At 41.0% G+C, this 144,179-nt stretch overlaps 3 protein-coding genes and 1 long non-coding RNA gene across 4 annotated transcripts; 3 read left to right on the top strand and 1 right to left on the bottom strand.

Annotated features, from left to right (window-relative positions):
- Window positions 1-41,165: 41,165 nt before the first annotated feature.
- LOC308384516 (uncharacterized protein) lies at window positions 41,166-43,749 on the top strand (the record flags this gene model as incomplete). Its single annotated transcript, XM_080863039.1, has 3 exons — window positions 41,166-41,371; window positions 41,459-43,101; window positions 43,709-43,749. Exons 2-3 carry the CDS (start codon window positions 41,679-41,681, stop codon window positions 43,747-43,749), a joined length of 1,464 nt encoding a protein of 487 aa, XP_080719165.1. The 5' UTR covers window positions 41,166-41,371; window positions 41,459-41,678.
- Window positions 43,750-46,374: 2,625 nt separating this feature from the next.
- On the top strand, window positions 46,375-48,153 carry LOC308392530 (T-cell surface antigen CD2-like). The gene has a single exon (XM_080875604.1). The coding sequence runs from the start codon at window positions 46,421-46,423 to the stop codon at window positions 47,420-47,422; it is 1,002 nt and encodes a 333-aa protein (XP_080731730.1). The 5' UTR covers window positions 46,375-46,420; the 3' UTR covers window positions 47,423-48,153.
- Window positions 48,154-64,943: 16,790 nt separating this feature from the next.
- LOC308384327 (A disintegrin and metalloproteinase with thrombospondin motifs 20) lies at window positions 64,944-143,836 on the bottom strand. The gene is made up of 39 exons (XM_080862827.1): window positions 143,420-143,836; window positions 142,851-143,212; window positions 137,504-137,672; window positions 127,422-127,675; window positions 122,397-122,480; window positions 121,725-121,849; window positions 121,574-121,614; window positions 121,133-121,238; window positions 117,901-118,047; window positions 113,852-113,993; window positions 112,586-112,690; window positions 102,917-103,062; window positions 102,495-102,676; window positions 101,501-101,637; window positions 101,227-101,344; window positions 98,645-98,740; window positions 96,808-96,974; window positions 96,391-96,520; window positions 95,550-95,676; window positions 95,257-95,467; window positions 94,998-95,162; window positions 94,449-94,619; window positions 93,498-93,617; window positions 92,071-92,178; window positions 90,495-90,659; window positions 88,714-88,983; window positions 87,437-87,598; window positions 87,053-87,229; window positions 76,566-76,733; window positions 72,092-72,265; window positions 71,089-71,259; window positions 70,341-70,541; window positions 70,040-70,169; window positions 69,314-69,408; window positions 69,114-69,208; window positions 68,878-69,011; window positions 67,541-67,632; window positions 67,320-67,424; window positions 64,944-67,052 (listed from the first exon to the last, which is right to left on the bottom strand). Exons 1-39 carry the CDS (start codon window positions 143,508-143,510, stop codon window positions 66,963-66,965), a joined length of 5,733 nt encoding a protein of 1,910 aa, XP_080718953.1. The 5' UTR covers window positions 143,511-143,836; the 3' UTR covers window positions 64,944-66,962.
- Window positions 78,124-84,650, top strand: LOC308384337. The gene is made up of 4 exons (XR_013969310.1): window positions 78,124-78,409; window positions 79,271-79,324; window positions 80,290-80,345; window positions 80,661-84,650. It is a non-coding gene; the product is annotated as an uncharacterized lncRNA (long non-coding RNA).
- Window positions 143,837-144,179: the final 343 nt, after the last annotated feature.

Below are 144,179 nucleotides of genomic sequence, written 5' to 3'. Positions count from 1 at the left end.
ACTAACTGCCTCTTGCTCCATAATGGCGCAGGTCTACAGTTGGTAGTTACTGATTGCTCCACTTTGTCCTCTGTGACCTCTGCACTTCCTGTTTGTATCACTAGCATCCCCCATTAACCAAATAATTCTTGTGACAATAAATAAACTAGTTAATTAGATTTGTGGTCAAACTGTCGTTTATAGCTGCATGCATCTAAAACTTCCACAGTTTTGAAGATTTTTAAATCCACTCTACCTTTCTTGGTTCACTTCAAATTTCCAAATACACCCCAAACTATATTTCTAACTTTCAGGATTTTAAGAATAGAAAATGTTTATGTAATAAAGCCCATCTTCTTGCCCGAAGTTGCTTTAAGCAGTGATCTCCACTAAGAATAGTAACATATAGTTACAAAGTACAAGTAGTTTTGATCGATAAGAAAGCTTTTAAACACCATTCAGCCGAAGCGGTGAGCAAACAGAGATGCAATTTTCTTGTTATAATAATAAATCACGTTTTCCTCTGTGTTCTGGAAGATTGCTGACTGAAGCAACTTCATAGGCTAAACTGACAGTGGGCCCTTATTTATTTATGCTTGCTGATTAAAGTTGTATTATAATAAAAATACTCAGTTAATTGAAATACATTAATGGTGGTAGTGATTTTAATGATTTGGGGAAATCTAGTTTAACTTTAAGTATTATGCAAAAATTTTGAGTCACCTACATTTCTTTGTATTTGGATGGAAAATCGGATTTAAAAAAAAACATGTGAAAACATATATGTTAATACAGTATCTTGTATTGTTCTTTAAATAGTCTCCAGGAATAGTTCTCCAGGCTTCTTGAATGACATTCAAAGCTCTTCTTTGGAGGTTGACTGCCTTCTGTTCTGTTCTCTGTCAAAATGGTCCCACACTGCTTCAATGTTGAGGTCCAGGCTCTGGGAATCCAATTCACAACTGATTGTGTTACATTAGGAGTTTTTCTATCCTGCTTTGTTTTCATTGCATTGTGTTTAGAGTCACTGTCATGCTGAGAAATGAAGCTATCCTTACCAATCAGATGCTTTCCAGATGTTTTTGTACGGTGAATCAAAGTACTTTTTGTACTTTTCTGTGTTCATAACTTAGTCAGTTTTGCCAAGATCCCCGACGCCACAATGCAGCTAAAACCCAAAACCATGACACAGCCCCCACCGTGTTTTACAGATTTCTGTTGACACTTATTGTTGTATCTCTCTTCTGACTTTTTCTATACATATTGATGATGATTTGAATCAGAAAGACCTGTTATCACTAATTTTCAGTCCATTTCTTGTATTATTTGTCATAACTCAACTTTTTATCATTCATTTCTGACGAGGCTTCAGTGAACAATAGATGGAACAACTGAAGGACCAGATGTATCTCTCAGGCCTATCTGGATTTTTCCAGTTTCTGAAGGAAACTTTCAGATACTGCAGATAGATTTTTAGGCCCGTTACTTCTAACTTTGTCTTCTTCTTCTTCCTCAAACCTTTTAAGGATACATTGCACAGCAGGTTTTTAGCTAACAGCTCTTTTGGAATCACTTTGTTGATGCAAAAATAATATTTTATATCTGTCAACTGTTCATGCTGGCATTTTCATAGACTCTAAACTGAAGACATGGGAACAAATTATGCATATCTTTAATGCCTACAGATACAGTTTGAAATTGATTTCCTGTTATCTGTAGACACAACATTGGTTGTAAAATGACCAAAAAAAAAAAAAAAAAAGCATTCCTCTGAAAATGGCCAGGTAAAAGAAATGGACTGACAGTGAGTCAAAAAGCAGCCAATGTCTAAAGAAAAACTTTCAGAAAGCCTGGAGAACTATTGCTCAAGAGAGGTACTACATGCTTTCTTTGTTTGAGCCAACCTTGGACAAAAGCTAAAAGTTAATGTAATAGAGGAAACATTTCAAAGAACTTTTTCAAAGTACAGTTTTTTCTCTTTCAGATAGCTAGATAAGGAAAACTACAGCTCAAAATATACATAAAAATCCACTGCCAGCAACTTATCTCGGCATAAAATGGGACAATAGATGGTAAAAATAGGTTTACCTTTCTTTGTATATTCACCTAGAGTTTTGTACAGATTAAGTACAATTAACTGGTCTCCACTTTTGGTTCTAATTTAAGCTAACCAGCCTTCAGCGGTAGCTTATAGAGAGAAACCATAGAGAAATGGAATAATTATATTACACTCCCTGCCAAAAAAATAAAATAAAATAAAACTATTCCTTTAATCCAGCTGTTGCGGTTACACAAGACTCAAACAACACATTCTACTTGTCATGTTCACTTACAGGGAAAGCTCCATAAAGAAGTCATTCAAGCCTGCTCTTCCATTTCTAATGAACAGCATTTACCTCATTTTTACACCTTCTCATAAACATATATTCAGTTTTGGTTTTGAACATAAAACAAACCATCAGAGAGATGGTGTTTTTGCATCTGTATACCAGGGCTTATGTTCTTTGATCAGTTTGTGGGTCTCTAACTGAATCCCTTTGGAGAGGCAATATGCATGCACAAGGTAAAGTAGTTGATACCTCCCAGTCAAAAAGGGCCGCTGAGTTGGTAAGAGTTTTAGAATTTCAGCTGGGAGCGCTGGAGGAAAGACAAACACGGTGCCACACCAGCAGAGAGATTTAAGGTTAAAGCATTAGCTCTCTTTTCCCACATTTTGGCTGGCGACCTGCACATGTAGGTTTGTGTGGCTAAGTTTCCCTGTTAAATGTTATGGTCAAGGCATACGTTGTCAGATGATCAGACCATGATGTTAGCTAGTTTCCGTTGCTTTTTTCCTCCCCATCTCTGTATCCTTCCTCAGCCTTTCATTCTTATCCCAGACATTACAATCCCTCTGCTATTAATTCCCAGGGGTGGACTGAGGCTCCACTGGGCATGCTGCATTCCCTCGTCCAGTCTTCTGTCGCCTGTGAGATAGCACAGAGCACACAACCTGCACTACTATTAAGATTCCTTATGCTACCCAGATAAGGGACATAAGAGGAGCTCTGCTTTCACTCTGCCCTGCTTTAATTTAGTCTCCATAATGTCTCCCTTCCTTCCTTTCCCCCTCTGTCTTCACTGAGGATTCCTGATGTGCTGGATTTGCTCCATCACACTTTCTGTCTGAATTTTCAGACCTTGTCCAATGCGAACTAGTACACCAGCTCTGGTGTCTGGTTTCATTGTTGGTGGCTTTTTGACACTCTGCTCTTTCAGCCTTCCAGACTGCACCCGTCCTGAGGGATATCTCACCCTGCATAAGCCTGCAGTTATCCTCTTGTTGAAAGAACTTGAGAAGACTGACACTATGCTGGTGGCAGTTGTCATGTATAGATATACTGTACACAGTGGTATCGCATAATTTCAATTTCCAGAGAGAAAGTGATGAACATTCCCCCATCTTTACACTACCCGAACAAGCTTGAGAATTTCCATGGTTGAAAGATTTTGGATGGAAGCTATATGCATAAATTCTTTGCTTGCTGTATATAATCTCTTTCCAGCTTTATCCTGTCATTTCTTGGCAATGGGAACCATTCGCAAAGTGCCGACCCAGTGGATAGTCTGTTTCCCTCATAACAGAGGCTGTACATCTTCAACTGCAATCCTCCGCAGCTTTCAGGGGCACTAGGCTGTAATTTAATGTGCACCAGTGGAATTCAGTGCAGGGTCATATTGCTTCACTAAAATACCATCAACAGCTTTGTTCCACCACAAAAAGAATACATTACCGAAATGAGGTCAGCTGCACTTCTGGGTGACACTTTACATATAATACATTACTTTTTTTAAAGACTTGTTAAAGACTGCAAAAAGCCAGATAACCAGATTTACAGCCAAGCTCGCGCTATCAGCATTTGCAGGCAAAGATTGTTTTGTATTTTACTTAAACTTGTGGTACCTTGTTGGCAGTGGAATTTACTCTAAAAAAACTCTTTCCATTCCAGACTTTTTCATGTTCTTGTAGATCAGTATCCTCAGGATCATCAACTTGGGGCTGTGCCAGTGCAACTCTGTCTGCACCTCTGCAAGATGGGCTGATGAGGGAATGGGGAGGTAGTCTGAAGCCTCTTACTGGAATTTGCCCCATTCCCTAAATTCCATGCTAAGAAACCTGCTGCAGATGAGCATGTTTCAATTGGAGGTGCTGCACAGTTTTGGGAAACTTGGGCTGTCTCTGAAATAAATTAAACTCTCTTTTTCCTCCGTTCCTCCAACCAGTCTGTCCTGTGGAAATGTGGCATTAACAGATCTTTATCAGCAGACCCATCCCAGCATGGGCTTGCAATTTGCCTTTGTTTTATTTAACCGACCAAGCGCCGAGCCAGGATGAGGGATTTGTGTGTACACTTCCTTCTGCAGCTCTGCAGTCCTAATGCGAAACTGGTGTTGCTGCGGTCCTGACGGTCCTTTTTCTTCTTCTTTTTTTCTCCACTCTACGAATGTTCCTGTGGATGATAATAACATGGGTCTGCGCCTGAGGGACAACACTGTGTGGTCAGGGTCAGCTGCAGATGGTTGTGCCTGTGGACGATATAAACAGCGGGAATGTCAAAACAACCCTCAGACAAGTAAGGAGAGCAGGAGCAAAGGAGAAAAAGTGGGTAAAAAATATGCCAGTGAAACAAGTGCAAAAGGCAGACAAAAGTTAAAAACTGACATTGCAGAGAACACATAGCTAAATATGGACGACACGATGACAGAACTTCCAACTTGTCCACGCTGGTCTGATTAAATGATGATGGAGAATGGAAAGAATGTTGAGCAGTGTATAAATGGTAAATGGCCTGTATTTATATAGCGCTTTACTAGTCCCTAAGGACCCCAAAACGCTTTACACATCCAGTCATCCACCCATTCACACACTGGTGATGGCAAGCTACATTGTAGCCACAGCCACCCTGGAGCGCACTGACAGAGGCGAGGCTGCCGGACACTGGCGCCACCGGGCCCTCTGACCACCACCAGTAGGCAACAGGTGAAGTGTCTTGCCCAAGGACACAACGACCCAGAGTGTCCAAGCCGGGGCTCGAACCGGCAACCTTCCGATTACAAGGCGAACGCCCAACTCTCGAGCCACAATCGCCCCAGTAGTGAGTATAAAACTCAAGACTGTGGACAGGAGGTATGGGTACCTGACATAAACGGTAGTAACCAGACCGAAAAGCAGCACACATTTCGGTGCTTTATTTTGGTGCTGTTTTTTACTGAGATGTCATACACTTTGGATTCTAGCCAATCATTTTACCTTTGCAAGCGTAGTAGGCGGGCGGGTACGTACGTTCTTTTAGAGCAGAGCTACAGATTAAAAATGCCCAAGGTGAAGCGGTCAAAAGTCTGGCTGTACTTCACAGCAAAAGATGCAAACTCAGCAGCCTGCAACAAGTGCTTTAAGCTGATACTGTGCAAAGGAGGTAACATCTCGAATCTGATGAAACACCTGGCGACGCATAGCGTTTTTTAAAAGCCGAGAAATGCACCGTATTTGATAGCTTGCTGCGAGACCTCACACCAAGCAAATCTACTGCGGGTGTGGTGCCTGTTATCGGACCCCGAGTTTGCAACATCCCCCAAGAACCCAAAGAGTAGAGTCCTGGCCCCTAGCCCTGCCAGTGTAGCAGAAATGATGACGGATGATGATGGCAGCAGCAGCCGTTCTTCTCTGGGTCAGTAGCTTAATGTTGTTCGTGTGTAATTTATGTTGAGTAGGCTTAAATTAATGCATGTAAGGTGAACTAGCTAACACCGTCGTAGTTACATGCGGCTGTCTTCTTGTTTGATGGCAGATACTCGCTTCACCCTGGCCAAAAAGGCTAAAATGACCAAAGAAAAAGTGGAAAACAGTTAAACATGAGAGGTTTTTAGACAAAGTTGGTGGTTTTTTCCCATTGTTTAAGCACTGCTTCCAGCCAAGAGTGATGCCATAAATCCCCTATAGCTGCAGAAAAGGCTAACATTGTTATCTTTTTTTTTTTTTTTTCTTTTTTTTTTTACAAAAAAACAGCTAAACATGAGAGGTTTTTGGACAAAGTGTGTGTTCTTCATTCTTTAAGCACCGGCACCGTTTCAAAAGTACCGGTTTGGTACTGGTATCGGATAAAACCTAAACGATACCCATCCCTACTCAGGAGTGGACTAGTTCTACCCATCTAAACAGCTCTCACCAGGCCACTACACTACATTACCCAGGAAGCAGGGGGTGCTCAGCCTTCTAAAGGGTGGAAAGGACACTGAGAACAAAGTGTTAATCTATCTGAGCTCTCTACTGGCAGCAGTTACATGACACCATATGTGAAACCAACTGTGCATGATTTCATTTGTCTTTTTGCCAAGAATCATTAAACTGTTTCTTTGTTTTCAAATAATTTCCCACAAATACTCCTCACCAAACCACAGCAGAACACCAAAATGAGCCATACGAGCTCCTTGAAAGATAACGTTTTTACACACTATTCTAGCCAAAGAAAGGAAAGAAAAGAAAAGACAAAAATCTTGAAACACAGTGACTTTGCTACAACAGGGCAGGAAGAAGAATTATAGTACACACACTGTTACATGAAGGCAGAATGACAGAAGTAAATCTGAAGTTGTGGGAAATTACCCCTTCCATTTAAAACCAATTTCCCAAGATTTTAGCACATCTCACTGCTTATTGTTATAATGCTGTCAAAAGCTCAGTTTTTTGGCTGTTTCTTCCTGAGAGAAAGTCATCATTTGGTGGACAGGAAATAGCTTTGCAAGAAAATGTATACACAAGTAAGTTATTTGAACAAAAATTATTATGAGTTGTTGATGATGGTCTCAACTGCTCAAATTCAACTCTTTCTAAAAATGTTTGATTCTGTTAATAACACTTGAATGCCCTCCTCTTCTTGACTGTGTTAAACACCGTGTCCTAGTGCTGGTTTTGCTGACCAAAGACTGACGACTGTATGTGATTTTGGGGGGGAAAAAATCCCTGAATATAGAGGGTGACACATTGCATATCTCAGTCCTTCAGTCTCTGTCTCTTCGGCTTGCTCTTGCTCTCTGTTTTATATGGTTTTACACCAGGGGTAGGTAACTCCAGGCCTCAAGTGCCGGTGTCCTGCAGGTTTTAGACATCACCCTGTGTCAACACAACGGAATCAAATCATTAGTTCATTCCCAGGCCACTGGAGAACTTCAAGACATGTTGAGGAGGTAATTTAGCCATTTGAATCAGCTGTGTTGGATCAAGGACACATCTAAAACCTGCAGGACACCGGCACTCGAGGCCTGGAGTTGCCTACCCCTGTTTTACACACACACACACACACACACACACACACACACACACACACACACACACACACACACACACACACACACACACACACACACACACACACCAAGGTGGTAACAAAGGCTTGACCTAGAGCGTCTCTTCACAAAGACTGTTTGCCTGTCAGTCAGCGCTCTAATAATTAGGCACACTGTATCTGTGAATGTCGGCTGGTGTCATTTGGGCGCCGCTGCCTTCAGGATGATCTTAGTTCAAATTTAATGAGGTGGGAACAATAAAAGAAAGCCGGGCCATGTGCAGTACTCCTGATGATCGAGATATTTCTACTGTCACATCACACCATTACCATTTCTACCGTGCCTTCTATTGTACACTGTGCTCATTAACAGTGTCACCAGAGAGAATTCACTTCTGTAGCCTGGAATAATCCAACTTTTGAGCTTTTAATTAGCCCAAAATAGGACTTTCCCTTGAGATGAGCTTGTAAAAAAAAACCCACACACACTTGAATCTTTTGTAATTTGGGATATCGTCCAACACCTGGGCCAGGAAAGGATTTACTTGAATCTGAAGTCCAAGCAATCATTACCTTTGATCGTGTGTGTGTGTGTGTTGTTGTGTGTCAAGGTCCCTGTACACTTGCCACATTTTGATTTGCATGTGGAAGGCTTTACTGGATTGCAGGTGGCCACACACACACACACACACACACACACACACACACACACACACACACACACACACACACATGCAGGCAGGCACACTCAGAGAGTCAAGGGTCATGCCGGCCCATTAAGAGCCAGTCTACTGTGACGTTAAAGACAAACACCATTAGAATATTTATGACTCATTTTCAAAAACTGCCTCATGTGTGAAAATGTTTTTTGGTTAAATGACACATCGGTGATTACAACTGAGAGCGGAATCATGTGGGCATGATGAAAAGCATCAGTCAGCTCCTGGTTTTAACTTTCCTCAGCTAATATTTCAGGTTTTATCAAAATGACTTCTGTGCCTGAGACGTGCACTTGGTTTACTTTAAATTCTTTATTTATTCCTTTTTAATTTGTTTAAACTGGGAAGCTGATTTTGATGGCTAAGCATGCGATGAAGTGGTAATATTCAAAGTTTTACACAGTAATATTCAATCAAGGTATGTGAGCATACTGTCAATAAGCTAAATATGAGACTGTGTATTAAATTAAAAATGATTTTTTAAAAGAAATATAATATAGGTCACATTCAAATCACACAAAATCAACATTTGGGGCCTAAATATCTTTTAAGTAATTTGACGACTTGTTAAATTTTGATATAATTTTGTTACTTAGGCACAATGTAAAACTTACATTTAACAGAAGTTGGTCAAATTTACTTGACTGGTATACATTCAGTTCATCACAAGCATATTTTTCCTAATGATTAATTAGATTTCAGATACATTTTACTCCAAATTATTGGTTCAATAAGTAACAAATAATCTTTTTTTTAGTGTAACAACATTTTTTAAAAATAAACTCAAGTAACTCAAATGTGTATCTCTCAGTCTGCACTCTAAAGTAAATTGATTTATAACAGTATTTTTTTTGTTTCAAAGTTCACCCATTCACTTCACATAGAAAGTCCCAGGAAGATCAGAGCCTTGATAATGAGCCAGACCCAGAGATAAATCCTACAATAGTTTTCCAGCATTGTATTATGAATGTACGGATACACTACGTATACACTCAGTTATTTTGATCTATCGGTGATGGTGGTGTTGTCCTCCACCACTCAAGAATCTTTAAGCTTATTGGATAACTGGCTACAGCAAAGTCTGAGGATCCATCAGGGGAATAGAAGGTGTTGCTACTCTGCTGGTGTAGCATAACGTCTGTGTATACATCTCTGTCATCTGCTCCTTTCTCTTGGTCAAGTGCTTATCCATCAATTTAACTCGACACTCCTTCACTGTCTTACACACAATGTGTGAGATGAACATCAGCCTGGAGAAAAAGAGGTTGTCATTGCTCTCTTTAATCCTACTTAAGACATTTGGGGCACTCAGCTGTGGATTATGTGTGTGCGCGCGCGCACACACACACACACACACACACACACACACACACACACACACACACACACACACACACACACACACACACACACACACACACTCAAGTTGGTGAGGCGATGGTTAGTGTAAAAGCTGTGTCCATCACTGAACACATGTCTGCCAAAATTTAAATAGGGTGTGATTTAAAATAATGTCTCCAAGAAGGAAGAATAAAAGCTCCCTGCAGATGGAGGAAGCTTGTTTAAGTATTTTCTGAAGGCCTTTCTTGATGAAGACATATTATCCTCTTTTAGCCAGCAGTAAAACTGCATTTGAGTCAGACAATGGGGCTGATCATAAATACAGAATAAACTAGGAGCATAATTCATTGTCAGCACATATGTATTGTCCTGGGCTACATTATTCAGTGGTTTATTCTAGAGAGTGAAAGCAAGCTAAGAGATGTTGGGACTGCAAAAAATATCCATCCTAAACAGGAACTTTCATTGCAATTGCACAAAGCAAAATAAAGCTGCCCTTCAAATGTCATTCAAAGGTTCAAAGCTTTAAAGCTGCAATGCTAAATTTCTATGAGAACAATGAGCTAAATGACTGTCGAATATGAAAGAAATCCCTTATGATGATGAAACCACACAGGTTTCTCCCTCCATATTGTTTCAGCTTCTATTTATGCTCAACCATTGTCTTTTTTTCGTTCATGAAACTTGCTATCTATGCAACTGAAAACTGTAATGACTGCTAGAGACCAAGTGTCAGCTACAAAGTGGTGCAATGTGTGGAAGTGGCAACTGATACACTTAGCCTTTGTAAATTGTGTAATTTGTGTAGAGGTGTAGCTCTGGGTTGTTGAGGAAGCTTGTATGGGGCATGCTTGAAGATTACAGGGTTCTGTTCACAGCTTCAGCGCAGCCAATCCAGTTATTATCTCATATGCATAAGTTTTATATGAAAAACAGAAAAAAGCACACAAAAAAATCAAACTTGCAAAGTTCTGTTACACCAAGATGACAAGAATCATTTGTTTTGGTCTTTGGTTTTGGTTATAGGTTTTGTAGGATTTCACATCAAATGCAAATCGTGATTTGTTTATGGTAAAGATGATATGTCAATACATCGAAATCATTTTTTTATGGAATGTAATTTTATTCTAATTAGTATTGTCACTATGTTAAAAATTTCAGTCTGATACTGATAAGTTGATACCCAGGAAAATACTCAATACTATTGTCAGTGCATTTTTTTAAAACGAAAAATGACAACAACACTGGGTGTTGCAAGTATATTCAGCTGCAGCCCTGTTTATTCCCCGTGTTTCTGGTGACTTGGCACCATGATTTTGTTGCTGATCAAATAGAATTGTTAAGGTAAACGGCCACTCATTCTGTGTAGCTACTGGCAGACGTTCGCCAGCTTCAGTCTGAGACTTTAAGAAAAACATAACTATGTTATCCTGTGAATTTAACACTGTCTATTAACAGTTTATTAACAGTATCACAGTTTGCTGTGTAGCTCCAACATGCTAGTTGCTAGCTTAACTAAACAGATGGCTAATGTGGCTAACTGCTAATATTTAAACACCTAATGTTAACGTGTGCACACATTTGAACATTTATGATAACTGTTTCAGTGCTTCAGTGTTGCTGAAACAGTGGTCTTACAAACATCACTAAACTGCTCAAAAAGACAATGTCTGTTTAAGGTGATCAGTTAAGAGTGTTCACTACTGTTCAGCTGCTAGTGGTGGGAGGGGCTGTGTGCCTGTTTCAAGTTATGTTGGTATCAGTGTTGTTTCAATAGCAAAGGTTGGTGACAATTTGTTTCAAAGTTTGACATTTTGACAGCTCTACATGGTACATATTCTAACAACAGTAAGCACCATACAACAAAAAACAAAAAGAAAAAAACCCCCAAACACTTGTTTTTTTTTTAAAGAATTTTGGTTTCTAAAGGCATCATAAGTGTCATTTCTGGTGGTATCCCCAAATATTATTGCGTGAGTCAGCTGGCCATACAGCTACAACTAGATAACATTAATGAACTACTCTTCTACCTGTGGTCATGCTGCAAGATTAAGTCATCTTCATGGTTAGCTTGGTAGATGGTTGGGTTAAAGTGGATATGATGCCAGAGACAAGACCATTAAAATGTGTCATGTATTGAGAAAAACTTTCTCAAGGTTTTAACGTTACTAGAGACATTTGGGATGATGTAAGCGTACAAAACATTACAGACTGAAATATTTGTTTGCAAATGTTACATATTATAACTTTAAACTAAAGGTTTTACAAGATGGGCTTCTCCGAAGGTTGATTCTGTTCATCTGGACGTAGCATTTTCAGTGGGAGAAACATTTCGTCATTCATCCAAGTGACTTCTTCCGTCTCAGCTGACTGCAGGTTTCCCCAATCTTATAAACAGTACAACAGTCTGACTGAAACCAGCCCAATGAAGGAACAATGGGCTGGGAAGTCAGTTCCTTCATCATGATTATGCAAATTCTCATGGCCATTGATCAACAACCACTGATCAATGGCCACGAGTACCATTCACAGAAAGTTGGGGAATGGCTGCAATCAGAGCATTGTAAGATGGCGAAAGATGTACCCTTAGGCCGAAAGATGTACCCTTAGGCCCCCTCCTCAATTCAGAGATGGTCTTTACCTTTTCACGTAAACGTTTATCCCACTGAAAACGTTACGTCCAGATGAACAGAATCAGCCTTTGGAGATTTACTTACCTGGATGATTGAGAATGCATCAAGAAGATGGGCTTTGTTCATCCACTTTATGCCAACATATGAAATGGACAAAAAACTGTCTGAAGAGAAAAAATCTAACAAACCTTAGCAGCGATACTTTTGACTTTACACTTAAACTCTGCATAAAAGCTTCACTTCATGAATCTGCCCTCGGGGCAGTTTAACCCTGGTGAACCTTACAGTAAGGCATCAGAGGAAAACGCGACGTGCTCCTTCAGTCTGTTATTATATTGACACCAAAGTTCAACGGTAGACAGATGTCACTGTTAATGAGTTAAGCACTGATGAAGCAGAGTCATGAATGACATAATGAGACATGAGTCACCCTGTAGACTGTTTCTTCAATGTTCTTTCTTATAGGCAGCCATCTGGGCTCTTATGCCCAAACAGAACGTGTCAGCAACATTGTAGCAGAACAGAAGAGTGTCTGTTTAAATGAGTCTGAACAAAAGAAAATAAGGTAGACGCCAGAGTACATGTACAATAGAAGTGATTGTGTGTGAACTGAATACATCAGTTCATGAGGGCTATCTAATGGGATTCCCCCAAACCATAGTGTGAATAAAACACCAAAAGCCAAACCAAAAAAAAGACCAGTTGTAGCTTGCAGAGTGGAGTAGAGTATCATACTAAACAACAAAAAAATGTTGTTTTTTTGTCACTTTAAGATTAATATAGTCTTTGCTGGTCTGATTATTTCACGATAAAAGCACCAACTGTACAGTGTCATAAGGCTAAAATGGAGTTATAACAAACTTTGAGAATGTGCACAGATTTATGTAGGGTTCCTGCACTGAGGATTTACACCCTTTTGCTCTACACAAACCACAGCTGAAACAACTCAGACTGGTCCAAGCCCTCAAGCGGTCAGTACCACTTCAAGAGAGCAGCATGAATCACTTGAAACATTTTAGCAGTATGAAGAAGACCAAAACATCACAATGGAGTCATCCTTGTAGGAAATCATAATAAGCAGAATAATACGTTATCCTGCTGTCTTTGTTTTGTGAAGGGAGGGATCCAGTTGCTTGACCAATGAAGCTTGATTCAGTCTGATCTCTGTCAGAACCCTGTCCACCAGCTGTGTCCAAACAGCCCACGCCCTCAGCTTGTGTCTGCTCAAAGACACAAGCGGAGGGCGGTATTGGGAGGAGGGTGAGAGTGTGGGCCATCTGAGGGTGTACCAAAAGCGCTTGCTCTCCACGCTACAGTAACTTCTGCTTTTGACATGTGGGGCCCTGAGCCCATCTATCCTCTCCCTGACAGCTCAGCTGCTGCAGACAGGGAAAGGTAGAAAAACATGATAATACTTGCTGCTTTAAAACCTAGTCTGAAATGTCTTTATCTACAGAAATACACTTTTTTCACTGCCAATACTGTGATTCTGCTGATTTATCAGGCCAATGGCATCACTGAGTTTTGCATTTTTCATAGCAGTAAAATTATATTAGAAAACAACATATAAATAGACAGCCATCAGTATAAAATGCTGGAGAATCAGGCTGATCAGCACAGAACAACTAAACTTAGTTTGGAGAGGAGAGCAGTAATAAAAACCTTCCTCAGTGGTGATCTAGCTTGTCTAAGTCTTTTTCTCTTTCCCATAAATCCGGCCTCAAACAGAGCCAGACGATAGACGGCAAGAAATGCCTTGTTGAAATAAAAGAGATGTCGTACTGCAGATGGTGCATCTTAATGGAGGTGAGATCAGCAAGCTGTGATAAGGGATTCTGTCTACTTTGAGGAGACAGAGCAGGCAATCCCTGCTCAGGGAGATGTGCAACATCTGCAGCCAGACATTAATAGATGACTCTGAGTACCACGCTGACAAATTGAATGCCACAGATGAGTAATGGCAAGATACTCGTAAAAGCAATTGTTGCTCAATTGTTCAAAATGCACTGGTGCATGTGAACAATAATAGAGAACTCTGCTTAAAATACTGAATGCAACGTTCCTTAGAAATCATTTTCAGCATATTTTTTTAACTTTTAAAACAGTTTATAAGCTAGTTACCCATTTCCAGTCTTAATGCTAACCTAGCATCACTGTAGCTTTTTCCTTTATTGCTCCTACAGCTAAAGCTACCAGCATAACAGAACATAACAAAACAGCTGAATGAAGACATGCTTCAGACTTTGGCCAGATATTTTGATTTGCTAAAGGACCGTGTAGCACATACTCCCTGTCCTTGTGCAATAGCTGAACCTACATGGTGGCTTTGCCTCTCAACTGCATTTGACAGGAATCTCTCAATGGCTTTGTGAACTATGTAAACACAGAAACCAGTGGCTAGTCAGAATTTAGTCTGAACCCAATCTGTCCACATAGTGAGATCTGGGGACCTGGTATTAATAATGACAAAGACTGAATTGACTGAATTGCCTAAATGTATGAAGGCCATAACACATTTTCAGTTCTGAGTTCTATAACACCTTTTCCCTCTGACCGGCTATGTTGCAGTTAAATTGCAAGGGACTGAGTCATATGGTTTCACTTTGAGGAATATACTTTCCTACATGTACTCTGTGAAGCTCATGTTTCCATTTTTGTAGGTGTGGTCTTCTATTTAGGTCAAAACAGAACTCAGAGCAGAGGAATTCCCTGTGCATCCATGTGAGGGAGGGTTTTTAATGAACTGCTCAGTGATTGAAATGGGCCAAGTCTGCTTACTTTTACATTTGCGCCACTGTTACCGCTACACTTTGGGAATAAGAAGCACATATCTGAGTACATTATGCTAAAACGTAACAGAGGGAACTGCTCTAATGGGGCTCATCAAGAACTGGACAATATTTATACTGAGAATTAGAAGGAAAATACAGAGTGTTTTAGATCCACAATAACCCACGTGTTGGAAAAATTTGACCCATACATCTCCGGCCTAACCCAGCACTTCATCGGGTTATCATAAACTGCATACCAAGTGATTTTTCATCAGTACAAAAATGCACATGTGGAAGTCGATGGAGGAGGACACATGAGTTAAGGCCAGCTAGTATTCTTGTAGTCTGGCCAGAGCTCCCACTCATACCCAGGACAGCCTTCTTCGATGAATCAAGGGGATAGTTTATGGCCTCTGGTCTTGCCAGGTCTTCAGGCCAGTTATTCACCATTGCACCTTAGCCTTTCCCAGACAGCCAGAATGCTATTATCAAAGAGAAAGAACCTGAAAGGTCCAAAAAAGAGTAAGTGGCCTCGTTAAATGGAAAAACCTGAGTTTTTTCAAATAGCAGTTGTTCCCAGTACCCTTCCCCAGTTGCTCTCGTCTGAACCTTATAGTGTGTAAATATATAGAGAGAAAGCAAGGGAGTGATTTAATGACTTCATCTTACAGAAACAGAGGATATTCTAGTTCCTTGTGTGTCATCATCCAAGCATCACCTTGCTGGAATGCTTTCCAAACCACTAAACTATCAGCAGATGTTCCCTGCCTGTGCTGGAACAATGTTTAAACTCATTGTTCAGTTTCTCATGATGGATCTCAAGGTGCACAGCACTGTGCAAAAGTCTTGAATCACCCCTCATTTCTTATTTTTTTGCAAGGAAAATGGGACACAAACGCAGCAATTTATTGAAATGTGCAAAGATGCATGGAAATACAGTATTTAAGGCAAAAGTAAAGTGAAATTCAAACAAGCTTGAAAGTCAATATTTGGCCCGACTACCTTTATTATTCAACAAAACCCTCTTGGGCAAGATTTCAGGAATAGTTTCTTGAAGGATATTCAAAGTTCATCTTTGAATAAACTGTGCTTTAATAACGTTGAAGTTCGGGCTCTGGGAGCCCAATCGGTGACTGTTTTATTGTGCATTTTTCTTTCCAACGCTTTTATTGCATTGGGATTGTCTTTTGGGTAATTGTCGTGATGAAAAGTAAAGCTGTGCTAATCAAATGTTTTTTAGTTGGTATTACATGGTGGATCACAATCTGACAGTACTTTTCTGCATTAATTCGTCCATCAGCCTGAACAAGATTCCCAACATCACTGACTGAAAAGCAGCCTCAAACTATGACAGAGCCTCCATCGCGTTTTGCAGACGGGTGTAGACACTCATTGCTGTACCTCTCCTGAGATACTTTTTTCCATCACTGGATAAATAGAATCCACTTTTTGAATATTTTGTAGCAACATTAACAATTTTCTGGGGTGATTGTGCACGTGCAGGGATTTTTTTTGCATGTATGCAGGAGCCTGTATTCGTTGAAGTTGGGAGTGCGGATTAGGTCTGGTCTCTGGCTCTCGTCAGCACATGCCGGACATGGAGCTCTGAGGCCCTGCATTCATTCCATGTTGTTTTCATTCCCCCACCTTTGCTAGGTGCACAAAAAAAATATTTTCTCAAGTCTCCACATTCCAGCAAAAAAAAAGTGCATGTAGTTTTACGCACACCTGGATTGTGGCTGTTCATTTGATACCTAACATTTTTCAATTTTCAGTAGAACCTCAAAAAATAAGAAACATTTCTTCCCCTGCACTAAGCGATTCTGGCAACAAACACGCTTTTCTAAACACATTTCATGATCCTTCATTTATCAAAGAAATTCACATTTATCACACCCCCTAGCTTTTACACATTTTTTTTTCTTACAGAGAGGCCCGCCACTCTAGTACTGTAGCAGGAAATATCAAAGCCTATAATTACAGTCAGGTACAGAAGTTAAGGAAGTGAACTAACGTTCTTGATCAGAGTGCCGCATTACTGGAAGCTACAGACTTCCATGAGAGCACTTTCATTTATTAGCTTTTCATTAGGAAACTCGACCTCAGTATAATCCTTCCCTAAATAAAGCTGCACAGAAACTTCTTCTAGAAAAGTGTTTCCACTCTTTCCACTCCGTAGTAGACATGCTGGCTTCAAGAGATTCAGCTGTTTTTTACATGAACAAGAGTTATAAACACATTACAACCACAGCTCTGTAAAGATGCACATCGTGCCTGGTATGATATTGTCACTGCCTGTTAATGCTAACGGCTCTTTGATACCATTTGAAGAGGAGTTGAACATTTGGCCTTTTGCTTTGATCCAGATGGCATTCTCTGACATTCTTGAACTGGGCAGCCAGCAAAAAAGAGTTGGCATGCTGTGGCATAGTCTGAGTCTTTCTAGCAGTTCTGCAGATGAGCTGAACAAGTTGTGTCATCCCGGAGCCCTCTTACCGGAATCAGACTTGACTGAACACCTCCTGCCCTCAGGAGACTGCACCATCATATACTAACAATGGATGCTACATCTTTTGGAATTCGGCTTGTCCAAAAAATGTGTTCATTCACGGAAATACTTCTAGTCGCACATTTACATTTCTTTCCACAGTTTATATGCGTAATATTGCTGGAGCGAGTGCAAACAGAATTCACATTGTAGGACATACAATTTCTACTTGTCTTTTAAAACTCAGCTATGGTAGCAAAACATGAACTGTTCAAGTATGACAATGCCAGTCTGTGCTTAAGTCACACTCACTGTCATTTGGACATTTAATTGTTAAACCAATTCCAAGTGGCACTAATTTACAGTATATAGTAATTTCTAATTACCTTTCCACTATGGATGGTTTAGTTCCAGCAGAAATCATAGAGAACTTTAAAACTTTAAATCACATAGTAACCAGTTATTAACCACCAATCTTCTTGAAACAACATCATTGGAGTGAAACTTTTAAAAAGTTTGGCTCAAATCCCCTATAAAGTCTTCATAATCTCTAATGATCATCACAAACATGAGACAAGTCAAACATCTTAGTGAAGGGCTGAGATGTGAGTGTGTTTATTAGAAGATTTGCGTGACTGCTGTGGCGATTAAGAGATAAATCGTTCTGGATACCTCATTGCCAGGAGCATGCAAGTCTGTTTGCCTGTCGTAGGGCAGTTTCCCCCATGCGGACTGGTTCACACAGGTGACCTCATACCAGAGAGATGCGCTGTACTGACGGCGAGCTGACATTCTAGCACCACACAGTCATCCCTGAGCAGGGCATTGCTTTCAAAACAGAGCTGCCTTTCCTCTCAGTGATAGTGTGATTTGAAAATGAGATGAACAAGTCTCCACTGTACCAGCAGCAGATTGCCCAAGGTTATGACTCTGCCAGTCCACTGCGCATCTGGTAAATGGCCTGTATTTATATTGCGCCTTACTAGTCCCTAAGGACTCGATCATTCTACTATAGAAAATTGTGAGACATCACCTGAAGGCCAGAAATAGCCTCCCATCATCCAGGGTCTTTGAAAGGCTCCTTGCTCAGTTACCCTACCCTAGCCTTTATTGAAATACTTGGTTTTAAATAGGAGGCTCCAACCTGCCTTGTTGTATTGGGAAACAATGCCGCTATCCCGACTGGGATCTCTGTCATGTTGATTTATGATGGCAGGAAATCCAACAAGAAGGGCTTTCAGATGAAATTCGCTAAACTGGTTGCTACTGTGCCATCATGCTTTCCTTATACCGTACCTTTACAGTGGAAGCTGATCCTATCATTCTCTATGATGAGGGTAACCTAACCTCTATTTAATTTCATCAGTTGACTGTTTGCACAGGAAACAGTGACTCACATAATTACATCATATGCTTATAGACAGCAGATGGAATGATATACTATGCAAAATGTAAGTGATGAAGGTAGAAACATTCCCACGCTGCACAATAACACCGGATACCATGACACATCTAAAATCCATCTTCAACTTTAACTTTCGTTGGATACAAGAAAAACAAGCTTGAAGGGGAAGGCAAAACTACTTTTTTTCCTGCTACAAAATTAATTTCCACACACTCAGTTGGCTCTGTGATATGAACAAAATGTCGAAAACAAGCTAAAGGCAAATGTGCCAGCTCAGAACGCAGGGGAAAATGATTATAACCGCACAGACTTTGGCTTAGACGTGATGGTTTGTTTACTGCCAAGAACAGCAACTCTGCTGAGGAAACAAGATCCTTCTGACACTCTGAACAAGTCCCAGGCTCTTGTGGAACAAGCTACTAAATGACCAAGTTTAATTAAGAATAAATTAATTTCACATTTTATATGATTGTAAATTGAAATAAGGACTGTAAATCAGTGGCTGGAAGGGAGGGTTTCTTGGATCATACATAACTGACTGACTTTAGTTTAGGAGGTTGTGTACAAGCTCAGCTAAAACTTATGGTACTAAACTTGGCTGGCCTTTCAGTAACAAACATAATTTGCACGGAAACAAATGGAACCTTTGATCCATCGTGTTGTATCAAAATAATCAGCACATAAGATGAAAAGAGCCTCGCTGTTGTAATTGCCTTGATGTGTGTGTAGTTCTGACTCATGAGGGCAGAGAAGCTAATGTCTCCCCTCGGCCCTCGAGGCGTCTGCCTGAACCCAACCTCCCCTCAGAGCCACAAGGTTCGCAACTCAGTGAACTCGTACAGGTTAAAGGTCAAGAGCCCCGGGCCAGGTCACAACCTCTGCAGCTGACAGTTATGCTTAAAGATCATACTCAGCCTGATTTGTGAGGTTTACATAGAGCATTGTAAAATAAAGCTGTTTATGGCCCATGTGTTTACCTGTGTCCTGCTCCCAGAATGTATTTCAAAGCCAGTTATGCTACAGCTGCTATACAGAGAATATTTAACAGCAATGAAATTAAGTTTTCTTTGCAGTTAAATAACAGGGGAAAATGAAAAGGACCCTTATTGCATGTCAAAAACAGCTGCCTTATTACACAATAGCATTAATTGGCAACCAATAAAAAGTTGCTCATAGAGTATAAGACAGTTTTTAAACAGAGTCACGGTGACAGGCAAATGATCTTTTAAAGAGGGACAGCAGCAACAAAGTAGCCGATTGCAAATCTTGTCAGAGCTTTTATGAAGCACGCTCTCCTGATGCCTGCTGACCCTGGTGGAGAGTAAACATTCCATTTGGCCTTCATGACTTGCCAGTAATTACCCAGACTGCCTCAGGGCCTTGCTCACTGCCTGGCTGGCTTGCTGACTGGCTGAATTTCCTTGCTAACAGACAGATTTGTGACATCCATGCGTTCCCCTAGCCAGTTTACATCACTTTAACCAAGGGCTTGTCAACTCACCTTCACATGCTTTCACACTCAAAGCAAAGAGATTCTAACAAAAAAGAAAAGTGCAGGTATTTTACAGGATGTTCTGAACTTTTTTTTCAATTCATTGTTGACATATCACCTGAGTGCATTGCAACATCGGTTGTTACAGCTTCTTGCAGGCATTCATTAAGGTGTGTTGACTGCTGAAGGCTGCTGTCGGTTCCAGTAGACGTTGCTGCCTGCCAGGTGTGACGGGGGACTGACGCACCGTCAGGGGCTTCTGCCAGTCCGCGCACACACAGATCTGATTGTCCGCTGTCCGGCTCCACTCCCTCATTATCTGCGTAACTGCTTGTCTGAGACCTTTCGCTCAGCAGTCGAGCAAAGTCTCCACAATGCAGACAAACATCCCAGCTATGATAATTTACATTTGGGACATCAGTATGTTTTCCTGGATTCACTGATTTGCTTAAGATATTGATCCTCTTCCGACATTCATTAAATTCCGTGAACAACTTACCACATGGTCTCATATGAAACGCCGGGAAATCATCTGTGTCAACTAATAGAAACGTGCCTTATTGCATTGGCCAGAATCATGTTTCCAAGGCACATTTTCATATATCCTTCCAGCCTACACTCCTCTTTCCCCCACCTACACAAATGACTTCTGCAGATCTCCAGCCTTATCATGCAATTAGGCAGGCTCATTTAAAACGCCTGTGGCTTAATGTGATAGCAAAAATGTTGCAGTTAAATAAAACCATTTTAGCCATGATTTATGGTAGCGGAGAAGAAAAGGAGCTCTGAGGTACTGTTAATTAGTCACATGGCTCTGTTATTATGCTTAAGATTTAAATTGTTTCAGCATAGCATCCAATCAGGTCACTCCAACCCTTGGCACGAATGGCAAATTAACATGTTGTAAGCTTGATGGGTGTTCATTTCATACGTGTGAACACTTGTCTTTACAAACAAACCCATGCATCATTTTTAATTGGCTGCGTTTGGACTGCAACTTGTGCTAATTAAAATGGAAAGTCCTGGCAAACGAGCTGCTGCAAAACCCATGCTGTGATTTGGTTATCTTACTTTATCTATTAGTGGATTTACTTACAGCGTATGCATGAGACTTTGGGGATGTTAACAACCTGAAGAGGATGTGAAAAAATTCCTAGCCATTGGAAAACATTGGAAAACAAAGCAGTTGTTGTTTTTGCTCAAAACTTTAAAATCTGCTCAAACACCCTCAAAATATTACACGTTAATAGGCCATGTTGCCATGTGCTGGAGAAAAGGGTTTAAAGAGCCTAAGGGAGGAGACTGCAGGGCTGAATGTAGGCACTGTTCACACAAGGCTCTCTCTGACTCCGTGTTTACTCAACCAGACATATGTCCAAATCTACGCAGAAGAAAAAGTCATATTACCGTCTTCCGCACAGATTAACCCTACGATTCAGGTTAACAGCCCTCCAGTGCAGGAAATTCCTCTTTCACTCACTATAAGGGAAACCATAATTTTTGTATTAGTCACATAATGAATTTTGATCTGTGCTGAAGCACCCTCGGAATTTTGTCCATGAATTTTGGCATATGCAGTAAAATAAAAATAAATCTTTAAGTCTTTACTTTTTATGGTCTTTGTAAATGTTGCATACATTTATCTTTTTTTATAGATTGAGTCACTGAGCCACACAGGTATATTTACTACCATTTATAATGGAAAAGCAATAAAGACATCTCAACTGCATATGGCTTGTTTAATGGTTAAACATAAGACGGCAATAATATCCATCTTCTGGTTCACGTAGAAGAATCAAACAGAATTACAGTGACTAGTTGTGCCACGTTAGGAGTGTTTGACAATCAAGATATTCCTGGGTCTTTTAAATAAAGCCTGATAGCGTGGATTTTCCATGCTTGCATGCACTAAGAGTCTGTGTAAATAAAGGGAAAGAGCTGGTATAGCTCTCTCAAGGCTTTGCTCTCTGCTCAGGCCTTATAAGGTGGCTCGCAGATCAACAGAGCAGTTACTGGGGACATTTGATCCGCGGACACAAATGGAGAGCACTTGCACTGGAAACAGTGGGCAAAGAGGTTGGGGGAGGGGAGTTAACCACCCAGAATGTATCAGTGACATTGCTTCAGGCCCTTTCTAGTAATATTTCCACAATAAATCCATAGAGACATTGCATCTGGAAGAAAACTTACATCTCTTCACTGAACTTGAACTCCTTGACTTTTGCTCTGATTAAAATTAAAAGTTAAATGAAAATTTCTGCTGGTGCTCAGATGCTTTTATTACATGCAGGATCAGCTTGCTTTGGCCCACAGGCAACAGTTACTGATTCACAAAACTGCTGTGATTAGAGGGTGATGCCAGGCTTTGTGACACTTCAAGATGACGGTGAATCAACATCTGGACATCTGGACACCTGGAAGTCAGTTGTGACAGCAGGTTGGGTAAGGATCATCCACGGGGTTCTCCGACCTTTGCGGTAAAACCAGCAAGAAAACAGCTGTTCTTGCACGCATCCACCACCCATCCTCCCTTTCTCCATCAGTCATTCCACTTAGCAAGAGCTGAGTCAACTTTGTAAAATGCACCCCCCCTCCCCACATGAGCAACCACCTCCCAGACACTTCGCTGTTGTCTCTAGCTCATGCTTTCTATGGCTGCTTTTATGTCTCAGAAGATTGTAGGGTGACTGTGAGAGTCTTGAAGAATTGCTCACGACATTTGTTTGTCAGAAATGCTCAGGCTTCTCCGTTGGTGGTATTTCCTTGGCCGTACCTTGAACTCTAAGTCACAATGAGAGATGTGAACAGGCAGGCTCATGCAGGGGGGGCTCAGGTGGCACAGTGGATGTGGAACGGTGAGAAAACAAGCAAGATGAGGAGGAGATACAGGGAAGGGGAGACCACCAATTGCAAAGCAGTGAAGTGAAACATTACACATTTGCTCCATTGGTTCACTGATTGGTCTGAAGTTGAGGCAGCTGACTGGGAGGATTCAGTTTCGTGACCCAGCACCCTTATCAGTGAGTATGTTTTCATTGCTGATCACTCAGTGAAACTCCTGCAGGGTCCACATCATGTAAACCAAGAGGTGAATATCTGTGACGCAGAAATGCCGTTAAGACAGGGCGTTAAGTGAGTGACTTTGCAGATGTGCAGCTAACAGGCTCGGGATGCGGCAGCAGGTGTGAGGGCCAGACCACCTACAGTCCAACCTGAAAGTGCGCACTCCCTAAGAACTCTTCCCCAGCCCCTCATAAACAATGCAGGTGAATCCATGTGAATTCATCCCGGGCACCTCTACCTTTCTGTGATCACTTGATGTCCATAAAGCTCAGTGTTAAAGTTAATAATTGTAAAGTGCTTTTTTAAAATACTGCAAATCCATTTCAAGCCCATCTTGTCCTTTTTTGCATTATTTTGCAAACACTTTTGTAATTAGTTTTTTTTTCTGGAAACTTGAGCTTGTGTCCCTGGACTAGCTTGTCAATGTCCACTTTCTTATCAACCTCTCAAAAATCTGTACACTATAAGCTACATTTGCCTTTGTCACCATATAAGAACACTCACATAGATGCAGGGCGTGGACACGTTAATGTACCGAGAACAGCAGCAAGGTATCAAAACACAGAGTCACAGACAGTTATAAGGTTTGTAATTAAGACTTGAAATGACAATAAAAATGTACAAAATGTACCAAGTACCAAGAAAGACTGCCTGCACTGTCTGTGTTTGCGAAACTGTCCTTGTCTGCACCTGAGTCTAACCTAGACTTTATACTTACTTAGTAGATTTTATACATACTTACTGTATGAAGTTCACCACCTGGGTGCATGTGTTGCTGGTGCATTGTAATGTAAACCTTCCGTGGACAAGCCCACGAGCCACCAAAAGCAGACAGGCATGTGCAGGTCTGTTCAGACTCTTGGAAGTTTACATTACTGGGATCCAAGTGGACCATAGCAGACTCATCAGTGGAAAGTGTAACCCCCACTTAAGTTTTTCGATTATGCTATTTTATTGCAAGAGCAGACATCGTAAAGAATATGTTATCACTAAGTAGTTTCCTAATATTTTATGCATAAATATTGCATCTTGTACTTTTTCATCCTTTTTAAAAATTATTTTAACAAAAATGCGATTAAATTGATTTCTCTCAAAATGCATTTGTTATTGCCAATTAATACAATTTTAGAATCATTTCTAATAGCCTTGGAGGATGGGACAGCAGGCCAGTAATCTAATAAATTATTCAACCTTGTAGTTTTAAACTCATTCATCGATGCTAAAATCGATAAAGGCGTAAAGCCGGGCTATGCTCTGAAGTTGTGATTTACACAGCAAGAGGCCCCTCAGTAAACAGAGGGAGCAGACGCACTGCTCAAGGGCCCCTCATTCATCTCATCATCTCAAGGACACTGACAGCTGGCCTTCGTGATGGGACAACGAGTCAGAGAGGTGCTCCAGCAGAGAGAGACGTTGGCCAAGGGCTCTTTCTGCTCTCGCTCTCTGAAGGGGTTAAAGTCTTAATCCTCCGCTATTCTCTGTGGCATAAGGATTAGCCAAACAAAGTTTAATATGCAAACCTTCAGGTTAGGGACAAGAGCAAGATCCCAGCTATGTTGCTCCAAAGCTGGTCAGTTGATCGCAAACATGCATCCTTTGCTTCTCTCACTGGCTGTAGCTCGTACAAAAGGCCATGTTGGCCAGAGGGTGACCACCCCCATCAAAGCCTTTTATGCGAAAAGAACAGGCTGACTTGTCTCTCTGCACTTTACACATATGCATTTTGTCACCACCAGCTAAGTCATGATTGAGATAGCATTTGCATTAATTCTCCGTGAAAATATTGTCAGAGTTATGTAAACAACCGCATAAATAGAGCGATTTCATAGCTCAAGCTGCTGACTCTCAAAGGGAGTTTTGTTTGCCACTGCTCAGCAGTATATAAATATTCAATTGCCTGTTAGCCACAGCTGCTGCTAATCCTCGGCAGAAGCCGCTGCCAAGTTGGAACATATTTGAGGGCAACTGGATAATAAATCATAAGAGCTCAAACACAGAAATATACCAAGGAGCTTGCTGTTTACACCTTTTGTTCTGCAGTGATGATGGTTGTGACAGCAGGCTCATGTGACCAGGACTAAACTCACTGAGAACTGTAGGCCATAAATGGACCGTCAGTGCTGGAAGGCAAACACAATGAAAGAAGAGCTCCTCTCTTGGCACAGGAAAGTATGACTGGGTAGTGTTTATGTCCCTTTTGTGTTTTTATGTCAGTAATTTATACTTTTTTCACGTGTGTGTGGTTTTTTTGTAGAATTAAATAATTTTCTACATTATTGATTATTACTCTTAACTATCTTTACTTTAACTTTAAGAAGTTAGTTGTTCATTAAAAATCAGATAAGGGTAGCGTGACAGATGTTTACTTTGATTACACAAACATTATGTAGGACCAGGCATTAATTTTTAAATAACTGGGCATGACTTGAACATATATAATATTATACTACAGTATATTTATAACTAACTAAGCAGCTCAGTGTCTTTCTCTTGACAAACTTTTCTTTAAAGATATAACACGTCTTGGTGTCAACTTGAAAAAAACGTGGATTTGAAATATAAAAGTGAGTTAAATGGTCAAATGTGATTTGGATGCAAACTATATTGTGAGTAATATATAATTTAGAATATACGACTTTCATTCCTAAATGTTGCCAAAACAATCAAAGATGGTAAAATCTGAAACATACTTCTACAAGTAAAATATATTTTCATGAAAGTTTGACCTTATTTGATCTTGAAGACGAGGTCAGAGCTCTAAAGTATTGTGATATTTAGTATCATCATATGTCATTCCCTATATGCCCCTATATGTAAGAAACATAGTTTTAAATAGCTCTATATACCGTTATTATCACTTTGGCCTTAACTCACATTTTAGTGGTTTGTTAACATGACCCCACTTCATCCCTACAAGGTTTTATTAGAATTCATGCAAAACTTTCCAAGTTATCGTGCTTGAAAAGCAGAACGAATTACACACTGCATGCAAACACTACCTCCTTGGTGGAAGTAACAATATCCACTTCTGTTTCATGATGCAAAGAAACCCCATATTTTCAATTACATTTGACAGATTGGTATTTTTTCGAGGTTTTGGGCTACGTGTGTATTTCATGAGTCTTGTTCTATTGAAAAAAAATAACAAAAATATGAAAGAGGACCAAAACATGCCAGTCCGCTTCTGTTGTCCAGTAATTAGCTCTATCAGAAACATTTTACTTCAGTGTTGCTTTGACAAGGACATGACAAAACATTGCAATAAACATGAGAGAGAACAAGTCTGGATTGCATTAAACCAAAGTCAAGTAGGAACAATAGTGTGAAATTTGGTATTCCGCACTTTACAGTGTTAACGTGAAATGAAGATAAAAATGAAAAACCACAGAAGACCCTGAAAAATCATCTGTTTTTATTTTATACATTCTGCTTAATGTCAAATGGAGATGAAGAAACTGCTCCAGGTGTGGTAATTACACCTTTTTGGCCTGCAAACTATTATCGAAAGCAATCTTTCTTCCTGCAGATATTAGTCATCTATTTCAAGAGTGCGAATATAGGTATGATTAATTGCTTGAACCAGGACTACAAAGACAGTTTTGTATAGTTTTGCAGGTGTTTGCCTGACTTGTCAGGTGAGGAACAGATTTTGTCAAACAGTTTTGCAACTCGGCAGGATATTCACAAAGCCTAACAGCTGTGATTTCTTAAAGGTACGGACCACGGAGCATTATGGTCAGGGTTCTTTAAAAACATCCCAAACATAACTTTTTTCAGAAAGAAAACTTGTTACCATACCTCCAACGATCAGTGGAATGCAGGAACGGAAGAAGGACCAATAAAGTTGAGGGATTCCACTGATCTGTAATGCGGCTTATAGGATGGGTCCAGCTATTTCTCTGGTGACATGAAGAATAAATTCATTCATCTTATCAATGAAATTCTGTGTGAAGCTGGTAAGTCCTTTGGCTGACCAGAGTATCAAAAACTGGTCATTAGGACATGAGTGACAAGTGGCTAGAGCCAGCAGGGCTCAGACCCAGGTAGCGTTCCACTGCTGATCTGTCCAGACCAGTTAATCCTCAATTCCTTTTTTTTCTTTTTTTGCCTGTCCCGTTTGGTTCTTTTGCCATCAGAATTGTTGTCTAAAGGTAAAGAAAGATGCCCAACGGATTTACTTTACCAAATGGACCATCCCAGCCTTGCCGTATTGGTCTATTTGATTCACCTTTGCTTTTATTGTTGATTTTATTTTCATTTGCTGAACACGGGACAGACTTGACTGGGGAAAAGAAAAGGGAGAAAGAAAGAGGGGGAAAAAAGAGCGGGGAAGAGGGATGTGATAAGGGGCAAAAACCAACAAAACAAACAGACAGAAAATACATATATCAATCACCTGGATCACCTGTTGAGAAAGAAAAAAGAGAAAACAATCAATTCCAACTTTATGTCCAACACAAGGCACTAAACAGAGTATCACTAAAGAAAGTAAAGAAGGCCCAGCTCTGAAAGCTTCACTTCAATCCAAAGTGAAACCCAGCAACCATTTTTCATCAGGCCGTCTTTACTACGGAGAGGATTAAGTTATTTCTAGGTTTAGAACAACTTTGATCATGACTGCTGGATCCTGGAATGCACAAGTCTTGATCAGAAGCCAAAGCAGCAATTACCTGATGACAGAAGGTCATTAACCTTCCTGCCTTCTTGGGACCTTTTTGTGCCACTGCTATGTGTTAAATGGCTGCCATTTCCACTGTGTTCAGTGGAATATAACCAAACTTGCCACAGGATAGTTTTTACCTGTCAATGTTAATATTCCAGTGTGAATTCCTTAAATCAGCCTAAAATGGCTGAGCAGCAGAAATCCCCACACCCATCACCCTGGGGACCATTTTCTGCCCATTGACTTCCATTATAAACGCTATTTTTCAACCCCAAATTATCATCATATGATTTTATTTTTTCTTCTTTTCTTGGATGTCAATGAAGACTCAGGGCCTTGAAGTTTTAATTTTTAAATTGCAAAAAAAATGCAAAAAAAATAATGGCAGGTCAAAATGTATGTTGGTGCCAATCTTTGGTCCATCTAAAGGCCTACTTATAATGACAATCACATATTACTTCAACTGTTTTTTTGTGGAAATATTTAGTTTCGTTTTTTGGTTTTTGGGGCTTATAACACAGGGCGCTCATGTAATAACACTGGGATTTGAAGGGTTAAAACAACGAAAATATAATTAAAACTTTACATGAATATTTCAGGGAGAAGTAGTTTTACAAGGTTGGCTAATTTAAAGTGGAATAAAATATGGATATATGGTCTTTTTATGGCGTGGCTGAGAATGGTCCCTAGGGTGATGGGTGTGAGTTTTTTAAAGGATGGCAGGAGGGTTAAGATGGCCGGCTGCCGCCTGGTTCCAGACACCCACCTTAACCACAACCAACCAGTTCCTTTGATAACATCAAACTCACTTCTTCTTGTCTAAGCTCTACCACAGTCACACTAAGCAAAGCCACCTAGTGCTAAGTACAGATCTGCTAGACTCCACTGACACCCAGCATCCCCCACAACTAAAGGAGAGGAGTGGCCCAACAGGAAGTGTCCAGGGCAAGGCAACGCCAGAGGCTGTGAGGTGGTTATGTCCATATGTCCATGCTATCTGTGTGCTGTTCTTGATTTCCCCCCTCCTACTGTAATTCCTTGGAGGCAGTAAACTGAACTAAAAAGGTTTAGGTTGACAAGTGTTTATCCTAGTTTTATTGTATATTATTAAAAAAATAAAAATAAAGAGTTATACAAGGACTTTGCATCCATCCAAGCACCTATCTGTGTGGTTTAGTCCATCCAACAATAAGCAGGATGTGATATAAAATCAAAGAGGAAGTCCTGATATACTTTATACCTTAGTATTCAAAAGGGACATGCCAAAGCGAACAGACTGTTTAAATCTATTGGTTGGCAGTAGCTCCACAGTGTAGTTTTACATAGTTACTTGGTCAGTGAAAGGCCACTGGTTCAATTCCATCTGGAGACAGAAATCCCATTTGAAGTTGTGTCAGAAGGCCTCCTGGATTAAAAAAACAAACAAAAAAAAAACAACTTCCAAAAAACAACTGCTAATAAGGGAGCAGCCAAGAGCAGCTTATACTGTTTGAAGAAGCTAAGCGCACTGACACTGATTGTTTTGTATGAAGAATAAATGAACAAAATAAAACGTGCCTGTAAAATTGCCATGAACATGAAAATAAGTATTAGAGATCCAAACCACTTTTTTTCAAGGTTCAAGTTTCTTTATTTTTCACATGCATAGTTATACAAGTATAACACACAGTGAAATGTAACCTGACACGCTCCTTGACAAATGGGGGGGGGGGACATTATATATATAGTATATACATTAGGTGAATGTGCAGTAGTAGCAGCAAGCAGGTGAATTCTGTACATTAATAAGAATAGACAATCTGACTATTTTACAGAATAGACAATATAAACATATTTAAAATTAAAGGAATTTTTGCTCTTGCTCTGGTGTTTCTCTGTTGTAGTGTTGGACAGCTTAAGGTGGAAGGACTGTCTTTAAGGGCCAGCCTCGTGTGGCCAATACAGAAACTGCAGTTTGTGTCACTTCCTCACTGGCTTCATTTTTCAGGCCTGGAGGCTTCTGCTGTAAAGGCGAAATTAGAGCATGAAATGTACAGGTTGACCTTTGACCCATCTGTTCCTTTTGCCCTATTGAGTCGACAAGTAAACTAAGGTTACTCAAATGTCTACGAGGTCAGGGCAGGGTCAACGTACCTGCAAACAGGGAAGTGGAAAAGATCACAGGGCCGAGCTTCTGTTGAGACCTTGATAACATTTGAGAGTGGTGAGGCTCAGGTCGCTGTTATGCTGGCTGTCAGTCTTAATTTACAAGGTTATGACAACGGGGAACTCTGCTATCTGCTCTAATGTTTTGAGTCTTTCTTTTTTGTACAAATGTTGCAGGACTGGCACCAAAGTCCCAGACAGAGTCTTTTTCTTTTCTAAGCTATCAGTTTCTGTTCTGTTTTTCTGCTATGTAAGAGCTCTAGTTCCCAAATCTTTGAGTTGTGCTACAAAACTCCAGCTCAACATGTGTCTGTCAGTGAATATACAGAGTTTACATAATTAACAATCCTCCGTTGGGTCTGATTTTGCCACAAAATTATTCAGTCCCTACGTTTTCCACTTGCTCTAGAGTTATTGCCCTCAGGTGGCCAAGTACCATTGATCCCCATCCTGAGAATTTACATTGTGCATATCAAGAGGAAACAAATCAGCAGTGAGGGAGGAAACAGCGTTTTGGTTACACTCATAAAGACCCTGGCAGGAAATACATAAATAAAAGCTCTATTTTTACCCAGGTCTCCCACAGAAGCCAACAAGTATGGCAAAAGTAGAAGTAAATACTGACTAATGACATTGATTCATCAGGAATATCATAAGACAGCATCTTGCAATAGTTGTCATGTCTTGTGAAGATAAACTATTTTAGGCTTCTAATTTAGCTTCTAAACATTACGCTCTTAAAGACACCTAACTTCTCACACCTTTCCAACTTTGAAATTTTTTGAACATTTTTTACTTTTCGCTGCTAAAAAGCCAACAAGCAGTGTAAGTTGGAAAATATGCAGGAATTTAACTACTAACCCAGATATGATTGCATTTTGAGTATCTGTACAGCTGTGGTCTTTTACATTGTCCAAAGAAAAACAGCAAGTTATTTTCGATAGCTCCAGGCTGGTTTTGGAACTACAGGTGGTATTTTGACAGGGTTTCAGGAAAGGTTCTCATAAACACAGCGAGCTGAGAGTTTGTAAGACCTTTTCTATCCCCAGATTTTCCTTGAACTCTGTGTTACCACTGGTTAGTAAGCTATATTTGGCATGGCTGATAGTACATTATGACACACATTGCTGGCTTTTCTTTTATTATTATTCCAGATTAGAGATGGATTTGAATTATTTCTGTAATTTATTAGCTTTGACCATGAATGGCAGTTCCCATTTTAGCTTTGTTGGAGTGCTCATGTGACCTGAATCCAAAAGAAACTGCAAAATAAACTAAAGATCTTTTGGCAGCTTTCAGTAAAATAATAATAAGACATTTTAGTCTTCTCTGAACACCTTGGAAGTGTTTCTGCAATAAAAATCCTAAATAACACCTTCTTACGGGGGATTTTTGCACTTTCCCTCCCTTTCTAGCTCTTTTGGCACACATGCAAAGTCAAAGTGTAGCATGATTAGATCAGCAATGATTCCAAGGCCTCTGCCTCCACGGCATGTTCAGGCTTTACAACGAGACGTCGCTCTTATCAGAGACAATGCTACATTCCACAGCGGGGCAGACGGAGTCACATTTTTTTCTCTATCCATCGACAAGATTTACTATTGCGCCCACTATCTCTGCGATTTGTAGTTACAGCCCACTTTGAAATGATCCCATTTGCGTCTCCGCCCTCTGGCACACTGCTAATCTGCAACATGGAGGAATATGGGTGGTGTTCGCACTCACCTGTCAGTGAAAATACCCCCTCTGCCCACACACCCAAAGAATAATCCATTTTAAACTGTATGTTTTCTCCCTCGTTAAACTCAATGGCAGGAAGAATAGTTTAAAGCATATGTGTAGAGAAGTTATTAATTCTTAATTCATAATTCTTCAATGATTTAATATTTAAAATTTATTTATTTGTTTGTTTTTAAATTATTATATTAACATTACATTTCAGTACTCATTGTTTCAAAGATTTATTGAGATTAAATTACTTATTTTTACTTAATAGCCCGGCAGTTCATTCCCACGTCCCAGTTACCAACTTTAGTGGATTTTTCTGCATCAGAGCTGTTTTGATGTGTAAGTAAGCTGAATGCCTGCTTTGGGCTCATGTGGAAAACTGGGGCTTTCAAATGTCTCATCGAAGTGCTTGTCTGGTCACATAATGAGGAAGGAAAAAGTAAACATCTGAAGCAGGAGTCAGGTATCTTGTGTTTGATGTCAGAAAAAAATTCCACTAATATTAAGTTTTCATCATTGTATGTGTTCAGTCCACCTGCTTATGGTTTATTGAGAGAGAGCGAGAGAGCATTTTTATAGGTAGGATAGCAGTGCACTAGGGTCTTATGTGGCAATGACAAATTGATTACATGGTTCACGGGTCAGGTAGGATTTTGTTTAGGACCCCGCTCTGGTCTGCATAAAATACTCATGGTTTTTAGAGAACTTAGAAAACAAATTGCATTGACAGTGCTGGGAAAAGGCCCAAAATCAGAATCAGAATCAGAATCAGAATACTTTATTGATCCCTGGGGGAAATTATTTTGAAAGTGAAAGTAAAGACAAAGAAATCAATGATTTCTGATCTGTAAGTAGAGGTAATGAAACTTTCTTCTTTTAAATCTGCAGGATGGAGCAAGAACACGGACCAAATATGACAAAAATCTGAAGACTTCTTGCAGTTCTGGGAACTAAAATAAGTACCACAAGTACCTACTTTTTTACAGTCAAACTGCTTAATTCTTTTCTGGCATTTGTGTAGTTCATTATTAAAAATACAAAAAATCCTTGGTTGAATTCTTGAATAAACAAAATAAATCATTATTTTATTTGATTCTATCTTTGCATCTCCACTGTGATTGAACCCGCTTTGACAAGCCTCTTTTTTCTTTCATCATGACTTCTGTGTGAGGATGCCAGCACTGATTTCATCAGGTATTCATAACCCCACAAATACACACAATTGTGAAGAACATGTGTGTAATGGAAGGCTTTCTTAAGTGTTCACAAAGCTCCATCATTTTCACATGAGTATGATTTTTGGTGTTTATTAGCCAGTGGTCAAAGAAGTTAACTCTGTCACTGAATAACCAGGTAATAGCTACTCTCAACTGAGTGTCTTCCATTGACATTAAACAGATCTGGTGACATACTGTCATCACATCAGAAACATCTGAAGGTATCAAACTTTAAAAAATAAATGATCAAACCCCAACTCACTGAAAAAGATAGAGCTAGCAGTAGGAGTTAAGCAGCAATACTGATGCTGTGGACAAGCCTGAGGAGTTAGTTAATATCTAGTTGTCCAAAATATAAATCGAGTTTTCCCGATGCGTGGCTGGATTTCATAATGACACTCCTCAGTGTCAGACTCAGGTTCTGACTTCTTACAGGTGCCATAAGATTTTTAATTTGTCTGACCCTAACTCAACTGTCGTATTAGTCAGATGACTATAGTCTAATTTCACTGCAGGTGCAAACTTTGCATGTGACTTTGCATCTTCTGATTGATATATATATGTAGTTTGGTTTTTTTGAGAGATTTTATTGTTCATTAAAAAGCCAAGCTAAAAGAAAGCCAATTTGACTCTTTGTATTCGCAGCCATCCTTTGTATTTCTTTATGCTTTTGTTTCAAGCCATGGAAGCCATTGTGCATGGAGACAAATGGGAAAACCTTTGTTATTTTATCTTTTTTCCGGTGACTGGCTATAATCTCTCAAGCAATCTACAGCAGATTGACCGAAACACAGAAGCTTCAGTACACATAGGATTCTTGGAAGAGCTGATGCTGCCGAACAGTCTTAGCTCATGAGTTAGTAAGCATGAGGATTATAGAGGAATTGAGAGAACAGTACTCACAGTGCTTTGAATTCAATCCCCCTTTCTGTGTCTCTTCTGTGTCCCCAGACAAGTCCAAGCTATGAGAGGCAGGGCCCCATACCGGGCTGCTTATAAGCTATTTGACCTACATGAAAGTGTCATGGCAGAAAGAAAAAGGCTGACCTCTTCTTCTTGGTCACCATATCCTTCTCAAAAATCATTTGAAGTTAAGCTCAGCGTTAAATGAATCTCTGGACTGTGAAGATAAGCCGTACTCGACAGGAAGTCTTGAAATATTTTCTCTTTTTTGAGTGGATGATAAAGACTTAATGGAAAACAATTATTTAAAGGTAGATTAGCTTTTAAGAGTATTTATACACACACACACACACACACACACACACACACACACACACACACACACACACACACACACACACACACACACACACACACACACAAATGGAGTTCAAGCACATTTTTGTACAAATTCATGTTAAAAGAAGACATTTTACATTTAACGTAAACCTCCATATTTAAATATCCAGAAATGTGTCTAATTCCAGTTTCTGGGAATGCTTTGACAATAACTGAAATACTTGAATAATTAGAAAAAGCAATTTAAGTTGTTTCTTCCAGACTCCTTTATATTAAATCATAAACATGGGAAATTCATAATAATTGGGGCTAGCAATTGAGAAGATATGAAACTGCTGAATCACATGCAGTCTACTGCTGAAAGACCCTATGACTGTGATCCTGTCAATGAAGACATGAGCCGATGTTGGCCAAACACTTCAAAGATCTCAGAAGAGAACAGTGACTTTCAGAATTACTGTCTTCCTTTTGGCTTATCCACTTTTCTAAGGAATTTCTTGTACCTAAATAACTGTTTGTGGATTTGATCAGTTGGGACCACACTCAAGCGTCACTTTAGCCAAACTGTCTACCCTCACTCACCGAAACCCCTGCAATCTTATCACTAAAGCAAGAACATAGCCTTTTTATTGATTTAATGACAGACATGACCGACAGCGTTATCTCTCGGATCCAAGTTGGTTTTTGATCTCTTGATCTTTTCTCACATTTGAAGCCACATCAAAAGTTTTTGAGCTATTCAAAGAGGACTGCAGAATATGGCATCCTGTCTTCATGTGAACTAATCCAAGCCAGGTGGAAAGAGTGGAAGGAATGAAGACTGATTGATGGCCTGAAATACAGATGTAACCAGCAAAACTGCCAGATGTGCAGCACTGAAATACCTCCATGGTCTAATATTCCACTCTGGTTGTTCTGATATCTGTCTGAGACAATGTAATATTTGTCCTTAGCTTAGTTTATCTCATACCCTCCTACCAGGTACACAGGCTAAAACCTGTGGCTTTTTTCAAGCTAGCTGATGCTTTGATCATTTTAATTACAGCACATTAAGTAAGCTGTAATATTGTTTTATACTCTGCCATCAGCCTGATGTAGGGTTCAGGTCTTGGCTGCTATCTTCAGCAGTGTACTCGGCTCTGAGTAATCCCAACAAAACACCATTCAAAATACAGGCATTTGCATCAAAACTGTTATTAACTTAAGACTCCAAATCTACTTTAAGAAAGGATGCCAGCATTTCCCCTCAGCTCCAAAGAACAGATGCCACATAACTGCCCTCTTTATAAACTCCACTACTAATTATTGAGTACAGGCATTTGAAAGCGAGCTACCAGGTGTGACTCTGTACGCTAGTTTTTCATGAATGAAACAGCAGATGATTTTGAATTGACTGACCAGCTAGCCTTATGAAAAACTAAAGGGAACGTATACATACTTGATCATTTAAAGAAAAACAAAACAAGTTTTTTTTTAACTTTTCTGTTTTAAACAACAGCAAGAACTTCTGTTTCACTCAACCAGCGTTCTTACCTCATGGTGTGCAGTGATTTACAGTCCAGGTCTGCATCTATGTCGACCAGTTTTGCACGCTATTTTCACTTGTTCGACAGAATCACTTAAGCAGGCAAACAAGCAATTAATCACAGGTTTTAACACTGACCCCGAGCCTTAACCCGCACCACTGAGAGTTCTGCTCTTTGTCAAGATTCACAGCTTGACAGATTTAATCAGCTTGTAGATAATTATTGAATTTAAAGATTTTAACTACTGTGCTTAAAAAAACAACAACATAAAAATCTTATATTGCAAGTAAAAGCAGGAAAAAAACCAATATAACTTTAAATGGAAAACAAGGGGCTTGAAATGATACACTGTGACTCAATAGGCAGACAAAGGCCAGAACACACACACTCACAGAAAAAAAGGGATGAAAGGATCAAAAGTCAAAATCACCATGTAGCACACTGGTCTTTCTTATTGCTTTCTGAATTGGCAGCATGTTAGCATACAGAAAACAACAAAGAAAGCTCCTAGATCAAGTAAATTCTTCATCTGCAGAGGATTAGGCGTTTCATTAGTCACAAAAGCAAAGTGTGGACAGGATAACCTTCAGGCAAGTACAAATGACATAATCTGTGGCGAAATCTCAGAAAACAAGTGTTGGTTCATTCTTCCCAGCTGTCCAACAAACTTTGTTTTAACAGCATTTTTGAGGTGGCTTTCCTGGACCTAAAATCCTGTTTGGATTAAAACAAATAAAGAACTAAAAAGAAAGAATTGTTAAGGGACAGATTTGGTACTTCTAGGAAATATAGCCTTTCTTTTTCTAAGTCATACACTGCAACATTTATGCAACGGAGAGTTGCATATGTCTGCAGCACATAGTCAACGACAAAGCATCTCACTTAAGTGTCCTCCTCAGTTTTCACTGGATTGCAGGGGAGGACAACAGAGAACAGATGCCCTGCAGTCATAAAGTGAAAAGGGGAACAAAAACAGCCCTTCTAATTTGTTTAAACTTGAACTCCAGCAGGCTGATGGGAGGTAGGTTTTGGGGTGAATGGTGCCAGAGTGCTTCCCCTGTATACAGAGCCTCCCTGTGCACATCAAAGATCCCCAGCATTAGCAGATAGCTGGTCACCCCCGTGAGCAAAAACAGCTGGGCCCAAGCAAAACAAAGATGATATAAGCAGCTTCCTCCTTAGGGGCGGCACTACTGCAGTCGACAATGATAAGCACCAGCCTATATATTTGAAGTGCATAAGTCCCCCACCCGAAACCCTCTTACTCTACCATCTCCCCGTTTTACCCCACCTGTCCTCTCACCGCACTACTAGCACCACCAAAAACAGACAAGTTACCGCCTCATGTGCTGCAAGAGGAAATATAAACTGCGATCTCTTGAACCCTGCCAAAAAAAAGAGTTCTGGCTTTTGTCACGACAACCATTTTGGAGAAGTAGCGAGTGTGATTTTAACTGGCAACGAATGACCTGTAAAATCATAAGAACATGATCTAAATGTCTAAAGATGTCTTCCCCCTTTAAAACACTAGGACCTGTAAACCAGACATATTTAAAACAAGTTTTTAAGTCTAATTTTATGGGTGCAGAATTTGACAGCAATGTGACAAGAAAGTGTACTAAGAAGGACTCTCCAGGCTTTACAATTTGCAGACGTTGCATAAAAGTGGAGGTAAACACTTTCAATTGCACAATTTCCTGTTGGATTTAGCTGACAGCGCTTGAGGCATGCACAACAGAGCAAGCTTGGATCCCTCTTCAGAGTCTGCCAGAAGCAAAAGTTCATATTTGTACACATAAGATCCTTCGAAACATAAAGATTTTAAGCTAATTTGTTTCCCAAAGTCTGTGCCTGAAGTCAAGCGTATCAGAGACGAGGAGAAGGAATACATTTTTGTAATGCCATCCTTCTAATATAGTCCAAACAAATTTACAAGGTCACAAGGATAGAGCTCTGCAAATGATTACACGGCATTATGTCATTAAAGGGGCTGATATGATTTTTGCTTGCACATGCTGTGGGCTACACTCTTTTGGCACTGGTTACTGTGTTCACTAAGTTCACTAATACGCTTATATTATGGAAATGCAGGTCACACGTCACCTGTGAGCTTTTAGTAACAAATTTTAAAGCCTATTCTCTAATTAATCCAGCACACAGTCAAATAAGGATTAACTGAGATGAATATTCAGAAAGAGCTGAAGTTGTGAATCAGCACACTGAGAAAGGAACTTCTTAACAGTTACACTGCAGTATAGTTTGCAATTTCACTCTCACTCAAGGTACTGTTTTTAACAGTTTATTGTCTTACTTAAAGTTATAGTGTGTAAAATCTTACCGCTAGAACTCAGTAGACTGCGGATTGCAGTCAACTGAGTTCTCAAACTATGAAATACTCTTTAACCCTGTGTTTTGAGAAGTTCTGTACAAATAAAGGTATTAAGGTAATAATAGCTTATAACCATGTGTTGTTGTTGTTTCGCTAGCTTTCAATTTTTAGCTCATTTTCTGAAGACGGGAGGGTCACATGGCTAATCTGTTGAGAAGTTAGTAATTACGACATTATCAGAAATAAATAAGCATGTATATGCACATTTTTTTGTATTAGAGCCCTGACTTCAGTCCAAGAGATGAGGTGAGATGAGGTGAGAGGTGAGATGGAGAATGACATTTTATTGAGATGCCAATCACGTTGTCTCCTTCCTTTGGATTTTCACTTCTTTGGTAAAAGAGGGATGATAAAATATAATCAGATGATAAAACACAGGCCTTCATGACTTCTTGACTCTGACGGTGCAGATGCAAATTAAAACGTGTCTTTGCAATTGCCTCGCTACATGACGTACTCTAAGCACATACATGGCAGACCACAAACCGGCGTCCATTTCTATATATTTTTAATTGATCTAAGTATATGAGAATGCATTGATTTATGCAAGCCAGTAGACATTGTTTTTTTTGTTTTGATCTTACAACTGACACAGAACTGTTGTTGGTGGATAGTTATGTAAAACTGAATGTATGACTTCTCTTTTGCACTCCTTGGTTCTGAGTTCTTCCAAATGCCAACACTAACAATTAATATCCACGAGCTTACACTACAAATTTTTATTCATTAAGTTTCATTTTATGCTCAAATCTCTTAATAAATTAATTTATTTTCCAGTGATCTGGTATTATCCAGTTCAAAGCACCAACACTTGGCTCAGAGTGATATCACTGTCCCTGGGACTACATTGACTTTGACGAGCAGGAGGGGCCATCCCCAGAGGCCGTCCACGGCCACAGCCATGTCTGGATAAAGTGTGAGTCAAAGATCTCACAGCCAGGCTGTTACACCTCCATCTGGACCCCTGAATTAAACATCATCTAGGCAGACGGGCTCCCTGCCCCAGAGCTTGAGGGACCAGAAACTGAGGCCAATTAACCCATGCCTGGTCTATTCAGCTCTTACTGTGTAGCCAATTAGGAGGGCATGTCAAAAGATGATAAAATGTTTGGGTTCTGACTTGACATCAGGAACACTGGACACCATTTGCATAAAATCACAGAGACCGGAGGAGAACATTTTGTCTCTGGCTGTGATTACAGTTCGCATAATCCAACTAAATAAAAATGCCAAGGATAATCATGATTAATAAGTGGGTATTTTAGGGCCCCAATAATATTTCCCTTGAATAATTTATAGAATAACAAAACCTTTTAAGTATAACCACTAAATACTACACTTGCAAAATCTTTTTTTGACTTGCCACATTATGTCACAACGTCATCAAATACTACTTTGTCTTCTTTTCTACATACTATGAAGAAATACTTCTGCAGATGACACAAGGACATGAAACACAACAAAGAGAAGGGCAGAAGTGAAAAGAAATCAGGAAGTCTTTTTTGCCTTTGCAACAGATGGAAATGATCACAGTTGTGGCCCAGTGTAACCTAGCTTATTAGACTGTGACATGGAAAATCATTTGCAATGTAACAGGATGCAGGCAAAGTTTGATTTAGCTTTCACTTCACTGAGTGGTGCCGTTAAACATTTCGAATAATATGTCCAGGATTTATCATTACACAGAGCAGTGTCTAAGTATAAGAACTAATATGTTTTTCATTGTTTGGCTCTACTCCAGCACACTGAAATAGAAATGAAACACATGCTATGTGGTCAAGGTGCTGACATTCAGCTTTGAGTGTGTTTGGGAGTGTTCATAATGATATGGACCATATGACCAGTGTAGTAGGGGCAGGCAAATCCCCCCTATAAAACTTAAATTTCCACCCCAGACACTGAAAAGGGACAGCTTGTGTGGGGGTCCTGATGACCTTTTCTTAGAAAAGCAATTGCTGTCTTCCTCTTTGAATCCATCCATCCATCCATCCATCCATCCATCCATCCATCCATCCATCTTCTTAAATGATTAACGTCTCCTTAACAAATTTCAAAGCCTAAAAACACAAGTGTATACATAATACTAAAATTACAATCAGATAAAGTTCTAATTGAATCATATCTGTTATTAACCTCTGTCTCTCTTCCACAGCATGTCTTTTATCCTGTCTTCCTTCTCTCACCCTCTCGCAGCAGATGGCCCCGCCCCTCCCTGAGCCTGGTTCTGCCGGAGGTTTCTTCCTGTTAAAAGGGAGTTTTTCCTTCCCACTGTCGCCAAAGTGCTTGCTCATAGGGGGTCATATGATTGTTGGGTTTTTCTCTGTATCTATGAAGCGCCTTGAGGCGACTTTTGTTGTGATTTGGCGCTATATAAATAAAATTGAATTGAATTGAATTAATATATCACTAAATCTCCTCCCTCTCAAATACTTCACTAAGGTTTGGTGACTCCTTTACTTTAAACAAGGAAAGGATATGTTCATTGTTCATTTCTTTTACCACTCAATAGAAAAAAAATGTTCTTAAAGATTTTGTTAGCACCATTACCTCTGGGTTGAATGCTGTGCTTCAGAGCAACTGCCGAAATGTTACAGAGCAACCTCATCTTGAATTTGGTGACGTTTCAGCCAGTTCTCAGTTGATTTGGTATTTATTGCTGAGCATCCTGTTTTAAAAGAAAATCCTGAAAACACCCTTGCAGTGGGGCTTACCTTCTGGGAAAGGGAAGAAAAAGGAGTTATAGTTTTTATTTGGGAAAGCCTAAAAAACCTTTATGGTCAGAAACACAAGAAGTCTCAGCTGAAACATTTTCACAACTGGATTTTGATGATCTTACTGACACAATTGCTGCCACGCCTGTCAATGCAGCGAAGCTGGGCTATGAAACTCCTCCAGCCGACAGCTTTATTAAATACATCTCTGCGTAAGTGTTTGTTGCCAGGTACTGTTGTCAGGGTCCTGGGACAGGGCGACCCAGGATCCCTGAGCAGTCATGTATTATATTATTATTATTATTATTATTGCTGTGTATTTTAGTGTTGCTCCCCCTTCCCTGTGCTTGTGTATATGTGTGTGTGGGTGGCTGAGCACTTGTTTATAGGCGGCGTCAGGCCTGGAGGGTGTGGCCCTGCAAGGGGACTGGCCACACCCGAAGCCACACACCTGCTGCTGATCAGGCCTCGTCGGGGGAGCTACTTAAGAGAGTCTTGGAGCTCCCACCGACGCGGGATCATTGCTTGGGACTCCACGTTAGTTACCCAGTTTAGGTTTTGGTCGTGTAGTGTATGCCTGCCATTGTTCAGTGTCCTGACTACTGCCGCTAATGTTTCCCGCAGGAGGAGCGTGGAAGGCTTAAGGAGCAGCGAGCACCGGGAGTGCAGACACGGGAGCAGAGAGCACTTGGAGGACACGACACGGGAGTCTGGGGAAAAACACGGGGATTTATTGTTGTTTGATATCACCCTCTGTAAATAAACGCACTGCTTGAACTTTGAGCTCCGCGCCTGGGTCCTCCTTCCCCACATCCCCACGGTCTGCCAGCCAGACCGTGACAGAATGATCCCGCCTCTAATGGACCCAGCGGTCTCCAAGGAGAGGCTCAGGAGGGAAGTTATGGACGAAGTGTACCACCTATGTGAGGTGTGGTGGGAGAAGCCAGCGGAAGGTTTGCGTCACGCAGTGGAGAGGCGGCTGCAGGAGATGCTTTTTAAATTCCCCTGGCTGGTGGACTCCCTTAATGCGGTGGTCCTGGACTTCCTACTTTCCACCCTCCACCTCCACTCTCCTCCTCAGGCTGCCCACCAGCTCGGACAGCTGGTGGATTCACTGCCTGAGACGCCGGCCCCGACGCCGACACGGAAACGACGTTCGCGCCGCCAGCGTTCCTCACCGCAGCTAAATCCACAGACATCTCAACAGCCGGCTGTGGTGAGGCATATGGACAATTCATCGTCACTCACCTCAACTGTTTACTCTGGGGCTATGTTTATACGGTCAGCTGCCCAGCCGGTAGCCAAAGCGCAGCCCGCGGCCCAGCTGGTCGCTGTACCTCAGCCTATCGCCCGGCTAGTGATCCAGCCGTCACCTGCTGAATCATCCCCCGCGACATCTACCTCACCGCTTACCGTTTCATCCTGTTCACCATCCACATCACACGCTCAGCCATCTTCTCCACCAGCAGCAGCCTCCATTCCACTGCCCACTCCAGCGGCCTTGTCCGGAGAGAGCGACCTCACCCGCGTCCAACGCCTGATGGACTGGGTAACTCACACCACCAACACAAGGGCAAGAGTGGTGGGGTTAAACGCCATCGAGGCAATCCTGGAGGGAAACCCCTACCTCGGCCAGCTCAAGGGAGTTTCCGCCTGCCTTTGCACCCTGCATAAAGCCCGGGGGGTAGTGCAAGCTCGGGAAACCTCAGACTTCGTCCAGCTGCAGCAGGAGCTCAGCATGCCCGAGCAGGAGCTCAGCGAGCCGGAGGAGCCCGCACCACCAGCTGAGGAGCTCAGCGAGCCGGAGGAGCTCAGCATGCCCGAGCAGGAGCTCAGTGAGCCGGAGGAGCCCGCACCGCCAGCTGAGGAGCTCAGCGAGCAGGAGGAGCTCGGCATGCCCGAGCAGGAGCTCAGTGAGCCGGAGGAGCCCGCATCGCCAGCTGTGGAGCTCAGCATGCCCGAGCAGGAGCTCAGCGAGCCGGAGGAGCCCGCACCGCCAGCTGAGGAGCTCAGCGAGCCGGAGGAGCCCGCACCGCCAGCTGAGGAGCTCAGCGAGCCGGAGGAGCCCGCACCGCCAGCTGAGGAGCTCAGCGAGCCGGAGGAGCCCGCACCGCCAGCTGAGGAGCTCAGCGAGCCGGAGGAGCTCGGCATGCCCGAGCAGGAGCTCAGTGAGCCGGAGGAGCCCGCATCGCCAGCTGTGGAGCTCGGCATGCCCGAGCAGGAGCTCAGTGAGCCGGAGGAGCCCGCATCGCCAGCTGTGGAGCTCGGCATGCCCGAGCAGGAGCTCGGCGAGCCGGAGGAGCCCGCTCTGCCAGCTGAGGAGCTCAGCGAGCCGGAGGAGGAGCTCTCGCTGCCGGCCGAGGAGGAGCTCTCGCTGCCGGCCGAGGAGGAGCTCTCGCTGCCGGCCGAGGAGGAGCTCTCGCTGCCGGCCGAGGAGGTCAGCGGACCGGAGGGACCTCCACGTCTAGCGCGGCCTCCTCGCCGTCCACGTCCGGTGCGTCCACGTCAGCGATCGGCGCGTCATGGACCTGGTGCCACGCCTCGCTGTTGCTCACCGGAGCAGCGACGCCGCCACCGGACCCGTGGCAGGCCACCAGAACCGTTCCGCCGCCACCGGACCCGTGGCAGGCCACCAGAACCGTTCCGCCGCCACCGGACCCGTGGCAGGCCACCAGAACCGTTCCGCCGCCACCGGACCCGTGGCAGGCCGCCGGAGGAGCAGCGCCGCCGCCACCGGACCCGTGGCAGGCCCCCTGAACTGTTTTGCTGCTGCTGCCGGACCCGGGGCCGTCCCCCTGAACTGTTTTGCTGCTGCTGCCGGACCCGGGGCCGTCCACCGGAGCTGCTACGTCACCGCCGTTGGGCTCGAGGTAGGCCCCCTGAACTCTCTTGTTGTGTTGATGGGCCGCCTGTGACTGTTTGTGGCGTCTTTTCGTTTTCTTTTTGCACCGCTGCGGGATGCGCGGCCTGACTCTGAGACTGTGGACTGGGTCGGTTTGTGGTTTTGTTGTTTTTGCTTGTTTTGGTTCTGGCCCTCCGTCCTGGTTCCGCCCGCCCTGGGTTGGTTGTGCTGTTTTTTGTTTTGGTTTTGGGGTCGTCGGGAGCCGACCCTTAGAGGGGGGGGTACTGTCAGGGTCCTGGGACAGGGCGACCCAGGATCCCTGAGCAGTCATGTATTATATTATTATTATTATTATTATTATTATTGCTGTGTATTTTAGTGTTGCTCCCCCTTCCCTGTGCTTGTGTATATGTGTGTGTGGGTGGCTGAGCACTTGTTTATAGGCGGCGTCAGGCCTGGAGGGTGTGGCCCTGCAAGGGGACTGGCCACACCCGAAGCCACACACCTGCTGCTGATCAGGCCTCGTCGGGGGAGCTACTTAAGAGAGTCTTGGAGCTCCCACCGACGCGGGATCATTGCTTGGGACTCCACGTTAGTTACCCAGTTTAGGTTTTGGTCGTGTAGTGTATGCCTGCCATTGTTCAGTGTCCTGACTACTGCCGCTATTGTTTCCCGCAGGAGGAGCGTGGAAGGCTTAAGGAGCAGCGAGCACCGGGAGTGCAGACACGGGAGCAGAGAGCACTTGGAGGACACGACACGGGAGTCTGGGGAAAAACACGGGGATTTATTGTTGTTTGATATCACCCTCTGTAAATAAACGCACTGCTTGAACTTTGAGCTCCGCGCCTGGGTCCTCCTTCCCCACATCCCCACGGTCTGCCAGCCAGACCGTGACAACTGTATTAAAGACACTAATCAAAAAAGTGGAGAATTTGAAATAAGCACGTTCTTTGCTTCATGTCAGCTATGATATAAAACACAAGGACACCATATGTTTCTTTGACTGTTTTCCCCCGTGTCTGTGAACCTGCTGCTTTCAATTCATTGCACAAACAAGCACGTGTAATCTTTACAACATTTGTAACTAGGAATTTATTGCACTCAGCCCCCTGCACACACTCAGTTGAATAGCTAATATTTTACATCAATCTGTTCCCTCAGGGTAGGAAAAAGTGTAATGACGGTGAAACTAGAAGAAACAGGTGTTCTTCTCGCCAAGCGTTTCTTTGAAGGTGCTGAGAGTTACAGAAAGATTGTGAATCACCGCTAATGGCATGAAATTATAGTTGTGGGGTGCAAAATGAACTCATGCCAGTGCAGCATAAGCCACGGCAGTAATTGCAGTACCTTGAAGGGTTATAGATGGCACGAATTGTGGAATGACAGAGGTGTGTTGTGCGTTAAATGAACAATGAACAGTGTTTACCGGGAATGCTGTGGGGAGGATTTACAGAGCGCTCCCTCGAATGTGATGACTGAAGTGCATTTCAAAGGCAAATAGTATATTTAATGGCATAAAGAGAAAAAAAAAAGCCAGCTCGTTTTCACATCTACCAAATTAAAAAACCTAAAGACCGTGAAAGTAGCTGAAGCTGTGTGCCACCTGGACACTTGTTGAACTAAAACTAATCAGGCTAATAAGGTCAGACTGTTACTGTTCAAAGGAAAATACTGTTGTGTGACTTTCTGCAGAAGAGGTCTACTCTCAAAGGAAAGTGTCTGGAAAAGATTTATAGTTTCAAGGGGCACCATTTATAATTACAAAATACACAAGCTGAGCAGTTTAACTGAAGCCACTGAAACAAAGGCATTTGTAACAAATATTAACATGAGGCAGTGGTCTCATTACTCATTTGCTTTATCAGAAAAGGCGGCCATGACTAAACCAATTTAGACTCCACAAATAAAAGTCATTTGTATTCTTCGACAGGCAAAAACCAATAACCAGAATATATAAAGCAAAGGCCAGCAGGGAAATATCTTACTGGTGATTTTTCATGTTATTTTCAGTAATCTAATATAGCATGCATATTACATTTTTGAAATATTATACTATTGCTGGATGTGTTCTTTTTACAGAGCACAGATCAAGTCATTTATTATGATGTTGTTGCTCTTTGAATGTCTTCTAATCTCTTCCAGTATGGTGACGTTTCTGCATCTACAAATTAAAAAAAGCTTTCAAATAAGCACAGATGATAAGTTTAACATGTTGAGCATTGATTTTTGGCATCTTCATTGTGATTACTGGTACTACTACTCGGTACTTGTTTGTATCTATTTTTTGTATTTTCGTCTTAAAGAGAGATCCTCAGTTGCTTTATCTTGGGGTTTTGGTGTGGATCTGTTCCTCATTGGAGAGCTATGGTTAGAGGGAGTTATGTGATGCCAACTGTGAATCCCCTGTGGCTTTTATAAATAACATTTAAAAGGTATTACTTTTTGTAATGGTTTATTAAGTGATATTTTGACGAAAAATTCTTTCTCCACCACGTCACATCACGTCATGTCACATGAAGGAAAACGGGTAAATGCCAGTTACCGCATGACTCTGACAGCGCTTTTAGTCAGCTTTACAGAACTGAAAGTAGACTTTTATGAAGTGGTTTCCACACTACTGAAGATTCACTTCCCAAATAAAGTCAGATAAATTCTGAGCTGCGAATGTATCACTCCCATTTTGGTAGAACGGGTCCTGGAGCGAGGCTTGGAAATCATCTTGACTTCTAAAACTTCTGGATCTCATGGCATATTTTACAGCCATGTTTGGTGCTGCAATTCTTTTGGGATTCATCAACCTTTTAATGGCAAAAGAAGATACGTGTGATCTCTATGCCACTCCTGGGCAGAGTCTGACTCTGCCGCTTGCATATGAACGACTGACAAACTCTCATATCCTGAGATGGGTTCATAACAATACAGTCATTTTCTACAGGCAAGGGAAAGTGTCAACTGGAAAACCAGAGGACATTACTTCAAATGGATCACTCGTGCTTAAGAAAATTCTGTTTTCAAGTCAAGGGATTTACAAAGGACATGTACTGCATCCCAATAATACATCTGCTAAAACATGGACTGGGCGCCTCTGCGTGCTGGACAAAGTATCAAAACCTCAGCTCAGTTATTCTTGTGACTTCAGCTCTATGGCTGTTAATCTTAATTGCCATGTTACTAAACCTGAGGGTTTGGTGTTTTCATGGACGCTTGATAAGGAGACATTAAAAAGTGAAACAAAACAAACACTGAGCATATCTTTTATCGATCTGAAAGCTGAGAGAAGTTTCACGTGTGATGTGGCAAACAAAATCAGCAAGGCGAGTAGCGACAAGGTTCGGCCGACTTGTCCACCTTTACTTTCTTTTAAACGTCAAACTGTAATGGCAGTGCTAGCAGGAGGAGGAGGTCTGATTCTTTTTCTGCTCTTCGTTATCGTTGGATTGTGCTGTTTACTCAGACGCAACAAAAGCCAAACGAGTCCCAGGGATAAAGGCGAACTGAGGATGCTTTCTCTACAGAAGCAGGAGACTCACTCTGTAAGCCCAGAACACAAGAATAACCACCCAACAGAGGTTGTCACTCCACCGCTGATACCTCAGCCTTCACCAAGAACATATTACCAGAATGTTCCTCAGCTTGAAGTTCAGACTGAAAACAGCCCTTCACTCATGTATGACGTTCCTGACAGACCACAGCCTTCACCTGTACCGAAACCAAGGACCAGGAACCTCCAACAAGTAAACACCTGACATCACAATGAGTTTTCGGAGTGGTGACCAAAAATAGTGTTTGTGGAAAATGTCCTTATTATCTTTGCCCACCCTCGTTCTTACTATTTGGTTTTGCAGGTCTTTAAGCTAAAACTTAAAATAACAAAATATTTATTTCCTTTTCAATTCAATGTTATGTGATTAAATCAACGTGTCATTACTGACAGTCTTAGCTGTTATATCACGAATGATCTAATTCCAGAGGTAATTCAGTCTGACGATGTAAGCAACTAGTCATAATTGATATCATAGAAATGATGCATAATGCTTGTAATATTCTGTAATTCTCCTGCTGTTAGGCACTCTCACGAAAAGGTACTTCAAGCTTACTAAATCATTTTAGAATTTTTTTTTTAGATTTATCAAACAGAAGTGAACTGTTGGGACTTACACGGTATTTATGTATGTATTTTTCTTTAGCAACGCAGGAATAGCAACTGTTCTATTAATAGATCTAGGACAAAAGTGTTTTATATCAGCATTAGGCTACACAGACAGTAACTACTAGCATAAATTCATCCACTGGTTTTATCTTTGAAATGAGGAGAACATTGCCAAAAGCTGTGGCATGAGATTTATTATTATTAGGCTTTCAACAAGAGGAATGACCTCTTCTGTCAAAGAAATGACCAGTCACCATTTGACCTACTTCTGAAATCGTTTAAAAAAATAAAAAGGATACCCCACTTACACAACACTCTTACATGAAAGCAGATGGATTTTCTGTTACATGTAAACATAATGTGCGCTTACAAACTGTATGTGTTGTTTGAAATAAATAAAGTTGTCAAAATGATCCTTGCATGGAAAACTACACTAAACAGCTTATCTGTGTCAAACACAGCCCTTTGTCCCAGCTTCTTACATGTCAGCATTCTTGCACTTATTAAAATTTGCTTGCTTGCAAGAAGTTATTAAAGGGAGAAAAAAATCAATAGAGAAATGGATTAGCTAAGGCAAATATCTATTATCTCCAACGGGTAAATGGTAATCCACACATGAAAGTGTTTGCTGTCTCGCCTAATGCTGTGTGACAGCCACATAATGGAATCCCCCTGAGCGTCACTGCCTAAAACTTACAAACCAATGTCATCTTTTGTCAGGTCCCGCTCCACTCCTGCTTTCTATACATGGCAAAAAAATTTCAGTCCAGCTGAATTTGCTCGTAAAGCTGGTATCTGCTCCTAGAACAATGCCCCTTTTTTCTCCATTTCCCAAGAAACACTGAGTCTTGGCTGGCAACTCGCCACATTCAATCACCAGCTTAAACCGTGCACAACATACATAGATGGAGATGAACATCTCATACAGTGGGGCAAAAAAGTATTTAGTCAGCCACCGATTGTGCAAGTTCCCCCACCTAAAATGATGACAGAGGTCAGTAATTTGCACCAGAGGTACACTTCAACTGTGAGAGACAGAATGTGAAAAAAAAAATCCATGAATCCACATGGTAGGATTTGTAAAGAATTTATTCGTAAATCAGGGTGGAAAATAAGTATTTGGTCAATAACAAAAATACAACTCAATACTTTGTAACATAACCTTTGTTGGCAATAACAGAGGTCAAACGTTTACTATAGGTCTTTACCAGGTTTGCACACACAGTAGCTGGTATTTTGGCCCATTCCTCCATGCAGATCTTCTCGAGAGCAGTGATGTTTTGGGGCTGTCGCCGAGCAACACGGACTTTCAACTCCCGCCACAGATTTTCTATGGGGTTGAGGTCTGGAGACTGGCTAGGCCACTCCAGGACTTTCAAATGCTTCTTACGGAGCCATTCCTTTGTTGCCCGGGCGGTGTGTTTTGGATCATTGTCATGTTGGAAGACCCAGCCTCGTTTCATCTTCAAAGTTCTCACTGATGGAAGGAGGTTTTGGCTCAAAATCTCACGATACATGGCCCCATTCATTCTGTCCTTAACACGGATCAGTCGTCCTGTCCCCTTGGCAGAAAAACAGCCCCATAGCATGATGTTTCCACCCCCATGCTTCACAGTAGGTATGGTGTTCTTGGGATGCAACTCAGTATTCGTCTTCCTCCAAACACGACGAGTTGAGTTTATACCAAAAAGTTCTACTTTGGTTTCATCTGACCACATGACATTCTCCCAATCCTCTGCTGTATCATCCATGTGCTCTCTGGCAAACTTCAGACGGGCCTGGACATGCACTGGCTTCAGCAGCGGAACACGTCTGGCACTGCGGGATTTGATTCCCTGCCGTTGTAGTGTGTTACTGATGGTGACCTTTGTTACTTTGGTCCCAGCTCTCTGCAGGTCATTCACCAGGTCCCCCCGTGTGGTTCTGGGATCTTTGCTCACCGTTCTCATGATCATTTTGACCCCACGGGATGAGATCTTGCGTGGAGCCCCAGATCGAGGGAGATTATCAGTGGTCTTGTATGTCTTTCATTTTCTGATGATTGCGCCCACAGTTGATTTGTTCACACCAAGCTGCTTGCCTATTGTAGATTCACTCTTCCCAGTCTGGTGCAGGTCTACAATACTTTTCCTGGTGTCCTTCGAAAGCTCTTTGGTCTTGGCCATGGCGGAGTTTGGAGTCTGACTGTTTGAGGCTGTGGACAGGTGTCTTTTATACAGATGATGAGTTCAAACAGGTGCCATTCATACAGGTAACGAGTGGGGGACAGAAAAGCTTCTTACAGAAGACGTTACAGGTCTGTGAGAGCCAGAGATTTTCCTTGTTTGAGGTGACCAAATACTTATTTTCCACCCTAATTTACGAATAAATTCTTTACAAATCCTACCATGTGAATTCATGGATTTTTTTTTCACATTCTGTCTCTCACAGTTGAAGTGTACCTCTGGTGCAAATTACTGACCTCTGTCATCATTTTAAGTGGGGGAACTTGCACAATCGGTGGCTGACTAAATACTTTTTTGCCCCACTGTATGTCTATTCCAGGTCTACCCTAGAAGTGGAAGGGAAATACGTCTACTGTAAATTATGCTTAATCAGTGGTTCTTGGAGTCTAGAGGATACACTGTTTTGATCTTGGTGTGTGTGTGTCCAGGAAAAGGGTCAATTACCCTTGGAAAGTATCGTGTCAAATCATTTCTCTTGTTATCGGGGGCTGCCAAGTCTAAGGAAATCAGAACATCAAAAGTCAGCCAGTGCAATGGCGTTTTTCATCAGATTTTTCTGAAAACACAAACATTAGCCTTCTGTTACCATTTTCTCTCACTTTGACCTCCGTCCATTACTGACACGTAAAGTATACAACACATCGAGCGAGCTGAAATCACAGTCTTTCAAATCAAGCTCCAATTTATTGAAAAGGAAACATGGCCAATTACTCTTAGAAAAAAAACCCTCAAAGTGACTCACTGCCTTTAAAAATCATTCATCGTGTAAAGTAAGTAGAAACTGTAGTTCGTGGTCTTGCTGTATACATAAGAGAAAAGTGCTGTTAAATTCTTTATTCGAATGTCTCATTAAAAATCAGATTTACAGAATCTGTCAGCGCACCAGTCCTATTGATGTTATTCTTCTCCATCTGTGCACCTCACACTTTCGCTCCCCCACGCAGCACATGCAGTCTGCTGGCTGTCTCTGCACAGTCTGTGGGTGAGTGCAACACAATCTTACAAATTTGCTGAGAGATCTGGCAGAACTGATTTTATTTTTCTATGAAAGTAGAATACTTTCCAGACTTCAGCAAGCTCAAATACACTGCATGTCAAAGAACTACTCAGTGTGCACTGTGTTTCTAACCAGCTCTGACATTTCTCGCTAAAAGATTATGTCTTTAAAGGGAAATTAACCTTTTCATCTGAATATGATGTTGGCTGCATTAAGCAATAATCCTTCACTGGTTTGCACCAGGTGGTGTGTGGCTCCTTGCAACATTCTTGTAAAAACTAGTTAGAAAAACGTGTCTTAATCATTTTGGTTACCTGAAAACTAAAGAATGTTTTAAGAAGAAAGACTTCTGCAAGTTTCAGGAGGCTGTCTAATCAAAGGCAATTCACAAATCACTGTAGCATGACAAAATTCCAAAAACAACTTGTCATTGGACGCAAAATAGTTCACAGACACGCATAAAGGTCTAGTTTTTTTTTCTTTTTGGTGAATTTGGGCTATAGGTTAGATAAAACAAAATAAAACACTGGCACTAGCACTGCATAGCATCCCCTTGTCTTTTAACAACAGTCCTTAACACCTGAGTTTGGAGTTCAGGTGTTTGATTTCGTTGGAGAGGAATGTTGTCCCATTCTTGTCTGCAGTGTTGGTCAAGTTACTTGAAAAAAGTAATCAGTAACTAATTACTGATTACTTCCCCCCAAAAGTAATCCTGTTACTTTACTGATTACTTATTTTCAAAAGTAATTAATTACTTAGTTACTTTTTAAAAACACAATTTACAACCTGAATAGGTGATAAAGCTATAGATCTTTCAGCCCAATTCTACTTTTTCTGCATAATCCATCATACAAAATGTAATCAAATGGAAAAGTCTCTTTTTAAAACTTGTTTTATCAGTTTTAATCTTTTAACTTTATGCATCAAGCAAAAATTTAATTATATGCAACATTCTCTGACTGGAAGAAATTTGTTTAACATTTAAACCTATTTTCTGCACATTCCAGCACATAAAATAAAAACATTTTTGTGTTTACACTCACTCTTTCAAATAAATGCAAGTGAAACACAGCAGAAAATAAATAAAATCAAAGACTCAGCGGTCCTGTTGCTCTATTTTCACCTGTATAGCAGGCGGAGGTTTGCCCTGGTGCAGGTGTGCCGCAGCGGTCAGTTGAAGAATCCGCGAGTTTGTCTGTGAATTTCCCATTACGTGGTAGCGCACTCTGCAGTCTGCGTACTCGGTGCTTGCTCGGAAGTTAAGGGTTTTTTCGCTGCAAAAAGAAGTTTTCTTCCCACGCAGTGAACAGCAGACGCTAATCAGTACTTCCACGCTTTAACGCTGCACGCTCATACTCTCTCCCGCACTCGATATATTATCCGTTGTTGATCTGCACACAGCTGTTGCCACGAACGTCGCACTCGCTTACGTCATTGTCATGAAAAAAAAAATCACGGTTTTAGTAACGCAGTAATGCATCGTGCTTACAGGAAAGTAACAGTAATCTAATTACCTTTTTTGCAATAGTAATCCCTTACTTTACTCGTTGCTTTAAAAAAGTAATCGGATTACGTGTTACTGCCCATCTCTGCTTGTCTGATATAGGATTCTCACTGTTTTGGGTCTTCTTTGTTGTAATTTTCACTTCATGCAGCCGTGCTGTTGTAATAGTTGCAGTATGGTGTTTAGCATTGTCTTGCTGAAATAAGCAAGGTCATCACCGAAAAAGATCTGGATGAGAACATTTTAGTCTAAAATTTGCACAAACCTTTCAGCGTTGATAATTTCATAGTCACTAATGCACCACCATACTGTACAATCAGAGATGCAGGCTTTTGAGATGAGCGCTGACAACATGGCAAATGGTCCTTGTCCTTTTTAATGATTTCTGGAAGATTTCCTGAGCCTGAGGATCATTATTCTAAAACTGTCACACAATTTTTGTAGACTGGTGAATCATGTTTACTTCTGAGAAACTCTGCCTCTCTAAGATGTTCTTGTTATTCCCGGTCATGTTACTGACCTGTTGCCAGTTAATCTAATTAGTTGCAGAATGTTCCTCCAGCTGTTTCCTTTTAGTACCACTTATTTTTTGTTACCCCATCTGAATTTTTTGAGACATGTTGCTGCATTCCAACTTTTTTGGGTACAGGGTTGTACTTGTAACATATTAGTCATTGTGCAATATCTATAATCGTTATACCTTCACAGGTTAGTGTTTCTGTCACAAATAGGAGTCCCAGACCTCTTGCGCCTTAACAAGAAACTAAGGTCAATACGTAGGTAACGTTTGATTGTTATCAGACTTTCCCAACAGATGTCTACTGAGTCATTACTAGATAAGTCAAAAATATTAATTTGCTGTGGTTAGGAATGCATGTATAAATTACTTGATACCGTAAGAGTCCAGGAAATGAGGAACAGAGGTCACACAGGAGGAAGGAAAGAAGAACAGAATCAATGTTACAACCACATCAGCAGTGAGCAGAAAACAAAATATTCCCTTAATTTTATTCTAATGCCTCAGCAGCTGTTCTGAGCCAGAGAAGCTGGCGTGTGAAAAGAGAAAAAGCTGGGAAAACAACAGCCCTTTGTCAGACACAGACCTAGAAAGGATCTCTACAAGCATTAGTACTCAGGAAGGAATGTGAAAGAAAACATGTTCATTGCATCCTGTCCGCAGGAAAAAGTTTACAAGTAGTTCAGTAAAGCAAAGAAATTTCAGAATTTAAAAAATGATTAAGAATTCTATATTTAATATTTCCAAGTACAAATATTGTTTTCTTTTCATCTGCCTCATATCTGAATGCATATCAACATGTGAATCTTCACAGGTGAAAAGCTTAGGACATAATATTTTTATTTTGGAGGGGAGTGCGTGCAAAGCTAGCTAAATCAATCAATCAATCACTGAATACTCTGAAGCTACATGTGCAAATGAATTAATACCCTGAGGCTACAGTATGTGTGAAAGGAACTAGTCTGTTAAATTACATTTGTTTTGATACCTACCTAAACCCTGGTTGTGCTTTTTACAATTGTTCCTCATTATGAGTAACAATTTTAAATGCTTTACAGTACAAAACCCTGTTTTGGCTTCTCTGATCATGTTTATTTTAGTCCAAGAATCATGCACTGACTGGAAATTGTCTTTAATCATTAAGTGAGGGTTGTTTTGTACAAATTTAAAATGGGTTTAAATGAACAGTGATCCACGAATCAAACAGTAAATACAAATGGCAGTTGAAAAAGAACTTTAAATGCTGACTTCAGACCTTGTTTTAAAATGACAACCTTTATTTTTTTGACTTTTACTTTATGAGTTTTCTCTATTTGGCATCTTTATTGCTTACTTTACTTTCAGTTCGACTGCGATTGGATCATGCGAGAGATGTCATCCGTGGTTAAAAGATGCCTTACAGGATGGTTAATCTCATCTCTTTGTTGTCCCTCACCAGGTGTATCTCAGAGCTCGTCTTCATCTAGGGCACTACTACAAACTCCAGGTGACGTTCCCATACAGGGGATGATTCTAAACAAACATTCCAGGATAATCAGTCCTAGACAAAAGAATAAGGGGGGTAAGCTGGAGTCTGCAAATGCTGTAAAGTAGACCTATCATTTCCACTACAACTAGAACTCTATAATAAAAATATTTCTATCAGCGAAAATTACCCTTCCATGGTCTTGCACCTGATGTAAATCAGATGGAGGAAAAATTCCGCTTTCTGCTCTAATAAGCATCTTGTGCACACAGATTCAGCGTTCATGCAAAGATCAAACATTTCTCTAACATTCTTGGAGATACAGTGTTATGTATTTGCCAACATGAAATTACAAGAATAAGGACATCAACACATGTACTTATGATGTACATTTTGCACAGTAAGACGTTCTGCTTTGACATGCAGGGCATGAACATCTAAGATGAGTCTGCCAAATAGCTATACCTACTGAGGAACACCCAGAAGAGAGGATTTTGGGTAGTTTGTAGCCCTTGTCTTGGTCTATGAGCCTAGCTCCTCTCAAGAAAAGGATCCCTTTAGCCTTATTGTCAGTGTTCTTTCATGCGGGAATAATAGCATGTCAGTGATGGCCCGTGCAACAATAGTTCAAGATGAGAAAGGTGTAAGGGTCCAAAAGAGAACTAACAACACAAGGTTTTGCTTTGGCTGTGGCGCGACTATCTAACAAAGCATCAGCACAACACCCCAATGGCCTCGCTGTGTGGCCTCAGTTTCTTCAAACACTTTCGAAAGGCGGCATTACTGGAAAATTTTCTTGAAAAGTATTTTATCACCACAACAGATAAGTGCTTTAAAAAAAGGTACGTTTTGCAGCGTGTGTGTGGGTTATTAATTGCTGCTATGGAAACCATCTGGTTGAGAGAAATGTACAGAAAAATAAACACAAGAGCAGGATCAAATATATATCTACAACACATCTGTCATTCAGTCATCTCTACATGTGATTGTCTTTAAGAAAAACAGCAATAATAAGCCCTATTTTTGTGTCCTTTTTATCTATCAGGGAGGTCACAGAGGACAAAGAAGCAGATAATATCTAGGTTTATGATCTACTGTACTGTGATAAATGCTTTTTATGAGGAAAGAACTGCAAATTAGTATGTAAAATCTTACAATGAAGCATGACTGTCTAATTAGAAGACATCTAATTATGTGTCTAACAAGTCTTTTTGGCCTTCTTCTCAGTCAAGCCTTGTCCTTATGGCAGCTGACAGACAGTCTGATCAAAGTGGCCTCTGATGCTGCACTCTGTGCCAGCAAAATGTGTCACAAGCAGCTGGGTGGGGTATGCCGTTGAGCTACAATAGCCAACCATATGGAGTGTTAAAACTGAATAAATCCTGCTGCTACCAAGACATGTGAAACACTGTTAATTCTTTCTTATACTGCATGACACGTTATAGCTCACTCAACACTGCCCATGTGCATAATGCCAACATGAGGTCCAAGGAACAAGGCTTTGAGGTTCTTTTAAAATGAATACAATAAAGCTTTGGAATTGTAGGTAGGTAACAATCATTAATTTTAGAGTGGTAGCAGTAAGGTTCACCTGAAGCATCAGAGAGAAATGACTGGTGGGTAGTTTGCTTGGTTCAGAAGGGCCATAAATTTCATGTACTCCACCTTTACAAAACATACCAAAACCTAGTCTTTTCGTTAGCTGAAAATTTTTAAGGTAAAAAATATGGCAAATATCTCAATAAAAGCAGTTTTAACAAAAGCTGAATGAGAGCTGATCCATGTTTGCTGTGTCATTTTACATCCATGCATCAATACTGAGATATTCAAAGTCCTTTTTGTACCCCCTTTTCCTATGAAGACAATTGCTGTTCTCCTCTTTGCATCACTGTAGATATATCATCCATCCATCCATCCACCAAAACTGCAAACAAAAAAAAATCTTTCTCTCACAGCTACTAAATTTGAAATTTGCTTCTCATCTTCCTTCTCTCGCATTCCCTTCTGCTCTCACTCTTTCCTCTCTGCCTCTCATATTATTTCCATCCACTGCTGGTTTCAACCCTCAAATCACCCCTGCTGCCTCCGCACTCAACCAAATCTTTAACGAGCAGTGTGAACAACTTTGCGTTGTTGTGTGCAAACAATTGCATCTGCGCTGTAATTTTGCTGAACTTCCGCTACCTGTGGATGCAACTGCCAACACAGCCACGAGTGTTTCAGTGAGTAAATGAAAGTAATGACGAATGTGTTTCTTAATAAACATGTAAGCTTTTCCCAAACAGTACATGAAAAGTGCAAACTGTGTCTCAGTGAGCTATTTACTGTCTTACAAAAGACTCATTTAATGAACAGGTTCAGCATTTAGTTCAGAGTTTTAATGTTCTTGCAGTTTTGAAAAAAAAAAAAAGCCAAAAAAAAGCCATCTGTTACACATCTCACACCCAAAACAGGAGTTTAATTACTTGAAAAACACATCCCTACTTAAAATTATGGGTTTTGGTGCCGTGGGTTTTGTTTTTTTAAGCCAACCGATTTGTTCACAAAAAAAAGAAAGAAAGAAAGAAACTTGGATCTGTTTAAGTGATGCTTTCCCCTGTTTTTCAGACAATAAAATAGCTGCTGATTTGCAGCCTTTTGGATTGTAAGTACAAGCAGTGACACTGAGTGCACTCCCCAGAAGGATCTTTTCCATGGCTAATATATATTGCCAAGCAATAATTTACAGTCATACAATTCACGCTCGTAATTTGGGATTTTAGAGTCCCAAAACAGGCAATTTGTCTGCATGTTTTGGACTGTGAAAGTAAAGCAGAAATTCCAGAGGAAACCCTAACAGACAAAATACTTATAATGCACCGTTCTTCAAAACCCAGTTTAATAGAGACAATTTTGGAGGCCAGCTTTCCCATTAAACAATCATTTTTCCTGCTTCCCAAAGCAAAGTGTCATGAGCACTGTGTATACTACTGCAGACATACTTTAAAATAATATCAATGGGCTACAACTGAAGGTACTTATTTATTATTGTAAAAAATAAAGATGTTCACATGGCAAAATGAGGCTGGAGAGCTTAAAAGCTTGTCATTGGCTATTATGCCGGTGTACTGAAGTGGTTTTCTGTGTTTGAGCAGCTCGAGAGAGAGAGAGCATCGAGTAAAACTGGAATAAGTGCCCCTCTTACTAAGCTAATAGATTAGATGTGTGTGTGTGTGTGTGTGTGTGTGTGTGTGTGTGTGTGTGTGTGTGTGTGTGTGTGTGTGTGTGTGTGTGTGTGTGTGTGTGTGTGTGTGTCCGAGAAAGAGACTGTGGTCGTATTTAAATGTGTGTGAAGCACATGCACATTATCAAACACAAAGACTTCCCCAGACACGTACAGTCTGTGGTCTGTAGTCCAGACAGAACGACATGTTCAGAACAAGACAGCATCACTTGGAGTGACTCTCAATTAGAGCAGGTACACAAAAGGGATGGAGATGTTTTGGGGGGAGGGACATGGCTGAGGTTTTGAGGGCCTTTTAAAGGATGAATAGTGCAGTGATAGTGGTGCTTTTTTTTTGTGGGTTAAACATGGTCACACTCTTTTCCAAAGACAGAATGAATAATAATTACAACAGAAGTGATTTCTTTATTTACATTTCTTTTATTCTTTTCCCCCTCATTTCCTCCTGTCCACAGATTGTATCTTACTTAGTTTATGGGTTAGTTTATGTCTCTCAGGTACAAGAAAGTAGAACATATTACTTAGTTGAGCACAAAAAAAAGAAGTTCTGGTTCCAAATTCAGAATGAACTGATTTGAGTTTACTTGTCAGATGCAAGGTTATGGATCAATCCACCAACAGCGATAGATCCGTTCCAAATGGTCTTACCTACCACTGTTAGAGCAGAGTGATACACTCTTTGCTTTCCCTTTATAGTAGCAAGGAGCTACAGTTCAGTGCATGTTTGCTGAAGGCAACAGTGCCATCATTAGCTCATACTATGCCTTGACACAGTATCGATTTTTCTAAGAATATCCTAATAAAAAAAAAAAACGAATCAAAGATGCTGCTGACGATATAACCAAGAAATGTTTTAGGTATGAAACTTACTGTGCACAAGTCTTGAGTCGCCCCTTGTGTTTTTAATATTCTTTCCTTCTAAGGAGCCTGACTTTCCTCTAAAAGTTTTGTAAAACTTATTTTTAAAGTTTGAACAGTATTTTTCAAATGCTTTCAAATGCTGTCCTTGACTTATATACTGTAATTCCATGCATGTTTGCATGTAAATCACCTTTTCCCCATTTTTCTTCCTGTCTTTTTTTTGTTAACAAAAACAGGTGATTACTCTGTAACAAAAAGTTACTTTAACTGAGTAAAGTAGCTTACTCTGCTACTGATTTGTGAAGAAAGCGCTGGTCCTCTATAGAATACAGAGGAAAACAGCTGGAATTGGAAAAATGCCCCTCATCTATTCTGATCTACCTGGAAAGTAATTCCCCCATGACCTCCAAAATCGTTTTTCATTACCTTTGCAAACATTTCCATTGAAGACACATAAATTTCACCCTTCTCCCCTTCATATAGCATTAAACCCATAAGATGCTGAAGTCACAATAATCTGAAAGCATTTCAGCTGCTTGAACTGTGCGCTCTCTGTGTCATCACATGACACGGTATATGTGGGTTGTACTGTATATGCAGTTCTCACTGACTTTTGTGAAATGCATAAACAAAGGAGACATTCTGTTTAGAGGTCTGATATTCCCTGGTGACATGAGCCACAACAGTGTGTAAAAAGTCTCCGGATTAATTGGAGTGTAAAGCTGTTAAAAATAATTGGCTTCCCCCCCTCCCACCTCTTATCGTGAGTAGTTTCAATCACAAAAGACTGCCCACAGCTCACAGCTATAGTCGTGTCTGGCCTTTGCCTCAAGTCATTGTAAGTATGCTGACATGGGGCAACATTTTCCAGGCTTCTTAACAGCCCAAGTTTTACAATGGGAAAGTATTTTCTATAATAAAAACACTACCACTGGCCATAATGTGCGCATTTATTAAATGACTTTCAGCAGGTTTTTATAATTCCTTCACTGTGAGAACTTTGAGCTTCAAATGAGGGGTAAAAAAACAAACAACAACAATATGAGCTACAAAATAAAAGCTGTCAAAGAAAGCCTTGCTGTATTGTATGCCACGAAGATCCCTAAGCCGAAGTGGAAATCCTTCAGGGAGTGTGTTCTGTTCACTGCTAGCCCTAATGTGTGAGTCACGCTGGGGTCTCACATTCATGGATCAAACAATGCAAGTCCATTTTTCACCACACCACATGTGCACATAGGCTATTGGCACATACTTGCAGGACCCCAGGGCCCCAACGCTAAGCAACCACCCCCTCCATACCCCCCTCCCCTCGCTTGCACTATGCCCGTTTCTGACAACATACCACCCAGCATACCAGTGAATAGGTGGTCAATGCTGGACGAAGGATGCAATCCCCCACACATCGCATGCAGCTGTTACAAAGTGGACACTTTAGACATGTAACACAATACCTAAAAATGACCTCATTCAGCTTTAACCTGTTAAAGTCAAAGCTGGCACAATTTCTTTAAAAAAGAGCTGACAGAGAGCCTGACAGTAGTGTCTATAATGCCCAGACGGCAACGTGCCAACAGCTTCTACCCCTCAACAACCAATGGCCCAGTTGGCAGTGTAGAGTACTTCAAAATTGTGCATGGGTTTGTTAGATTTTGACACAGACATGGTGCATCAAAAGATGAAACTGATACTGTTCAAGGCCAACTGTTCCACTGCAGGATGTGTGTGAGGAGTGGAAAAGGGGTTTATGTGTGAGGTTTACGGGATTTGAGCTTGCTTAAACAACCTCGTACTCCTCCTGCAAAAGCTTTTACTGGAAACAACTGCTGGGCTTGAAGATTGGACGTTTGTGCTCACGACTCTTTATCCAGTATATGTGCATACTTGCATTTGCCCAGATATTTAAAACAAAATAAATAAATGCTGGAGTACATGAACATTTGAAACCTCGCACAACAAAGACTTTGCATAATCAAAAACAAGACTTCACAAATATGTGACTTATATTTTTTCTTTGTATTATTGTAGGGTCTTTACCTTACAGTGCAAGGCACCTTGAGAAAACTCCTGTTGTGATGTTGTTGTGTAAGTAAACTGAAATTGAACGTATACGATACACTGAACTGTGCACTGTATGTCTAGAATACACTGTTCTTGCTTCTTTACTTACAGTTAATCTTTCACATGTTAGCCATAATGAGGTAAGCCAGTGGCTTTTCTAATGCTTTAGCACCATCTACTGGCCGGCAGTAAAGGTGCAGTATAGGCTTTGCACCAACCCAGTCCATCTCAGGTGAAAGTCTTAATACCACAGTTTAAACCTACAATAAATATGAAAAGCCGCAATAATATTTAACATCAAAGCACTTGATTAAAAGATTTCTCTGCCAATTTTCAATCATTTAATATTTGTCATATATTTATATTCAAGCCTCATTTATGTTCTTCATGAAGATCCCCCTTTTACTGATAAGGAAACCCGTGTTCACCTTATTGAAGAAGACCACTGAAGCAAAGCTGTAAATAATAAAATCACTGATGTCGTTAGTAATACTTGTCTTTTCCTACAATGATGAGTCTTAACGGATGAAACCTGAACTCCAAGGCATTTTAATCAAAAGTTTAGCAAAACATTTTGTATACATAAAGAAACAATAACAACAACAACAACAACAATAATAGGAAAGGGGTTTCGCATTGTTTTTACTGTTTTTGTCCAGCACTTTCTCGTAGGCTACATTAATAAACTGACGACAAGCAAAAATGTTCCAGTTGTGCAATGTAGTTGGGCCTATTTTATGCTCAGTAACTTAAACCCACTTTGCATAAAAAAGCAAAAAAAAAAAGCAATCGAATATGACAGTAATCGATTATTCATAGTCCTCGTAATTATGGACATAATGATTCATGTATGTAGTTCTATGTTGCGGACGGTAGGGGTCACTGTTCTCTCAGTTTGGGAAATGTTTGTTTCTCAGGCCAGAAAATGATCCCTTCTTAGATTTCAGTGCAGATTCTCATAGCTGAAATGTAATTTTAAGTGGCAAAAATGCAGTAGCTCTTCCACTGCTAAATTTAAAGTTTTTTCTTTGCCTCAGTAGTAAACTTGTAAACTAACTTTTTTAATGTTTCACACACTCATCAACCACTTGGTTAAGTTGGTAAGTTACATCTTCCTAGTACTGGGTTGTAACTTCTTTGGCTTTCATGATAGCATCACAAAGTTGGTAACACATCCATAATGCACATTTTGAGTTCCACCGCATCCCAGAGGTGCTCTATTGGATTGAGTTCAGGTGACTGTAGAGACCATTTGAGCACAATTCAGTTCAATTCAGTTTTATTTATACAACAGTTGCTTCAACACACTTTGCATTGCAAAGTAGACCCTACAATAAAACATAGAGAGATAAACCCAACAATCATATGACCCCCTATGAGCAAGCACTTTGGCAACAGTGGGAAGGAAAAACTCCCTTTTAACAGGAAGAAACCTCTGGCAGAACCAGGCTCAGGGAGGGGCGGCGATCTGCCACGACTGGTTGGGGTGAGAGGAGGAAGACAGGATAAAGACATGCTGTGGAAGAGAGCCAGAGATTAATAACAAGTATGAATCAGTGCAGAAAAGGTCTTTTAACACATATTGAGTGAGAAAGGTGACTGAAGAAGAAACACTCAATGCATCATGGGATCCCCCAGCAGCCTACACTTATTGGAGCATAACTAAGGCCCTAATTATATGCTTTAGCAAAAAGGAAAATTTTAAGCCTAATCTTAAAAGTAAAAATAATCTCTGTCTCCTGAATCCAAACTGGAAGCTGGTTCAGTGTACAGTGAACTCATGTTCAAGAAACCAGTTTGAGATTTTTTCTCCTTTGTAACATAATGCCATCAGAAGATGGGTGAAATGTTGTGGTCATAAAGCGGTGGATGTGATCAACAGCAGCAGCACTCAAGTACACTGTGACATTTAAACAACCATGCTGCAGCAGAAACCAACACTCATGAGACCAGGTATTGATTTTCTATTAAACTGTTCAATTTTGGTGAACCCGTTTGAATTGCAGCATCAGTTTCCTGTTCTTAGCTGGCAGGACTGTCACTCCTTATAATAATAACAAGTATTATAAGGACCATATAAGTTATATTATGATTTATTCAACAATGGGGTTATTGTACCAATAACTATTTCATCTTTAATGTTTACTTAATCAGTATGAGAGTAATGCAAAAGTACTCACTTTTATGAGCAAAATGTACTATGAGACATACAGTACACATAAAACAAACATTTGACATTAAGTTTTTATTACAGATTTATTCTTATTTTTCATAGTTACTTCTGCCCCTTAGAGCAGGTTGCAGCTGTAGATTTTACCAGAATGTCTGTGCCGTTACCTCAAAGCAGACTGTGCGCCGTGGTCAACATCAATCATTAGCACTTTTATGAGGATTCTCTGCACAGGTTTGTGTTTTTCAGCTCCATCATTAGCAATATCTGGTTTATGAAAACATTAAGGCAAGAGGAGTTTTTTCCCAACGTCCACAGCCTGGGAAGTCTGAAAGGACCTCATCACAGCTTGATTTCACTGGAAAACTGCTCTTGAAGGGAGTTGTTGTTGTGCTTCAGGACTATTCCAAATCCTTAGATTAGATTTTAGGAACCAAAGCAGGCTTTTGGCAAGAAATCAAAGCAGCTCTTGAGGCACTACAGTATCTGTTTTCATTTAATGTACAAAGCTATCTTGGTGCAATGAGCCCTAGAAAAGTGGCTTATATATAAGCACTCCACTTTTTCCTGAAGTACCTGCACCTTTATTACCAAGGGAATTTGGTGACATAATTCCCTGAAAAGGAACTTTTCCACTTCATGAAACTTACCTCATTCCTGGATTTTGACACAACTTTGATGATTCGCTCTGTAGTTGACAGCTTAAGGTGTTTCTAGATCTCAAGAATACATATATATTAGTGAGGACTGGTTTTAAAAGGTATTTGCTCTGTTTATATGTCTCTTAAGTGGAACTGAACTCTTGAAAGTCATGTTGTGGAAAAGCAGTCTGCATCACTAAGTGAATCCACATGGAGCCACAATGTGGTGAGCAAAGCACCCAGCCAGAGCTGACCTGCTGCCCTTCTTTAGAATCCAGCTGACTCTGTGGCCGACAGAAACTGCTGTAGTGATAAGAAGGACCCGTGCTTTAAGTGACTTCATACAGCCATGTAATATTTCATTTAATATATTTACTTTGCTGCATACAGAATGTATATGGAGTTTGACCTTAGATTTTGAGTTTAAATCTATGTGCACATGATTATATTAGAAAACAGGGCAATGACTTGATCTGTTTGAAGGATTATTTATATAAATTATGTTGCATATTGTTTTAGTTCACTAAAATAAAAATTAAAAGTAGACTTTGCAAAAATGAAGACCAATTGAAATGATTTTGTCAACTTAGTTTGGTTAAAAATTGTTTTGCAACTTGCATGATTAGAAATTCATGGATAAAAAGTCCCAAAGAAATAGATAAACAAAACACAAAACTAGTATTTAGTATTTTAGTTTTAACTAGTAATAGTGTTAGAGTATAGATATTTATAGATTGTGATTTGGGATTTTATACTTTTTAAAATCAATATTTTTAAACTGCATTGAGCCTTGATGTGAGAGACCCAGATCCGACCCTCCTAGCAGTTTAACGTCACGTGTCTTAACGTAAAGGGAGTTGGTATCCAACTTTTCTAAAAACAGCAAGAAAATAGCAAAGTATAAAAACTGAAAATTGCAAATATAAAGAACCACACCATCACTTTGTTCATCAACGAGTCTGTTGGAAAGCAAGTTTTATTCTTACTTATTCTTTAACATTAGTGTAGTAGCAAGACATACAAGTAATAGTACAATTAGTATAGCACCAAAATCATTTGTTTCTTTTATACAGGCTGCGTACATACTGTAGGTACATAGGATTCTTTTAAACATCTTTGGATAAAGCATGGCAAACAAGCACACCGTTTCTCTACTCAGTACCAATGCCCATTCAATATTTTAGCACACAGTTTGCAATTCAAGTATGAATATTACAAATACACATATATCATAAGTTACAAATCTTAATGGTTATTACAAAAAAACAAAAACAGGATTACATTTCTACAAAACTGACAGCACACAGTGCATCAAGTATTCTTTAAATTTCTGATACAGACCTCATAGCACAATTGACCATCATAAAATGAACGACAGCCAAAGGTTTTCTAGCTGCTCACTGACTTTTATTATTTTCAGCCATTCTTTAAATCAAAAGAAGCGGCATTGTCTGAGAGGGAAAAAAAAACAGTCTGCATCTACTGCCTAACTTTGGTTAAAGCTTAACATTAGCGAATCCGCGTGTTCAGTTGGTTGATAGTTGTATTTGCGGTCATGGCAAAAGCCGGATATGATGCGTTACAGTAAGTATTGCTCAATGGGAGAGTCCTTCGCACAGTCGCTGGTCTGTTTTATCGGGCAATCTTGCATCTAAAACATTAGCTCTGTTCATAAAAGGACCACAACAGGCTATAAGGAGATCCTAGGGAGTCTGCTAGAAAGAGTTGAATCTCTGCCCTATCGAGTGTTATTCCCAAAGCCAGTTTTCCTTCTCAACATTAGAGGTAATTCCAGTTCAAAAGCACCTTTTAAAAGATCCTCATTCAAGATTAGTGGTTATATGCTACAAATAGTAGGATAATACCTATTTTAGCAGACAACGGACAAAACATATCAGACAATGGCTTCTCTGTTGGTAGTAGTCATTGTACCGTCATACAGAACATATCTACAAGTCAATGCAGAATAAATATGTTCAAACATAAATATATTACAACACATATCTCAACCGAGTATGGATGTCTATGAGAGGTAGGGTTTTGCAGGCACCTACAGTAGGCCCAACGGAGGGTGTGAGGTGAGACGCGCACGCATACACACACCTGATACTGTGTCAAGGTGTAACAGATGAGAACTCGTGTGACAAAGAGAAACACCAATAACAATCTAACTATGAAACACACATGCACGCACACGCACAAAACAGACAAAATTGTACTTCAACACCAGGAAATATGGAAATAGTTCAGCTATTTCCTCACAGCACTAGTGTTTACTCTGACAGTCGTGCCTCAGTGTCAGTCGGTGGACTGTCTATGTGGGTTTCAGTAGTTTTGTTAAAAATACCTGACAACAGATGACAGCAGACAGACTCACAAAGTACACGACAACTAAAACAAAACGTTATCTGTAGTTATTCTAAAGGCTCCTGATGTTCTCCTAACGTTTGACCTCTGACATGAGACAGGTGTGGAAGGACTTAGTTGCATGCTGATACGTTTCAGAGTCTTGAGCCGCAAAAACAAAAAAAGCATAAGAATTTCTCATTCCACCGACCGTAAATGTTTGTACGTCTCAAACTATGTCATTACTCATGCAAGTGGCCCCTTTCACATTTTTCAGGTTAAAAAATAATGGTTATTTGATTTATACGTTATTCTCATTATTGTGTTGCAAGTGAAAACGCAAATGGGAAAAGGGGTCACCTCCTGAGTAAATCCCAGGATGAGACATACGTTTAAACAGGAACCTGAACTACTTTTGTTCCATTTCTTTTCCATATGGGAATCATTCCTGCTCATCTGTTGCTGAGAACAAGATTTGTAATGCCCTCATATATATACCAAAGCAGCTAGTTCCTGTAGCCATCATTTTTCTTAATCTGTCACAATGTAGAAAAATAACACAACTATCCCTTATATACTCTTCCATAGTCTGCGTATAGACCTTTTTTTTGAACCACAGTAGGATTGCAAGGACAGCATGTCTCCTTTTATACTATCTTGCTGACCACCATATCAGTTGGATCAGAGCCCAAGTGTTTTGTGTCTTTCTAAGTTTGGAAAAAGTTCCTTATCAGCCGGGAGGATATTTCTTTTCCTCCTGTCTTTGTATTTGTTTTCCCAGTGTTTTCAGTCCTGTATCCCGTGTTATGATACAAAAAAATCAATTTGCGTCATGCAAAATAATTTAGTCTCCAAAGCACATGAGTGCATGACAACGTCTGCACAACTGCTGACTCCTCTTAAGTGTTAGTAGTTTGGGTGAAGTACCTGATGGTGGCTCTGTAGCACTGCACTATATATAGCGTCCTGTCTGTTCAAGCTGCTGTTTGGGGATTGAGGATATTACTGTGGGATAATAATTGTTAAATGGTCCCCCTCTGACACTCACGGATGACTGCAGGATCAAATCTCTCTTATTGCCAGTATCTTATTCCAGACAGATTTAGGTGGTTTGGTCTCTGCACAGCTCTCAGTGGACTTGAAGAAGTAGGCCGTTGTGAGCCTGGGGAATGCACTTCCCACAGAAACCACCACAGCGGCCGTAGATTCTTGTCCCATCCTACAGACAGAGACAAATGAGAGAGGAAAAGTGGGCAAAGGGCAGAGAATGAAATCTTCATAAATGTCATGAAGGGATTCCTGCTCAGTGAATCACATTGATGACATTTCAGCACTACAGTCTCACACCACAACTGGAGTGATCCAGCATGAGGCTCAGTCCACCCCAGCAAAATGAAAACAGTGATCCATTACTTGAAATCTGCCCGGCATGACCCACACTAAAGGCAAGCATTATAGGAGTTCACTTGGAACGTTTTGTTTTTACCTCCGATCTGTGGACTTTGACTGAAACATAGTTGCCCTGAGATGTCCACTTGGTGGCCTGAGCCACTTTGAAGCCAGTGCCAATTAGATTGATGCTGAACTGGCCCTGAAAACACAAAAGAGACGGATTTATTTCATAGAAGTTCTCTAACAGGTAAGGTAAAAGAATAGAAAACACACAACCAAAAAAAGCAAAACTGTCTTTCTTTTTTTTTCACAAACCTGTGGACATTTGGCTGCACTATAACAATCCCCCGCTGTAGCAAAGGGCACTGGCTGACCAAGAGGTGTCTGGGAAAACCGGAGGTCTGTGACTGGTAAACAGATACCAAAGACACAGATTTAAAGTCACAGTGACCACAAGAAGAAAAAATTGACTGAAACCACATGGCTGTAGAGTATCAACAACTAAGATTTTACTTTCTGGAAGAAGATATTTTTCAACATCTTTTCTCCTATAGTGAATTTGCTTAAATCTAAAGCAAAATTAGCAAAATCCTACTTTTTAAAACATATTTACCTATAGGAAATCTTTATGTTACACTTTCTAATTGTTTACTGAAATTCAAATACTGTTTGACTGCATGCAAGTAACATTTGCAATATTGCAAAAGGCACACCACATTAGCACCTCTTCATATTCTGCCCCTCATCTTTAACTCATTATTTCTCCTCGGCTCTCTTTAAGCCACCTGAAAACTAAATGAGTGTTGCGCAGACTGGGTGTGGGAACATGTGCTGTAAGGACCCAGATCAGATGAAGGAGACGGGAGGATGATAGCGTAGGTACTAATCCAGCTTCTCAAGCATGCAAACTCATGCAGACACATCTTGTGTTTACCTATTTTTATGGCCATAACGCCTTTCCTTAGATATTCCTAAAGCTAATTAAAAGCGGAACATCTAATCCTACCCATTACCTTTATTCTCACCATAACTTAATTTTAAACTTAACCTGGTAGCTAAGGTTTAGCGATGAAAAAGCCTCTCAAACTTGCACAGTCCTGCAATTTGGTTCCAACAAATCTGCCTGAAGCCACAAGTATAATTGTGTCTCAGCTTTTGGGCCCTGAGAATATAATAAACACACACTAACACACACCCACACACATCAAAGACAAAAGAATAACAAAAAAAACAGCACAGTAATCTACATTGTTTTATGTAATCAAAAGCATACTTGGACAAAATAGGGCAGGTGGAGCTGAGTGGAATAATGAGCAGAGGAATATGGCCTGAAGATGTGCATGTGTGCACATTGTAATTGTATGATTGCTTGCATGCAAGCGTGAGGACATGTTTTATTTCTGATGCAAAAGGATGGATGAGTGCTGACGGGCACGGTTTCAAGTCCTCTCCAGGGACACGAACACACAGTGCTGAAATCTCATTATTTTGATTTGGGAGGAGAGAGCGTGGAGTAAGGCTTACTTTCATTTGGACTGGGCTCTGGATGTGGCATTAGCGCTTTGGAGCGAGGCGTGTGAGGGTTAAAAAAACACCCATGTGTGGTCTCGATACAGTGCACGGCGTAAGGCAATCATGAAGTAATTACTCACTCGTTATCCTCAGGGAGTTTAGGTCCAGACGAACTTTGTGGAAGAGTGTGTATCCCGCTGCTGAGTAGTCGTTCCTACACTCACAGTCCTGTTTTCGGCTGCCGTTATACGGGCATTGAAATGGGTTCAGCAACCTGTGCGTTTAAAGAAATATGGGAACTGAGTGCAAACAGCACAATAACCATATTTCACACATTGCATAACCATACAGCGAGTCATCTCCACATCATACGCACCTGTGGCCATACACCTCGGAGTAGTTATCGGTCTGACCGCTGCGCAATGTCACATACTCCTTGGGGAAATCAGTCTGCATCTCAGCACAGTAAATCTAAGAGCAAACATATTGAGGTAAAGGATGAGATCCCACAAGTTTGCTGCTGCTGCTGCTTGAATCATGACGTGTGCCGGAGTAATTCTGGCAGAACATACAAACCTGTAGGATCCGGGATTTGACTTTGAGATAGTATTCGCCATCTATCCTCACGCCCTGTCTCATCTGGACCTCTCGGCACGTACTGAACAACTGGCCTGGGAGAGGGAGTGAGGAAGAAGAGCTTTCAGTGCAACAGTGGGAGCTGTCGACAGCTTTTAAAAGCTGGAGTATTTAGCCATCTCATTTTAAAAGTTAGTACATAAATCTTTTGTCAGCAAATAGCATAAAAATGTTGAAAGCTAAAAAAACTAAGCACTTCTCCCTAAAGCGGATAGTGACTTGGATCTAATCTTCCCAAGCTTGAGGTGTTGTAATTGTCTTGTTTGTGTTGCAGAGCTCATATTGAGCTGATTAGCTAGTCAAGATTAATACTTGACCAGAGAACTGACTGTCCAGTATATCCTTTCAATTTCATCAGTGCCTGACTTGGCAGAATCTAAGTCAGGAATGATTAACCCTGCGAACTTTGGCTTGCTGTTTTACAGCACTTTCCAAATCCACAATAATGCCTGGCTCAGCTGAAGCCCTTGAGGCATTCTGACAGACTGCACAATTTGCAGAAAACTGCTGACTGTCTGTTTATTGTTCCACTAAGTGATCACTCCAAGAGCCTTTAAGTAGTTTATTGTGTAAAAACAAAGCAAAACACAGAGTTTTTAGAATCAGATATGGTTGTTTCCACAGAAAGCACCGACAGTGACCATTACATTACATTTTACCACTCACATTCTCTTTCCTGACATGCAGCCTGAGACTCAGGTCTCTCTGACAGACGACAGTGTTTGGACGTTTGGCCTTTTGAGGTCACGCACTCCACTCTGCGCTCCATCACTCCTGCTCCACAGGTCTGCGAGCACTGGTAAAAACACGCACATACACAAACTCATTCCCTCTAAAAGTGAAAAAGGCTCCAGTCCAAATCCACAAATGAGATTTATTAAAATCCACAAGTCATCAAAATGTATTGTTAAAACTGTGATTAGCTGAGGAGGATTTCTTGCTGTCTAACAAGCCTTTTCTGACTCACCTTGCTCCACGGGCCAACTTTCCAGTAGGACATGTGAGGGCATTCCGTGAGGAGGCACGGCCGGCTGCCAGGAGGGCGAGGCTCAGGACAATTCGTGCTGGCAAAGGAGGACTGAGTGTACACACCCTGAGCGGGAGAGGTGGGCATCAGGGAGCAGGAGACAATACGCTGCTGGTAGCCAACACCGCAGCTGGCAGAGCACTAAGCCACACGAAAATACACACAGTGGGTTAAAAGCTTTGGCTTTAGAAGAAGCTGTTGTGCAGTAGAACGGGGCCTCATTGGTACTGCTGATGAGAATTGATGACCTTGCTCATTTTAAAGCCTTCTCCATTTGAATGAGCCTGATTCTACTGAAATGCAGATGTTTTGAAGCAATTAGTTGATTACGATGACAATTAAATTAGCAGAAGATGTCAAACGTTTTCGTGTTTTATTTAATGAACATTTTGAAATAAATGCCACATTTTCATCTTGTCAGCTGTTTTAGTACATACACAGCAGATCTCCCTATGACTATTCGAATATTTGTATGTGAGAAACAAGAAGACACCTCTAAATAGACACAGTTTCTCCTTTTTATCTCATTTTTAAGTTAACACCTTTTGGGTTCAGACAGTTGTTTGAAAAAAGAAAAAGATGAAACAAAGTTCCTTCAGTCTTAAATTATTTCTTTCCATTTTAGAGAAATTATGAATTATTTGATACCAATACTGAAACTTATTACTTATATTTCTCATGTTCTTACCATTGACCAGTCTCCTGTTATCCACATGTAGTGACAAGGAGCTTCTTTGCAGGGCTGGAGCAATGGAGGTCGGGCTAATGGATCACAGTAATCACCCTGAGCAGGTGTCATTCCTGGATCCATGCACACCACTTTCCTGCTTCTCACGCCTTCTCCGCATGTTGCATTACACTGATAAAAAAAAAATCACACACAGGGTTGTGAGATGGATTGTGGTTTCAGCAACTAAATCAACTTCTAAGACTCCTGGACATCCCTTTAGCACAATAAATGCACATCCCTATTAAACCTTTACACAAATGGAGGAAAGTGAGTGTTGTGTAACAACTGGAACAGTAACACAATGCCAAACATGTGCTCTTGACAATGTCAGTGTTAAAGATAAAAGTTAAAACAGATTTCCCTTCAGTAATGGCTTAAAAGTCATAAAATGGATCAGGATTTGAAAATTTGTGTGTTTTTCTTTTCACTTTCTTTATATTTCATAAGAACAGAGAGGATTTCAGCGGCAAACTGTGAGAGAAAGAAGGTTCAAAGTTTTTGCGGCAGCACAGACAGAGATCTAAACACTGCAAAGATTCAAGCAGTGCTATGTCCCTACAGGATGTCCCTTTTTTTAATGCCTCGCTTTGAGGACAAAGCACATCGCATTAAAGAAAGATGAGCCAGGAAGAAAACAGTCTGCTAGTGTGACACAGAGCAGTGCCGTTCAGTAGCACAGAAGGGGCGATGGCCATCAGTACTCTCAAGTTTGGATATCATTGATTTGTATCATATTTAGTTGCGATGGTTAACACTAAAGCCCTCACGACAGATAAAGGGTGTATGCAGGACGCCCATCTAATGGTGCAGAGAGAGAGAGTTAGCGACAAAGTGGAGATTGCAGCCAATAAAAGCTTTAATAAGATGCTTAAACATCTGAACATCTGTTTCACACTTGGAGAGTGAGCAAAGGAAATACGTCGTCACAGATAGGAAGAAAGAGAATAAACAAGTTACTTACTTCTTTCCATTCATCAGCGACCCAAGTGTAGTGTGTGCACTCTGCAGTTTGGCACGGCCGCGCAGTAGGAGGACGCGCGCGAGCGTCACACAGGTCCTCGAGGACTCGTCCCGTACCTTTTAGCCTGCAGTAGACATCGCGGTTCTGAACTCCGACCCCACAGGTGACAGAACACTAGTAAAACACACACAAAACACACATCTCATTTCGAAAACATGGCAAGAAGTGGGAAATGACTCTAAAGGAAGCTTATTTTTCTCCAGCAGCAATAAGGCTATAAATACAAAGTATTCGTTTTTGTGGCTTTTTAAACTCATTTCTGTTGTAGAGCTGACCTTAAAGGGGCACTAAGCTGATGACACAGTCTTAAAAGCTTAAAAAAGAAGGCGACTGAACTTCTTTAAGTCCGTAAAGATGTTTCGCCTCTCATCCAAGAGGCTTCTTTGGTTCTTAAAACAAATGGTGGAGAGTTCCAAGCATTTAACCTCTAGTGGGAGCTGACCACTTCGGAGGTGGTGCTGAGGGTCGCTGACCCACTATTGATCCTGTGTATCATCAGATGAGCCAAAGTCTGATAAAAGGGGTCATTACCATCACAGGGGGTTATGGGTGAATCCACTGTGTGACCTTGCCCCACCCTCACGCGATCTGTTGAGGTCATCTGAGGCAAGATGTGAGTGGAGGGTAAAGATTTCAAAGATTTCTCTGATTTGATGAAAGTCCAGTTGGGTCAACCGTATGTTCTAAGAGATTTCTTTACATGTGTGTGCTCCTTTTCTTGATTTTTCAAACTCTTAAGACTACCATGGCCTGGATGAGGGCCTACACAGACACACTGATTTTACACATTAAATCCAATTTCCTTGACATGAGAAAAATGCTGTACAACATATTTTGTTATTAACCTTGACTTTGTCATTGGAGGTATGTTGCCCTGGAGTTTAGACTTAAAATTGTGCATGAGTACGGTTTAAAACAAGTCACTATTTAGGAGTAGTGGGGGTCAGTAGTAAGAACTGACAGCTGAGTTGCATTTTAGGACCATGTGCTTATGATGCTTCATAAATCTCTAAATCACGGACTCACCAATTTAAACTAAGACTATATAATGTCTGCTCAGCAGCAGCCACTACAAGGGGCAGTTACAAGATAATGGTTTATTGAATTTGCCCTTATTTTCTGAGATGCTTACGTATTGCATACTACCATTCTAACAAATATGCTAAGAAAATATGTGTTAACAGAGTAAGTGAGACAGCAAAATCCATCTTATAATTCTGTTGGTTTTCCTCTCCTAAGTTTCACAGGCGATATTTTTATAACGTTTGTTTGGTCTGCCGAGTTAAGATATGCTGCTTTGATGCTCCGGTTCAATGCACTTCATGAATCCAGAAATGGGTTTGTTCCTATTCTGTGAGCTGTATATCTGGGATCACACAAAGATCTATCTCAGACATCTCTTTGATGTTCTTTGAGAAGCATGCCTGCATACTAAGGTAGCGCTCTGTAAGATTTCTGTCAGTGCGCCCCACGGCAGCTGTGGCTACAATGTAGCTTGCCATCGCCAGTGTGTGAATGTGTGTGTGAATGGGTGAATGACTGAATGTAGTGTAAAGCGCTTTGGGGTCCTTAGGGACTAGAAAAAGCGCTATACAAATGCAGGCCATTTACCACGATTTCAGCTGACCACGCTGATTTCTCAGCTTGCCCGCCACACATTACACATTCATAAAAATCAGTGTACGACCCAGAAGTTGCTGCAACTTCTGTTATCATTGCAGAGTTTATCCTTAGATGTGAAGGTTCAACTCTTTGAGTTTGGAGAAAGAACAAAAAGCACTGCAGGAAATCTGACCTTCAGATCAAAATATGCCTTTAAAAAGCAAAAACAACAGCAAAAAAAACTTGCGTCAAGCATGAAAATAGAACCTGCTGTTCAAGTGATTCTAGAAGTGATACAGCATAACCCAGCTTTAAAAAGTGTGCGCTCTTTAATCACAGTGTTTAGTAAGCAGTTTAAAGGGTCAGCTCATTTCATTTAAAAGGGCATTTTTTCCTGTACTTTCAAGCTTCGTATAGTGGAATTAAACAAAACTTGTTCTTTATCATTTTTTAAAGCAAACATAGATTTGACCATATAAACAAAATCATTCACCTTCATTTTATTAAAACAAAATAATTCAATAATTTGTGAGAAACATGCAACTAAAATCCAAACTCAAAATAAGATAACCAAATCAATAAGACACTGAATCGTCCTTTCAACTTCACTTTACAATAAACATGTGTAACATGGTATTTTGAATAGCAAGTGGAGAGAATTTTGTCCTTGAAAACCAAACTGATTCCCAATGGGAAGCACCCCCTCCTCCCCCCCAGCTCCTCTAATATATTGTCTATTACATTCGCAGTCAGAGGTGACTGAGAGTGCTGGGTAGCTTCGGAATAACTCAGGCACTGGGTGCTGAGGTTTCAAAGTTGTCACATGCACGGACATTAAGATATAAAACATGTCTTTATGCTCTAGTTGAGGATTTCATGGTTGCTGGTGGTATGTGGAGGAAGATGATTGCTTCCAGACACCAGCGAGAGAAAAAGTGAGAGGGGAGGAGGAAAGGCTCAAAGAGTGGGGAGTGGCAGGAGTCTTGTGAAGGGGGAGCAAATGTAAGCCTTGCAGGACCTTTGGGGATTTTACATTTACATTTTATACTTTCCAAGCAGGCATGAGAGGCTTTTCATGAACTGCTATGAAAGTATTCAGTGTCCAAGTCACCAATTAGTACAGAAACCTCCTGTAATTCAGATATTTATCCCCTTCCCACCCTGTTTGCATGTGCATGCACCACAAACTTGGCTGCATCAGCTGCCACATTTATCACTTTTCATTTTGACAGATTCACATTCACATGGTCAGTGTGTGGTCTGACAAAAAGCTTTCATAGAAGAACTGTACTCTAAGATAGGATTTTAAAAAGTTCCCTGAATATTTGAAACCACAAACACAAATGTTACACTAAGTGTGCTATAGTAGTGCACAAAAGTCTCGTGTCACTCCTCATTTCTTTACATTTTGCTTCCAAGAAGCCAGACTTTCTTGTCATTTTTAAAGTGGTCTTGAGCAAGAGTTCTTCAGGCTCTCTGAATGTCGTTCAAAGGTTTTCTATTGACATTAACCGCTTTTTGCACTTTAGTCCAGTCCTTGTACCTGACCATTTATAGAGTATTTCTTTTTTTGTTTATTGAACCATTTAACACTGACCTATGAAAAGATCAAGAATAAAAAGGCACCTAACTCAAGGGATGAACCACTTTTGTGTCTACACATAGCAGAAACTTAACCTAAGAACCAATTTGAAATTGCATCTTTAGAGCTATTAACTCAAACTTTGACATATCTTGGTATGCTGTCCAATGTGTCTTAAAGAAAACTGAGGAAAGTTGACAAGTGGAGGGCAAAAGATGACATATCGGGCATAAATAAAAACAACGCCATGTGCAAAGCATCCAGTAGTACTGCACTGGCTTCATTTCTCAGTATCACAATGATCCAATGTTGGATAACACCTCCCACCCACTCCATGACATGTTGGTCAGTCACAGGAGCTCGTTCAGTGAGAGACTGAGATTACCGAAAAGCACCACTGAACGACACAGGAAATCATTCCTGCCTGTGGCCATCTCCCTGTACAACGCATCCACTTAACACACTGTTTGCTGCTACAACTACACATGTTTCTTTTCCAAATATTTATTTATAAGTGACTTATGTATGTATGTATGTATATATATGTATATATTGTACTATTCTTAGTTAGCGTATTGTCTGTCTTGTCTTAATGTTGGTTTAAAATGGAGCACTGTAACAAAAAATAATTTCCCCCAGGGATCAATAAAGTATTCTGATTCTGATTCTGATGATTCTGATCCCAATCACATTGCCAGCGCAGTACAAGCACACTTGGAATGCTATCGGTTATAGATTGGCCTCCCCACATTCTGGACCTCAACATTATTCAAGCAGTGTGGGATAATCTTGACAGAAAATGGAACCAAATCCAGCCAACATCCAAAAAAGAGCTTTGAATGTCATTAAAGAAGCCTGAGAACTATTCCTGAAGATTTCTTTAACAAATTACAAGAAAGCTGCCTAAGAGAGTTCAGGCTGTGTTGAGGAATGAAGGTGGTCATCACACAATTATTGACTCTGAAGCTTGTTAGAATTTTGCACAGTACTGTACATAAACAGTCTTGGCCTTTAGAGTTTAGTTTACACTTTTGGGAATGACACATAAATCTTCAAAAAGAGCAAACTGAGCGGTGATTGGACAGGTGCTCTGTGTGTACATGTCCTACATCTGCAATCTCTAGAAAGAGTTTGTGTTTGTGCCTCAGCTGCAGTTACTCACAGCATGGCCTCTCTGAGACTTTTGGTTATTATCTAATCCCCAGAAGATAGCAAGAAGAACAAACATACCTCCCTCCATCTGTTAGCTTTCCAACTGGGGCATACTCGAGCCCGACAGGCCTTCTGTGTCCGAGGCCGGGGCAGATGACTGCAGTGCTTCTCTTCTATTTTGGTTTGGTTCTGATATACACAGACTACATCCCGCTGTTTGGTCCCTCTGCCACAGCTTACTGAACACTGGGGAGGAAATTGCAGGGAAGGGGGATGGGTGTTGGATAGAGAACAACACAAAGTTTAGTGAAACACAGTAAAGTCCAACTCATAGCTCGATTAGCGCTCACGCTTATGATTGCACCATGTAAACATTTCTGTACAGAAGTTCCTCGAAAAGTAAGTCAACTGAAAATAAAGTTGTTAAGCACAAGTTACCACACTGAAAACCAGAAGAGATTGATTTTTTTAAGGCAACCACATTCTGTTAACCAGAAATCTCATTCATAGGCTCTCTTGTAAAGCCTCAGATCAATATGCATAAACAATCGCATTTAATGCAGAACTTAAGGCCTCAACAGAAGAACACCCCTTTGACCCAACACCTAAAGGCCGACTGAACACACACTCCAAAACAAATTTAAATAAAAAACCCAAAATAGTGACGAAAAACCTTTATGTTAAACAGCCATGCTGATGGAATACAGTGAAACAACTGAACCTGTAAACACAGGGATTGCTTTTAGAGCAGCAGAGGCACAGGAAGCGGGGACAAGGGATGCAATGCAAAGCACACCGTAGATGCACACGCAAGACATTCATCTGGCACCAATAAGGAACTTAGATACACTTCAGGAAATCTAGACAATGAGGCAAGAGGACACAAAAAAAGGCATGAAGAATAAAAACCAGACACACCAATAAAAAGATCTGAAACGGCCTTTGCCTGAGATGTTACAGACAGCAATTAAGGTGCCTATTTCTGCTTGCTGAGTGAGTGCCTGTATACAAGGCCACTCTGAATAAATGAGATGCTAGAATCGAACACACCAGATGAGATTTTGCCTGAGCATTTTTTCCAGTCCAGATAATGAACATTATATTCTACTGTCCTCTAATTATGATCTCAGATTATTGCATAACTCAGAGGTGGTGACCTATGGGCTTTGCAGATGTGGAGTTTGTGTTTTTCTTCACATTCTGGGAGGTAGAGGAATGGTTTCCTGTTTAAACAATCTAATAATCATATGCTCCATTCAAAGCCTTTCAACAAAGCCACCTCATCCTGCCTTTTCTTGGTAAGTATGGTGCGGGTAGCGGTTGACACTGCACACACACGCATCATACACATTGTAATTATCAAGGCATTTTAAACACAGGGCCCGCTCAGCTGACAGATGACATCAAAGCCAAGGGCCAGAGCCTGAGTGACTAGTCCCCAAGCACGGCAGATTCACATACCTGCTGCACGCTCACTCAAAAAGCAAAACAGGACTCTCCTTTACCTCAGACAAGAGCAGAGAGAGGCAAACAAGTTGGAGGGGGGGGAGATGAGGAGTGGGGCTGGCCCCTCCTCATTCTTGTAAAAGAAGCAGGAAGAAAGAGAAAGGCAAAAAAAAAAGGGGTAGGGAAAAAAAGGAAATCACAGCCATACGAGCTACGCTCCCCCAGCTGAACTGTATCTGCGTTTTAACAGTGGAAGAAAAGACATTATATGGCATCGCGCTCCTCCCGCAACCCTGCCAGCCTCATCTGTCAGCCATTACTTAATCATGGCCGATAACACAGAGCACAGAGAGCTGGCACAGCGCGTGGGACCAGAAGACAGTTTCACCTCTGAGAGCAAGAGGAGGGCAAGGACTCAGGGACCTCTGATTCAGCGATCTACAGCTGGGTTGCTTCACTCACCAGCACCCACTCAGGTAAGACCATTTTCCCTATCAATCAGCCTGCTGCTTGTCTTTTATGTCCTGCATTTGTACAGTGTCAAACTTAAAATATGTCTGTTTTTTTATTTTCTTGGTGGAAAATTGATCAACACACATACTTATGTTAGTTTTTAGTGTATTTTACTAATGAAAAATTGCTTCATCTGAACCTCCACGTATGTACTGTATGTTTTATTAGTTGTGTTGAACTTCTAGTACTATTCAGGTGTGCTAAGGTGTAGCAGTTTTGAATACAGGTTCACAGTTCCTTGGGAGAAACGTATAAATCAACAGGTCACACGGGAGGGAAATTAAACCCTCTTGAGACAGATTTGCCCTCCCACGTTGTCCCAGCAATTAATTTCAGATGATTTGGCGGGCTAAGCCCACTGTAATCCAGTGAGGTTCATTTAGGCACGATGTGGATTACTCTAAAATGGAACGACTCAACAGCTTTAGATTTGGCAGCTGGAAATCAGCCAAATAAAACAGCTTTTGTCAAACAAGTTTTCTTTTTTTTTCCCCATGCAGAACAAAACTTCTCCAGAGGAAGACATAATTAATATTTACAGCCACATGTAACAAAGAGGCAGCTTTTCATTATTTTGCTTAGTGGCTCTAAAGCAGCCTTTTTGAGTTGATCAAGATTCACAGTTCTACCACAAATCGCATAATTGAGTGCTAAACCAAACCCAGCTAATTCATGCCATTTTTCTCCTTTTTTGCATGCTACAAAACTACAAAATACAGACCTCTGATTTTGATTAAGTGAACACTATGATCTCATATGGATGCTCCAACTGGATAATCAAACTGATATCAGATACCTTTTTGTGCATCAATGCCTTTGTCTAGGACTGGCAGGCAGAAACCTCGAGATGACCCAACCCACTGCTTTAATCTAAACAGGTAAGCCAACAGAACACATGGAAATTGTTAAAACGCCCCAGGGAACCTTGACTGTAGTTTAAAAATGTGTCACACTGCTAATAAATGGATATGACCTTGCAGTACCTTGTGGAGAGGAAAGAATAGTCCACAAAACCAAGTAACCACCTCGTTCAGACAGACTAGTTTGTCATCATGGCCTTAAGCAGCAAACATTTACTGCTGCTTGAACTATAATTATGGGATGAAGAGGTTTTGTTTGGCAATAAAAGCAGAATTCAGGTTTGTTTTATGTTGGAACTGAAAAATATTATGTACCTCCTCCTAAATCCATCTGCATGCTGGTTTATCCCAGAATTTCATCTTTTTTCTTAGTGTAATATATCATCATAGTAGCTTTTTTTTTTAATTAAAACAAACTGGATCATAGGACAAAAAAGTATATCTTTCGCGTTTAAAATAGCTTTGTAGATATAAATCCTAAGAGAGGGACAGGGACAATTATGGTGTTGTATATTGACTACAGTAAGTGGTTCTAACTGAGTACACATCTTAAAATGTGAGGACCATGGTTGCATTCCAATCACATTGCAGCATGCTCGCAATGCAAGGGGATGGTAATACCAAGCATATGGCAAACTGTAGTTGCATACAGTCTTCAAAGGAGCTCAGTGCTGACCTGGAGGAAGAACAGCGTGTGGAATCATACTCTCAAGCACATGTTGTCAAGGCTGAGTGATAAAATATCACTCAGTTGAGCAAAGTTGACTTGTCCTCATTAACCATGCTAACCCAGCAGAGTCTTAATCTGGTAGGAGTTTAATAGGTGGGAACTAACCAAACGCTGACATAGTTGACATAGCGACATGTCTTGAGTAACTATGTTCTTGGCATGCAGCTGAACACATCAAGTTCAGATAAGGAGAAGAGGAAGACGTGGTGTCACAGAACATTCAGGCTTTTCTGTCCATGGTCTTGTTTTGCAGGGAGGTTTCAGAGACAGAAGCCAAAACAACACATGTTGTCAGCATGGGAATAGCTGGTAAGAGTGGCGTCATGGGGCAAAGGAATGTCAAGAGTCATAGATCTTTTCTATCCAACAGGCTAAAACACCCAATCAGACTTCTTCATCCTAGTTTCATTGATTTATACTGAATATCCAACTCCAACCAAGTTTATAAGATGCTTTGAAATAAGAACAATGACAATGCACATACAGTATATGAAGATCAGGATGCAGTTCAATATATTGACCTAACAAGTGATGAATTTGAAATGATGGAAGTTGATTTTGTCATATTATTCATTTATGGATGTAGTTGACTTTATAATGTGGAAATAATTTCTGTCTATCCAGTTTTTCACAGACGTTTTAACACAAGATCCACATTGAACTTCCAAATGGCTAAAACTAAGCACATTCTGACCTAAACGTGTAAGTATGAACTTGCCATAAAGTGTTAAATAAACAGCAGGTTGAGCGGCATGTACAACAGTCTCCAACACAGTTTGCTTTTCAAGTCAACACCACTCAGAAAGAATATAACAAGTGACATAAGGAAAAAAATGGACTATCCAGTCAATTTTTCCAACTCTAAAGATTCCACCGAGACATTTCTCAATGAGCTTGTTAAACATCCTGCAATGAGCGCTATAATGAACACAGCCAAAAATGAAGAGTAGTCATATAAACATAAGAATAAAGCAAATTCTTGATGGCACAACTTGGAAAAACACAAACAGCAGATCAGTTAGTCATAAAGTAGTGACCTGTGACACGGGGCAGCCAAGTCAAACTTCCTCTTCCTGCTAAATGTTACGCAGCTGCTTTTCTTTTTACAAACAGCAACGTATGGAAAAGCTCAGAGAAGAGAAAGATCTGAACCTTTCAATTTTTTCTAGGAAAAAGAAATGTACAAGGAACTGATGCAAAGGAATCTTACACTTAATGCATATTTTCAAAGTGGTATTCAGTTTTGTTTTTAGCCTTTGTGTGGAGATTGCCTTGTTTACCTTATAAATTGTTTTCCTCTCTTTCACCATCATTTTCTTTTTGTTTTGTAGCTCTCCAACACTGTACCTCATTTTAGTCCAAGTCCAAGGACGGTATCAATTCTTAGCAAAGGAAAATTTTTCCACCAGAGGAAAAATACAATAGGAATCAAGACAGAAAGTAAATAACAACAATGACGGAGAACAGATAATAGTCAGGTCTCAGAGTTCCTCCGTCAATCCAAATGCATCATGCAGGGGTCATGTGGTGAGGTGGAATTAACATCCTTTATAACTTCAAAAAGAAACAGAACTACCAGGTGGTGATATATTAAGGTTTTTATTTTAGCTAAAAGTTGAAACAAAGCGCTATTTGCTCTGTTACTGAAACTGACCTAGAAGACAGTGTCAATCATTATCGCACCCACAAGAGGGGAAACAGTCCATTTCACTTCATCACTTGATAGCATCGACATGCCCAAACATGAACAGGCCCCATTAAGTCTGTGGTGGTAGCCTCATGTGAGAGGACTTTTCATGTAAGTGGAGTCTATGAAGTAACTCCTGTGGGTTTAAAAACACTTCACAGTGCTTCACTTAAAGGAATGCGAAAAAGCAGATGTTTTGTACCTGTGTGAAAACACGATCATGTTCTCTGCCATTCAGCCAGCCCGGAGAAGACCAAATCAAATGCTTCCAGAGACCTTCAATCCCTGTCTCCTCTCTGTTCATCTCACTGCATCAGCTCCCAAGCTGGATCACCCACAACAGCTACGCTCACTAAATGGGCACTTTATTTTCTTTCAGTAGCTTTCACACACTCACTGTGCTTCAGCAGGAGCAGGAACGGCATTAATAGACTTCTCCTAACTATCATTAAACTAAACTAGATCATGACGATACTTGTGCAGCAACCTGCAAAGATAGCTTCTGATATCATCTCACGGCATCAGTGCCACCTAAATCTTAGCGGTTTGCCAAAATGTGTAAGCCCCAGGGATTGATCCTTTATGTTAAAGTCTTTTACCAATTTAGCACACACAGCAATGATTGTTCTAGTGAGAAGCACCAGGAAGCCGCTGCTCTAATAACCTAAACTCAACTAGCACACGGGCAGCATAAGGAATCACAAGGCTGATGATGTCACAAACAACTGCCCCCAAAGTGACAGGTTTGATGTTTCCCCCCCTGTTGCCCTCAAACTGGAGTCAAGTATGTCAAAGCTCTACATGTGGATTTCATTTGAAGCAGCATGATTAGCGTGCAGACGCTTTACTGTGATCCCCCCTCCATGGGAAACCCACACTCGACGGGAAGTGGTATGTTTTTGTTAACAACAAACAGGCATAAATCACATAAGTGGTGCAACACAGCCGTATCACTGGTCCTTACACCCAGCTGACATCAAGATTGCTTTTAAGGTAATTACCATTAGCTAATGATATTTATGTTCCTAAAAGTTTATGTTGAACTGTGTGCCTATAATCCGGAACCTGTGCAATAAATGTGGTAATTGTTTTGTGTCTTTTTCTCTTTTTAAAATACTCTCTGATGGCGTGTATTGGGAAAATGAATATGACTTTAACAGTAACTGATCAGTCAGACCTTTCTGGTTACTTACAACAGATTGATGGAAAGACACTTAAGTCAGTCAATCAGTCAGTGAAGAAGCAAGTAAACAGTTGAATTTATCAAGATATGTTTTTTAATATGTAGAAGGTGCCAAAAAGGAAAACAAAAATGAAATCAAGGGCACAACAAGCAAGATTAGTGTCTAAGATTAAGTCTCAATCTGAAAAGGTGAGTTTTGAAAAGTCAGTTTAAGGGTGTAAACATTTTATAAATCGAGAGGCAGAGAGCGAGAGAGGCAGAGCTCATTTATGAATATTTCCAAGATGGTAGTATGTACTCAGGTTTATTTCCAGGATTGTTGTCTGGTTTAAATATATTGAGAGGGCTTGATTAGAATGGATGGCATTTAAGGGTGTCTCTGCAAGATTACAAGGATTTTAATAATACAGTCTCTTATGAAATGTTTTGACAGAAAAAAAGGCGGGATACGTTTGAATATATTTGATTTATGTAACATATAACAACTAACATATACACTACTGCTGATGGTTCAAAATTATAAAAAAAAAGAAGATTTGGTATATACTACAAAGGTAAGATGCTTTTACATAAGGTAAGATAAATCCAAAGCCATGAGCAATATTGGAAATGTTAATTAAAACAACTGCCTGCCCCCCACCTGCCCACCATGCTGCTTGATCTCTATCTGGCCTCTAAGCGTCTCCTATTTCACCTGAACAAAAAAGGTTTGTTTGTATGAACAATAAGTGCGTTTTGAGCCTCTCAAATCATTGTGAATTCCTAAATTATATGAGAGTTTATGCATTACAGAAGATGAATAGGTAATTGTAATTTTGAATAGAAAAAGACTCAATGATTATTGTGTTGTGTACATTGGTGCTTTGTAGGTCAATAGTTAAAATAATCGTTTACTTTTAAAGAAAGAAGTAAATAAGTAATTCTGGCATATTGTGGGTTATTTGAAGCCTTTGTTGAAATACTAATTTAAATATAGTTTGACAGTACTTCAAAGATTATAATTGCCTGCATTTTGCAAACAGTGTTTGGTTTTTTTTTTTAGAATTTCTACTCCTTTCTCCAAAAACTAAACAAGACTTGCCAGAAAAAATTAATACCAATTATTGTTGCGGTTTAAAAAAAGAAAAAAGATAATATTACACTGTCTCCAGCCAAATGCATTACAGAGAGCACTATTAATACAATGGTAAACAGATGTGCCACCCAGCGCTAAGGTTTAATTTGGACTCTGCATGTTTTTCTCCAAAGAGATTAGAGAAGAAAATGTTAAAACACATAAAAGGAAAAGGGCCTGGAGTGTTATTACACTGCAATGTGCCATGGTATGTGAAACACTATAGATACTATAGAATCAGAGTTTAAGTTTTCCCCCCAAAGATTAAATTATTTAAAGTATTACTGAAAAACAAAACAGTAAAGTCAAATTGAGGGTCAAATACCAAAATACCCCTAATGGCCCACAGATCACATCTTTTCTATGGGGTGCTGTACGTTAACTTTGTACATAAACTGTATGTGTATTGCATGTACACAGTATGTAGAGCATATAAATGTACTGTATATAAAAAGTCAGTGCACATGAAAACAAACTCTTTTTAAAGTCAGTTGTTATTTACCTTACCCCTTGCAAAGCAACGTGTTTTTTTCTGTCTTGCTGTTCCTCGTGCAACATTTTGGCTTTATGACATTCACTAAAGTCCAGTGTTATTTTTTTGTTGTTGTTTGTTTGTCAATAAAACATTACAGTGAGAAACAACACAAATTTCACAGTTATGTTTCTTTAATGTTCTTTACAGTTGGAAACAGCTAATTTAACATATTTATATATTTCGCATGTGAATGAAATAAATAGCAACAAGCACAGCAACGTACCAAAATATGCAAAATAAAGCAGAGTTGGCCCTTTGGGTTTGTGCAACTTTGCACCACAGACTTTAATAAAACGACTGGGAGTGAAACTGCCATGGGTGAGGAGTCTCGGTTGTAGTGGAAAGTCGTCACACAAATACGCAGGGAGAGAAGCAAAAAAATAAAAGAACCCACAAAAAGAGGCAGACTGCGATCCTCCTCCACTGGGAAGGATACCAACATAAACAGAGACCAAGCTGCAACACTTCACCTGAAATATTTGTCATGATAATTTTTTGGCTTAATCCAAATGTAACTCGGAGGATTTACACATGTCACAGTGTATAACTGGTAATTAAGCATTAGTGGAAGCCTGACTCTGCAAATATAGATTCAATCCCTGCACGGTGTGTAAGTCCAACACATACTCAGACTGTATATGGCAAATGCTCTGTGTTTACCTGGATAAGTTACAAAGTGTTCACAGTTTACGTTACTAATACTTGACTGAAGAGCTGTCTTTTACTGAGTTAAACATTTCAAGTCTTTCATCCATATTAAGGTTGAATGTGTGCCTAGTTGCACCTGTAATGACACAAACACGCCTTCACTTCAACATTACTAACGAAAGATGAAATGTTAAAGAAAAAATGGCTTCAAGGTTCGGGTGTTTAGTTGCTCTTTAAAGATTAGAACAATAAGAGCAGCAAACATATTTCTGAAATAATATTTAGTCTTCATGCTAATATAGAACATACTTTTCACCTGACAGCCGAATTTGGAAATGATGTGGCTCTTTGAACATGTTGCCTCTCAGTGTAGCAGAGTGAATGCAAAGACCAAAGCAGAATTTGGTCTTTGCATACTTCGCTTACTTTTTTTGTACGTAAAAAAAAAAGACATTAATAACCCTCCAAATGCAGAATTATTTGGCGGACGTGTGAAAAATGTCAAATAATTCAAGTGAAGCATTACACAAGTCTAAACTGCAACAAAATATTAAAGCTGCAACAATTAATAATACACTGTAAACAAATAAATATGATTCATTTGAACGAAATCCTTCAGAAATAAAACTGGCCAAAGGATGAAAGAGAAACAACAATCGACTGTAATTTTACACAAAGGAGGTATCTGCGTGCTTTCTTTGATCAACAATAATAATGAACTTCTCAATGGTTTTGATTTACTGCACACTGACTAAGCTGAACTGATGCTATCAACCAGAAACAGAATAAATAAATTATTTCTAAGCCTGGAAATATGATAAAAATTCAATCTTCACAATACCGCTAAGTCATCAATATTTAAAATTAAGTTATTAGCACCTTATTATGATGACGTATCCCCTTCTAACTGGAAGATGAAGTATACACAGTGAGAACTGGGACACGTCTTTGAAAGCTGTTGGAAAGTATGGAATTCTCCCGTGTGACATACATTACATCATATATTAAACAACCTTTACTATAATGCCTCTTGTTGAAAAACTTTGCATTTTTTTTTTAGGTTTTAAATATAATTTCAAAACGACTTTTTACGTCTTTTGTGAAATTCTCTCTTTTCCCTTAAACGTTACTGCATATATTTTCAGTTTAACCCAACAGAGATGCATTAAAATGTAAGTCAAAACAAATGATGGAAAATATTTTCCTCTGTACAAAATGTCATTATTCATTGAGAGACAAGAGAAGTTTGACCAAGAGCACCAGCGAAATATTAAATATAACCAGCTCCTTGCAAAATAACATCATACTGTACAAAAAAACATCTACAAAATGCACTGAAAGTCGTTGTTGTTGCTGTTCAATAAAGGTCATAATATTAACTCTTATACACAAATATACACTTGTGTACTTTGGGCACAGGGTGAAGACAGCAATAACAACATAAATCATTTACTTCACGCCTCATGTATAAAATAAATATTTTCTGGAGTTAGAAATATATGGCATTGTTAGACAGCACTGTCCTGATTTATATGTTTTAATTTGGAGCCTTGGCTCATAAATGGGATCCATGTGTTTTTAATGATTCCCTAAGTGGAGCAGCATTGTTTTGGGTATGTTTTTCCTCTTTTTTTTAACTTGTAATCAGCCCCATGCCACTGCAGGGCCCATCTGGGTGGGCTCGAGCTGGGTAGGCAACAGTGGTGCGAGATAACCCAGCTCTTGCTTCAGAACCTTTGATAGTTTCAGGCTGAAAACACACTAAGAACGCAGATCTGAAGTAAATGCAGCACACACCTTTCTTGAGGAAGAATAACCACTGAAGTTAAATTAGTTAGTACTATCATACCGGCTTCCATGGGTCACGGTGCCAGGAGGCAGAGCCTGGGCAGGACTGCATGTTGCACTGCTCCATGTCAGGTGGCTTGTCTAGGATGTCACAATTGTAGTCATTGAGCCTCTGTCCATTGGGCCTTTGACATACCACCAGGCGAGTTCTCCTCCCTCCACCACAAGTTTGGGTGCACTGAGGGGAACAGCAAACAAAATGTTCTGTTTTTCGGATTCCAGATCAGTTTGCTTTGACTTACAGAGACATGACTACCAGATTTTTAGACCAAGTCCCTGTTTGTGTGATAAAAAATACACAAACAAAAATGGGGATCGCATAAATGGTCGATGGAAAACAAAAGAGATGAGCGAACTGCACTTCTAACTATAAATATGGTCTCACCTCTCCCCAAACACCGTAGTTCCACAGAGGACAGGGCCCAGAATCACAGTTCTTGGACTCAGCAGGTTTAACCCTCTCGTCACAGTAGTTGTTGCTGCGTCCATCAGCATCCTGACAAACAACCACCCGCCTCTGGAAGCCTCCTGCGCAGGTGCTGGAACACTGGAGAGCACACAAAATATGCAATTATATTCAGACAATGATTATGATTAATTCAAAATGATTGGACTACCAAGCTCTTGAATTGACATCTAACATAAAACAAATGTAAAATCTCTTTATAGAATCTATTTGCAGCAGTATCATGTTTACATGAGTCTAAAGAAGAACTTTCAGTCTCCACCGCACCCATTATTTATGAAGTGTAAGAGTACATACATAATGCCACTAGGGACAATCTGAGTAAAAGTGACCCATATGTAACACTACATTTGGTTTCACACTGATAACTGGTTGGAAACACATGAGCAATTTCATGCCAAATGCATGTAAAAAGCTCTTTTTATATAACATTAACAATAACACTACTACCAACAGGGACAACCACACCTACACTGACCTTCCTCCACACATGCAAACACTATGCAGACGTAAAACTACCAAACAAGGTTAAAAGGATTAAAAGAAGAAATGAAACATGGCATTCTATCTGAATTTGGGCCAACGCGATTCAAAGCCAAGTATATTAAGAGCCTCAACTGCCTCAAACTATTTGGATTTGTTAATGCTGAACTAATTTCAGCCAAGGAATCAAGGCACTACCTTTTGAATCTGTTAATAGGACCATCAAAAACAACACTTTTGATACCATATTGTTTTTTTGGTATTGCTAAATACCAGTCACTGACACTGACATGAAATATAACATTTGCTATGTATACACTGCAGCCTTCAGTATTCCTTTTAAGCTGTCCATAAAGTCCTTTACCATGTATGGCCTTCTGCCCTGGGAAATGAAAACATCTGCTACCTCACTCCTACTAGATGTGTTCGCAAGAATGTGTTTACACACACACACACACACACACACACACACACACACACACACACACACACACACACACACACACACACACACACACACACACAGGTCTCTCAACAACATGTTATATAGGCATGGCCTGTATATACACTGCTGGTTCTACATTAATATGAAAGCTTACTTTTGCTGTATGTAAAAAAAAAGACATTAATAACCCTCCAAGTGCATTAAAAGGAACCTTGACAAAATATATTTGAACCCTGCTATTTCTTCAACTATCTCATGCTGAACATACTGCGCCCCAAGGTCCGGTCCTCCATTGGTTGTCTGCTGAAGGCACATTCCAGCTGCTGTGCCCTGGGTGACGTCCTGGATCCTGAGGATATTCGTAGGGCTGGTCATTAATGCGTTGGCGGTGGTAAACAGAAGGACAGGGTGCAGCAGTACACTCCTGTTCTGTCACGGGCCTCTCATCCGGGTCACAGAAAGACTGGTCCACTGGCTGGGGGTAGTTGGAGCAAACCACTTGTCTGGTGGCTCTTCCTACACCACAAGTCACTGAACACTGTGGGAAGGTGTGGGAAGAGAGCCAAAGAGTTTTAAAAACAAAGGTGAAATAGAAGAGCTGTGATTTTTAATGAGAAAAAAATGCTTGGAAAAAAGAAAATCTACTGCATGTTCTGCAAAGCTCTGAGAACTATATTATGTTTTTATAAGACAGAAAAATGTGGGCTTTTGGATACCTTAAGTAAGAATCAATGTTTCAAACCTCGCTACGTGTTGCACCATGAGAAGCGCCGTCTTGTGTGACCAATTGCGGAAGCTCCACTACCACCACCACTACTAGTCTGACCAAGACAGACCAATCACCAATCACACAGGTTCCCAGAACCCCCTTTATAATAGCCCCCAGCCCCAAACCAAGCATACCTGCTTTCTTCCCTACAAAGATCACTAGAACTCCTCAGCGGTCCTGAGCCAAAATGATCCATCTTATGCTGATGCAACCATCAAGGTTAGACCATCAATGTGGGTATTTCTAGTTTAAGGATTAACTACTAAGTTATATTTGATGTACATATTTACATCAAGAGATATTCTTCTAGTAGTGGTTGTTGCATAACTGTAACACATCAAGTAGCTTGAGTTTTATGTTTGTTTAGCTATTGCTAGCTGAGCATTAGTGATTACTGCTACCACTGAATATTGTCAGGTAACCATTGGTGGCGTCTTGCCCTTGCCCAGCTGCTTGTGAGTTGACCCATCCCCTCAGGCATCACCTGGGTATCAACCACACAGAGGAATCTCTGGGATGCCTGCACTTCCACGAGCACTGTGGAATATTGCTTAGCAGAGAACCGTGGTTACACTAGTAACCAAACATTTTCTATATACTCCTAAAGTCTGGATAGTGAATGACTGCTTACCCTTTTTTTAAATTTTGCTTTTGATCAATTTCAAGATTTTTTTTTTAAATTTATCTCTCTCATGACATTTTTGTTGGATGTTTTCCATTTTCTGAATTACATTTGAGCAATGTTATTTTCACTGATGTTCCCATGAACAGATTTGCAGTATTTCGTGGTGAGTTCTTTTGATGGGAAGCCCCCATGAGACTAAAAACATGAATACAACAAGAGTAGAAATCAACATTATGTGACATTAAAATGTAATCTAATTAGGGGGGGGGACAATGGGAAACTCCCTTTTAACAAGAAAAGTCCTCCCACAAAACTATGCACAGAGAAGGCAGCCGTCTGCCTCGACCAGCTGTGGTACGTAGAGAGCAAAGAGGAAAAACATGATGAGTGAGAAATCAACAGACAATATAGAGTTGGCAGGTTGGTCCCACCATAAACTGTAAATCAAAGAAATCTCACTTGGGTTCAAATAGTATAAGGAATTTGTTTTTCACTCAAGCAAATTCATGCAAAAACTACAGCTCATCACTGACTCCATGCAAATGCTGGTTTAGTGACGTCACGAACAGTGTTTACAGCTCATTGTGTTTCAACACGATTTGAAAATTGTTGGAAACATCTGTTTCTATTCGACACAGCTGGATGTTTTACTTACAGGTGACCATTCTCCGGCGTGCCATTGCCCACAGGGGCTGAAGCAGGTGGCAAACTCAGCGGGGCGGGGCAGGTGGGCGCAGTAGGATTCGTCTGCCACTCCTCCGTGGACATCTCGGCAGCTGACATAACGAGCCCGCTTTCCCTTGCCACAGGACACGGAGCACTGGAGGACATGCACATACAAGCAGAGCTCTCTCACGTGTTCTCCATTCTTTAACTTCTTTGCTTCTATTTAGTACATGGGGATCTGCCAGGCCCGGGAGCCATCGACAGTCCCCTTTGAGGCCTTCCCCAAACCGCAGCTCAATTTATGCCAAAGCATTCACTTTTACCTACTAAAACGCTGTCAAACCTAAAATGAGGACGTGGGCCCAGCTAGTGAAATGGTTTTGTAAAGAAGGAAGGGCAAGCTTTATTGTGATATTTGGTAGCACGAAGCATTCAAAAGGTACTGCTGTCTGAACACAGGCAGAAAAATCAGCTCTAGATTTGTGTGCTTCACTTTACTGTAACCCCTCGACCATTTTGGGCTAGAGAGAAAATTCTAATGGTTCCCAAGAGATGAGAATTACAATATAAAATACATCCAGGAGTGCTGTATGACATGATGCTTATGATAAAGGGTTCAACTTTACCTCATCTAATTCAAGTCACTGATCTGGATCTTTTGGCCATGTTCAAAGTATTGGTGCCTAATTTCATTACAGTAATAACCTGGCTTTTTTATGCAGGAAAGGAGCAACTTCATTATGTTTTTTAAACGTATATACTGTGACTTCTTCACCTTACAAATGAATTCATTGTCACTGGTATCCTAACATAACTCCCTCAGCGCTCATAATTATGCTCTGAAGGTTTACTCCTGCCATCTCAGCGCGACACCATGGAAACATTTCTGAAGAGATGAATATCTAATGCAATCAAGCAGCTCTAGCTCAAACAGAAACATTAATATCGCTTTCATATCAATGTCACACTGAGGATGGCAATGCTGCTCCTTGGGGAATGCATGCATGTATATATGTGCATGTGGAGCATGTGTGTCTGAAAGACCGTACTGGCGCTGGCCTCTGACATGTGAGCTCACACCGGTTTTTCAGATTGACAGATGGGGTTCAATCTCAGAAACCGAAGACTCGTGTTTAGATGAAATCTGGTTTCCATTTGCTCCGAATAACAATGCAAAGTATTAGAAAGGCGGAGGGACCTCTTTGCCAAGACACTGGAGCCTGCACGTGTCTGCATATTGTATGTCTGTGTGAGTGTGTAGTTACAGCAGGGGGTAAAACAGAGGATTGTAGTTATGTGCAGTATGTACTTTCTAGAGTAATGTTGGGATATACAGTGATGTTGAATATGTCAACCTAATATTCGTAAACACATAACATGACTTGAGTGTGGTTGAGACACACACGCACAAACCGCACACAAATTGCTCCATCAATATTCTTATTTTTCATTCTTTGTCAGAGGCCTACAGTCCTACTTTCACTCGATCTACACACACAGTGATGAACAAAACAGTACAAAGATTATGCTCTAACAGATCCACCAACCTCAAGTTATTTCCTTACCGCAGTCCAAGAGCCATATCTCCACTGAGTCAGGAACTGCGCAGAGTTGTCTGGACGAGGAGTGCTTTGTGCTGGAGAGGCTCGTGAGCATGATGGCATCTCACAGTCCTTCAATGACAAACATTGTAACAAACTGCCCTGTGATGAGCTAATAAGCAAATATGCAAGGATCTTAAGTTGTCTTAAAGGAATAGGGTAAATTAAACAAATTGGGGCAAAATATGGTTATTAATATACCCCAAAAATATATCATTGCACCTTTCTAAGCCCTAGAACCCTAAAACGTAGTACTGTTGAAGACAACCTGAAATCAAACACCTAGAAACGATCACTTATCTATAAACTTTAAGATCAGTCAAATGCCTTGAGTGTCCATCATTGTCAATGGACATCAAAAAGATTTTTTAAGTCAGTGTTACCTGTATGTTTCCCCTTCATTCTGCAGAACTATGCATGTTCCAAGATTGACACTAAAAGGCTCTACCTAAATTCTAGTTTCTTTATATGCATCTAAAATCTGAGTAAAGGGAGGGTACCTTTGAGCAGAATTTATGACCTCAGCTTGTTTGGAAGCCAAACAAAACACCATTAGATTAGTTTTCAAGCTAAATCCAGTAAGATTTAAAGCGGCACTTGTCCATGTCTATATCTTAAAAAATAATCTGCCATATCGAGCCTTACCACAACTTTTAGCTCACTGTTGACCCACAGCTGCAGTGTTTAGATCAGTTCCATCACTCTTGCCAACCTTCTTTCCAGCCACAGCAGGCAGCTGTTTTCACTCAAAAGGCTCTGATAAACCCACTTTACACTTGTGTTACCTGACCAGCACCAAACCACAATCAGCTGGCAAGTAGATGGGGAACATAATAAAGCGTTTAGCAATTTAAAGTGCTAGTCTCCCCATTGGGAGCTGGTAAAGCCAAAACAGGAAGGTTAATGTTGGACTTAATGCTGATATATTAACATTCATTTGTAGCTCTGACAAGAGTGTTGCTGGCACTGCTTCATTTCTGGTGGTTGTTCAGATAGAAGAAGTGTTTTAAAGGTGATAAAATACAGATGCTTTTAGTGCTTTTTCCACTTCCTCTGAAGTAATCAGAAATTACTTAATGCTGTTTTAAAGTGACTTAGGAACATAAACTCATCAGTAATCTAAATTGTGCGTGCCACTTGCCGGATTTACAGTAGTAATGAGCGTTGTGTGTGTGTGTGTGGGCGGGCGGGCGGGGGGATGCATTTTGGATTCATATATTTGAAGGTCACATTACAATATATTTTCAGGGAGTAGTCCCATAAAAAACTTAACTGTTTGTGAAATATTTCGCATTATGGTGAAATTACGGTAAAATCCACTTAAAACCTATTAATTAAGACTCTGTATGGTTGACTCTTGACTCGATGCACGATCTTAGGTTTCTTATTACCTGACTGTCTCTGGGCATCGCTGCAGCATTGCACTCTCTGTCATCTACTGTGTCGCCGTAATCCCCCGACACACACCTTACAGCTCTCATCTGGTAGCCATGGTCACAGGTCACTGAACACTAAAAGAAAAAAAACAAGTTACACACATGCGCACCTATGCCAACTCTGCTGAAGTTGGAGGTTGAAGGTTGATATCTTAGACAGGGCCTCAGTCAAGGTCCTGCTCAGCAGAGGCCCTGACACGTACACACAGACATCCATTCACATACACACCCGGAGCCTCAACTCGACCCTTTACCCAGTTCTTAATTCACATACAAGGCTCTCCCATCATGTTTAGGTACCACACGAGAGCACAGAAAATGCCACAAGATAGATTTATTTGATCTGCAAATTATAATTACCCAGGCAGTAATGAGTCAATATATTCCAGCTCTGTAAATACTACTATCTGACTTAATACAAACATGTCTGGGAGCGTATTATTAGTTACAAAACTACACTATGAATGGTGAAAAACGCCCATTCATGCCTGTTTTATTTAGTTTGTTCTTTACTAAAATGTAGTTAAATCTACCCAGAGACAGTGGGAAATTTGTATATTTGAATGTGTATGTGTGTCTCTAATAGTGTGGGTCAGGTTTAGTCTTACAGGATATGAGGGCAAAGTGAAAGTAGCATAAAGGAAATGGGAGCTGGTGTCACAGTAAGCACACTTTGCTGTAACTTGCAGGTATATCAGCTTACACACACGCACTACAAATCTACACTGAGTCTCCTACTGCCACATTCTCTCTCTTTGACCACACACATATCCACAACCACATACACAGAGTAAATCCTAGGCACTCACACATGCAACCCATTTCCTCAGTCAAACACTGAATGGAGTCACCTCGCCCCGCTGTGTCAGTGTGTGTGTCTTACTCGTGTGTGTGCGCAGAACTCACCGCTCCCCAGACGCCAACTTGCCAAGATGCACACTCGGGCAGCTCGCAGCTTCCCACGGCAGGGGGTTTACTTGTCATGTCGCAGAGGTGCTCGCTCAGCTTCTCCTCCCTGGCTCCCATGCTGCAGGACACTTGTCTGTGCCTCATCCCTTTCCCACAAGTCACCAGGCACTGATGGTAGAAGAGTTGTAGGTTGAGGTTTGTTTGTTTTTTATGAAGTTACTGAAAATCTACGAAACAGTCGATGGTGAGTACACATTTTTATGCTAATTGTCCTGTCCTATTTATGCCATTGGTGTGAACACTATAAGAGAAAGCAGTTATACTTCAAGCTGCAGGTTCAGGGTATCCCCTGTATTACATCACATATACACTATATATAGTACGCCAGTAATTTGATTGTTTATTATTTGCATGTGGCTTTGCAGAAGCTTACTTTTATGAGGTGTGTTGAACTCATCCTCTCATTCTGAGGAATAAATCATTTCTATTCTGGGATATCTGTTTCTGTGTGGTCATATCTGCATGTCTAAGAGCATCCAGGCTCACCTCACTCCACTCACTGATGATCCACTTCGGACACGGGTGGTCGTTGCAGGTTTCAGTTACCACCCTCTGGTATTCATTGCATTCTCTGTCCACGAGCCGGCGGCCCAAATTGTTCATGCAGTAAGACTCCCTGCTACGGCTGCCACGTCCACATGTCTTAGAACACTGCATATGGAAAAGTCATGCAGGTTGGATGGCTTTAAAGTCCTTAACCGGGCTAGGCCCTCACAATGTACAATGTAATTTCCTCCGACTGTACCTGTGACCAGGCGCTGTACTGCCAGCTCTTCAGCAGACAGTCACCGTGGCAGGGCTCTCTGGTCGTTGGTTTGGGGATGTCGGCACAGGCACTGGTCTCCATTCTCTCGCTCTGTCTTTTCATCCGGTTGTACTTCATACACTGAACATCCAGGTTGCGATAGCCTGGGCCACATTTAGCTGAACATTCACTTTTTCCAGCAACGTGCCACCTGCGAGACAGAGAAGGGTTGTCATGAAGTGTCTGACTGTGGGCGTGCACGGGAAGTGGGACCGTGGGACATTAATACACACCGGACTTCACAGTCTATGTTGCATGGCTCGTTGACGGCTTCGGGATGAGGTAAATGTTCACAGCGTTGGTCCGACACCTCAAGGTGATCGCTCCTACGCACACACACTCTCTTCCGTCTTCGCTCACCTACACACACACACACACACACACACACACACACACACACACGCACAAACAGTGAAACAAAGCAACGTTCAGATCGTTCAACATCTGGTAGTCACTTTACTTAAAAATATCACATTTCATCGCCTTTAACAAGTCTTGCTAGCTTTCTAACATTCAATCCTCCAGCCTTAGGGGTGTGCAGGTCTCACACCCCTCAAACACACGCTGTGCACTCTGATCCACTGGGAAACCGAGTAGCTTGCTACTAAAACGGAAATTTGTGGGGTGTAGTAAAACCAGGCGAAGGTGAAGGTGTCAGGTAATGCGATTACCTGGGATCAGAATGGGGTTGCAAAGAAGGGGCTCTTTAGAAACCAGATGCCGATTGAGTAAGTTTTTAAAATCTAGAGGTGTGAGTAACATGATGGAGAAGAAATCAAAATATTAATAATATTAATTAATAATAATATTTGCACTGAAGCTCACACTATACATTTTGATCCTGTATACTTCACACTTTTGGAGTGTTTGGCCATTGACTCTTCACAAAGACAAATGCTGCACATTTTGAACAACAGTGAGCTTAAAAAATATTCATTTCTGTATTTATGAAGGCATCCCAGCAGCTCAAAAGGTCCCTTCCCCCCATTTCTGAAGTGATTTTAAATTCACAGAAGCCAATGAAAAATGATCGTGTTCTTCATGTGTGGAGATTTGGAAGCCAAGAGATCTTACCCTGGCAGATGCGGTTGCACTCGAGCCAGGAGCCTGAGGGATCCCAGACAAACTGCTCCCTGTGTTCCTCAATGGGTATGTTAAAGGAGTAACGAACATCTGGGTTGTAGAGGTTTCCCACACACAGGACCTGTGGGAATAACGTTGGAAAAGGCGAGGTCAAAGGTCTGACATGCTTATTATTTTGTCCATACAGAGTTCTCACCTCTTTAACAGAGGGATTAAGATCAGTGTGTCACTAGGTGAGAACGAAAGCAAACTTTTGCAGAAAAGAGACGCAGAGGTGAAAACTGAAGCGGTGTGGGGAGAAACATTAACAGAAGAACACACAGTATGCAAATAATCAAAGCAGAACTGATATAGTAATAACATAAAGTTGACTTAAGCATTAAAAGAAAACAAACTTCCTATTAATACCTGCAGAATGAGCTCCTCCTCAATACGGTCAGTGCAGTTAATGCGCTCAACTTTTGTGTCTGAGCCGCTGTAATCAATGACGGTTCCCTTGAAGTCGATTTCCCTTTTGAACATGGCCACCACAAAGTTTCCATTCAGGAGGAAATTGGAATGGCTATCGGATAATGCTGGAATGACATTCGAATAAGAACGACACATTTCACCACAAGAGACAGAAGAAGGAAAGCTTTGCCCTCGCAATTTGAAGTTTGGGGAATGCGCGAGACGGCATTTGTCACTTTCAGCCTACATTTAAAGTAAACAGTCTGGCAGACAGCTGCCAACCTATTGTTCTGCCGTCCGAGGAGGTACCGTATGTTGAAACAGCGGTGACACCAAATTGCATTTATTTGGAGTCAGACTCCGGGACTCTCTTCGGTGATTGACACTGGAGTGGAAACAAAGGATCTTCACTGACTGCAAATACACACAAATACCTAAACAACCACCTCTGAATTACAGTCTGTGAGTACATGCCAAAACAATGCATCTAATCAAGCCTAGTAAAAACTTTTGTTGTTTTGCATTTAAATCTGCAAGTTGTGCAATGCCAAATAATCAGAGAGAATTGACAATGATGCACGCAGATAACTTATGGCAACATATCACATATTTCTTATGCCTGCAGAAGAATTTGTGCACTGTCCAGAATCGTGTACGCATAAATGATGAACAATGAAGAAAAGACATTAATGTGCAATTTTCATTACACAAGGAAAAAGAAAAGAGCGAAGAAAAAGGGAGAAAGATTGATAGCACCCATGGGAGTAGCCAAATGAGAAAGCAATTATGTTTATTTACTGAATTCAAAGTAGCACTCATTCAGAGCATACTCGGAGTACTGGCGACAGAGACGTCTGATGTTTCACCAGCTCTGAAAGGCTGTTCTTGACTCACGGCACAGCGCAAACGCTGTATTTACATGATTTTTGTTTTTCAACCTGTTTCGTTGGAGTATTTTGAAATATTGTCACAATATACACGTAATAAATGGAGAAAAATGGCGCCTGAACTTCTAAGCCACTGACACCCATTTATGTCACCCTGATCTTCTCTAAACAAATTCCTCCATATTGCACCAGCTGAAGTGGCAAAACTGAAAGGGTGTTGCAAACATTGACCATATTTAATGCAGACAGCACTCCCAGAATTGGCGGGGCAAAAGGGGTCCACCAGAAATTTCTTCTGACAATTGGAATTAAAACATCTTGAACACAACTTGATCCATCTGAAACATGGATGCCTGTACACTTTACAAAGGGGGCAAAAGAGCTTCTCTCTTCTCTTTTGCTTGTCTTTTTTCTTTTCCTGTGTCCTCCTCTTGCTCACATGCAAGCACAGAATAGGTCCATCTGACCCTAAAACCCTTATTTCTACTTCCATGCAGCTCAAGCTCCACATGCATCTAATTAGCACTTATTGCTGCCTCATTTATCTTTCCGAGTGGTTGACACTCCATTTGCTTACCCTCAACCAACGCTCCTCACATTTCCTCGATATACGTGCTCAGTAAAAAAAGAGAAAAAAAAGTCCTTTTCCTTTCATTTTTGAAAACAGTTTGACAGTAACTTGGCTCGTTTCTCGAGTTCAACCCCTTTTTCATTAACATCTGCCTTTACTGCTCTGGGTCACCGAGTCAGCGCGGTTTATGGTCATGGCATTGACCTATGAGATGAGAACCGAAGAAATGTAATGTATACATCTGACTGGTTTGGACTGCCACCGCATTCAGACTGAATGCTTTTAAATTTGACCTGGTGTTGCTTTAAAAACCACACCTTCTTACTGGTACACTCACCGAGGTAGTTGTCATCTTCTGGTTTTCCAGAGTAGCTGACCTGTTTGATATCAATGTTCATGGCTCCAGCTGGAATCCGAACCACTGTGTTGTAACCTAAAGAAGAAGAAAGAAACAAAACCAGGCAAACAAGAGACTGAGACCGTTTTTAAGAACTTTCAAGAGGGAAAAACGTAGCTACGATAACACCAATGCACTGAACACTCCCCACTGTGATTTCCATAATAGCTTCACTATGCTACACCAAATTCCTCTTAGGGAAGTTCCAACCACTAGGGATTTAAATGTCACACTTGGAAAAATACAAAAAAAAAAGTCTAGTCATCTCAAATAACCTGCAGGAGGCCCTGTTATAGTCTCAGAGGCCTGACCGTTAAATTATATGTAATTATTCCCTGGACTTACCTTTGGCCTGTAATTACTACACCAGGCCTGTTGTCCCATGATAAACTAACAGAGAAGGCGACTGAGCATGAGCAAGAGAAAGAGCCTGTGAAGACCAAAATATGATAACCGAGATGCAGGTATGAAGGTTTAACAACAAATTAAGCAAAACACAGAACCAGCGAGACCAAACTGGGACCAGAATTTGCATGAACTGCATTCATAATGAGCAGCTGTTTGGTGCAACCATTGTCTTGCACTTTTGGTCTCTCTAATAGACTGCCTTTAGTCTAATGTTTGCAACAGGTGGTGGAAAGGTAAACTAGGAGTCGATTTATTATTTACTCATTTCCTTTTTCATATAGGCTCAGCTTGAGAGTCACAAGTGAGAAGTGAAAGGAATAAAATACAAGAGGTGGGTTTGAAGCGATCTGACAATTAGCCTGACACCTTAAGCCACTCGGGGGCAGCACTTGTTTTACATATCTTCTTCTCATCAGCCTTGTAGATCTCACACATGTAGGTCTTTCTCTTTCTGTCTGTTAGTCTTGATTTGAAATGAGCTGCACCAAACAGAGATGACAGACAGTAAGGTTTTTTTTTCGTCTTGACACTTTTCACTCATAAAGATTTGCGTGAAACAAAACAAAAACCTTGCCAAAGTTGCCTTTTGAGTTCACTGTTACTGCTTTTAAGTGCTATGTCACATTCACTACCTAGAGCCACTTGGGTAACGATAAGCTCACAGGCCCACAGAAATACATCAGGAACAGCCAACACTAGACCCTCCCTGAGGCTACGTGGTATCTCCTAGCTTAGCGACTGACCGCACACACAATCAGCCCTCACCACAGAGTGACCCAGAAAAGAATAGTAAATACAACACCCCGAGGTTAAAACAAACAAACAAAAAAAAACTTGCACTTGTGGAATGATTTGGTTTACCTTGTACAGACTACTTTCTGACACTAGCGAGAAGGAATACTATATAGTATTTGCTTTGCTAAAGAAAATTAGCTTGTGTTTTTAATCCCTTAAGTATTTTGTGTACAGATTATTTTCATTTTAAGTGAAGAACATTGAGGAAACTTCAGTAAAAGGCGGATGGTGTGGGAGTTCTTGATTCACAATAACTATCAACAGTTAATGTAAGTGAGTCACCAATTCCTGTGTTTTAACACAGTTTTTTAAAGAATAATAATGTATTTGTGCTATTTGAAGTATTATCGGGCCTTGGTGTTAGCTACAAAAGCATGTTTAATACAAATTGTATTGCGAACATAAAGATATTTGTTTACAAGTAAAAGGAACCAGACTTATGGTTGACAGTTCATCATTTTGTGTCGGCTGGTGAAGAAGGATTAAGGGGAAAACTAAGTAAACACAATGAATGAAACGCGGACAAAAAAAGGAATAAATCAAGAGACATGAAAAGAAAAAGAATAAAAGGTTCAATGGCAAGAAGACAGGCTCAGACTCAAGACAGGAGCAGAGGGATATCCTGCCTGGGCTACACTCCCACTCCTTCTTTTTTCTTTTTGTCGTTCTTATGGTTAAGCCAGATTTCCAGGGCTGAGGTCAGTGCCTGATTTGGTTGAATACAGTCCTCAAACACTTTGCCACCCCTGAGCCAAAGGAGCGCAGAAAAAGGAAGATGGATAGAGATGCTAAAGTTGAGTGCCAAACTAGCACAGTACAAATGACAGAGGCCACACCCATAGCTTTTTATGCTAATGCTGGTCCTGTTTTACTGCCCAGACTTAAAAAGGATTGGATGCAATCAGCAGTTGGCCCACAGTGAGGCACTGCTTTAAGCACCACAGCTGAAAGGGGATGATGTCAGGTTTGTGTTTGCTATCAAAAGACCAGACTGAGTGACATGAACAAAGTTTGTAAAGCTTTAGAGCAAACTGCTTTCATGTATTTTTTCCCCCAAAATTTGTCCAAAGCATACATTGTTCTTCACATCAAGCTTAACATGTTAACCATAACCATACATGACATCAGTGCCTAATATGAACATATTGAATGTCAGTGTTGTAGCCTCATATAACTAAAAGTCTTTCTAAGCTCGTCTATGTTTGCTGCATATACAATTTATAACAGCCTGTTTATTTGCAGAATGTGCTGACATATGTTTTGTGGAACAGTCAGTTATTAATGGACAGAGCGTGCAATCTGAGCTGAGAGGGACTTACCATACTGAGCATCATTGAAGGTTCCTTCCAGAGTTTTGCACGATGAGTTGTCGCCGCCACACACGCCGCACTTGTCGTTCCTGGCCTTTGAGTTCAGCACATGATCGCAGCCCGCTTGCTGCAGAAGTGCAGAAGATAGAAAAGACAGAAATGTGTGCTTTAGAGTGAAGCTCCTGACAGCGCGCAACTAAGCTGAAGCTGACGGCGTCGGAGGGTATGTGAGCAAGTATTGCTTTGAGTGTAATCGGGAAAAACAAGGAGCACGCAGACATACCCTGCAGAGGCCCTGCACACAGATGTCGTAAGTGTCTGGCCCGCACGGTGTGCCGTCGATGACACGGTCCTTCAGTTGATAGTATGCCGTAGTCCCAGCAACCCGGCAAAAGAGCTTGCACCGATCCTTCATTAATACTTAAAGGATACAAAGAAAACAATTAAATTAAAATTCTGAGCAATAAAGATACATTTTCAGTGAAATCCTGCGAATCCTTAGGAAACAAACTTTTTAACTTAAACCTATTTACTTCTTTGTGACCCTCAGCAGACTCTTGCTTTATCTCTAATATTTAGACTCTAGAATATCTAGAATATTTATTCTCTGCATTTCGTTGCCCTGTACCTGTGCATGTGCAATGACAATAAAGTTGAATTCTATTCTATTCTATTCTATTCTAGATGGTATCTGACAGTGTACCCAGACCGGGGCTTGGCTTCTTCGCTTCAGCATCAATTAACTAAAAGAATCACTTGCAGCAACTTTGCCAGATGGTAATCTCATGGGGCAGACTATCTAGGCAGGGCCTGACATACATCTGTAAGAGAAAGCTGCCAGGAAGTTCATATGGAAAGACTTTATGTTGCCCTTGATTAGTGTCAATTAAAAGTTTACTTAAGGACACCTTAAAAAAAATACAGCTGTAGATTTTTATCATACATCCATCAATTTCTCAACAAAAATTGCCTGTCTTCCCCTGCCATGTATTAAAATTCAGGCACATTAGATTCAAATGCAATGGCTGTGGAGGCGTCGCAACTTTGTAGGTCTTGGTCCTTGCTTCTCTCTTACACACACTTGTGGATTTACAGATAAGTTTATTGACGTATTTGTGCAAACTGTGAGTAACTGGATGCAAACAAAAAATCACTTTAAAAATGTGGGATGTGGTGTTTAAGGTGAACGTTTACGTAAAGTTAAAGCTACATGCTCAGTTGCATTTAAATAGTGTGTATTGCTGATGGTGTGGCTTGAATGGTTTGGGTATACTCACTGCCACTGTACTTGGGGACCCAGCGGACGGTGGGAGGTAGACCATTGATGTTGAAGTGTTTGCCGTCAAACTGAGAGCACTGCTCTTCCCGGAAATCCTTCTGTCCTCGTGGGCATGGCTCAGTGTTGCAGGAGCGGAACTTCATTCTGCGACCCACACAGAACTTACCGCCGTTTCTGGGCCTACAACAACGGGAAAATTAACGATTACAGAGGCACTACGCAAAGTTTGAATTTAAAGATCACATTAAGTGATCTTTAAACATGTTGTTCACATCCAAATCACAGTTATCGCACACATATTTGCACTCTGACCGTCAATAACGATCTCATTATTTCTTATGAAGCACCTTGAGGCGACTTATGTTGTGATTTGGCGCTATATAAATAAAATTGAATTGAATTGAAATTGAATTGAATTACTCAGGCTTGTTGCAGTCTCTAGTGGTGCTTCTCGTTCCTCCACCACAGGACCTGGAGCAAACACTGTAGGGCCCCCAGGGACCCCACTCGCCATGGACTGGTTGCAGATCCAAATCTTTATTTACACACATCCCATGTCTGCAATACTGAAATGGAACACACACAAGCAAGAAGAGAGCATGTTAAAATGTATAAAAGCAACCCCTGCATTACTGAAGGCAACATAATCTAGTACAGCACACCTGGGCACAGTGTTCTTCTTCGCCATCTCAGTCATCGGCTTATTAGATCTTTAGTCCCACATGAGAAAATTGCATTTCCACAACACAATCGATAGTAAGAGGAAATTTAATGAACACAATGACAATCTGACACTCACAAAAGTGGTTTAGTGTATCTCTAACCCGACCCCTGTATTCCAAACTTTATATTTTATAAGCCATCTTCGGAATTAAAAAACAAAATACGGGAACACAGAGCTTTCATGCAACAGACCCAATTATCCCACAAATAAGGCTTCCAGTGTCAAGCAGTGTGTACCCGCTAAGCAACTTTTGCCAAAAAGAACTAATACCGCTTTCATAAGCAAAGCACAGCACGCACATTTCCCTTTGTGTGTAACCAAATCCTCCTCTCAGTGACTAAGATATCAGAGGGTCCTGTTCAGAGAAAGAATGCAGGACAAGACGGCGTCTGTCTGGGTACGTAGCCCGCCGTCCGGGCACACAGGCGAGGGGAGCAGTGGCACCATGATAAGGAAACTCTAGAGTCGTGATAACAAGAGGAAGAAAGTTCATTACTAGCCTGACATCAGAAGCTCCCTTCTCCTGCTCAGTTTTTTTATCCTTTAACCAGAAAAGGAAAACGTTCTTTCTGGACACCTCACAGTGTTTATTTTGACTGCACTCCGTTTGTCGGGAGCTTCATGTCCATCCTGTTACTCCCACCCCCAGCTCCAATCAGCTGAGAAATGAATCTACTATGTCTAATCCTTTTTCCACTATGAGGCATTTGAGCGCCTGCGTCATGTTCTGAAGACTCATGAGAAAATGGAAACAAAACCGTGCCACATTTACTTCACTGGAATTTTATCATTTCAGCTCATTAGCCAGTGAGATCGGTCAATCAATCAGAGGTAGCTCCTGGGCAATGGCTGACCTGGTTAATTTCTGCTTTAATGCAAATTAACAACATGTATTCATTACCTCAGATGTACAAATGCAAAAGGGCATACACAAAACCACATGGAAGCAAGTACTATTTGGCTGCTTCTGCTATCCTGGCTTTGTTTGCATGTGTGTTTTACACACTTGTGGGTCTTTAATGATGGAGTGTAAAGTCTGTACACAATGGCAGGCAGGTGTTAAGAGCTGCAGGGTATGGACTAAACAAGCCACAAACATTTTCATAATCCGGGCCTAGTTTGAGGAATTCCCGGGCTCACTCCTCCTGAGTCCGAGTCTAGCGTAAATGCAAACTGAACGCGCCGATAATTCTGTTGGAGCGCAAACAATGAATTAAGAAAAGAATCAAATGGAAAGTGCTGAAAAGAATTTGATAAAGCATGCGCATTATTGGAAATAGTTTCCATGCCACAGAAAAAGGCAAACAGGTGCTGGACTTTGGAGCTCACCGAGTTCATGGAACTGTCAATGAAACACATTTAGGCAGTAAGTCCAAAAGCTTTCCTTTGTTACAGCAAATAGTTTCCCCTCCCCTTGCAGCCCCCCACGCTCAACTTGAGGAGTGTCAGCCCAGACCTGAGCATCCCTTCTATACCTCTTCTCCAGGGCTACCCATCCCCCCTTATCCCCTCACGGTGAATTGCAAAGGTCGAGCGGAGACCACCAGAGTGCAGACAGGCAGCAGGACCCACGGAGCTGTCAAACACAAGGCTGACTGTCTGTCACAGAGGACCACGGACTGTGTAAGCCTCTGAGGCATTCCACTATCCATGCTGGCACCCTCTGTTTACATCCGTTTTGTTTGGCCTGAAAAGGTGATGTGGTGAAAAAAAAGAAAGGAGGAATGGGGGGGGGGGGGGTGGAAACCAAAAAAAAAAGAAAAAAAACACACATAAGTGCGCAAATGTGAATGTGTATTAAGTGTTAAGAATGACTGCTTAGGGTCTGAAGGCACTTGGATCCACACTCACTTCCAATTAGGTTCCTACCAAAGAGCACATACACATTTGGAAAACACTGAAATAAAAAGGCGCATTTAGCAAAGCCCAAGTGCCCATTAAGGACACCAGGCGAGCCTCTTTTTGCTGAAAAGATTGTCAAATTTTGACCTCAGCTGGGAATGTGTTGAAACACTTGGAGGTCCCGTGAGAGAAACCCATCCAGCTGTGACTAGCATGTGTTTCAAATTAGAAATTTCACAAAGGTACAAGCTAACTTACCAGCTCATATGAAAGTATGCATATGTGCATACACCTATATTGCATGCATGTATATATATAGATCATGTAAGCTGAAATATACCCAATACCTTTGCCTCTTGGCTCTTAATGACATACTCAATAAAGATTAAATGAGTAGCCCATGGAGTCACAGAGAGCAGTTACCAGCATGCTAACTCAAACAGTGAAAATAGTAAGGACAGCAGCATCTGCTCTGAGCACCTCAGCTGCTTTGGAAGTTAGCGCCCTGTAATTGCCAGAAAACTGTTGCAGAGAGCGCCTCATTTCTGAACCCAAGCCATACATCACAAGAGGAATGAGAAGGTAGAGGACTGATTTAAAAAGCACTCCGCTCTTTCATTTTAACACGGCCATTTCCAAAAGTCATCACCTTTCATGCGGGCGGTGCCTTTCTCATGCCTCTGGGTTAGGAGTTCACCTCGGATGGTTGGGGGTTTGTGTATTGTCTCCAGCAGCTGGGAGCCCCCTTTCCTCCCAACAATGCAAAATTAAAACAGACTGCAATCTTAGAAATGCTAGAAACATCTGGAGCAACCCCTCAAAATGCGATGGCATGGACCACCGCAGTTAATTTTCAATATGGCGTCATTTTGTTTTACGTGTTTTATCGCTTGTCCTGGAGGTGAGGGAAGCTGTAGAGGCCCAATGACAACATAGGATCATCTGCAGCACTTCCATTTGCTGGCCATGCGACTGGAAATCAGTCACCTTACAGCTGCTTTTACAGAGTGGATACACACAGACTCATTTTTTAGCCCATGCACGTGTTTTCACTGTCAGTTCCTCGAGTCTCCTCTTTGGTCGTGTCTTAAAAGACCATAAGACAAGACAGAGAAATGAGAAGACACATTGGAAGGAGTGTGGCAGACAACAGGAGAAACAACAACCTCTAATTTTATCTCCTCTTTGCTTCCTGTCCTCATTTGTGGTCTCCGTTTTTCCGAGGAGTGTAAGAAACATTTCCGTAATAAAAAAGGATTGATGATTGATGATTTTAGTAAATTGATCACCATTTTTGAGAAAAAAAACCTTTAAATATAAACCCAATCTGTGATTAGAACTTAACACCAGAACTGAGCAAAGCCACAATGTTACAATGCCACTCAAAGGTATAAAAGTATACAGTACCATTTGCTGTTTGATCCCGACAGACCCTGTGTCCAGGTAACTACCAGTCACACTCGTACAGCTGTTGTGTATATGTGTGTTTTCAAGTGCCATTATGGCAAAATGTGGTCACAGAAAAACTGCAGGTGGATCTACCAGCTAGTGGTCAAATGTTCATCTGTTTCTGCATGTCTCTGACTTTGGACAGGCACTACTAAAACAAAGATCTATGCAAGACACACTTTTGTGTGGTCTTCCATAGTTGGCTGTGATACTGTTCTCAAACTAATGACTAGTAAGTGCTTACCTATATATGTGCTCACCTAGTTTTAGATATACAATTACACAATCTACATACAAATGCAAAAAAGCTTCCTGCAAACAGCTGTAACAAACAAGCTCAACTTCAGACTCTTTTTGCTCAGCAGCATGCATCTGTGTGAGCAAAAATAGATCAGGTAAACTTACCAAACAACAGACAGGCAGAGTCAGCAATTATTTTTTTATTGGTTATTTTTAAGAAAGTTAAGCTCAAACATCCTCAGGAAGTGGTGGAGACTGCAAATACATTCGTTAGGCACATATGTTAACTCTAAATGAATGCTTATGTTGGGTCGTTGTAAGATGTGTAAAGAGACAACTGCTTGCTAACAAGTTAGCCAAATACATTATTGTGTACGTCAGTGTGGTTCAGAGAGAATACTCTCATAAGTGTCTCCCTGAACCATCCTTGTACAAGCCAGGAAGGGTTGACTGGCAAAATGATTGCACACTGACTAATCAACATGTCTCTTCTTATATAGTTACATCCTGGGACTGTGAGGACTCTCATACTTGGAATGTAACATAGAGCATCCATAGGCTTTGAGTCCTGCTCAAGCAAGAAAAGCTTGTTTAAGTTTGATACACATGTGCCCCAGTGCGCTGGGCAGTTCAGTTGTGTGCTATCATGTTTGCAGAAATAACGACACACAAACTCGACCAAAAACATGACCTCCTCTTGAGGTAATAAAGGCTTTCTACGTTAAGTCTGTGCTTGTGCAGGAAGTGGGTTCACTGCTACAGTCGGATGCAGTGTTTTCAGCTTCTTGCTGTTGTCCCATTATCTTGTAACTCTTTCCAAGTTCCACTGAATATATCGCCTTTCACACAGCGACGGGTTTAAATGTCACCACATTATAGCGTAATCAAGCAAATACACATGCAATGAAAGCTCCACTCAGTGGTTTCCGGACACAGAATTTCAATCAGTAAACTGCACGAATGCGAAAACAACAATCCTCTTGTTACCCCAAACCCACAGATATGTGTGCGATGATAGCAAATCAAAGTGGCAACATCCTGCAAATACCCAGAGATTAGCTGAGAGTAACACTGATACTGGCCTCGCGATCCCCATGCAGACGTGCACGCTCGCACAAGACTGCACACAAACGCACTGCCTGTCCCGGCATCGTACAACAAGTCTGTCAAGCTGCCAGCGGAGATCCAGCCAACACTCATCGCCTCCGCCAGCATACTCCATTCTGCCCCGGCTTCACTTTTCAAGACCCCACTATCTCAGCTCTAAATGGCTGAAACCAGAGCGGGTCGTCATTCTTTTCCAAACAAGATTCTGTAAATCAAAAGCAACTTCCTGTTTCTTAATTTACACTAACTGTTCATTTAAGCCATGAACAAGAGTATGTGGAAATCTTTCTTTCAAATATTTCACACACTAAAAACTTGGCTAGCAGCCACCACATTAAATAAATTTAAAAAACTAATTCATTGAATACTTCATCATTTCTTGCTGAGATGCTTTAGGTCAAAACCTTCATCCAAAAAAATAAAAAATAAAAAATAGAGCCAGCTTAAGCTCTGTTGCCTCTCTTTTGCCCCTCTGCCACCCGCTGAGCCACAACGTGGTGAGAAGCAGCACTGGGATCTTCAAAGGGTAGGATACTGATACAAGGCCTAGCAGCCCTGCACTTCGGCTTGACACTTATTGACCATGCAGGCTGGCCCCTAATCTATGCACACACAAAGACACATAGTTGCATGCACACATCTACACATGTGCATCTGCTCACACTTAAAAACAGGTACTTCTCCAATAAACGCACACATTGAAGCACACAATTAAAACACACACGCAAACAGTCGCAGCCAGGCGTGAAAGCGGCATCCTTTTGAAGGGTGAGGGGACTGAAACGGGGAAGGGCAAGAAAAGAGAGGATGGAGGGGGAAGGAGGGAGGAAGAGTGGTGGTGGTATTTATAGACAACAAGTGATGGGATGCCCTCGTTAGCGCACGGCCCACTGAGCCAGATGACAGAGGCAGCGGCCACGAGGTCATGTGACCGCATTACTCACTCCGGCACCCAGTGAAAGCAAAAGATGGGGAAGGAGGGTGGGAGGGAGACAAACAGGCAGGATTGGAGATATTCAGAGAAGAAGGGAACAGAGAGAGAGACAGAGAGAAAACTACCCATGAACCCTGCACTGCCCAATGCCCTGATTTAACTGAGCAGTATACAAACAAAGTTTTTCTCCACCTCCCTCTTTCATTTACAGGACATGCTACTCTCCCACTATTTGAGGCACTGCCCTCAATTACCCAATGTGGTCGAAACTTTGTTTCATAACTGGAGAGAGCAAAACTTCTTCCCAAAAAGCACAGAAGCGCAAGAGGGAAAATTAGTTTATGAGATGACATGGAATTGCTCAGAACGACACAGTAAGCAACAAAACACGTATCTGAAAAGAGCTGGGATCCTCAGTCCCCCAAACCCCCCCACCTCGACCCCTATCCCAGAGACATAGCTGCAATCCTACGAATCTGACAGCTAAAAGCCAAGAAGCCATGAGGGTCTGAGGCCCGTGCAGAGCCTAACACTTGAACCTAACCACGGACCAACGCAAAAGCAGAACCAAGACATGTAAAGAAGGAACAACGCAATTCTGGCACAAAAGAATGAAGAGGAGTCATCTGGGCATGCAGATTATCAGACTTTAAACATGCTCAAAGACACACAAGCACACCCCACTCAGACACCACATTAAAGAGCACTTGTGTGGGCAGGTGAGCGTTGGTGTAGGGTCCCCTGCTCTTTCAACTAACGCCACTTCAAAGAGCACCCTGCATGAAGATGAATCTGGGCCTCGGCACCACAAACAAAGGTGGTGCCACTGCTGACGCACACACAGGCAGAAATGAAAGAACATTTTTCTCTCATCTGTTATTCCAGAAAAAAAGAAAAGGAGAAAACATTCAGTGAGCAGCAGTTCTCTTGGTGAAAGTGCCTTGTTTGATACCAGAGGTCAGAGGAGAATGGCCAAGCTGCTTCGAGCTGACAGGAAGGCGACAGTAACTCAACCACTCATTACGTCCAATGTATGCAGAAGAGCATCACTGAACAGAAAACATGTGGAACCCTTGAAACAGATGGGCTACAACTAGAGTTGGATGTCTCAAGACCGGTCTTGGTCTCTTTTACGTGGTCTTGGTCTTGCCTTGGTCTCAACGGACTTTGGTCTTGGTCTCGCTGTCTCAGATCGACATAGTGGTCGGGAGATTTGGAGTCAACAGTATCCCTGACACACATTGTAACGTTCGATAATGTGTCCTGCGCAAAAGCATCAGCTCTAAGAGCCGTGCTTACAGAGTGCTTTGTAGTGAATCAGAAGAGTCGACTCCCATTGGGCGAGAGCCGGCTCCTCACTTAATTTCCTTTCACTGCTCAGCTCTCACACAGTGGCTCAGCTATGCTCCAATCCCTCCATATTGTGGCCAATCACATGCGAGGATATAGGATAATATCATTATGTGAAAAACAGAGAGGGTGAGAGACGCGGCAGTCAAGTGGAGCGTGCTTCTGTCCTCTCGGTAAGTGAGTGCATCGCAAAAACACATATATATGCCTGACACCTGTAAACGAAGCAGCATCTGGCTGCAGTTTAAAGACTTTTTTGTCTCATCTCGACTTTGTCTTGGTCTTGACTCGGTCTGTCTTGGTCTTGGTCTTGTCTTGGTCTCGATACCCTCTGGTCTTGGTATTGTCTTGGTCTTAGTTTAGGCGATCTTGACTAAAAGTCTAGCTACAACAACAGAAGACCACAGCGGGACCTGTAAGGCTCAGATTAGGAAACTGAACTTTGCACAGTTTCATCAAAATGGAACAATAGATGATTGGAAAAACCTGGGTTATTTGTTGCTGACCATAATCGTCCCTTTATGACCACAATGTACCCAGTATATCACTGAGTTCACTGTACTCAAATAGTCTCCACAGTCACCTGATCTCGGCCCAATAGAGCACCACTGGGATGTAATGGAACAGGAGATTTGCTTTATGTGTGTGATGCTGTCATGTCAACATCAATCAAATAGTTTCCAGTGGTTTCCAGTACTTAATACCTACAAAAGTGGCCTGAAAGAGCATGCGTCTAGATTTATTACCTATGACAATGTAGGCAAGGTGGTATCTTAAACATTTAGCTCAAGGCAGTATATGCCTACATAGTGATTCATAAAGTGGCAAGTGGACAGAGTAATCAAAGAAATTTTGAATTTGAAATAGAAATTAGTTGTGGAAGGTTAGATTAAACTGCAGCTAAATCTGGTTAAAACTATATATGATATGCATACAGTATATTTCACTGTGAAGTAGTTTCTTGTAAAATGCTGTTATGCATAACTGTTAAGAATAAAAACCTGACTTGATATAAGATTGTATGCTAGTCTCTTTAAACCTTAAATTAATTCTGATATAGACTAGTCTCCACTAAAGATCAGGCATCAGTGGTAATCTAGCTAAATCAGCTCCAGTGGGATTAAGGGGTTGAATCTTAATAAAGCAAACCTGTGTGCGATTGAACTCTATGTGTTTCTCCCACATTCAGGTCGAGAGCAGTATGGGAGCTACAATCCCAGGACCATTACTGTTTAGTCTGGTTGTTGTAGTTGGATTAAGATGTTAGCCATCCCCTGTTAACCTTTCTTCGCTAGACTGGGCTGATCCAGAACCTAACATGGTGAGGAGGGAGATAGAGCAAGATGAAAGGATACAAGGGATACGAGATTTACATGGGTCCACACTACAAGACTGCTGGAGGGCATAAGGTTAAGGAGAAAAAGAGAGCCCTCCTTCTCTCGCTCCCTCTCTTTCCTCCTCTCCAGCATGTTTTGAATGCTAAACACCAGCCCACCATAACAGCCTCCTTCACCTCCTCCTTGCTTTCCTCAGCCCTCTCCTCCCCACCTCCTGCCCAGCAGAATCACTGATGTGAGGTCTTTTGTGAGAGCGCTGGCTGGCCTCAGACTGGCTCTGTTACGGTCTGACCACTGACCCAATCACCCGCCTTTTAAAGAGGTTTTGGGGTCGTGGGTTCACAACAAGGTGACTCAACTGTGAACGGCGGTCGGCATCCTTTTTCAAAGGGCCCATGTATTTACCTTTCCCTATCAGGGCTCTCTCTCTCCCTCTTTTCTTTACATTTTTGTTTCTTCTTTTTCACCCCTTTCTCCACATATCTTAAGTAACTGACCCGTCTCAGGCCTAATTAGCATAGCATCCCAGAGCGAGGGGAACACTAAGGCTAATGGGGGGGTTGGGTCTCCGTAAAACACTTAGAGTACAGCTTCAAGTTTCTAACAAGGACCATCACCTGAACCCACTCGAGCAGGTTTCTACAATCAATGTGGCGACAGCATAGTAATATATGATAAATTATTCCTTTTTCTTGGCAGAGGAAATGAACTAGCAGGGAAAGGCATCATGATTCAAAACAGAACTCCATTAGAGGTTTGGCTTGTGTCATTAATTTAAATGCACTGACAGAAATATCACATTGTTAGCCTTTACTGCATCACAATAATTATTCATGTCCATTTACTAGATGAGAGACATGTGTTTTCCTTCCGCTGTGCAAGAAGGTGGAAAAAATCCTATGGAAACTCAGTGCTCAACGACTGTTTTTTGTGCGGTACCTTTAACCTACACTAGAGGTTCAGCGGCGGCATTATCTACACCTACATTCTCAAATGGGCAATTCTTGAATATCAGCTGGGACACCCTAAGTGTGTTCCTTAAAATTGTTAGCATTTTTGGTGTAGATGATTTCCCATAATCTATACATGGAGAGACTGAGACTTACCATTCCATGTCCACAGTCAGTGCCATCAGCGAGTGGCATGTGCTGTGTACGGCACCCTTTGTGGTCCCCCTCCGCACTCGTACACCACAGCCTCTTGCACTGTTTCTGTGGGGGAAAAGAAACAAACGCGAGCAGTAAATCATTTGGGAATTAACAGGAAAAGAGCTTTTCTGTGATGTGAATATCCTGCAAGGTGTTAAAGCATGTACAAAACCCCTCTTATGCCAAAATATTTTTTTCAACAACACTGAATAACACAAGAAATAATTGCTCCAGCCATTTTGGTCTTACATAAGAGGGATAAAGCATGTGGTTGTAGTCCCAGTATATTAACGGAATTCTACAAACATTTCAATCCAAGCAGCTGGTAGTCGACTTTTTCTGATTCCCCGTTTGGTCAGTTTAAAGAAGTTTGACCCCATAATTGCAAGTCTATCATATTTGATACATGAGTTTTTAAGACCTCTACATCAACAGTGTGATTCATTTTCTCCTGAAATACCTGATATATACTATGAGACAGTAGCAGTATGCTACTATGAGCAATTAAATCACACTAAAATGAAGAATGTAGCAAAAATGATATGAATTAAAACTCAATTATGCAAAGTGATATTTAGTTTCCTTGTTTTCTTTTATCAGGAGGTTCAATTAACACTACAGTTTTCGCCTGATTACTTCATGGTTCAGGCTTTAAGGGGTTAAGTACTCAATGAATGCCTCAGATATCTTAATATAAGAACGAAGATGTGCAATTTTAACAGTTTTTCTACATGATAAATAAATGCTGTTGTAGTAAATGGAAGATATATGACAGTAAGAAAGAATCATAAGAAATAAGTGTGTAAAATTACAGAAAAAATATGTGGTAGCGCCTTAAAACACTGTAACAAAGTTTTGTTCATTCACAGAAAAGTCCTTGTTTACCTTTTTCCTCTTTTTTTAACTATACTACTACAAAACTATAATAGTGAGAAAACAGGAAGTTTTTACGTCTTACTTAGGTTTGAGTAATAAGAATGGCCATGTCGGAGTTTCAGTAACAAAATCTAGAAATTCAAATAAATTCAGTTAATAGTCCAAAAATTAAGCCCTGCTTCACATGTTTTGGCCCAGGTGTCCAGTGGGTCAGATTGGAGCCTTCGGTGGGTCAGTTTTGGATCCTTGGCCTTATTTTTGTCCCCTCAAATGTTTCAGGTAAAGAAATGTTTCACTTTCATTTTTTACCGTGGCTTTTTAATCTATTTTGATAGCAAGACAACGTACCAAGTAAGGACAAATTTGGGAACCGGGACCAAACATCAGTTCACACTGTCTGTTGGCATTGTAGAGCTGACCAGGGAGGAGAGTGGGCATGTCATATGTTCTGCCCACAGGCTCATCAAGGAGGCACTCCCCATAGCCGGTGCTAAAAAATTAAATAAATAAATTCAAAACAAATCATGTACACATTCAACAGGCAGACTTTCACAGTACAGAATTCTTCATAACAATGTAGTAATTCCAACCCTAAAATGTATCAGCACACTTCATCTCTTTCATAAAAGCAAGGTAAACATCTCTGTGTCACTGTCTGTGATCATCCACAGATGTGTTTTCCTTGTGGGTGGTCTGTAACGTTACAGAGGAGAGAGACTGATACCGCTTCCCCCTTAAAAGCCTAATAGCAAACGCTGTCACTGTGAAACTGGAGTTAGGCGCCACAGACTGAATAAAACAGTATTTTGATGGAGACAAAAAAAGGGATCTGCTTACTGATCACATTTGTATTAGATGTATTTTCCTCTGCTGAAGGCAAACAAGAACATTTAGAATGCTAAAGCACCATGATTAAGTTAAATAAATCTGCACCAGCCCCAGCGCTGCAGTATAATGACAGATTGTGCCGTATATGAGCCACACCCTGAGCCATGACACAATAAAAGAGACAACAAAAGCACAGCTGGACTTACTGCGTCTATTCACCAGCAGTCTGCGTATAAAATCATCCGCATTTACGGCCGTGAATGGGCACAAATGAAACATGTTAGCAGAGCAAGGCGAGCCACAAAGGATCTTCTCTCGCTTTGTTTACTTTGGGAAAAGGAAACTTTCAGATGAGACAGGTCTAGATGTGTAATTAGACAACATGTCTGCACTGCTCTGACAAATTTCATCCTGGATCGAGCCGCTAAAACACCTGCTCAACAAAGCACCAGCTGATGTGACAGGCCAATAATTACACAGGATTATCCTCCGTTACCATTACTTTGTTTCTTTACCCTTTCATTTCCAGCCATAATGTAAGAAATTGTTGCAAATGCTGGCTTGTGGCAAGAGGAGGGGATGATTGCACTAGAAGAAAGCAACAGCAGTGGAAGACACTGAATGCAAACCACATAGCAGCCTGTCGAGGAATCATTCGGACAGTCCCATATTACAGTGTCTTTCAGCAGTTGGTCATCTGTCTAATCGGTGCACTGGAACTTAATGGAATTATTATTAAGACCGAGACAGACCGAGGCAGAAGGGGTCATTGTGGTCATATTTTAAATGAAACATCTATGTTCTGGGGAAGGGGGACAAAAAATCAGCTGTGTGGATTCAAGACGGTGAGCCAATTCCCATCTGGAAACAAGAGCTGTCACACCTGGAAGCCTTTGGCAGACTTGGAAGTGTGTTTATTTACAAGGTGACTCGGTTATTGTGTTCTTGTCACATGAGACTAAACAATAACAGTTTTCACGTACACCATAAAGGCAAGATGTCAAGAGGTCAGCTCATGACAGATTGGAGGCTTCTACAAAGAGCTAAACGACATGTGCAGTGTTCGATCAAACAGTAGTAAGTCTGTCATGTCAGCGTTTTGCCTCTGACAAGATGAATTATTGTTGTCCTTTTTTTTTTTTACTGCTGTGCAAAGATGTGCTTTTACTTTGTAGTGCTTAAAACGTAAAACTTAAGGTTCTCTTCCAATTAAGTGTTAAAAACTTCAGTAAGGTTTTAAGCTGTCACTTCAGAAAGAATCATGCCAAAAACAACAGAGATCCGTTTAGATGATGCTCACAAAGCAGGAGATGGATTTACAAATTTATGACAGCGTTGTGTCAAGATCTATAGTGAGAAGTAGCATCAAGAAATTCAAAGAGTCACACAGTAAAGAACAAGCCTGGCAGAGATGTGTCTAAAAACCCCAGAACAACTGCCAACATGCTAGTTAACGATTTAGTCAAGTCAGGGATAGTGGTCTCAAGGAAGTTAATCACTAGAACTTTGTGCAGGAATGGACTGTGAGTTCACAGACCAAGAAAAACTTCTCTTCACTGCAGAAGAAACAACTTCAAGTCAGACCTAAATATACCAGGAACAACCTGGAGAAAGATACTAGAAGTGGGTCCTTGGATCAAATAAGACTAAACTGCTTGTTTGACTAAAGAGACAGTGTTTATGTTTGGATTACGACGAGAGAGGCGTGAAACACAGAAGTGGTGGTATTGTGTTGTAGGGACGTTTAAGTGCATCTCAAAGTGGAAGGAATCATAAAGAAAGAATATGTGACTACTCTCATGGAGGGAGGCTGATAATTCTGTCTTCAACTGTATGAAGATTGTCTTCAACTTCCTCATCCACAACCAGATGGCTGTCCCTCCGTGAGCCTGGTCCCGCCTGAGGTTTCTTCCTGTTAAAAGGGAGTTTTTCCTTCCCACTGTCACCAAGTGCTTGCTCAAATGGGGTCATCTGATTGTTGAGGTTTTTGCTGTATAATGTCTTTACTTTAACATAAAAGTGCTATATAAAAAATTGAATTGAACTGAATTACAGTTATATATGAATAAACACAAAGTAGATGTAGTAGCTCCTAGTTTTCGTCAAGAAAATAGATGCTGATGGATTATTTATAATAATTTCACATTACACTTTATAAGAGTTGTTGCTGCTTTGGCAAAATTTGAGATGTACATAGGAAATTGATAGGGTTTCCCCAAAATGAACAAGAACTAGAGCGTAGGAATAGTCAAAGAGTTGCATTTAAATTTTATATTTGGATGTTGTGGGTTAAATCAAATTGCACAGTGCCAGAGTAGGAATGAATAGTGTCTTTGTGCAGCAGATGGGACACAATGACACTGCACTACAACAGTACAGTTTTCATCAGCTTTCAGGTACGGGACTTGAGTGCACATTATTACAACAATATTCAGACAAGAGGGACTGCATTGGGGAATCCGTTGCTGTTTGAAAAGGGATGTTTGAGAGGTGGCACGGCCTTTCGTTTTGTAAACTGTTACAGGTTGAATTTACTCTACGGGAAGAATGGGCAGTCAAAACACTGATATACTTGACCAGGTCGGTCCACTCAGCAGGAGTGGTGCTGCAGAAGTGCTACTTTCAATCAATGCTCCTCATTGTTGGCTTGCAAAAAACTTCAAAAGCACTTGGACTGCACTCTCAAGAGCCTTTCCCACCACCGCGGCTCCCACACCGAAGCCAGTGCTTCGTTCTCGATACCTGCACTGTGTGTTACATCCAAAGTGACTAACAAATGTTACAGTTTAACATGAATGCGACTGACGTTCACGTCATGCTCTTCCTGTTTTTTTGTGTAGTAATTAGATACAAACAGAAGAGCAACACAACTTTATCCAAACAATAAAGAGACAGATGGACATTCTTTTCAACTTTGGCTGCAAGTTCCAACCACTGGATGCTGAGGTCCGGGCTAGCTGGAAACTATGCAAAGAGCATGGCCTTAAAACTCCATATGAGGCCATCGCCTAATTCTCGAGACGCATCTGGTTAACAAGGCTGTCCTTTGTGAAGGCCTCTACAATTAACAGAGGAAATGAGGCAAAGATTAAAGGGTCATGTTCAGGGAAGATGTAATTATAACTGACATTTCCCATTTTGAATCGAAGTCAGGATGAGCGTCCGTGGGTGCGGGTTTGGAGTAGCTGAATCAGCCACCTCCCCATGCACAAGGTTGTGGTGATGAAATGGGATTAGTGACTAGATTACTGTTTGGCCAGCTTCTTTACAAAATAGCTCTGTCTGAGCAGGGAGACAGATGAAGGACTTCAGGAGATCCATCGCTCAGGTCAGCTGAGGAAGACCCCCAAATTCAAACAGGAAATACTCTTTCAACACAAGGCAATAACAACTCCACACAGTTTACATTACACTGACCTGTCTGCAGAGTTCTGTGGGAGACTGGAAGCAGTTACATGTAAAACCTGGAAAAAACATCACTTTCTCTCCCGTGAGAAGAGCTCATAATGAGTCACGTGTTTTGATTACGAAGCAATTTAGAACCAGATAGGAGAGCTGCAGATACCTACTCAAGAAAGTCGGTGATGTACTTGCGACTGCACTTGGACCACGACCAAGGGTTGGTATCGTAGTTAAGTGTAGGAGCCATGACGTGATACTGGTGCTTTATCCCTGCCTCCCGGCACTTGGGGTTGTCATCATGAGGCATGTTGAACCTGGTGCAGAACAAAAAAAAGGGGGGAATTTAGAGATTGTGAGGGTTATCATCCGATTATTAGATATGCCATAGTAAAAAGGATAAATGTCTAAGATCGACTCTCAGTCATTTGTAGCAGGGGTTCACAACCAGCCCACAGATCCGGTAATATCTTTGAGTTATTCCTCACACTTTGCACTTTTCCTCTACTGGTCTGTTTGTTTTCCACTTCCAAATACATGCACATCCTTATTTGTATTATTTGCTAAATATTTAGAGAGTAAAATCCTTTCAAGAGTTTCAAGAAAACTCCAACTGGCCAGTAGGTGGTGCAACATTGTCTTAAAAAAAATGTCACACCCCATCTATCATTATCTATTGGCTTCAACATCGAGAACAACATGCTAGTGAGATCTACCTCCAGCTTAGAGGTCAAAGCTCACCATCTCACATTCTCAAAGGGCTTAATGCTTAGAAAAAGCTGGGGGTAATAGCACCTCACACATCAGTTGCTCTCACAGACAGGAGAACAAGACTGATGTGTACACAATCTTACCAATAAAGCTGCAATAACATTATCACAAACATTTGCTGAGATAATACTATTTCCTGTATTTTCTGCAAGTCCAAAAATCAGTTAACCAGCTAATTGTTTGAGCATTTGTCTTTAGCGATCAAGCAGTGAGACGGGAGTCTTTGCAAAAGAATAACTGTACGTAATGAGGCATGGAAGCTGCAAACTAATGAATTCATCCAGGCTGTCTGTAGCTGGCAGTCTCATAGAGCAGGTTTTCTTGATCATGTCCAGAACAGTGCAGCCCAGCATAGATGTCCTGTTTTGTACTGCGGTTTGGCGCATTACCCATAAATACATGCACGCATGAGTACACATGTATTTATACACACAGGATCCCATGCAGCTGTATGATGTCTTGAGATGTTTACGCCAGGATGTGGGGCAGTGCTGTGCTCTGGGCTGGAGCTGAGGGTCAATCCATACCACCACACAAACAAGATCTAGCATGGCTGGCATGAAGCCCACCCTACGGGAGACGGAGGGCCCGAGGGCAAACACCCAGGAAATAATTAAGCCTCTGGCACAGTAATAAGCTCTGCACACAAACCAAGCCGTTGGATAATACTCACAACATCAAAACTGAATCAACTGGTACTATGCAAAAGATTTTTTGTCACTTATGATGTAAAAAAAAAAGTAAATAGAATTGAGTTTCACAAAAAAAAGGAGAGAAAACATAAAACTGGATATGTTGCGTCAAATAAGTCAGATCAGAAGGATACAAATGAGAATACAACCTTAAAATCCTGAGATGAGAGCCTTTTAGTGTAATGAGGTTATAAATCAGGCAGTTTTGTGGCTAGATCAATGGAGGAACCAATTTCAGTGATTTACATGCATCCGAAACCACTCACTTCAAGCTCTTAACAAAATAACTGCACCACTCTGTGCACATCACTGTCCCCGCGCCACTCTGCCACCCTATTTGATGGATCTTCAGCACTGAAAAAAGTATTTCTTTGATTAAAATCCTTTGAAAAGCACTTCAAGATAGGCAGGGCTCACTGTCTGTGAACTACACATCTTAGCTGCTCTGAATGTACTTGTCCACGAGAAGAAACCATCTTTAACAATCCCAGAGATTTTATCCCATTGGCTTTCTGATTTGTTTTGTTTTTTGTGTGCACTTTACACACTTGATATACTTTTTTTGCAAAATGTCAGGAAGATTTATTTTTGATCTGGGACATGTGAAGACAGACAAATGTTTTAAGTCCTCATACATCTCACCTTTGAGGAGCTATCAAGTGACGCCACGCCACCTAAAAATCCCTGTGCTGCCTAGTAGTGATCGCACATTCTCGCAGTTATCTGAGAAAGGCCTCCCAGCCATTAGTATAAGTCTCTGATTAATCTGCAGTGCTCTTGAGTGGGTCCCATTACCTGACACTGGCTTTCTCAGAGCGCCAAACACTCATGAGAGCTCACGCCTGCAAACACAGTGATTCGCCATGCCAAGAGACAGAGCCAAGTGGGCTTCCAGCTGCTTGAACTTTAGCATAAACAGATCCACATGAGACTCGAAGTAAAAAGGGCAGGGTGTAAGCTTGGTCCATCTGCTGCTCCTCTGGTCCAGTCTCTCCACTGGAAAAATGTGTGACCGTGGCAGAGGAACTAGAAAAAAATATCTCTCATTCTTAACTATTACCTCACAGGCTCACACTGACAGTGCGCCTTTTTACTACCCAGATGGAGAGAAGCAGAAGAGAAAAAAAAACCAAAGACAGAGGCCTTGTCTTTATCCAAAAGTAAGCTCTCTGTTTTAAATCACCTGGAGCGTTTGTAAGAATGAGAAGGTAATGACTTATTTATCATAATTTCGCCACAAATGGATGTTTGGAATAAACATCGCTTCATACGAGAGATAAAGTCATGTGTTTTGACTCAGTCATTTGAAGACAGATTATGCGTACGAGTCTTTCTTCACTCCACACATGTGGCAGTATTTGCTTGTTGTGAAAACACTCTCTGGCGCAAAGGCATGTTGTGATAACCCCGCTATTACCCGCTCGAAGGCGAGCTGCACATGATGGCGATGTGACATCTCCAGTTTGTTTTACCTGTCTTTGGCGCTGAGGAGTCGGGGGTGGGGGGTGGGGGGTGGAAGGCTTTCCAGGTACTAAATACAATATTTAGCTTTGTACTTGCTCCTTGTACCATTTCCAAGAAAATCTTTGTTGTTGTTCATCAATGCCAGGTCCAATTATTATTAGGATTTTTGAGGGTTTTTTCTGGCATTCACATAAAGTTGTGTCTTTGAGCTTATAGCTATCGAGGTAAAGCTCGGACACATGGAGGGTTGACGTCCTGAGCTCTATAGTAAGGCATTGTAGGCTGGCATGTTATTAAAAGTCAAGGTTTTTTTTCTTTATTATGTTTTGCACCTGTGTCTGCTGCACTCTGTGTCTCTTGATAAGAGGGCTTTTGTAGTCGAGCTTGGCTTTGAGTGGTGACATACGTCCTATGTGTGTGTGTGTGTGAGTTATGGGGGTGGTGGTGGGGCAACAGGTTTAGAACTGCAACTTACACATGGCCCAGCTCATGAGCGATGGTGAAGGATGCACTAATTCCATTTTCCTCACTAATGGAGCAGCTCCGGTACGGGTCGCACATGGTCCCCAGCTCAGCAAGCCCTACAGGGTCAACACACACCAATACGCACACACAGGAAAACACACAGATCCGCATAAACATCTACAAGCCAAGTGTGTCTGGGGGAAAAATAGTTGCTTGAGCGTTTGAGAAGATTAAAGGCATCAAAACTTCTGTTTCCTAAGAGAGATTAGCACTGCCACAGTCTCCCTCCTCCCAGGTCTACCACTCTGTTCTGTCACGATAATATTATTAGCTGACAGCTTGCCATAAACTCATTACAGCACAGTTCATGAGCTGTGGTCAGTGGAGTGGAAAGTTCACTGTAAAAGAACTTAACGTGCAGATATTTTTGCATGAAAAGCCAAAATATTACCTAATGTGTCACATTTGTCTTTAGCGCGGCAGATGTCTTCCCTGTGAAAAAGAAAAAACACCATCCTGTAAATCCCTTCTGAAAAGGGCAGCGTGCTCGAGCGACTTGCTTTCGAAAAGGAGGTGAGGGGTGGGGTGGGAAAGGCAGATACCTGGTTATGAGGAGCGCAGTGTCGTGGTGAGAAGGATGGCTGTCGTCCTGGACGTTGTGGCTCTGCTGCCAGACACAGAAGTTGTGCAGAGTGGTGGCAGCGTTGAAGCTCACAGTGGGACCTTCCTGTTTTGGGTGAAACAGCAGTGGGGTTACGACCAACAAACTGGGCTTACATACAGTAACCTTTTTTAATAATGGTGGTAAAGACATATTAGAACATCAGGTTCTTTAATGTGTGAGTCTTATGTTTGTGTTCATTATGATTATAATGTTTGGACTAAAGATTTAGGTGCTGGATTTTTGGAAAACAAGGACATACATTGGTAATTTTTCAGTGACATCTTGCAACCTACAACGGCCTTATGTTCTTTCCTGTGGTCCTTTCAATAACAGAGGTAGTGAGGAAAATCTCACCGTGACCAAACTAAACAAAGAAAATCCCTAGGCAAATGCCTACTTATTCAAAAACTGATAACAGAGCATTTCATTTGCAGGTGGCTAGCAGCCTTAATACATTATGATTTGTATTCCACATAAGCCCGACAAGAAAGACAGCTTCCTTTCAAAGAGGCCCCACAGAGAAAAAAAAGCCAAGCCAAAGACACCTGCAATGACGTCAACCACGCGCAGATGACCTGCGTACACGTAGCATTCAAGACCCCGTACTCACCTGTTCATTGTGGATGATGACAAGCTTGACAATCTTGATGCTGATGAGGTTTCCTATGCTGGGGTCCCTGTACACTGCTGCTACCTGTAACAAAGACAAAACACACAGACAAAAAAAAATGCAAACTTCCACTAACCTGAGTCAGAGCAGAGCTAGAGTCATGTATTAGTTAAAGTACTTGGAATGGGAACACACAGTCAAGGCTCTTTTAGCTAAGCTCTATTTTGGTTTAATCAAAATAGCAGCAGCTCACCAAAGTCAAAAGAAAGCACAAAGTGCCTCCTCGAGGGTAAGTTTAATCAACAGAGTATTTAAACCAATTACAACCCCCCCACCCAGAAGACCATAGAAAAGGAAAAAGAAAAGAAAGAAACTGGACCTGGCTACAAATGTGAAGCAGCCCCTCTGTGGGGACAGCAAAATATTCCAACTCTTTTCCCCTCTGCTACTCTTGCGTTTCTCGTGCACCCGTGTCACAGTCAGCCAGCGGTGCCCCGAAACAGGGTACGGCCTCATGACAGGAACTTATTAGTTACTATAAACAGCTACCTCATTGTAACATAGAGGGAAGCAAACGTAGCCCAGGCTTGCCCGGGTTGAGTAATAAAACGAGACTGTCTTTGTATGCACGTCATCCAACGGTGACACATGACCCCGCTCATTAGACTCTCACCTCCAGTTTATGCTCTCATGCGATCAGTTTAACAGCCAGAAGCGAGGGGGGACGACACCATAAATTACTGCAAAATGCATTCAGGAGCAAATATTAAACAGTAAAGGTTTTTTTAGGACTTCTTAGAATTTATATTTTGCTACATGTGCAACATTTTTTTACATGGTTAAAAGCTACCTTCTTAAAATAACAGTAAGACAGTAAGACATCAGGGGTCATATCTATACAGTTTATCGGCGTGACCAATAGAAAATAATATGGTAAGTTTGGATAAATTTTTGCAAAAGTAGAGCAAATGTAACCATTTGAAAGAGGACAGGGGGGAAAAAAGCATGCATTTGTGTATGGCTGCCCCCTGGTCTGCAGACATAAACATGATTTGCTGTCGAAACTGGCCTATGCAACACTCACTATACTCCAGCAACCTTTAAGGACACTCCACTGACAATCATTACTCCTCTGCAAGTAAATGAGTGTTTCAAACATTTTGCCTGTGATGGTGTAGAGAGACAGCAGATACTAGACTCAGTTGAATTAATAACCCGTCCTGAGTTGAGACGTTTTACTACCCAGTCCATCACAGTGTCACTGGCTTAATTACCAGCCTTCTTTTTGATTGATTGAATCTTTATTTTGAACATGTTGAAAAAGTATAAAAAAAATAGAATTAAAAGAGACAAATGAACAAAGCAAACAAAAGGAAAATGAGCAACCACAACTCCAAATAACGTCCATGTTCAAAAAGGAGCAGGAAGAAGCATAAGCTTATTTAATCCCACCCCTTTTCCACTATCTAGTATCAATAGACTACAGAAATACCTCCTTGCAATTACATTATATGTTATGTGTAAATTTTTTTTTTTTTAATATATACACATATATGTTTCTATCTATCCATACATACGTATATACACACATACGCACATATACACATTTTCAATAACCCCATTAACACCTCAAGGATACACAACCTACAATATATATATATATATATATATATATATATATATATATATATATATATATATATATATATATATATATATATATATACCCATACCAACAAACCCGTGCATGCGCACACACATGAAAATATTAGACAAGAACACCCTATCAAATCTCTACCTTTTCCCTGTACCCTGTAAAAACCATATCCTTAAACCGCTTTTTAAACTGCGCCATGCTTGGACATTGCTTCATATCTTTACTTAGTCTGTTCCACAGCTTCACTCCACACACAGAGATGCAAAAACTTTTTAATGTTGTACGGATAGGAGGATGTTTTAAATTTAATTCCCCCCTCAAATTGTATCCCCGTTCCCTTTTAGAAAACATTTTTAGAATATTGTCAGGAAGCAGGTTATTTATTGCTTTATATATAATTTGTGCTGTGAGAAAATGAACCAGATCTGTGAATTTTAGAATTTTTGATTTTAAGAATAGTGGATTTGTATGATCTCTGTAACCAGTTTTATGGATTATCCTTATGGCCCTTTTTTGTAATATAAAGATTGATGATAGCGAACATTTGTAAGTATTGCCCCAAACCTCTGCACAGTAATTCAAATACGGTGCAATCAGGGAACAATAGAGAATGTGGAGTGATTTGTGGTCCAGAATGTGTTTTACTTTACTCAAGATTGAGACACTTCTTGAAATTTTGTTATGTATATGATTTATATGAGACTTCCAGTTTAATTTATCATCTATAATCACACCAAGAAACTTATGTTCAAGTACTCTTTCAATTTCCACACCATCTACATGAATCTGCACTTGTGCATTTCTAAGGGAATTCCCAAATAAGATAATTTTAGTTTTACTTAGATTTAGCGATAGTTTGTTCCTGTTAAACCATTTTTTAATTTTGCACATTTCTGAAGTAATTGTATCCAGCAGCTCCTTTAGATTCCCCCCAGAACAAAAAATATTTGTGTCATCTGCAAATAATACTAATTTTAATATATCAGATGCCTTACAAATATCATTTATATAAATAATAAATAATTTTGGACCCAGTACAGAGCCTTGTGGAACACCACAAGCAATGTCCAAGCACGATGAGGAATGGACACCCAGCTTCACAAATTGTTTCCGGTCACTTAAATAATTTTTCACCCATTGCAGTACAACCCCCCTAATCCCATACCGTTCCAGTTTATTAATTAATATGTCATGATTGATTGTGTCGAATGCTTTCTTGAGATCCAGAAATACTCCAGCTGCATACTGTTTCTGATCTATAGCATTCGTAATCTCCTCAATTGATTCGATTAATGCCAGAGATGTTGATCTTTTTGATCTGAATCCATATTGACTGTCAGAGAGTAATTTATATTTATCTAAGAATTTGTCTAATCGTTTATTAAACAGGTTTTCTAGGATTTTGGAGAATTGTGGTAGTAAAGAAACAGGCCTGTAATTTGTGAAGTGGCGTCTATCCCCGGTTTCATACAGCGGCACAACTTTAGCTATTTTCATTTTGTTTGGCACTTTTCCCGTCTGAAATGATAAGTTGCAAATATATATTAGAGGTCCTACAATTCCTTCAATGACCTTCTTGACGATTTTCATGTCAATATCATTACAATCAGTAGATGTTTTATATTTACACATGTGTACAATGTCAATTATTTCTTTTTCCTCCACTGATGTGAGGAACATTGAGTTAGGGTTCCTATCAATCAGGTTTTCACTACAGTCTACTGATGGCAGTGACTCGGGAATTTGTTCTGCCAGTTTTGGTCCAATATTTACAAAATAATGATTAAAGCTGTTGACCTTATCAGCAGTGTTTTCCATAATATTGCCATTATCGATAAAGTATTGTGGATAACTTTGTTGTCCAGAATTATTTTTAATGATACCGTTTAAAACATCCCATATTCCTTTCATATTATGTTTATTGTTGTTCAATATTTTACTATAATACTCCTTTCTACATACACGTATAATATTGGTCAACTTATTTTTGTATTTTTTATATTTATTTTCAGCATCTTTTGTTCTTTGTTTTAGGTATTCCCTATAGAGTGTATTTTTCTTTTTACATGCATTTTGTAAACCCTTAGTGAGCCATGGTCTATCTGAATATTTGTGCTTTCTGTTGTATTTTATTGTTGGACAGTTTTTATCGTACAACTCCATGAATATTCTTAAAATGAATATTCTTCTTTCACAGTCAAAAGTAGGACTTATAAAGTGGTCAAGGTGCTGGACAGGCTAACAGGGTTTGTTTGGCATATGCAGAAGCATGCTGAGGTTACATCGGAGTTAATGACCAAAAATGCCAAACAGTAAAATCTAAGACTAGAAAAACACAGCCCTGGACTTGACTGCAGTTTCCACTGGGCAATTGCTTTAATAGTGGAAAGAAATATATCACAGAGTACGTGGTGTATATATCAGAACTTAAATTTTTTAAAGTGTTGTCATATGTGGCGTATTCACTGAAAAAGCTTCTGAATACTACTGTGACCAAAATGTCAGATTGCTCTTTATTTCTGTTGCATTCATTTCAGCAGAGTTTATCATTTTAAAAAAGGTTCAATAGCACGAGTGTCATTGATTTAATGTTAAAATCTGACCCTCATGATGGAGACGATCATCATAAGAAGTTTCTTATCTGAAGTTGTTTATTTTTTGCTGTAAAGTTTTGGTCATTTTCTAGAGATCTTTCACAATTAAAAAAAGACGATGCATGTTTTCAATGTAAATGTCCACAAAACCACATTAAATTCAATACAGCTCTGCTGTAGATTTGGCATCTATTAAATTAGATCCATCTAGTGGAAAGGTTAATGTTTGTAAGTGTATTCCATCAAGCCTAATTTTGATCTAGTTTGAGACGCTTATTTACACATGGGGAAACAACACGCTGAGCATACAGCCAAAGAACATGGCCACATAGAGTTAAACATTGCTTGGAAAAAAATATGCATTTAGCTCGTCTCTAGCAACCGAGCAACCTACATTTCATTCAAGTTTAACTTACTATTCTATAAGTCTACAAGTCTCAAGTTTAAACAATTCAATGACTTGTGAAATCTGCTGTGAACAACAGCATGGCTAACACTGAGACGTTTGTCATGTTCTTTCACTAAGTTTTTGCTACTTTTCAGTATTTTAAATGAACCTCTAAATCGTTCAGTTATTGATGTTTGGTTAAATTGGTTTAACAGCTGATTTTAAAACCCTTCTCCTCACATACAAGGTCTTGAGTAACTAACCCCATCATATGTTAAAGACCTTTTAGTAGCATGTAATCCCAACAGGAAGGCAATGCCAGCAAACAATACTGAGCAAAAACACATTTAAACACTGAAAAAAATGAGAAACATTATTTTACTTACTACTGACATGATTGTTAGAATGTAGTGCTCTAGGTTGCGTCCATGGTGACGCACCATTTTGGCATCTGCTGTCACCATCAGCTCAACGTAGCGAGGATAGGACAGGAAACGCTTGCGCCTGCGTGGCGATCTCGGGTGTGGGCCGGTGGAGTTGTTCTCGAGCACGCGTTGGTGCTCTACTGTGGCTCTGAGAGATTCTAGCTCCTCTCTCATGGTCCCTCTCATCTCTGAAGAGGCTGGCTTCTTCAAGTTCTCTGTTTAAGAAAGAAAATAATTTTAATGTGGTAATTAGCCTTTTTTTTAATGGACTACTTAACGTCATAAAGGTGTTTCATAAGAGAGCAAGCTACATCTACAGTTCAGTGCATGTTCTGGCGCAGCTTAGTTCCAATCACATAACTAGGCTTCTGTTGCAGACACCTGCCATAAACCGTCTCATTCAAGTGTTCAGGAAAGCAGTTGAACCCAGAGACACAGAGTCACTGGTGAGCTTTGAGCCTGTGTTTTATCTCAGGCAATCTGGATTCTCCTGTCTCAAACGAAGCCACACAAACTAAGAAATCCCTTAACAGCACTTTACTGAGTCACAGAGACTAGGCTCAGTTTACGCCATGCAGAGGCGTAAAAATCCTATATTCCGCTCTGGATACCGCAGTCATTGTATTATTTTGGTAAATTGTTACAATCGTGGTGAAAGGAACACATTAACACTCAAACAGTTCCATTCATACGCCGCCTCCAACAGCAGCCTCAGACCCAGAATGACAGCCATACACAGTGCACACTCAAATGGCTCACTTCTCTCAGCTGAAGCGCACGTGTTGTGCTGGCTACAAACGGTAGATTCCATCATCATGACAGAGTGAAGTTAAAAGAGGAACACAGAGGCAGAGACACAGACCGATTGCCTATATTATTAGAGGCAAGGCAAGAAAAACTTGCTGTACTTAAAAATGAAGTAGCGTTGATTGCACATTAATAAGAACCCTGGAGTTCTGAATAAAAACAGAGTGGAAAAAACAGCAAGAGGTTTCCCAGTCACACCACAGGAATAATCCAAATCACAAAAAAGGGTTGAGTTTGTTTTCTGCAATATCCCCAGATTCTCCTGACTGAAAATGACAACCAATGGAGGGCCAGATAAACTGCACGTATCAGCTATGAACATCAAAATGCTTAAGCAGTCAATCAGCACTGTATAACTTTACACTGCATTTTGTGAGAAGTCCAGGACCGAAGCGTGCAGGTCGATCATTGTGCTCTTCTGATTTCCACTGTTGCTTTGGCGCACATCCGTGATATAGTGTAAGAAAGCTTGCTTAAAGCAGTTTCACCTGTCGCCCTGCCGAGGAAAGATTGATTTAACGTATGCCAGGCGGGCGGAAAAGAACGATCAAAGAGAAGATTCATGAATGTAGTGCAGGAGGACATGCAGAGGGTTGGTGTGACAGAAGAAGTGGGATTGGGTGAGATGGAAATAAATGATCTGCTGTGGCCACCTCTAAAAGGACCAGCTGAAAGAAGAAAAAGAAGAAAAATATCAGGAGCCACTGATGAAATAGCTAAGAATTGACAATGAAAGATTTCACTGTCAATTTCCTATTTTGTCAAAACTCAAATTGCTGTAATTTTTAATAAATGTTTGTACATATAGGTGTAGTATTTTTCTTTTGCCTCCATTAAACCAAGCCGCAAAAGGGACACAATGTAGCAAAAGTTGCTAAAAAAAAATTACACCGACTATGTAATTACTTTAAGTAAGACCACTAGTGCTTACGATCCAAGCATAGTTTGGAATCCGTCATCCTCCTCAACTTTGGATAACCCGATTACAGTGAAGACTTCCATTGTGTTTTGTAAACTCAATCTTTCCAGACAGTCACACAGAGACAGATTGTGTGTAACTGTTAGATTAGGGAAAAAAAGAGAAAGGAAAACTCATTCAGTGCTCCGTGAGTATTCAAGCGATGCCCCCAGTGGGCACACGAGGCGAAGCGTGACTCCCTGGCACAATGGCCCACAGCTCTTGCCGCCGTGAGGCCCAACCCCATGCCAGAACCAGCATCCAAGCCAGCGCCAAGCCGGTCTGTGCCTGTGCACGCAGCCCGGGCAGCTGGGCCAGCACGGAGCTTTGTATTTTCCAGGGAAAGAAAAGTCTCAAAGGCCAAAACCCACCGCACTAAACCCCTTAAACAGACTCATCGCTGCAGACAGTCCGACATCAAAGGGATTATCAAAGCACAGAGGAGTATCTCTCCATCCTCAGAAATTGGTGTTAAGACTCAGAGTAAGCAAGTGTGTGACGGAAAAAAGAGAGGAGGAGGTGAAAATATTGCCTTCTGCTATAATAGCCTTTGAATCAGTGCAGATTAGCCACACACAACCTTCCCAAATCGCCTTAGGTTGAAATCCCCCTCTCGCTAGGTAGTGAGCTGCTACTTACACCATGAGAAGACAGGGGTGACTGACCCACTGTATGCACAGAGGCATTACATCACTCACTGGGCACTGGAAAAATCAGCCACAGAAGGTCTTTATATCTCTGTGCTCTGCATGTTGGAATTTACTATCAACAAAAAGAACCTGATAGATATTATTTCTTTTCAAACTTGGAATATAAACTCGAACTTCAGAGGTTTCTCATGATCGGGAGCATTATTAAAAAGGGGCCCTGCATGGCATGAGTGTAGGCATTTCCAACTTATAATCTAGTCGATTCCAATGTACACACAGCTAAATTGTACCAACAGAACACACTCACTTCTATGTTCCAACACCTAATTGACTCGGGATGTGTAAATCTTTATATCACTGTGCCAAAACACAATCAAAACAATGAACATTACCCTGTTTGTGTATTCACTCAATGCCATGAATAATTGCAGACAAAATATCCCATACACACAATGACTGAACTCTTTTAAACATATCTAGACATTTTGATTGGGTTTGAACTGCCACATATGTTAACAGTTAAGCATTTATTTACATTAATCCATAAACATTAAAGTGTGGAAATATTTTACTGTTACATATACTTTTAGTCTGAGTCCATCTATGTATGCCAGCCTGTCCAAAAGGATCTCAATGGGATTTTAACATAGAGCTGCTCTTTCATGACAAATGCCAAGAACCAACAAATACGTAGTTGAACTAATAACCATTGTTTTACAGTGTTTTGCTGGCCTTCTGAGAGTTGTCATCTTAGGCTACACATTAAACCAGGGGTGGGCAATTCCAGGCCCTGAGGGCCGGTGTCCTGCAGGTTTTAGAGCTCACCTTGGGTCAACACACCTGAATCACATGATTAGTTCATTACCAGGCCTCTGGAGAACTGCAGGAGCTAATTTAGCCATTTAAATCAGCTGTGTTGGTTCAAGGACACATTTAAAGTACACTTTCCAATCAGTACAGGTAGTGCCTGCTACTTAAAACAATCAGACAGCGTGGTTATTGGAATACAAGTTAAGAGGGGAAAAACTTTGAAACCACCGCAGACAGGGGCACAATTAAGTGTAATTCTGCGGCTAGACAGTGGAGAAGTAAGGCAGCTAATTGCTTCTGCTGAAGAAGGCTTTTAAAAGTGAAGTGGCGTGGCTGTCGACATCACTGGAAGTATGGTCTTTGTACACTTGCAGTCCACTCGGTTGATATTTTCAGTTCAGAGATAACGACAGCATAGTGGTCGGCTGCAGACCTCCTCAAATGACGAAACACTACTTGTGAATCAGAACTGTGACGGGTAGTAGCCTGGAGTGTTATCTTAGCCAAACCAAGATGTCTAGTTTAAAGGGGTTCATCCAAATATACTAAAGATTAAATCATTATGGATACCATTTGAATTCAATTGAAAATGTTTGGATTGGGATACGCAAGAAGCAACCCTTCCTCTTTGTTGAATACACATGTCTTCAAATCTTAGAGTAATTTGGTTACATCTGGAAGGCCCAGTCAATAGTTTATAGGACAGATGTTGGCGTTTTACAAGGAAGTGCCGATAAAGAGCAAATACATCATTTTCTAAAGCTCTTCAAAATGTGTCAAAGATTTGATGAAAAGTCTCTAATAATATTATTTTTTATTTATCCAAATAAAAGTTCCATTGAGATTAAAAAAATCCTTTTTCAAAAGTGATTTGGTCAAGACAGAGGCAAAGATTTAGTCATTCTAAACAGAAATAAATAGTTTCTGCTTGTACTGACATACAAAACAAGCGAGTGAATACAACATATACATGATACACGATGTTGTATATACAATAACACAGAACTAGTGCCACTTCAAGAGCAAAGACATTAACAATGAGCACTATGTTCTCGATCCTTTGAAACTCCCCGACAGGAACTATTCTGGACAGTTTCCTGTCCTTCTATAGATTATTCTAATGACATTTGTTTATTAATCTGAATACCCTGAAATTTTATGATTTAGTTGAATATAAAATGGCACAGATAATGTATAAAGCACAAAATAACTTGCTTTGCCCCAGTACTCAGAAGCTGTTCAAAGTCAGAGAGAGTCAATATGACTTAAGGGGAACAGATTTCTTTAAGAAAAACAAGATGAGGACAAATATAAAGCAGAGATGTGTTTCTGTTAGAGGAGTTAACCTGTGGAATAGTTATGACAGTGATTTAAAAAGGTGTAGTTCATTTTCCTTGTTTAAAAACATGTTTAAAAATAGAGTATTAGAAAAATATATATATCAAGAATGAAAAGAACAAAAAGGAGAAAAAAAACAACAACCTCTTGATTCTTTACTTTGATGTAGTTACTTATCTAAGGTGGAAAGTTTTTTTTTCTTTGTTTTGTTTGTTTGTTTTGTTTGGTTTTTGCTTTGTTTTATTATTTTCTTCAAGCCCTGTGTACAGGAGCTGCATACAAAAAGATATTTTGTGAAAAGGGTTGGCGTAATAAGCAAATGCTTCAGCCAATACCTTTTGATTAGCCTTGTCTCATGCTTTCTTTCTTTATGGTAGATTTTTGTTCTGTTTTCACTGTTTTTTTGTTTTTTTTTCTCACTGTTTTCACTGAGATTTGAATTTGAATGCTAATCAATCAAATCAAATCAAAAAAAAAAAATCAACATCTTTTTTTGCAGGGATAAATACTGCTAACGTTTTGCTTGAGTGAAAGCCATAGTTCACAGGTATACAAAACCAGCCCAATCGGAGATTTGCACACACAGGATGCTAATAAAATGCAAAGCAGCAAATTAAACAGGATCTTCAGGTTTTGTTAAATGCATCACTAAAGAGCATCAACCTCAACACTGCAATTTATGCAATCACACGTTTATACGTAATGTTAAAATCCTATCTGATAAGCACATATACAAGGCCTCATTTTTCTTTTCCTCGAAGACGACCATTTGTGACTCAACAATGACTACAGATCTGTTCAAGGAACCATTTAAATATCGAGATGTTGATTTTACTCCAAGACAATCAGTATGGATGACTTAATCACGTCTACCATATTTTAAAAGAAACCCCTACTTTAGATACTGAACTATAAATCATCTTTACATTAAAAATGTAGCTCTGTGTTTTTGAAGGATGTCTGGCCTCTATGATAGTAAACAGCCCGAGACCCTGGCCAAGTCACTGATGATTTCCGGTCATCTCTTGGGTTTACCCTTAGTGGGAAACTGTTGCTCTTCCAGCATCCATGCCACCATGCAGTTAATCACTGTCACTCAAGTTGTTTGAATAAGCTCAAGTCTGTTAAGAATGCCCAGACAGTATTCAGTGGCAGAAAATAGCTCAAGTTGGAATCTGAGCAACACACCCAACACACTGGGTTCAATAGGGCTGTGGCCTCAGGGTAGGCACATGGCAGCTATTAAAGTTACAGACTGTGTGTGTACCCAGCCCTACTCAGCCCTGTCCGGAGTATCTGTTATCCTAAACTCAGCGAGTGCAATGGACCAAATTATTAGCTGCTTGCATTATCTGTCATGGAGTGTTATGAAATTTGAGGCACTAACTCAACAGAGCATCCTACCTGAAGGGAAAACTCACTCATTACACACAAATAGCACATGTGGTGGCTCAAACTCGCAATCAATGCATGAAAAATCTGATTTTTTTAGACTCATCTGACACATTTTAAGGCTAGCGTTCAGATCACAGTGATTCAAAAGACAAAAATATTCAACTGGCATTCAAAAAGACAAGAGAAATGAGTCTTTTTCAAATGAGGGCCAACAGCAATGCAGTGAGTAAGAAAGCTACTTTATAGAAGCAGGTGTAAAAGAAGAAAAGCAGGCAGTGGGAGCTTGAGAAAAGGCAAGGGCCACTGCCAAGCTCTGAAGCAAGACAGACAGGCACATGCAGTGCAAGCCAGAATTGCTCAAACTCACAAAGAAAGAAGTTCGTTTCCCCATTCCTCTCCGCTCTTGCTCAGCAATTCTCAGCACTCAGTGGGACACTTCATCCACTGACAGGCCAAGGAGATGACATGCACTTTCACAAACACACATTCACAAGCAAACCACATTTACACACGGACACAAAAGCCCCAAAACAAACTGTTTTTATTCTTTGCCACAATAGGTACTTCCTGGAATGCAGGAGGTTGAGTCAGTGCAAGGGCCATAAGGCCACAGAATAAGCCTAAGCCCTTTGGAGCCATGTGACACCCAGAAGTTCCACACAATCTAAAGAAAGATGGTGAAGATGACAGAGTAATTGCTGTTCGCCCATCACACCCTAGCTGACCACATTTCCTGACCCCTGTCAAGAGCCGTGCTTCAGAGGAAAACAAAGGGTTTAATGCATACATAGTTCCAAGTGAGGCCCGGCAAACAAGCCGCCAAGCCCAGAATCCACGCACCTCTAGGAGGGAAAAGTTCAAGGTCACATCAACTCATCCAGTGAGTGACTCCAAACAAAGAGGGAAGTGAGGTCACAATCAACAAGTGCCTCCATTCACATACATGAAAGCGCAAAGGGAGGGCAGGCACCAATTCAAGTCGGCTAGTTCAAACCGCAGGCGGGGAGGACATTTTTCCATGTAAATGAACCCATTGACCAAAAACCTGATGCTAGCATTTGAGCTACCATGTATACACAGTGGGCACCGAGAGGGGAATCGTATACGATGATTGTGTTAAGGGTCAGGGGGCACAGATGCCATCTGTGCCAAGTATTGCCGCATCAACGCCAGGCAATTCAGTCTCCAAGCTGGCCTCGGTTACCCATCAAGAAATCAGGCAAGCTGCTTGAGAGCTGACGCTGGAACAGGACTTTGGGTAGTTGGATTTCAGTTTGGTGTCAAGCTGTCTTTTAGTCTTTTCACTGTTTCTAATTCAGACAAAATACGACACCCCACAGTTCTGGACTTGCAGCCAGTGGCTTGGTGAAAGAGATTCTTTGCAATTCCCGCTTCCCTTTGCCTTTTGCTTGTCTTCACATGGATTTTTAAAAAGCAAAGGGAGCAGAGCGACAGAAGAATCTACCCCTACCTGCAGCCGCCCTCATTTCTGCGCTTATCTCTATCAAAGGATGACACGGGGATTCACATGCAAGCCGACAGACTGATACCCTGTAGAATGTGTCATTAGGGGTCGGAGCCGTGTTGTGGTTTGAGCCTGTTAAGCTTTATTGCCTCTATGCTTTCAAAATTCAGAGCGAGGCACAACAAGGCACTCTGTGACTTTAAAACATTAATCACCCACTCAACAGCTATCTACTCCAGTAAAGGTATTCTAAACAGAAGGAAAACCACCCAGGTTGGCTGACAGAGAAAGGAAACTGATACAGCTGCAATGTCCATCAAAGACACTGGCATCAGTGGTTCAGTAGGATGAATTTACATTTAAAAATGTCATATAAACTTCCATCCATTCAACACAGCATTACAATAACAGCCTCTCGCTTTATCAACAGACCATGAACACATGTCGTGAAGAAAAGCAGCTGAAGACAGCCGTGACCTGACAGTTAAAATAGAATTTTCCATCAAGGTAACACTTCAGTCTTATCAGTCCACTTCTACATCTGACATCTCACAAGCAGTGACAGCACAAGTATGAATAAGTCAACTATTTGTACGTGTCGGAGATGACAAGCTCAAAGCTCAAAACAGAGCGTCATCTTTGTGAAATGTTTCTATGTGGAAACATCGCTTTCCTCTCCTTTCAGCATTTTTTTCTTTCAGAGATCTTGGAAACTCTTACTTGTCTTAGGACAGCAGATACAGAAGTCTCCGTTGTTCTGGCGCACTGCGCAGTGCACGAGGGAGGTATTCTGAGCCAGCATTTCTAAAGGAAGCTCTTATCTTACCATTCTGCTGATACACATGCTGTTTCCTGAAGGTGTGTTTGATAAAGCGCAGTTTGTTTCATCTTTATCGTTTTCAAAAATATGTTTTGCTTCAGGAAACAGCAAAAAAAGGGGGATGGATAAGGAATAAAATCACCGTATGTCTTGCAAAAACTTTTTTTTTTTACAAATCAGAGTGGCTGCTTGGAAGGTCATCAGCACTTCTCTGTGTGGCTCAAACGTTCTCTCCACACGAAAACACGAATATGGAAGAGAAAGCGACAAAGAGAAAAACAGAGTCATAAGATCGCGTTGACCTTGACAGAGAGTCCTTTTAGAGCCAGTCAAAAAAAAAGGAGATTGGAATCGGCTCTCTTGCTAACATCACAGGTTTTGGGTGGGTAATCTATGTGCTTCTTGCTTAAAATGTGGTCTTGTGTGATGCTTATGCGCTCCTCTAATCCATTAATAAAGCTTTCCAGTTTTTCAAACACAATGACAAGCTGACAGCCTGAGTGTGTTGACATTTATTTTAGAAGTCAGTTTAGTCTAATGAAGAAAATTAAGTGGACAATTTTCCTTCTGAGACATCAATGTGCAGACATACTGCAAAGCCAGGAGGAAAATGCCCAAAGACCAGGAGAAAAAACTGCAAGTGTTCCGGAAGCAGGACGACACGCGTCAAGTTAGCGTTTATATGTAACCTGCACTGCGCTGTGTGTCATAAAAAGACAGGACAAGCCTATTAGTCTGTGCTCAGTGAAGCCTTCAAAGAACCAATTTTTCACAACATGTGGAGATTGCCCTTTCTGATAATGGCACAGTCTGGGGACACCTCACAGTCCTAACCCAGGCCCACTGCTTCTTTTAATCCCTTGTTCATTGTTTACTTGCTATCCTTTGATGAGGCCCCGCAGGTGTCTCTAACACTTTAAACACCTACATCCCAGCTACCTCCTGCTGTACACTGAACAAAAGGATTTCATTTCACAGTAAAGGTCATGAGAAGCTATTTCAGGATGCTTCTCATTTCATGTTAACTAGACATTAAACTGGTTTACACACTTAAACTGAATGGTGGAAATGGATGTTCTTAAAACATTAAAAGTCAGGGGGTTAATAGATATATATACACAAAGCTTTCAGCGAATGCTGGGTCTCTGTTTGCCTCACACAGATTGAGCGAGTGAAAGGGTTGAGCATATTGAGGCAGCGTTGGCCTATCCAAGTTTTTTTAACCCACCGCCACACACAAAGGCCACCACTGGGCGACAATGGCTGCGTTCAGACAACAAACAAATCAAGCAGTCGGCATATAAAAGATTTATCGCGTCACTCGACAAAGGCCCCCCTTGGAGGACAACTTTAAGGTCTTCCATCGAGGTGAACTTCACTCAGTCACCCTGCTTTTCTCTTGAGGGCCTCTCCACCACCCGCAGGGCCTCAACCATAAAAATTCAAATGAAATTGGGGGAACTTTCCAGCAGCCTCCCAAGTGGAAACCCCCCCCCCCCCAGTTCTTTTCAGCTGCAAACTAAAAAGTTATCGCACCTACCCTCTGAGCTCCTGCTACAAACCTGGGACTCAATGTTCCAGCAGAGGAGGCATGAAACCACCACGCAGTGCACAAGTAACAGCCACTAATCAAGGCTGAAATCTGCAAGCCAAAGATCGTGACTGAGTATAATTTACATTTTAGGGCAGTGTTTATTGCCACGGTTCAGAAAGAAAATACAGGAGATAAGGAGGTAAGTGTTTGTGGGTGAAAGTCAGACAGACTGTGGTTACAGGTAGAATACTTAGGCAGTCTATTACCTGAGGCAGCACAGGGATCTGCATTGTTGTCAGATTTGGAGATGTTTCTTTTCCTCTCATGTCGATAGACGAGATGAGGTTTGTCGTGTTCTTCATCGTATTCCTCCCCAGCAGCGTTTAAAAGGGGTTCCAAGAAGAATTCGCCATGTTGTGTTGTAAAAGTTCCAATCTATAAGGGGGGGAAAAGCCAGGAGATGTCACTGGTACAAAGCATGCACGTGCATGTGTGCATATTCTACTGTACGCGTGTCTGTTTATTTCACAGTTTCATTTACACAGGTTGTGGTCTCTTTGCAGTCACTCGGTCCTAGCCTCTGGCACCAGGGTTCACATTATTTCCATGCTTTTAAATAAGCTCTTTTGACAGGTGTGTATGGAAAGAACATGCTGATTGAAAAGGCAACAGAATATCCGTAACTGCTTTCATGTCAGTTATTGTTGAAGTTTAAGCCCTGAGAATCTCATTCCGTGACAATGAAGGCGAGTTTTGAAACATTTTAAGTCTTTTGCATGATACATTTATCAGGGCGCTGTTGCAATTCAGTAAACCGTTTCACACATTTATGCACAGGTTATTAGGTAAGCTGTAAGTGTCAAAATGCGTTTTTCCCCGAAAACCCTGACACTGGGAAGAGTGACATCATCATACGCGGACCAAGCTGCTGACAGAGGAATGCTAATATTGATTTGGCAGCTCGGTCCCTCACAAAGCTTCTTAGCTCACTCAGCCATGAGGCGCACTGGTGTTTGCATGGTAATTTCATGCGCACACTTAAACAGGATATTGGAGGCTGGAATGTTATCTTTAAGGCAGCATTACGCCATAAACATCCCCGAGTGATGGACATTTGACAATGGAAAAGATACAACTCGGACGTGGAAAACAAGTACAAACTGGAACTGCACTTTTCCTCCCTACTTTTCAAAAAGTGAGGGATTAGATCCCCTGCAGGTTTACACTATAGCTCCTGAAAAAGGTTAAAGGCACTCAGTTCTACAGTTAGGTATTTGGAAAGTGGCACAATTTGTGTAATTTTTGCCTTTGTATGACATTCAATTCAAATCAAGATGTGAAGGCGGTTTCACGGCCAAGTGGGACCTGTTTCCTCGTCGTTCCACGACAAATTTAGCAGATAAAAATTCTGGAGTTGATTCCAAGTGTTGCACTTTCATTACTTAGGTGTTAACTGGAACTATGTGAAGGTCAAAGAGATATCAGTTTAGGTGAATGAGGCCCTCATTAGGCTGAAAAAAAACCTATTAAAGAGATAACAAAAACTTTAAGAGAGGTTAAATCAACACTCTGCTACATTCTTTTAAAAAAAGGGAATGCACCAGCCAGCTCAGCAACACCAGAAGGACTAGAAGACAAGGCTATGTTGTGGTATGGGCAACTATCACTGTCAACAGAACAAGTTTGCCGGTGTTTATTGATAACGTGACTTATTCCACCAGTGTATGAATGTGAGAGTGAATGAATAGTGGTATTGTAAAGCGCTTTGGGTGCCTAGAAAAGCGCTATATAAATCCAATCCATTATTATTATTATTATTATTATTATTATTGAGATAATCAGCAGGATAAATTGTGAAGTGTACATGTGCTATACTTTCTGCTCAGGTTCAGCCAAACACTTCAAAACAGATCAGACAGTGCTAATAGTTAAATGAACCAAAGCATACTGCTAAGATAACTTTGTCAACTCAACTTTCTGAAGACAAAGCTGAAGGCAAAGAGACACACAAGCAAGCAGCAATCTAAGGTGGCTTACAGTAAAGGCCTAACAGAGATTTCAGGCAGTCTAGAACCCATCAAAGTATGAAAAACAGTCCTGATATTTAAAATTATCCAAATCAGTGTGAGCCTCTGAAAATAAGGAAGGGGTGTATAAAAGTGGCTGTAATTCCTGAAAAGTTAATGCAATAATTTTGCTTAATCGCTTAAATAAAAGCTGAGAGTCTGGACTTCAATCCCATATTAATTCTTTTATTTAGAATAACTATGCCATGTTCCAAAAACATATGGATGTGGGTTCAGTGCAAAAGTGTCAAAACTTTCATAAACAATGCACAGGATAGAAACGCCTTCACTTGTTGAAGCACCCCCCCCCCTCTGCCCTGGATCAGTACTGGTTCTTCAGTTCTGAGAAGCCAGTGAAACGAAATAGAAGTAGTTTTCAAATCCAGCGGGGAACTTTGAGAGAAGACAGCATGAACGGATGCATTTGTATGAATGATTTCGAGATGATGTGACTCTTTTTTTTTTAAGTCCTAAAGTCCACCAATCACTCATCATAGACACAAAACATGCTGTGACAACAACTCGCCAGAGAAGCTGATACTGAATAAACAGTGTTCATGAAATGGTCTTTGCAGTCAAAATAAGAGTCAATCCACTCAAGCATACACGACTACATTTTCTTACATTTACACGGTCGAGTAAAAAACAAATTTATGTGGCTAAAACGCATCAGGAATTATCCACTGCAGAGAACGTTTCCCTTTGTGTTTCAAAAAAATGATCACTGAATAACAGTCAGATATTACTTCATTCTTGACCTTGGAACTACAAAAAAAGCACAAGGTTCATTTGGTACATGCTCTGGTTCATTTCGGTGCACATCTTGAGCAGATGGAGATTACTCTGTTGTCATCAAACTGTCGATGTAATGTCCTCTTTGTTCACAGCAGGCTCAAAACATTCGCTTTCGTCTCATCTGGTTGTGAAAATAAAACTCTGTTTAAATATGCCTGATCAACATAGAAGTACTGCAGCCTTTTTCAAACCATTGCAGTCATAATCTAAATATAATGAATGATTTATACAATGCAAAAATTGGTAGATGTTTGCCGGTGTCTTGTAAATCACTGTCTATGGTGAATTAACTTCAATTAGGTAATTACAGGTGATCCAGTCTAAAGTTTCGTGTAGTGTTAACAGAAAGCTGAACAGATAAATGCTCCCTTTAGTCAGCGGAGAGGAAGAGATTCAGGGTTTCCCAGCATTAGCTCAGCAGCAAATCTGACAAAGGTTTGGGCAGACACAATGGCTGCTGTTCAGTACTGGGTGCTGAACTGGACCTTACAACTGAGAGACCCCTTTTTGAAGCGAGGTCACATTCAAGACATGAGTGGACCGACTGCTGGCACACAGCTCTATTATGAAATCTCTCAAAGACACTATGATTTTCTGTGGCTGCAGACACCTGCAGTCAGTCTCTGTTAAATATCTTACGGCATAAAGGTGCCGTGAACCTGATCTTTGTGCAGAGCTGCTTCATTCTGTGCTGGAAGTAAAACAGATGCATTTGTCAGAACAGCCTGACTTAACCTACACTTCTATTATGTGAGTGGACTGAAAGACCCAGCTTCTCAAGGAACCCAAATTTCCCACGGTGTGAGCAATCTTTAAGTCTCCTCCGCAACCTTCATTGGCAGCTGTCTTCTCTTCGGGGCATTTCTCCTCTTTTCTGCCCTTCATGACTCCCTTTGAAAAGGCCAAAAGCTCCTCAACCCTGCCTCCCCCAAGCTCTCCTCAATTGCCCCCCGGTGATAGCTTTGAGCAACATTGGACGAAAGGGGAAACTGCTTTTTCCAGAATGACCCCTTTGTTTTAGGGCCTAATTATTCCTTAATGACCTCATCTCACCAAAATGTGCCCGGGCCATTAAGCCCCAGTGATCAGACACGGAAACATTTATGACCCAATAGCCTCTGGTGGTGTGTCCATTGTCCTGTCATTCTCAATGAGTGATGTTGCAAGGAAACAAGACGGTTTGTTGAAAAAAAGGATGCACACATGTTTGTATAAGTGAGTCATATATCAGAGAGGGCAATTAAAGGCTGCCCTGATAAATGGAGAACACCTTTTGTCTTAAATTGGTGAATAACAAGAAAAACACTTTATTTGACCTTATTTTATTTTTGATAGCTACACTGCTGTGAGTCAATTCTTGCAAAGTGATAATACAAAGATTTATGTTTTTTAACTGAATGTGCAAATAACTATATGACATGCTATTCTCCTGCTGTACATCTAAAATAAGGATAACCATCACTGATAATGGCCTAGAGCAGGAGGAAGGCTTTTGAGGCTATGGTCAGTCTATCTGTCCACTCTAACAACCCCTGCTCTCCCACCCTGCCCCATCCCCAGGCACAGTCTATGCCAGAATCCGCCTGGCGCGACTAAGGTCAACCCCCTGCCCCTGTACCAGTAACCTTATGTGACCCATGAAGTCATCGCTGTCAACAGTTATCAGATTCCCTCACATAGGAGTCAGCAAACTAAATGACTCTGGCATCAGGCGTCCGATATTACACATAAGTCCTATAAACCCCCTTATTACCCACTTATTCCATTACACCCCTATAAAGTTGGCAGGGGAAAAAAATGTGATACATTTTCATCAATGAGCATCTTCTTTCTTCTGTCAATTAATGAACATGCCTCTTTAGGCTATGAAGAGTGACCACAAGAGAAGCGAGTTCCAGGAACTACATGGTGGCATCTTCAAAAGACCTATTTGTCTATGGGTCAAACTTATGATGATTTGAGTATCATATTATAAACATTAAAGAAGCTGGAACAAGGAAATGTTCTGCATTTTTATTCATAAAATTAAAAACTGGACTGCTTCAAAATTGGGTTGTCAAACATAAGGCCTGGGCCAAAAATCGGCCCAAAGAATGTAAATAGATTTTGAACTTTTAACTGTATTTTTATAACTTTTACAGCTTTTCCAGTTGATTAAGTCCCCCCTCCTCCCCACTGCCATTCATACTAAAACAAAGTAATTAACTATTAGTTAATTGACAGAAAAGCGCTTCCTTTTCCACTATCTACTACAAAGTTGCCGGGGGGGGGGGGGGGGGGGTGTTTACATCCATCATGTCATTTCATTGGTCCAGTGCACTTAAAATCAGTGTGGGCTGTATATGGCCTGTAAAATGAGTTTGGCATCTCTGTTTCACAAGCACGAGCATGACACCAAATAACTAATAATCCATTTCTGTGTGAAAATCCTCTATGACCACATCAGGGTTTTAGTGTGTTTGCAGACGGACACTTCAACAGAGTGGCTTGTTGTCAAATCAGCCCCAATCCCAACCATAACAACCAGCCCTCACATCCCACCCCACCATCCCCACAGGCACAAAGGTGCAGGGCTTCCCATTGTCACTAGTCCAGTAACACTTGCTCTCGATCCACACTTACACACATGACTTGAGCTGTGGGCTGTGCGTGCGTGGATGGAATTCGTTTAAATGGAAGAAAGCATGTCAGAGTGATTAAAGCTTCCCAAAAAAGAAGCTTGAAGATAGCGGAGTGGAAACCAAGTACTCACCAGACCAGTGCACAGGCTGAAGACGGCAGGGTACTCGCGCTTGGCGTTGACGTGTCCACGGAAAAAGCAGTGGCGCATATCGCCGGGGTCAGTGGACTGGGAGTCCGTGTCGTTGCTCTGCTCCTCTCCCAAGTGTGTCACCGTGTAAGAGGGCGCGATAAAGCTGGAGTCTGCGGTTAGATTGAGATGAAAGCGTTCCCCGAAAGCATCAATCCTGTAGTGAAGCCGTAAACCGGACAGGTCATTGTTTAAACTCCGCCGTCTCCTTCTGTAGTGCAGTTTGTGGGGGAACGACTCTCCGAAGTCATTCACACGTAGCGGCTTGACGATTTCATACGATGACAGCTGCTTGATGAAGCTTTCTGCTCAAAAAAAAGTCAGAGAAAGTTGGAAGTGAGAGACAAAGCAATGGTAACAAACAGCCTAGAGCCTGTGTAACAGACTAAATGCAGATGCAGGGTGACAAGCCTACCGCACGCCGGGAATCATTCTCAATCACCGTTAATAATGTTGAAACACATTTCAGCAGTATCACTTCATCGTACTCGCAAGCCAAAAGAAAACACTACCTTGTTTCGGATGCAACTGGTATTGCAGAGTCTCCCGGACAAAAGCTGACAGATGACACATTAGTCCAACCAGCCAGATTGCAAACTGCATGATTCCCTCCGCAAAGAAACCCGGGCTGTCGTCTCCAAGGCAGTACCCTCAATCTCTCTCCGAGCGGCTCCCCCTCTGCCTCTCCTTTCCCCCCGGCTTGTCAGCAGCAGGTCGTGGGATCCGTGGACGCTCTCTGCAGCGCAAGTCTTGCAAAGTGCACTGGCCTCATCGCATTGCTCAACATGCATCCACTACCCTCTATAAAGGCGAACTATTTATGACACATTCATCCCCCCCCCCCCCCCAACTCGGAAAAAAGTGCTGCCTAATGTTAATTGCAGTCTATACTGAAAGGAGGGATCAGTGCCAAGTAAGCTTTCCCTTAGCCATCCCTAGAACACCCCGTGCACCCTAAGCACTCACCAACTGCGAAGCAACGCCCCTACAATCTCGAGCCAATAGTGAGTGTGCCTCCGCCACCACACAAGGTACAAGCTGGAGTGTTGCAGTGCTGAGACCGGTCATGTTGCACAAAATCAGCCAAAACAGTAAAACGAAGTGAAAGTCCGGTGATTTCTGTTTGTTTTCAGCCGTGATTCTTGCTATGATTCTAGCTTTGTCACTCTCACACACACAAAGGCACACTCTGAGGAAAGCCACACTTTGAAGCTGTGCCATGCAGCACTAAATTTCCTTGATTCTATATTAGGCTGTTATTAAAAAGAGTCG

Source organism: Rhamphochromis sp. 'chilingali', assembly GCF_963969265.1.
Source record: "Rhamphochromis sp. 'chilingali' genome assembly, chromosome: 2".
Taxonomy (NCBI): domain Eukaryota; kingdom Metazoa; phylum Chordata; class Actinopteri; order Cichliformes; family Cichlidae; genus Rhamphochromis; species Rhamphochromis sp. 'chilingali'.
Note: the sequence above shows the minus strand (reverse complement) of the source record. Positions and strands in the feature narration are given on the sequence as shown.

What these genes read in the sequence shown, in the direction of transcription:
- LOC308384327 (XM_080862827.1), bottom strand. Translation starts at nt 143,510, where the DNA reads ATGCAGTTTGCAATCTGGCTGGTTGGACTAATGTGTCATCTGTCAGCT. An exon ending in CTGACTGTGGACATGGAATG is followed by an intron (nt 103,063 to 112,585) that starts GTAAGTCTCAGT and finishes GTTCCATTTCAG; the next exon opens with TATTGCAGACATGGGATGTG. An exon ending in AGGAGGAGCTCATTCTGCAG is followed by an intron (nt 96,521 to 96,807) that starts GTATTAATAGGA and finishes TTATTCCCACAG; the next exon opens with GTCCTGTGTGTGGGAAACCT.
- LOC308392530 (XM_080875604.1), top strand. Translation starts at nt 46,421, where the DNA reads ATGGCATATTTTACAGCCATGTTTGGTGCTGCAATTCTTTTGGGATTC.